General features: G+C 35.2%; 4 protein-coding genes across 4 annotated transcripts; all 4 read right to left on the reverse strand.

Moving 5' to 3' along the window:
* Window positions 1-15203: 15203 nt before the first annotated feature.
* LOC110693084 lies at window positions 15204-59445 on the reverse strand. Its single transcript, XM_021870211.1, has 5 exons — window positions 59256-59445; window positions 58671-59144; window positions 58381-58524; window positions 57349-57817; window positions 15204-15288 (listed from the first exon to the last, which is right to left on the reverse strand). The coding sequence occupies exons 1-5, from the start codon at window positions 59305-59307 to the stop codon at window positions 15204-15206; spliced, it is 1224 nt and encodes a 407-aa protein (XP_021725903.1). The 5' UTR covers window positions 59308-59445.
* Window positions 59446-71279: 11834 nt separating this feature from the next.
* Window positions 71280-74861, reverse strand: LOC110692908. Its single transcript, XM_021869981.1, has 2 exons — window positions 74705-74861; window positions 71280-71877 (listed from the first exon to the last, which is right to left on the reverse strand). Exons 1-2 carry the CDS (start codon window positions 74713-74715, stop codon window positions 71466-71468), a joined length of 423 nt encoding a protein of 140 aa, XP_021725673.1. The 5' UTR covers window positions 74716-74861; the 3' UTR covers window positions 71280-71465.
* Window positions 74862-79354: 4493 nt separating this feature from the next.
* On the reverse strand, window positions 79355-83218 carry LOC110692909. Its single transcript, XM_021869982.1, has 5 exons — window positions 83097-83218; window positions 81896-82402; window positions 81637-81783; window positions 80943-81385; window positions 79355-80148 (listed from the first exon to the last, which is right to left on the reverse strand). Exons 1-5 carry the CDS (start codon window positions 83164-83166, stop codon window positions 79549-79551), a joined length of 1767 nt encoding a protein of 588 aa, XP_021725674.1. The 5' UTR covers window positions 83167-83218; the 3' UTR covers window positions 79355-79548.
* A 21785-nt stretch (window positions 83219-105003) lies between these two features.
* Window positions 105004-105546, reverse strand: LOC110693085. The gene has a single exon (XM_021870212.1). The coding sequence runs from the start codon at window positions 105544-105546 to the stop codon at window positions 105004-105006; it is 543 nt and encodes a 180-aa protein (XP_021725904.1).
* Window positions 105547-140098: the final 34552 nt, after the last annotated feature.

The raw sequence follows: 140098 nt of genomic DNA on the forward strand, positions 1-140098 counted from the left end.
TGATTCAATTACCTTTGTTTGAATGTGTTTGACTTTCATTTGATTCAATTAGCTTTGTTGAATGCATTTGACTTTCATTTGATTCAAAAATCTTTGTTTGAATGTGTTTGACTTTCATTTGATTCAATTAGCTTTGTAGAATGCATTAGAGTTTCATTTGATTCAATTAGCTTTGTTTGAATGCTTTTCATTTTCAATTGATTCAATTAGCTTTGTAAAATGCATTTGACTTTCATTTTATTAAATTAGCTTTGTGGAATGCATTTGACTTTCATATGATTTAAAAAGCTTTGTTTGAATACGTTTGACTTTTATTTGAATCAATTAGCTATGTTTGAATGTGTTTTACTTTCATTTGATTTAATTATCTTTGTAGAATGCATTTGACTCTCATTTGATTCAATTAGCTTTGATGAATGCATTTGACTTTCATTTAATTCAAAAAGCTTTGTTTGAATGTGTTTGACTTTCATTTGATTCAATTTGTTGTGAATCAAGAGGCTAATTCTTTTGAAGGGTCCAAGACACTTGTAGAAGGTCCAAATAGCTTCATTATGGGCTGCCCAAACAAGAAAATAAACAAGATAATAAACAAGGAAAGATCCAATAGCTTAAATTGGAAAGAAATAAGCACGAATTACAAAGAAGAAGAAATTGCGAAGTTCACTTTCGACGAGCACACAAGCTGCCACGCGCCGACTCCTAGCCCACGCGCCAACTTCCTAGCTCCGCCTTGGACCCACCTTGACATTGGTCTGAAGCGTGCACCATATTGGTGGCGCGTGCAAAGAGTTTCGGCGACAGAACGAAAAGCATGATTTTCTTTACTTAGTTTTTTCTAGAGTTTTTGCTTGCAAGTTTTTACCTTTCACTTGAAAGGTTTTTCTTGGTTTAAGCAATTAGGAATCTTCTTAATTTCTGTTATTTATTTTTAAAATAATTTCTAAGTCAATTAGGAATTGTTTTAAGAAGTTTTAGGTTAATTAGAACTAGTCTTATTACTAGTTTCCTAGTTCCATTAGAATTTGTTTTCCTATTCTATCTAGGATACTTTGGGATCAAGGCTAGGGTTTTTTCTAGTTTGAATAGACTTAGGAATAGTTAGTTTTAGTCTATAAATAAGGGATTTTTCGTTGCTTTGTACACTACAACAAAAAACCAGAAAATTCAATACAAGTTTATTGTTTGTTTTGCTTAATTGCTTACAAATTCTTTTGCTAGTTTTCAATTCAAGGAGTTATTTTGATAATTAGAACGTTCAATTCTTAGTTCTAGGAGTATTCTAAGTTTTGTTCATCAAAGTACTTAGTTCCAGAGTGGTCTAGGTAATTTGAGAGGCGTTGAATTCGTTCCAGGAGTGGTCGTTTGGAAAGTCATATCCGGTTTTGTTATCTTTCAGTTGTTCGATTTTCTAACGAAATTCGAAGGCTTTGTTACTTGTGTGATTTTAGATCTTTATTAAGTTAAGGGTTTAAATCCACATCACAATTGGCGTTGTAGAATGCATTAGACTTTCATTTGACTCAATTAGCTTTGTTTGATTGTGTTTGACTTTCATTTGATTCAATTAGCTTTGTTGAATGCATTTGACTTTCATTTGATTCAAAAAGCTTTGTTTGAATGTGTTTGACTTTCATTTGATTCAATTACCTTTGTTTGAATGTGTTTGACTTTCATTTGATTCAATTAGCTTTGTTGAATGCATTTGACTTTCATTTGATTCAAAAATCTTTGTTTGAATGTGTTTGACTTTCATTTGATTCAATTAGCTTTGTAGAATGCATTAGAGTTTCATTTGATTCAATTAGCTTTGTTTGAATGCTTTTCATTTTCAATTGATTCAATTAGCTTTGTAAAATGCATTTGACTTTCATTTTATTAAATTAGCTTTGTGGAATGCATTTGACTTTCATATGATTTAAAAAGCTTTGTTTGAATACGTTTGACTTTTATTTGAATCAATTAGCTATGTTTGAATGTGTTTTACTTTCATTTGATTTAATTATCTTTGTAGAATGCATTTGACTCTCATTTGATTCAATTAGCTTTGATGAATGCATTTGACTTTCATTTAATTCAAAAAGCTTTGTTTGAATGTGTTTGACTTTCATTTGATTCAATTTGTTGTGAATCAAGAGGCTAATTCTTTTGAAGGGTCCAAGACACTTGTAGAAGGTCCAAATAGCTTCATTATGGGCTGCCCAAACAAGAAAATAAACAAGATAATAAACAAGGAAAGATCCAATAGCTTAAATTGGAAAGAAACAAGCACGAATTACAAAGAAGAAGAAATTGCGAAGTTCACTTTCGACGAGCACACAAGCTGCCACGCGCCGACTCCTAGCCCACGCGCCGACTTCCTAGCTCCGCCTTGGACCCACCTTGACATTGGTCTGGCGCGTGCACCATATTGGTGGCGCGTGCAAAGAGTTTCGGCGACAGAACGAAAAGCATGATTTTCTTTACTTAGTTTTTTCTAGAGTTTTTGCTTGCAAGTTTTTTACCTTTCACTTGAAAGGTTTTTCTTGGTTTAAGCAATTAGGAATCTTCTTAATTTCTGTTATTTTATTTTAAAATAATTTCTAAGTCAATTAGGAATTGTTTTAAGAAGTTTTAGGTTAATTAGAACTAGTCTTATTACTAGTTCCTAGTTCCATTAGAATTTGTTTTCCTATTCTATCTAGGATACTTTGGGATCAAGGCTAGGGTTTTTCTAGTTTGAATAGACTTAGGAATAGTTAGTTTTAGTCTATAAATAAGGGATTTTTCGTTGCTTTGTACACTACAACAAAAACCAGAAAATTCAATACAAGTTTATTGTTTGTTTTGCTTAATTGCTTACAAATTCTTTTGCTAGTTTTCAATTCAAGGAGTTATTTTGATAATTATAACGTTCAATTCTTAGTTCTAGGAGTATTCTAAGTTTTGTTCATCAAAGTACTTAGTTCCAGGAGTGGTCTAGGTAATTTTGAGAGGCGTTGAATTCGTTCCAGAGTGGTCGTTTGGAAAGTCATATCCGGTTTGTTATCTTTCAGTTGTTCGATTTTCTAACGAAATTCGAAGGGCTTTTGTTACTTGTGTGATTTTAGATTCTTTATTAAGTTAAGGGGTTTTAAATCCACATCACAATTGGCGTTGTAGAATGCATTAGACTTTCATTTGACTCAATTAGCTTTGTTTGATTGTGTTTGACTTTCATTTGATTCAATTAGCTTTGTTGAATGCATTTGACTTTCATTTGATTCAAAAAGCTTTGTTTGAATGTGTTTGACTTTCATTTGATTCAATTACCTTTGTTTGAATGTGTTTGACTTTCATTTGATTCAATTAGCTTTGTTGAATGCATTTGACTTTCATTTGATTCAAAAATCTTTGTTTGAATGTGTTTGACTTTCATTTGATTCAATTAGCTTTGTAGAATGCATTAGAGTTTCATTTGATTCAATTAGCTTTGTTTGAATGCTTTTCATTTTCAATTGATTCAATTAGCTTTGTAAAATGCATTTGACTTTCATTTTATTAAATTAGCTTTGTGGAATGCATTTGACTTTCATATGATTTAAAAAGCTTTGTTTGAATACGTTTGACTTTTATTTGAATCAATTAGCTATGTTTGAATGTGTTTTACTTTCATTTGATTTAATTATCTTTGTAGAATGCATTTGACTCTCATGTGATTCAATTAGCTTTGATGAATGCATTTGACTTTCATTTAATTCAAAAAGCTTTGTTTGAATGTGTTTGACTTTCATTTGATTCAATTTGTTGTGAATCAAGAGGCTAATTCTTTTGAAGGGTCCAAGACACTTGTAGAAGGTCCAAATAGCTTCATTATGGGCTGCCCAAACAAGAAAATAAACAAGATAATAAACAAGGAAAGATCCAATAGCTTAAATTGGAAAGAAACAAGCACGAATTACAAAGAAGAAGAAATTGCGAAGTTCACTTTCGACGAGCACACAAGCTGCCACGCGCCGACTCCTAGCCCACGCGCCGACTTCCTAGCTCCGCCTTGGACCCACATTGACATTGGTCTTGGCGCGTGCACCATATTGGTGGCGCGTGCAAAGAGTTTCGGCGACAGAACGAAAAGCATGATTTTCTTTACTTAGTTTTTTCTAGAGTTTTTGCTTGCAAGTTTTTACCTTTCACTTGAAAGGGTTTTTCTTGGTTTAAGCAATTAGGAATCTTCTTAATTTCTGTTATTTTATTTTAAAATAATTTCTAAGTCAATTAGGAATTGTTTTAAGAAGTTTTAGGTTAATTAGAACTAGTCTTATTACTAGTTTCCTAGTTCCATTAGAATTGGTTTTTCCTATTCTATCTAGGATACTTTGGATCAAGGCTAGGGTTTTTTCTAGTTTGAATAGACTTAGGAATAGTTAGTTTTAGTCTATAAATAAGGGATTTTTCGTGGCTTTGTACACAACAACAAAAACCAGAAAATTCAATACAAGTTTATTGTTTGTGTTTGCTTAATTGCTTACAAATTCTTTTGCTAGTTTTCAATTCAAGGAGTTGTTTTGATAATTAGAACGTTCAATTCTTAGTTCTAGGAGTAGTCTATGTTTTGTTCATCAAAGTACTTAGTTTCAGGAGTGGTCTAGGTAATTTGAGAGGCGTTGAATTCGTTCCAGGAGTGGTCGTTTTCAAAGTCATATCCGGTTTGTTATCTTTCAGTTGTTCGATTTTCTAACGAAATTCGAAGGGCTTTTGTTACTTGTGTGATTTTAGATTCTTTATTAAGTTAAGGGGTTTAAATCCACATCACAATTAGCTTTGTAGAATGCATTTGACTTTCATTTGATTCACTTAGCTTTGTTAAATGCATTTTACTTTCATACGATTCAAAAAGCTTTGTTTGAATGAGTTTGACTTTGATTTGATTCAATTAGCTTTGTTGAAAGCATTTCACTTTCATTTGATTCAAAATGGTTTGTTTGAATGTGTTTTGACTTTCATTTGATTCAATTAGCTTTTAAAATGCATTTGACTTTCATTTGACTTTATTAGCTTTGTTGTATGCATATGACTTTAATTTTGATTCAAAAAACTTTGTTTGAATGAGTTTGACTTTTATTTGAATCAATTAGCTTTGTTTGAATGTGTTTGACTTTCATTTGATTTTAATTAGCTTTATAGAATGCATTTGACTTTCATTTGATTCAATGAGCTTTGTTGAAAGCATTTGACTTTCTTTTGATTAAAAACGCTTTGTTTGAATGTGGTTGACTTTCATTTGATTCAATTAGCTTTGTTTTATTGTGTTTGACTTTCATTTGATTTAATTAGCTTTGTAGAATGCATTTGACTTTCATTTGATTCAATATGATTTGAAAAATGCATCTGACTTTCATTTTATTCAAATAGCTTCTTTGAATGCATTTGACTTTTAATATGATTCAAAAAGCTTTGTTTGAATGTGTTTGACTTTCATTTGATTCAATTAGCTTTTTAGAATGCATTTGACTTTCATTAGATATTATTAGCTTTGTAGAATGCATATGACTTTAATTTTGAATCAAAATTTGTTTGAACGAGTTTGCTTTTATTTGAATCAATTAGCTTTGTTTGAATGTGTTTGACTTTCATTTGATTTAATTAGCTTTGTAGAATGCATTTGGCTTTCATTTGATTCAATATGATTTGTAGAATGCATTTGACTTTCATTTGACTCAAATAGCTTCTTTGAATGCATTTGACTTTAATTTGATTCAAAAAGCTTTGTTTGAATGTGTTTGACTTTCATTTGAATCAATTAGCTTTGTTTTAATGTGTTTGACTTTCATTTGATTTAATTACCTTTATAAAATGCATTTGACTCTCATTTGATTCAATTAGCTTTGTTGAATGCATTTGACTTTTATTTAATTTAAAAAGCTTTGTTTGAATGTGTTTGACTTTCTTTTGATTCAATTAGCTTTGTTGAATGCATTAGACTTTCATTTGATTCAAATAGCGTTGATGAAGATTCTACCTATAACATTGAAAACCTCTTTACTTATTTTGATGATGTGAATTTGAGGGCAATTTCTTTTGAAGAAGGGAGAATGATGTGAATCAAGAGGCTAATTCTTTTGAAGGGTCCAAGAACACTTGTAGAATGTCCAAATAGCTTCATTATGGGCTGTGATTAGGGGATTTTTTCCCCACCAATCACCATCTGACAAGTGGACCAATCACGTTCCGGCATGTGTCCGTCACATGGGCCAATAGGAGCCTGCCACGTGTCTAGCAATGATCCGTCCACTATGGACCAATTACGACACAACACGTGTCCTTCCCATGACACCTGGGATAACGGTCACCTAGGCCCAACTTCCGAGGGAAGCCCAATCAACCCAAGGTTAACCTAAACTTAGATTGACACGTTTCCCGAGGTTATAAATACCTCCTTAATCCTCATTAAGGGAGATTACACGCTAAAAACGCAGATTACACACATTAAACACTCTCACCTAGAGAGACCCAATCACTTTAATTTCCGCATTAATTACTCCTTAATCAAGTACTAACTTGACCGTCGGAGGCGGATCTCCAATCATCTGGAGCAATCCGTTTGTTTTGCAGGTACAGGCGTCCGGTTCCAGTCTCGGAATTGTAACTCTCCCGCAGGACATCAGAAAACCCCGAAACATAAACTAATTACACGGCACCTATACGACTGCCCCCAAGGGAAACCACGTAGCCGTTTTTGAGACAAGGATAACTCTATCACTAACCAAACCAGTGGTAGCAGTTGGCATCTGAGTCAGATGATCGCCTGTATTACTTGGGATAAATGCAGGGGGTACCTCTTGAGTTAATAGCCAACAACATTGGCGAATCAAAAGGTTCAGCTGGCCTCTGCCGCCTGGTACCTTACTACTCAAGCAGGAGTGACGGCGACTGAGTAACTCCAAAGTTAACTCATAGTCACTCTCTCAAACTTAGTATGGAGCCTAAAAGGTATGAGTCGTCCGCCTGTTTTTAGCAAACAGGGCTCTCAACCACTACTCCTGCTAGGTTAACAACTTATGTGTTAAAAAGCCAACAAACATTGGCAAATAAAGGGGAACAAACCGGTATCCACCGCTTGATACCTCTACTACTCAGTTACTTGGCGACTAGGTAACAATCATGTTACTTGGTCACTCCTTAAAATTTTTAGTATGAAACTAAAAAGGTGTTCATACAACACCTGTTCACACTAGATTAAATATGGCGGAAACAGTCGGCCTAGACGGCCTAAAGTTTCTAGCCTAAAAACATGACAAGTAGGAAACCACTTTCCTACTTGGTTAATTTTATGTGACAGAACCGCCTTCCTAAAGGGATCCAGTCTTTAAAATGGTTCGAATACCGATTGGATAAATGGCCGACTGATCTTCTAGCCTGGAAACAGACAACCAGTCGTCCAGGGGCATAGGCAGCGTGACTAACTATCTTGTACCTGTCTGCAACTATTGGCCATGTAAAACAGTCGGTATAGTGTACAATTGGATATCAGAATATTCAATACTTAAACAAATTTGAAGCAAAACAAAAAAATTCATTAAAAGAAGCCGGTCATTAAAGATCGGCAAAATATTCAGAGCCCTGGCCCCCTGGCCGGGTAAATACAAAACAAACGGCACGCAGGCCGTGGAAAGAAGACATAAAGCTTAAGAAGGGCAGATCTTCAATATCAGCAGCTGCCGCCTGGTCAGCACTCTTCTGCTGGACTCGGCTTCAACTGCATCCTTCTTCGATGCATTACCCCTAAGCGGCACAAGCGCCACTACCGGCTGCTCCTCCTCCTCCAACGCCTCTTCCTCAGCAGCCGCCAGGATCTCCTGATTATATCTATCAGAACACTAGCGGTACGTTTTTTCCCATGAGGCAAAGTCGGCTTGGGGAAGAGGCGGCCCCAAGTCATGCGCTGGATTTGAGCAGAGTCTTCCATCATCTCCTGGACCAGCTCTTTCTTTCTTGCTCGCCTTTTCCGAGAGCTCCTGAGTAAGACTCTTCTCCTGGTCACCAGGCGTTCCTTTACGCTCGCCAAGGATTTCTCAAGGTTTCGTATGAGGACATCTTTTTGGCGAAGAGTCTCAGCTCGGCCTTGAGGTTGTTATGGTCGCCTCCAGCTCGCTATTCCTCTTCGGCCGCCTCTAACTGAGCCCGGATAGCGGCGGTAGCCTGCGCCTAATAATAAAGAATATCAATGGTCAGAACTTCATTTTGGGCAATTTGAAACATTTCCTTATCACAGTCAGAGGCGGCCATAGCTTTTGCAGCCTTTACCTCTTTGTTCTTCCGGTTAAGCGGCTTGCGAAGGCCGTTCACTCGGAGCAGGCCTAAGTAAAAAGGGGAAACAGGCGTCAGTTTCCAAACAAAAAAGAAAACAGGCGTCCTGGAATTCAAAATACTCAAAAATATGCTAAGTATACCTCAGCAAGGACCCCTGACCGCCTCCCTTTCAGCTGGAGGAACGGCCTTGATCATAGACTTGGCCACCTCGACCAAGTCAGGCTCCTGAGGGCCGGCTGCATCAAGCATAAACAAACGGATTAGACCTAGTAAAGAAGGGAGCAAGTCTAAAATTTACAAGGACAATTTCATACTTCTAGGTGGCCAAGCTGGAGTTTTAGAAGAAGTGGCCGGCTGTTTCTCAGCCGCCGCATGTTTCCTGGCAGAACCAGGAGAGCTCACAACAGTCGTCCTCCGGGCCTTGGGTTCCGGCTGTTGGGAAGAAGAAGCTCTTGGAGCGCCCGTCTAAAAAAGAAGAAAAGAGTCAGTATATGCATAAACACAACTCCAAAAAGAGGGTGAAAGGTTCGAAGCCCACCAAGGGTGCCCCCTTGTTGGGGGAGTCGGTTGAAGACTGTTGCATGATGGAGGCCCGCAACATGGCCGCTGCAGTCTTGGAGGCGGTAATTTTGCTCATGGCGTCCGCTGCAAAAACAAATAGCAAAGTTAATAAAAGTCATAACAAGAAATGCACAAAACAGCAGAGTATTCGACAGGCCGGCTACCTCTTGAGCACCGACTGCTGAGGCCACAGGCGGCCAAAAAGTACTCGTCGTAGAGCCATTTGAAGCTCGGGACGCAGTGCAGGGGTACTTGCTCTCGTACCCTGAAGTAGAGTTCACCTTCGACTCTACTTTGAAGAGTCCTTTATCTAGGATCTTTTTCTTAGCCTTGGGGGAACAGGCGGCATGCTGCGGTCGCCTGCAAGAAGGGGCGGATTCCTGTTCCACCTGTTGAAGCGCTTTTCAGCTCTGTGTCTGAACTCTCAATGATGAGGAAGGTGCTCCGCCAGTCCTTCCATTTGTTTGCTTTTCCTCTCGTCATGAGGTAGCCCCTGTGGCTCGTCAATTGATACCAGCCGGTACCGCCTGCCTTAGGGGTCCGGCTGAGGTAGTTCATGTGGGCGAAAGCCTCGAAGCTCGGCTCCACCCCGTGCAGTTCGCACCCGGCCACATAGCCGAGTACGTTGACCCAGGAGTTCGGGGCTAACTGCCATAACCCCAACTCATACCCATCCAAGATCCGCTGAACAGCTGGATGTAGTGGGAAGCGCAGCCCAGCCTTGTTGACCGCCTCGTAGCAGCCAAAGCAGGCGCCATCATAACTGGTACCAGCCGGCCATACGACTGTGTGATGTGTAGGCAAGGTGAGAAACTTGTTTACAAACGGTCTGGAATGCGTGTTGTGTTTAGTTTAATTTAGAAGTATCAATGTGGAGTAACTAAGAAGGATTAGGGGAACTCTCACCCTTAACCTTGAGGATATAACAATGAGGAACACTCACTCACTTGTTTGGGCGTAGTAGTGATTAGGGAACTCTCACCTATTCGACAACTACCAGTTTAAGTCTTAGGAACTCTCACTAAAACACAAACTCTTCAAATTGAGGTAACTCTCAAATTTGGAAAATAAACCTGACTAGCACAAGTCAAATTTAGATCATACACTCGTGTGTTTTTTCGCAAATTTTCGGGGTGCCTTTCATTGATCATTAGCATGCTATTTATAGCTTTTAGTACATCATTTAATCGCCACCACACTTAGCTAAAACAAACAACAAATCAGAAATAACAAAGCTGGGTAGATTAAGTGGCTCATAACCGTCCAACCTAATCCCCATTACAACTAATTATTACTCTAATTAAGAAAGCTTATCACAAGGGAAACATAGCAAAAAATAAGGGAAGAACGTTCAGAAAATTGACTCCAAACTGCTGTTCAAATTCTTCCTTCAAAGTAGCCTTGAAATGCGCCTTTGTAACCTCCCAATTAAGCCTTCATTCAAGCTCCTTTATTACGAAATTAAACCAGCTTGAAACTCTCCTTAAAGTATGCATTAAATCAGCCTACATTCCCCCATTACTGAGGTAAATAGTCACGCTCAATATGGTGCAACCATTTGAGGAATTATATGGACCGTGCATGCCAAAATCCATAGGAGTAGCATCGAAGAAAGACTTGGACAAAATCAATTCCCTAACATTCAACTCTTGGACTGGAATATTCGAACCTTGACCACTTTGGTCATCCTCCCCTTCTTCAAAGGGAATTGCCCTCAATTCTTCATCATTATAGTACGGTGCTAGATCCCCCACATTGAATGTGCTTGAGACGCCATACTTTCCTCCTAAATCTACCTTGTAGGCATTGTCATTGATCTTTTCCACTATCTCAAATGGACCCTCGGCTCGTGGCATGAGCTTGTTCTTCCTTTGATTGGGAAACCTTTCCTTCCTCATGTAGATCCACACTAAGTCACCAACTTCAAAACTTCTCACGTTTTTGACTCTCTTGTTGGCTTGCTTCTTATAGATTTCATTAGCCTTCTCGATGTTCTTCCTTACTTCCTTGTGGATTTTCACCATGAACTCGGCTTGTTCCTTGGCACCTCCATGCACGAACTTGTCTCGAGGCAGCGCTATGAGATCAATTGGAACATAAGGATTAGAACCATAGACTACTTCAAAAGGAGAATAATTTGTAGTAGCGCTAGGAGTTCTATTGTAAGCAAACTCGGCATGAGCGAGTTTGACATCCCAATCTTTGGTGCTCTTACTAACCAAGGTCCTAAGCAAAGAATCTAGTACCCTATTCACCACCTCGGTTTGGCCATCGGTTTGGGGGTGATGTGAGGTAGAAAACAGCAACTTGGTTCCCATAAGACGCCACAAGGACTTCCAAAAATGACTTTGGAACTTTGTATCTCGATCTGAAACAATGGTGCGTGGGATTCCATGGAAACGAACAACCCCATCAAAATATAATTTCGCCACCTTCGTAGCATCCTCGGTTTTATGACAAGGGACAAAGTGAGCCATTTTTGAAAAACGATCAACTACCACCATGATTGAGTCCTTACCTCTTTGAGTTCTAGGTAAAGCCATAATGAAATCCATGCTTATGTCTTCCCAAGGTCTCTCCGGAATTGGCAATGGCTTGTAAAGACCTTTGTGAAACACCATCTTTGCCCTTTGACAAGTAGAGCAACGCGCTACAACACGGTGAACAGTGGATTGCATATTAGGCCAATAAAAGTGAGCTTGAAGAAGCTCCATAGTCTTTTGAACTCCGAAATGGCCTGCTAGACCTCCTCCATGCGCTTCATGAATCAACAAGCTTCGAATTGGACATTTAGGAATGCATAACCTATTTCCCTTAAAAAGAAAATCATTTTGTAAGGAAAATAATTCATAACTACCATTCACGCATTTCTCCAAAATGACCTTGAAATCATCATCTTCCTTGTAGTATTCCTTGATTAATTCGAACCCAAGGACTTTCGCCTCAACGACTCCAAGTAAAGTATGCCTTCGAGATAAGGCATCCGCAACAACATTCGCCTTTCCACTCTTGTACTTTGATGAAAAGTTAAATGTTTGCAAGAATTCCACCCACTTTGCATGTCTCGAATTCAACTTCTTTTGGCCATGGATGAACCTCAAAGATTCATGGTCAGAATGAAGTATGAAGGGTTGTGGTCTCAAGTAGTGCGACCAATGATTCAAAGCTCGCACCATTGCATAGAACTCCTTATCATAGGTGGAATAATTCAGCTTGCCTTGGCTCAATTTCTCACTAAAGTAGGCAATAGGACGCCCTTCTTGAATCAACACGGCACCAATCCCCTTTCCGCTTGCATCACACTCAACTTCAAATGGTTTTGAAAAATCTGGAAGTGCTAGGATGGGTTTATTGCACATTTTTTCTTTGATCACTTCAAATGCCTTTTGAGCTTGAGGAGTCCACTCAAATGAGCCCTTCTTTGTGCACTCGGTGATAGGGGTCATGAGAGTGCTGAAATTACGAATGAACCTCCTATAAAAGGAAGCTAATCCATGGAAAGAACGGACCTCCGTGAGTGTCTTTGGACTAGGCCATGATTGAATAGCCTCAATCTTGCTAGGATCAACTTTCACTCCTTCTCCTGAAACAATGTAACCAAGAAAAGTGACCTCATATAGCATAAAATTACATTTTTCAAGTTTTCCATACAATTTTTGTTCTCTCAAAACCGCGAAAACTTTAAATAAATGTATCAAATGTTCGTCCCCATTTTTGCTATAAATAAGGATATCATCAAGGTACACCACCACGAATTTTCCAAGGAAAGGCCGCAACACCTCGTTCATCAACCTCATGAAAGTGCTAGGTGCGTTGGTGAGTCCAAATGGCATCACGAGCCACTCATACAAGCCGTGCTTGGTTTTGAAAGCGGTCTTCCATTCATCTCCTTTTCTCATCCGAATTTGATGATAACCACTCCTCAAATCCACTTTTGAAAACCACTTCGAGCCACTCAGTTCATTAAGCATGTCATCTAGTCTTGGAATTGGAAACCTATACTTGATAGTATTGTTAACAGCCCTACTATCAATACACATACGCCATGTACCATCCTTTTTAGGGACCAAAAGAGCAGGAACAGCACACGGACTCATAGACTCACGTACATACCCCATACTCATCAACTCCTCAATTTGTCGTTGCAATTCCTTAGTTTCCAAGGGATTACACCTATAGGCAGGTTTGTTAGGCAAAGGAGCACCGGGAATGAGGTCAATTTGATGTTCAATTCCCCTCAAAGGTGGTAACTCTTTCGGTAACTCATCGGGAAAAACATCCTCAAAATCCTTAATCAACTGAGCTAATTTGGGATTTTGACTCACAAAATTTTCGTGGATCTCTTTAGAGTACAACAAGTATAATTCCTCCTCACCATCAATTTCCCTTTCAAATTCCTTAAGGGTAAGCAATGACACCTCCTTTGATTGTTTAGGATTTTGTGAAAACCGCGGGGGTGGTAAGGGGTGCAATTTTTTTTGTTTTCCTTGGTGAGTTATAGTGTAAGTGTTATGGTACCCATCATGTTGAGATTTTCGATCAGTTTGCCAAGGTCTACCAAGCAAAATGTGACAAGCATCCATAGACACAACATCACACAGTTGAGTATCATGATAAGACCCAATAGAAAAACTAACCATGCATTGTTTCCTAACCCCCGTGCTAGAATTAGAGTCCAACCAACTCAACTTATAAGGATGTGGGTGATTTGTCGTTGTAAGACCAAGTCTAACTATCAAGGTTTTGGAAACTGTGTTTGCCTCACTACCACCATCAACAATTAAATCACATACCTCGCCTTTAATCTTGCACTTGGTAATGAAAATATGTTGCCTTTGCGTGCTAAGGGTTCGTCAACGCGAGCTTGCAACGCCCTTCTCACAACCAGATTTATTTTGGTCTCTTCTTCGGGGAAACATTGCTCTTCCTCCCCGTCCCCTTCAGTAGAATTCACGTCCTCCACTTCTTCAACCTCGAAATCCTCCCAATTGATAGTTTGGTTAGCAATAAGCTTTACCTCTTGTATGGTCAAAGCTCTGGAATTTGGACAATCCTTCTTAAAATGACCCCTTCCTCCGCACTTGTAACAAACAATGTCACTCATTTTGAAATCTTTCTTGTCCTTCTTAGGTGGATCGTTGGCTTTGACAAAAGAAGAACCATCCTTGACAGGGAAGGTTGGTCTTCGTGCCGCTTGAGGGGTGACAATCGGCTTCTTCTTCTTCCTTTTTGAATCAAACTTGATCACAAATTTGCAAGCTTCAGCAAAGGTTAAATTGGTGTAACCTTCAAGTTTGTCTTGCAACTCTTGATCCAACCCAGCCACGAAACGTCCCATCTGAGTTCTTCATTCCCGTGATTTCACACACGATAGAAAGTCTGTCAAACTCTTTGATGTAGTCCTCAGACGATTCTCCATTTTGTTGCAAAGTGCTCCACTTCACATATTGACTTTGCTTGAAATTGTGAGGAATAAAACGATCCCTCATCCTTTTCTTCAACTTGCTCCAAGTAGAAATGGACGCCTTACCCCTAAGAGTACGCCCCCTTTGCTCTCCTTGTAGCCAATTATCTCCATAGCCTTTCAACTTCACCTTGGCCATCTTGTATTTTTGGAACTCCTCTTGAATGTCCTTGTAATCAAAATACCTCTCCAAGGATTTCTCCCATTCCAAGTACTTTTCTGGATCAAGTGTCCCATCAAAGGCAGGGACGTCCACTTTGAGACTCCTATCTTCCCTCCTAGGTGGAGGGTCTTCGCCTTGATCTCTCCTATCATGCTCGTTCATGAGCCTTGCCATTAAGGCAGTCAGGTTCCCTTGTAGATTGGCGTTGGTCTCGACCAACCTCTCTTGACTAGCAATGGATCGATTAAGAGCTTCCAAAGCTGTCCTCAAGTCTTGATTTTCTCCCATGGTATGTAGGTATTCGACCCCTTTGGAAGAATTTAAGAAAACTCTCCCCCTACCTGACGCGCCAAATGATGTGTAGGCAAGGTGAGAAACTTGTTTACAAACGGTCTGGAATGCGTGTTGTGTTTAGTTTAATTTAGAAGTATCAATGTGGAGTAACTAAGAAGGATTAGGGGAACTCTCACCCTTAACCTTGAGGATATAACAATGAGGAACACTCACTCACTTGTTTGGGCGTAGTAGTGATTAGGGAACTCTCACCTATTTGACAACTACCAGTTTAAGTCTTAGGAACTCTCACTAAAACACAAACTCTTCAAATTGAGGTAACTCTCAAATTTGGAAAATAAACCTGACTAGCACAAGTCAAATTTAGATCATACACTCGTGTGTTTTTTGCAAATTTTCTGGGGTGCCTTTCATTGATCATTAGCATGCTATTTATAGCTTTTAGTACATCATTTAATCGCCACCACACTTAGCTAAAACAAACAACAAATCAGAAATAACAAAGCTGGGTAGATTAAGTGGCTCATAACCGTCCAACCTAATCCCCATTACAACTAATTATTACTCTAATTAAGAAAGCTTATCACAAGGGAAACATAGCTAAAAATAAGGGAAGAACGTTCAGCAAATTGACTCCAAACTGCTGTTCAAATTCTTCCTTCAAAGTAGCCTTGAAATGCGCCTTTGTAACCTCCCAATTAAGCCTTCATTCAAGCTCCTTTATTACGAAATTAAACCAGCTTGAAACTCTCCTTAAAGTATGCATTAAATCAGCCTACATTCCCCACTACTGAGGTAATTAGTCACGCTCAATATGGTGCAACCATTTGAGGAATTATATGGACCGTGCATGCCAAAATCCATAGGAGTAGCATCGAAGAAAGACTTGACAAAATCAATTCCCTAACGTTCAACTCTTGGACTGGAATATTCGAACCTTGACCACTTTGGTCACTGTGTCTTCTGGATCCGGCACCAACACTAAAAAGCCGGGGCCCATTGTGTGGTTTGCGATAAAGCTCTCCACTTTCTCTTGCATGGCCGTGATCCGGCCCCGAGGTACCGTGTAGTAGTAGGGGGTATTTTTCTCTCGGTGAGAGGCGGATGGCTCCGCCCAATCGTCCCCCTTCTCAACTGCGTGAGAAAGCCTCGCCTCTTGTAGGCGACTGTTTTTCTCTTCTGTGTCCAGGGAAGCATGGCCAGAAGAGCTAGACTCGGAATCGTCCTCTGACGAGTCCGAAGAGGACGACTCCTCCCCTCTCCCGGAGGGGCCCGCCTCCTCTCCTCTAAAAGGAGCAGGAGAAAATGTAGAATTGTCAACTGTAAAATGGCAAGGGGTCACTTTAACTCCTCCCTCAGAACTGCCGGATTTCAAGCCGCTTTGTTTCACTTCCACATCTGGCGCCTGGTCAGATGTTTCACTAATCGGTACCCTGTGGGAGGAGCCGTCTGAGTTTGAGATCCTGGCAGTCTTTTTTGTTCTGGCCATCACGCTCTGCATAGACACAGATACAGTCGGACTTTGTATAAAGGGCAAAGATGGGTCCAGAAAAGGGCAGGCGGCACTCCTAGTCCTAGATTCAGCCGTCATCTTGTCAGATTCAAACCTAGGTCGTGTCGTGTGCTTCCGTGGTGCCATTTCAAAAAAGAATAAAGTAAAGAGAAAATTAAGAGTAAGAGAACCGACGGTTACCTGAACGAGTGACGATTGATGAAGTTCTGAAAATCCTTTGCAGTCGGCTTGTCAGAGCAGGCGGTAGGCAGAAAGAGTCCAAAATGTCAGAGCAAGTTCAGGGGTCCGAATGTTCTCTCACAAAGTTTTCAAGTGTGAAAATGACCGAAGTCAACACTCCTTTATATAGGCAAAGGGTCACTTCCAGAATTCAAAATTTTGGCGGGAGAATCTCTCGGCCTCTCGCCGAGTGACACCTATAGCAGGCCGTCGCCTGTTACAGGGCGATACCTGTCACAGGTAACACGTGACCAGTCACGTGCCACCTGTGAGGGGCAAATGATTAGGGGATTTTTCCCCACCAATCACCATCTGACAAGTGGACCAATCAGGTTCCGCCATGTGTCCGTCACATGGGCCAATAGGAGCCTGCCACGTGTCTAGCAATGATCCGTCCACTATGGACCAATTACGACACGACACGTGTCCTTCCCATGACACCTGGGATAACCGGTCACCTAGGCCCAACTTCCGAGGGAAGCCCAATCAACCCAAGGTTAACCTAAACCTAGATTGACACGTTTCCCGAGGTTATAAATACCTTCCTTAATCCTCATTAAGGGAGATTACACGCTAAAAACGCAGATTACACACATTAAACACTCTCACCTAGAGAGACCCAATCACTTTAATTTCCGCATTAATTACTCCTTAATCAAGTACTAAAATGACCGTCGGAGGCGGATCTCCAATCATCCGGAGCATCCGTTTGTTTTGCAGGTACAGGCGTCGGTTCCAGTCTCGGAATTGTAACTCTCCCGCAGGACATCAGAAAACCCCGAAACAGGCTTCCCAAACAAGAAAATAAACAAGATAATAAACAAGGAAAGATCCAATAGCTTAAATTGGAAAGAAACAAGCACGAATTACAAAGAAGAAGAAATTGTGAAGTTCACTTCCGACGAGCACACATGCTGTCACGCACCAACTCCAGGCCCACGCGCCTACTCCCTAGCTCCGCCTTGGACCCATCTTGACATTGGTCAGGCGCGTGCACCACCTTGGTGGCGCGTGCAAAGAGTTTCGGCGACAGAACGAAAAGCATGATTTTCTTTACTTAGTTTTTTCTAGAGTTTTTGCTTGCAAGTTTTTACCTTTCACTTGAAAGGGTTTTTCTTGGTTTAAGCAATTAGGAATCTTCTTAATTTCTGTTATTTTTTTAAAATAATTTCTAAGTCAATTAGGAATTGTTTTAAGAAGTTTTAGGTTAATTAGAACTAGTCTTATTACTAGTTTCCTAGTTCCATTAATTGGTTTTCCTATTCTATCTAGGATACTTTGGGATCAAGGCTAGGGTTTTTTCTAGTTTGAATAGACTTAGGAATAGTTAGTTTTAGTCTATAAATAAGGGATTTTTCGTGGCTTTGTACACAACAACAAAAACCAGAAAATTCAATACAAGTTTATTGTTTGTTTTGCTTAATTGCTTACAAATTCTTTTGCTAGTTTTCAATTCAAGGAGTTGTTTTGATAATTAGAACGTTCAATTCTTAGTTCTAGGAGTAGTATAAGTTTTGTTCTTCAAATTACTTAGTTCCAGGAGTGGTCTAGGTAATTTGAGAGGCGTTGAATTCGTTCCAGGAGTGGTCGTTTTCAAAGTCATATCCGGTTTGTTATCTTTAAGTTGTTCGATTTTCTAACGAAATTCGAAGGGCTTGTGTTACTTGTGTGATTTTAGATTCTTTATTAAGTTAAGGGGTTTAAATCCACATCACAATTGGCGTTGTAGAATGCATTAGACTTTCATTTGATTCAATTAGCTTTTTTGATTGTGTTTGACTTTCATTTGATTCAATTAGCTTTGTTGAATGCATTTGACTTTCATTTGATTCAAAAAGCTTTGTTTGAATGTGTTTGACTTTCATTTGATTCAATTACCTTTGTTTGAATGTGTTTGACTTTCATTTGTTTCAATTAGCTTTGTTGAATGCATTTGACTTTCATTTGATTCAAAAAGCTTTGTTTGAATGTGTTTGACTTTCATTTGATTCAATTAGCATTGTAGAATGCATTAGAGTTTCATTTGATTCAATTAGCTTTGTTTGAATGCTTTTCATTTTCAATTGATTCAATTAGCTTTGTAAAATGCATTTGACTTTCATTTGATTAAATTAGCTTTGTGGAATGCATTTGACTTTCATATGATTTAAAAAGCTTTGTTTGAATATGTTTGACTTTTATTTGTATCAATTAGCTATGTTTGAATGTGTTTTACTTTCATTTGATTTAATTTGCTTTGTAGAATGCATTTGAATTTCATTTGATACAATTAGCTTTAATGAATGCATTTTACTTTGATTTGATTCTAAAAGCTTTGTTTGAATGTGTTTGACTTTCATTTGATTCAATTGGCGTTGTAGAATGCATTAGACATTCATTTGATTCAATTAGCTTTGTTTGATTGTGCTTGACTTTCATTTGATTCAATATGCTTTGTAGAATGCATTTGACTTTCATTTGATTTAAATAGCTTTTTTGAATGTGTTTGATTTTCATTTGATACAATTAGCTTTATAGAATGCATTGACTTTCATTTGATTCTAAAACCATTGTTTGAATGTGTTTGACTTTCATTTGATTCAATTACCTTTGTTTGAATGTGTTTGACTTTTATTAGATTCAATTAGCTTTGTAGAATGCATTTGACTTTCATTTGATTCACTTAGCTTTGTTAAATGCATTTTACTTTCACACGATTCAAAAGCTTTGTTTGAATGAGTTTGACTTTCATTTGATTCAATTAGCTTTGTTGAAAGCATTTCACTTTCATTTGATTCAAAATGCTTTGTTTTGAATGTGTTTAACCTTCATTTGATTCAATTAGCTTTTAAAATGCATTTGACTTTCATTTGACTTTATTAGCTTTGTTGTATGCATATGACTTTAATTTTGATTCAAAAAACTTCGTTTGAATGAGTTTGACTTTCATTTGAATCAATTAGCTTTGTTTGAATGTGTTTGACTTTCATTTGATTTAATTAGCTTTATAGAATGCATTTGACTTTCATTTGATTCAATGAGCTTTGTTGAAAGCATTTGACTTTCTTTTGATTAAAAAAGCTTTGTTTGAATGTGGTTGACTTTCATTTGATTCAATTAGCTTTGTTTTATTGTGTTTGACTTTCATTTGATTTAATTAGCTTTGTAGAATGCATTTGACTTTCATTTGATTCAATATGATTTGAAAAATGCATCTGACTTTCATTTGATTCAAATAGCTTCTTTGAATGCATTTGACTTTTAATATGATTCAAAAAGCTTTGTTTGAATGTGTTTGACTTTCATTTGATTTAATTAGCTTTTTAGAATGCATTTGACTTTCATTTGACTTATTAGCTTTGTAGAATGCATATGACTTTAATTTTGATCAAAAACTTTGTTTGAATCAGTTTGGCTTTTATTTGAATCAATTAGCTTTGTTTGAATGTGTTTGACTTTCATTTGATTTAATTAGCTTTGTAGAATGCATTTGGCTTTCATTTGATTCAATATGATTTGTAGAATGCATTTGACTTTCATTTGATTCAAATAGCTTTGAATGCATTTGACTTTAATTGAAAAAGCTTTGTTTAATGTGTTTGACTTTCATTGAATCAATTAGCTTTGTTTTAATGTGTTTGACTTTCATTTGATTTAATTACCTTTATAAAATGCATTTGACTCTCATTTGATTCAATTAGCTTGTTGAATGCATTTGACTTTTATTTGATTTAAAAAGCTTTGTTTGAATGTGTTTGACTTTCTTTTGATTCAATTAGCTTTGTAGAATGCATTAGACTTTCATTTGATTCAAATAGCGTTGTGTGATTGTGTTTGACTTTCATTTGATTAAATTAGCTTTGTTTGAATGCATTTGACTTTCATTAGATTCATAAAGTTTTGTTTGAATGTGTTTGACTTTCATTTGATTCAATTAGCTTTGTAGAATGCATTAGACTTTCATTTGATTTAATTAGCTTTGTTTGAATGCTTTTCACTTTCAATTGATTCAATTAGCTTTGTAGAATGCATTTGACTTTCATTTGATTAAATTAGGTTTTTGGAATGCAATTAACTTTCATATGATTCAAAAACCTTTGTTTGAATGTGTTTGACTTTTATTTGAATCAATTAGCTATGTTTGAATGTGTTTACTTTCATTTGATTTAATTATTTTGTAGAATGCATTTGACTTTCATTTGATTTAATTAGCTTTGATGAATGCATTTGACTTTCATTTGATTCAAAAAGCTTTGTTTGAATGTGTTTGACTTTCATTTGATTCAATTGGCGTTGTAGAATGCATTAGACTTTCATTTGATTCAATTAGCTTTGTTTGATTGTGTTTGACTTTCATTTGATTCAATTAGCTTTGTTGAATGCATTTGACTTTCAATTGATTCAAAAAGCTTTGTTTGAATGTGTTTGACTTTCTTTGTTTTTTTCATTTGATTCAATTTGTTTGAATGTGTTTGACTTTCATTTGATTCAATTAGATTTGAATGCATTTTTTCATTTGATTCAATTAGCTTTGTTTGAATGCTTTATTTTCAATTTGATTCAATTAGCTTTGTAAAATGCATTTGACTTTCATTTGATTAAATTAGCTTTGTGGAATGCATTTGACTTTCATATGATTTAAAAAGCTTTGTTTGAATATGTTTGACTTTTATTTGTATCAATTAGCTATGTTTGAATGTGTTTTACTTTCATTTGATTTAATTTGCTTTGTAGAATGCATTTGAATTTCATTTGATACAATTAGCTTTAATGAATGCATTTTACTTTGATTTGATTCAAAAAGCTTTGTTTGAATGTGTTTGACTTTCATTTGATTCAATTGGCGTTGTAGAATGCATTAGACATTCATTTGATTCAATTAGCTTTGTTTGATTGTGCTTGACTTTCATTTGATTCAATATGCTTTGTAGAATGCATTTGACTTTCATTTGATTTAAATAGCTTTGTTTGAATGTGTTTGATTTTCATTTGATACAATTAGCTTTATAGAATGCATTAGACTTTCATTTGATTCAAAACCATTGTTTGAATGTGTTTGACTTTCATTTGATTCAATTACCTTTGTTTGAATGTGTTTGACTTTTATTAGATTCAATTAGCTTTGTAGAATGCATTTGACTTTCATTTGATTCACTTAGCTTTGTTAAATGCATTTTACTTTCATAATTTCAAAAAGCTTTGTTTGAATGAGTTTGACTTTCATTTGATTCAATTAGCTTTGTTGAAAGCATTTCACTTTCATTTGATTCAAAATGCTTTGTTTGAATGTGTTTGACTTTCATTTGATTCAATTAGCTTTTAAAATGCATTTGACTTTCATTTGACTTTATTAGCTTTGTTGTATGCATATGACTTTAATTTTGATTCAAAAACTTTGTTTGAATGAGTTTGACTTTCATTTGAATCAATTAGCTTTGTTTGAATGTGTTTGACTTTCATTTGATTTAATTAGCTTTATAAATGCATTTGACTTTCATTTGATTCAATGAGCTTTGTTGAAAGCATTTGACTTTCTTTTGATTAAAAAAGCTTTGTTTGAATGTGGTTGACTTTCATTTGATTCAATTAGCTTTGTTTTATTGTGTTTGACTTTCATTTGATTTAATTAGCTTTGTAGCATTTGACTTTCATTTGATTCAATATGATTTGAAAAATGCATCTGACTTTCATTTGATTCAAATAGCTTCTTTGAATGCATTTGACTTTTAATATGATTCAAAAAGCTTTGTTTGAATGTGTTTGACTTTCATTTGATTCAATTAGCTTTTTAAATGCATTTGACTTTCATTTGACTTTATTAGCTTTGTAGAATGCATATGACTTTAATTTGAATCAAAAACTTTGTTTGAATCAGTTTGGCTTTTATTTGAATCAATTAGCTTTGTTTGAATGTGTTTGACTTTCATTTGATTTAATTAGCTTTGAAGAATGCATTTGCTTTATTCACTTTCATTTGACTTTCTTTTGATTGCTTTGTTTGAATTTGGCTTTCATTGATTCTTTGTAGAATGCATTTGACTTTCATTTGATTTAATTAGCTTTGATGAATGCATTTGACTTTCATTTGATTCAAAAAGCTTTGTTTGAATGTGTTTGACTTTCATTTGATTCAATTTTGTAGAATGCATTAGACTTTCATTTGATTCAATTAGCTTTGTTTGATTGTGTTTGACTTTTTTTGATTCAATTAGCTTTGTTGAATGCATTTGACTTTCATTGATTCAAAAAGCTTTGTTTGAATGTGTTGACTTTCATTTGGCTTTCATTTGATTCAATTACCTTTGTTTGAATGTGTTTGACTTTCATTTGATTCAATTACCTTTGTTTGAATGTGTTTGACTTTCATTTGATTCAATTAGCTTTGTTGAATTGCATTTGATTTCATTTGATTCAAAAAGCTTTTTTGAATGTGTTTGACTTTCATTTGATTCAATTAGATTTGTAGAATGCATTAGAGTTTCATTTGATTCAATTAGCTTTGTTTGAATGCTTTTCATTTTCAATTGATTCAATTAGCTTTGTAAAATGCATTTGACTTTCATTTGATTAAATTAGCTTTGTGGAATGCATTTGACTTTCATATGATTTAAAAAGCTTTGTTTGAATATGTTTGACTTTTATTTGTATCAATTAGCTATGTTTGAATGTGTTTTACTTTCATTTGATTTAATTTGCTTTGTAGAATGCATTTGAATTTCATTTGATACAATTAGCTTTAATGAATGCATTTTACTTTGATTTGATTCAAAAAGCTTTGTTTGAATGTGTTTGACTTTCATTTGATTCAATTGGCGTTGTAGAATGCATTAGACATTCATTTGATTCAATTAGCTTTGTTTGATTGTGCTTGACTTTCATTTGATTCAATATGCTTTGTAGAATGCATTTGACTTTCATTTGATTTAAATAGCTTTGTTTGAATGTGTTTGATTTTCATTTGATACAATTAGCTTTATAGAATGCATTAGACTTTCATTTGATTCAAAAACCATTGTTTGAATGTGTTTGACTTTCATTTGATTCAATTACCTTTGTTTGAATGTGTTTTACTTTCATTTGATTCAATTACCTTTGTTGAATGTGTTTGACTTTCATTTGATTCAATTAGCTTTGTTGAATGCATTTGACTTTCATTTGATTCAATCATTGATTTTCATTTGATTCAATAGCTTTTTGAATGCATTTGACTTTAATTGATTCAAAAAAGCTTTGTTTGAATGTGTTTGACTTTCATTTGATTCAATTAGCTTTTTAAAATGCATTTGACTTTAATTTGACTTTATTAGCTTTGTAGAATGCATATGACTTTAATTTTGAATCAAAATTTGTTTGAATCAGTTTGGCTTTTATTTGAATTAATTAGCTTTGTTTGAATGTGTTTGACTTTCATTTGATTTAATTAGCTTTGTAGAATGCATTTGACTTTCATTTGATTCAAGATTTTTGAATGCATTTGACTTTGATTTTAATGCATTTGCTTTGTTTGAATGTGTTTGATTTCAATTAGCTTTGTTTAATGTGTTTGACTTTCATTTGATTTAATTACCTTTATAAAATGCATTTGACTTTCATTTGATTCAATTAGCTTTGATGAATGCATTTGACTTTCATTTGATTCAAAAAGCTTTGTTTGAATGTGTTTGACTTTCATTTGATTCAATGGCGTTGTAGAATGCATTAGACTTTCATTTGATTCAATTAGATTGTGTTTGACTTTCATTTGATTCAATTAGCTTTGTTGAATGCATTTGACTTTCAATTGATTCAAAAAGCTTTGTTTGAATGTGTTTGACTTTCATTTGATTCAATTTCTTTGTTTGAATGTGTTTGACTTTCATTTGATTCAATTAGCTTTGTTGAATGCATTTGACTTTCATTTGATTCAAAAAGCTTTGTTTGAATTGTTTGACTTTCATTTGATTCAATTAATTTGTAGAATGCATTTTTCATTTGATTCAATTAGCTTTTTGAATGCTTTTCATTTTCAATTGATTCAATTAGCTTTCATTTGACTTTCATTTGATTAAATTAGCTTTGTGGAATGCATTTGACTTTCATATGATTTAAAAAGCTTTGTTTGAATATGTTTGACTTTTATTTGTATCAATTAGCTATTTTGAATGTGTTTTACTTTCATTTGATTTAATTTGCTTTGTAGAATGCATTTGAATTTCATTTGATACAATTAGCTTTAATGAATGCATTTTACTTTGATTTGATTCAAAAAGCTTTGTTTGAATGTGTTTGACTTTCATTTTCAATGGCGTTGTATGCTTTCATTTTCATTTGATTCAATTAGCTTTGTTTGATTGTGCTTGACTTCATTTGATTCAATGCTTGTAGAATGCATTTGACTTTCATTTGATTTAAATAGCTTTGTTTGAATGTGTTTGATTTTCATTTGATACAATTAGCTTTATAGAATGCATTAGACTTTCATTTGATTCAAAAACCATTGTTTGAATGTGTTTGACTTTCATTTGATTCAATTACCTTTGTTTGAATGTGTTTGACTTTTATTAGATTCAATTAGCTTTGTAGAATGCATTTGACTTTCATTTGATTCACTTAGCTTTTAAATGCATTTTACTTTCATACGATTCAAAAAGCTTTGTTTGAATGAGTTTGACTTTCATTTGATTCAATTAGCTTTTTGAAAGCATTTCACTTTCATTTGATTCAAAATGCTTTGTTTGAATGTGTTTGACTTTCATTTGATTCAATTAGCTTTTAAAATGCATTTGACTTTCATTTTATTAGCTTTGTTTATGCATATGACTTTAATTTTGATTCAAAAACTTTTTTTGAATGAGTTTGACTTTCATTTGAATCAATTAGCTTTGTTTGAATGTGTTTGACTTTCATTTGATTTAATTAGCTTTATAGAATGCATTTGACTTTCATTTGATTCAATGAGCTTTGTTGAAAGCATTTGACTTTCTTTGATTAAAAAAGCTTTGTTTGAATGTGGTTGACTTTCATTTGATTCAATTAGCTTTGTTTTATTGTGTTTGACTTTCATTTGATTTAATTAGCTTTGTAGAATGCATTTGACTTTCATTTGATTCAATATGATTTGAAAATGTGACTTTCATTTGATTCAAATAGCTTTTTGAATGCATTTGACTTTTAATATGATTCAAAAAGCTTTGTTTGAATGTGTTTGACTTTCATTTGATTCAATTAGCTTTTAAAATGCATTTGACTTTCATTTGACTTTATTAGCTTTGTATGCATATGACTTTAATTTTGATTCAAAAACTTTGTTTGAATGAGTTTGACTTTCATTTGAATCAATTAGCTTTGTTTGAATGTGTTTGACTTTCATTTGATTTAATTAGCTTTAGAATGCATTTGACTTTCATTTGATCAATGAGCTTTGTTGAAAGCATTTGACTTTGCTTTGTTTGAATGTGTTGACTTTCATTTGATTCAATTAGCTTTGTTTTATTGTGTTTGACTTTCATTTGATTTAATTAGCTTTGTAGAATGCATTTGACTTTCATTTGATTCAATCATTGACTTTTTGATTGGAATGCATTTGACTTTGCTTTGTTTGAATGTGTTTGACTTTCATTTGATTCAATTAGCTTTTTAGAATGCATTTGACTTTCATTTGATTTATTAGCTTTGTAGAATGCATTGACTTTAATTTGATCAAAAACTTTGTTTGAATCAGTTTGGCTTTTATTTGAATCAATTAGCTTTGTTTGAATGTGTTTGACTTTCATTTGATTTAATTACTTTGTAGAATGCATTATTTGATTCAATACATTTGACTTTCATTTGATTCAAAAAGCTTTTGAATTGCATTTGACTTTAATTTGATTCACTTTGTTTGAATGTGTTTGACTTTCATTGATTCAATTAGCTTTGATTCATTTGGTTTGACTTTCTTTTGATTCAATTAGCTTTGTAGAATGCATTAGACTTTCATTTGATTCAAATAGCGTTGTGTGATTGTGTTTGACTTTCATTTGATTAAATTAGCTTTGTTGAATGCATTTGACTTTCATTAGATTCATAAAGTTTTGTTTGAATGTGTTTGACTTTCATTTGATTCAATTAGCTTTGTAGAATGCATTAGACTTTCATTTGATTTAATTAGCTTTGTTTGAATGCTTTTCACTTTCAATTGATTCAATTAGCTTTGTAGAATGCATTTGACTTTCATTTGATTAAATTAGGTTTTTGGAATGCAATTGACTTTCATGATTCAAAAACCTTTGTTTGAATGTGTTTGACTTTTATTTGAATCAATTAGCTATGTTTGAATGTGTTTTACTTTCATTTGATTTAATTATCTTTGTAGAATGCATTTGACTTTCATTTGATTTAATTAGCTTTGATGAATGCATTTGACTTTCATTTGATTCAAAAGCTTTGTTTGAATGTGTTTGACTTTCATTTGATTCAATTGGCGTTGTAGAATGCATTAGACTTTCATTTGATTCAATTAGCTTGTTTGATTGTGTTTGACTTTCATTTGATTCAATTAGCTTTGTTGAATGCATTTGACTTTCATTGATTCAAAAAGCTTTGTTTGAATGTGTTTGACTTTCATTTGATTCAATTACCTTTGTTTGAATGTGTTTGACTTTCATTTGATTCAATTAGCTTTGTTGAATGCATTTGACTTTTGATTTTCTTTCATTTGATTCAATTTTTGTTTGAATGTGTTTGACTTTCATTTGATTGCTTGTTGAATGCATTTGACTTTCATTTGATTCAAATTGTTTGAATACTTTCATTTGATTCATTTTTCATTTGATTCAATTAGCTTTGTTTGAATGCTTTTCATTTTCAATTGATTCAATTAGCTTTGTAAAATGCATTTGACTTTCATTTGATTAAATTAGCTTTGTGGAATGCATTTGACTTTCATATGATTTAAAAAGCTTTGTTTGAATATGTTTGACTTTTATTTGTATCAATTAGCTATGTTTGAATGTGTTTTACTTTCATTTGATTTAATTTGCTTTGTAGAATGCATTTGAATTTCATTTGATACAATTAGCTTTAATGAATGCATTTTACTTTGATTTGATTCAAAAAGCTTTGTTTGAATGTGTTTGACTTTCATTTGATTCAATTGGCGTTGTAGAATGCATTAGACATTCATTTGATTCAATTAGCTTTGTTTGATTGTGCTTGACTTTCATTTGATTCAATATGCTTTGTAGAATGCATTTGACTTTCATTTGATTTAAATAGCTTTGTTTGAATGTGTTTGATTTTCATTTGATACAATTAGCTTTATAGAATGCATTAGACTTTCATTTGATTCAAAAACCATTGTTTGAATGTGTTTGACTTTCATTTGATTCAATTACCTTTGTTTGAATGTGTTTGACTTTTTTAGATTCAATTAGCTTTGTAGAATGCATTTGACTTTCATTTGATTCACTTAGCTTTGTTAAATGCATTTTACTTTCATACGATTCAAAAAGCTTTGTTTGAATGAGTTTGACTTTCATTTGATTCAATTAGCTTTGTTGAAAGCATTTCACTTTCATTTGATTCAAAATGCTTTGTTTGAATGTGTTTGACTTTCATTTGATTCAATTAGCTTTTAAAATGCATTTGACTTTCATTTGACTTTATTAGCTTTGTTGTATGCATATGACTTTAATTTTTGATTCAAAAAACTTTGTTTGAATGAGTTTGACTTTCATTTGAATCAATTAGCTTTGTTTGAATGTGTTTGACTTTCATTTGATTTAATTAGCTTTATAGAATGCATTTGACTTTCATTTGATTCAATGAGCTTTGTTGAAAGCATTTGACTTTCTTTTGATTAAAAAAGCTTTGTTTGAATGTGGTTGACTTTCATTTGATTCAATTAGCTTTGTTTTATTGTGTTTGACTTTCATTTGATTTAATTAGCTTTGTAGAATGCATTTGACTTTCATTTGATTTCAATATGATTTGAAAAATGCATCTGACTTTTATTGGATTCAAATAGCTTCTTTGAATGCATTTGACTTTTAATATGATTCAAAAAAGCTTTGTTTTAATGTGTTTGACTTTCATTTTATTCAATTAGCTTTTTAAAATGCATTTGACTTTCATTTGACTTTATTAGCTTTGTAGAATGCATATGACTTTAATTTTGAATCAAAAACTTTGTTTGAATCAGTTTGGCTTTTATTTGAATCAATTAGCTTTGTTTGAATGTGTTTGACTTTCATTTTGATTTAATTAGCTTTGTAGAATGCATTTGGCTTTCATTTGATTCAATATGATTTGTAGAATGCATTTGACTTTCATTTGATTTAAATAGCTTCTTTGAATGCATTTGACTTTAATTTGATTCAAAAAGCTTTGTTTGAATGTGTTTGACTTTCATCTGAATCAATTAGCTTTGTATTAATGTGTTTGACTTTCATTTGATTTAATTACCTTTATAAAATGCATTTGACTCTCATTTGATTCAATTAGCTTTGTTGAATGCATTTGACTTTTATTTGATTTAAAAAGCTTTGCTTGAATGTGTTTGACTTTCTTTTTGATTCAATTAGCTTTGTAGAATTGCATTAGACTTTCATTTGATTCAAATAGCGGTGTGTGATTGTGTTTGACTTTCATTTGATTAAATTAGCTTTGTTGAATGCATTTAACTTTCATTAGATTCATAAAGTTTTGTTTGAATGTGTTTGACTTTCATTTGATTTAATTAGCTTTGTAGAATGCATTAGACTTTCATTTGATTTAATTAGCTTTGTTTGAATGCTTTTTCACTTTCAATTGATTCAATTAGCTTTGTAGAATGCATTTGACTTTCATTTGATTAAATTAGGTTTTTGGAATGCAATTGACTTTCATATGATTCAAAAACCTTTGTTTGAATGTGTTTGACTTTTATTTGAATCAATTAGCTATGTTTGAATGTGTTTTACTTTCATTTGATTTAATTATCTTTGTAGAATGCATTTGACTTTCATTTAATTTAATTAGCTTTGATGAATGCATTTGACTTTCATTTGATTCAAAAAGCTTTGTTTGAATGTGTTTGACTTTCATTTGATTCAATTGGCGTTGTAGAATGCATTAGACTTTTATTTGATTCAATTAGCTTTGTTTGATTGTGTTTGACTTTCTTTTGATTCAATTAGCTTTGTTGAATGCATTTGACTTTCAGTTGATTCAAAAAGCTTTGTTTGAATGTGTTTGACTTTCATTTGATTCAATTACCTTTGTTTGAATGTGTTTGACTTTCATTTGATTCAATTACCTTTGTTTGAATGTGTTTGACTTTCATTTGATTCAATTACCTTTGTTTGAATGTGTTTGACTTTCATTTGATTCAATTGCTTTGTTGAATGCATTTAACTTTCATTTGATTCAAAAAGCTTTGTTTGAATGTGTTTAACTTTCATTTGATTCAATTAAATTTGTAGAATGCATTAGAGTTTCAGTTGATTCAATTAGCTTTGTTTGAATGCTTTTCATTTTCAATTGATTCAATTAGCTTTGTAAAATGCATTTGACTTTCATTTGATTAAATTAGCTTTCTGGAATGCATTTGACTTTCATATGATTTAAAAAGCTTTGTTTGAATAAGTTTTGACTTTTATTTGTATCAATTAGCTATGTTTGAATGTGTTTTACTTTCATTTGATTTAATTTGCTTTGTAGAATGCATTTGAATTTCATTTGATACAATTAGCTTTAATGAATGCATTTTACTTTGATTTGATTCAAAAAGCTTTGTTTGAATGTGTTTGACTTTCATTTGATTCAATTGGCGTTGTAGAATGCATTAGTCATTCATTTGATTCAATTAGCTTTGTTTGATTGTGCTTGACTTTCATTTGATTCAATATGCTTTGTAGAATGCATTTGACTTTCATTTGATTTAAATAGCTTTGTTTGAATGTGTTTGATTTTCATTTGATACAATTAGCTTTATAGAATGCATTAGACTTTCATTTGATTCAAAAACCATTGTTTGAATGTGTTTGACTTTCATTTGATTCAATTACCTTTGTTTGAATGTGTTTGACTTTTATTAGATTCAATTAGCTTTGTAGAATGCATTTCACTTTCATTTTATTCACTTAGCTTTGTTAAATGCATTTTATTTTTCATTACGATTCAAAAAGCTTTGTTTGAATGAGTTTGACTTTCATTTGATTCAATTAGCTTTGTTAAAAGCATTTCACTTTCATTTGATTCAAAATCCTTTGTTTGAATGTGTTTGACTTTCATTTGATTCAAATTAGCTTTTAAAATGCATTTGACTTTCACTTGACTTTATTAGCTTTGTTGTATGCATATGACTTTAATTTTGATTCAAAAACTTCGTTTGAATGAGTTTGAAATTCATTTGAATCAATTAGCTTTGTTTGAATGTGTTTGACTTTCATTTGATTTAATTAGCTTTATTAGAATGCATTTGACTTTCATTTGATTCAAAGAGCTTTGTTGAAAGCATTTGACTTTATTTTGATTAAAAAAGCTTTGTTTGAATGTGGTTGACTTTCATTTGATTCAATTAGCTTTGTTTTATTGTGTTTGACTTTCATTTGATTTAATTAGCTTTGTAGAATGCATTTGACTTTCATTTGATTCAATATGATTTGAAAAATGCATCTGACTTTCATTTGATTCAAATAGCTTCTTTGAATGCATTTGACATTTAATGTGATTCAAAAAGCTTTGTTTGAATGTGTTTGACTTTCATTTGATTTATTTAGCTTTTTTAAAAATTCATTTGACTTTCATTTGACTTTATTAGCTTTGTAGAATGCATATGACTTTAATTTTGAATCAAAAACTTTGTTTGAATCAAGTTGGCTTTTATTTGAATCTATTAGCTTTGTTTGAATGTGTTTGACTTTCATTTGATTTAATTAGCTTTGTAGAATGCATTTGGCTTTCATTTGATTCAATATGATTTGTAGAATGCATTTGACTTTCATTTGATTCAAATAGCTTCTTTGAATGCATTTGACTTTAATTTGATTCAAAAAGCTTTGTTTGAATGTGTTTGACTTTCATCTGAATCAATTAGCTTTGTTTTAATGTGTTTGACTTTCATTTGATTTAATTACCTTTATAAAATGCATTTGACTCTCATTTGATTCAATTAGCTTTGTTGAATGCATTTGACTTTTATTTGATTTAAAAAGCTTTGTTTGAATGTGTTTGACTTTCTTTTGTTTCAATTACCTTTGTAGAATGCATTAGACTTTCATTTGATTCAATTAGCTTTGTTTGATTGTGTTTGACTTTCATTTGATTTAATTAGCTTTTTTGAATGCATTTGACTTTCAGTTGATTCAAAAAGCTTTTGTTTGAATGTGTTTGACTTTCATTTGATTCAATTACCTTTGTTTGAATGTGTTTGACTTTCATTTGATTCAATTACCTTTGTTTGAATGTGTTTACTTTCATTTGATTCAATTAGCTTTGTAGAATGCATTTGACTTTCATTTGATTAAATTAGGTTTTTGGAATGCAATTGACTTTCATATGATTCAAAAACCTTTGTTTGAATGTGTTTGACTTTTATTTGAATCAATTAGCTATGTTTGAATGTGTTTTACTTTCATTTGATTTAATTATCTTTGTAGAATGCATTTGACTTTCATTTGATTTAATTAGCTTTGATGATTGCATTTGACTTTCATTTGATTCAAAAAGCTTTGTTTGAATGTGTTTGACTTTCATTTGATTCAATTGGCGTTGTAGAATGCATTTGACTTTCATTTGATTCAATTAGCTTTGTTTGATTGTGTTTGACTTTCATTCATTGATTCAATTAGCTTTGTTGAATGCATTTGACTTTCAATTGATTCAAAAGCTTTGTTTGAATGTGTTTGACTTTCGTTTGATTCAATTACCTTTGTTTGAATGTGTTTGACTTTCATTTGATTCAATTACCTTTGTTTGAATGTGTTTGATTTTCATTTGATTCAATTAGCTTTGTTGAATGCATTTGACTTTCATTTGATTCAAAAAGCTTTGTTTGAATATGTTTGACTTTTATTTGTATCAATTAGCTATGTTTGAATGCATTAGAGTTTCATTTGATTCAATTAGCTTTGTTTGAATGCTTTTTATTTTCAATTGATTCAATTAGCTTTGTAAAATGCATTTGACTTTCATTTGATTAAATTAGCTTTGTGGAATGCATTTGACTTTCATGTGATTTAAAAAGCTTTGTTTGAATATGTTTGACTTTTATTTGTATCAATTAGCTATGTTTGAATGTGTTTTACTTTCATTTGATTTAATTTGCTTTGTAGAATGCATTTGAATTTCATTTGATACAATTAGCTTTAATGAATGCATTTTACTTTGATTTGATTCGAAAAGCTTTGTTTGAATGTGTTTGACTTTCATTTGATTCAATTGGCGTTGTAGAATGCATTAGTCATTCATTTGATTCAATTAGCTTTGTTTGATTGTGCTTGACTTTCATTTGATTCAATATGCTTTGTAGAATGCATTTGACTTTCATTTGATTTAAATAGCTTTGTTTGAATGTGTTTGATTTTCATTTGATACAATTAGCTTTATAGAATGCATTAGACTTTCATTTGATTCAAAAACCATTGTTTGAATGTGTTTGACTTTCATTTGATTCAATTACCTTTGTTTGAATGTGTTTGACTTTTATTAGATTCAATTAGCTTTGTAAAATGCATTTGACTTTCATTTGATTCACTTAGCTTTGTTAAATGCATTTTACTTTCATACGATTCAAAAAGCTTTGTTTGAATGAGTTTGACTTTCATTTGATTCAATTAGCTTTGTTAAAAGCATTTCACTTTCATTTGATTCAAAATGCTTTTTTTGAATGTGTTTGACTTTCATTTGATTCAATTAGCTTTTAAAATGCATTTGACTTTCATTTGACTTTATTAGCTTTGTTGTATGCATATGACTTTAATTTTGATTCAAAAACTTTGTTTGAATGAGTTTGACTTTCATTTGAATCAATTAGCTTTGTTTGAATGTGTTTGACTTTCATTTGATTTAATTAGCTTTATAGAATGCATTTGACTTTCATTTGATTCAATGAGCTTTGTTGAAAGCATTTGACTTTCTTTTGATTAAAAAAGCTTTGTTTGAATGTGGTTGACTTTCATTTGATTCAATTAGCTTTGTTTTATTGTGTTTGACTTTCATTTGATTTAATTAGCTTTGTAGAATGCATTTGACTTTCATTTGGTTCAATATGATTTGAAAAATGCATCTGACTCTCATTTGATTCAAATAGCTTCTTTGAATGCATTTGACTTTTAATATGATTCAAAAAGCTTTGTTTGAATGTGTTTGACTTTCATTTGATTCAATTTGCTTTTTAAAATGCATTTGACTTTCATTTGACTTTATTAGCTTTGTAGAATGCATATGACTTTAATTTTGAATCAAAAACTTTGTTTGAATCAGTTTGGCTTTTATTTGAATCAATTAGCTTTGTTTGAATGTGTTTGACTTTCATTTGATTTAATTAGCTTTGTAGAATGCATTTGGCTTTCATTTGATTCAATATGATTTGTAGAATGCATTTTACTTTCATTTGATTCAAATAGCTTCTTTGAATGCATTTGACTTTAATTTGATTCAAAAAGCTTTGTTTGAATGTGTTTGACTTTCATCTGAATCAATTAGCTTTGTTTTTATTGTGTTTGACTTTCATTTGATTTAATTACCTTTATAAAATGCATTTGACTCTCATTTGATTCAATTATCTTTGTTGAATGCATTTGACTTTTATTTGATTTAAAAAGCTTTGTTTGAATGTGTTTGACTTTCTTTTGATTCAAATAGCTTTGTAGAATGCAGTAGACTTTCATTTGATTCAAATAGCGGTGTGTGATTGTGTTTGACTTTCATTTGATTAAATTAGCTTTGTTGAATGCATTTGACTTTCATTAGATTCATAAAGTTTTGTTTGAATGTGTTTGACTTTCGTTTGATTTAATTAGCTTTGTAGAATGCATTAGACTTTCGTTTGATTTAATTAGCTTTGTTTGAATGTTTTTCACTTTCAATTGATTCAATTAGCTTTGTAGAATGCATTTGACTTTCATTTGATTAAATTAGGTTTTTGGAATGCAATTGCCTTTCATATGATTCTAAAACCTTTGTTTGAATGTGTTTGACTTTTATTTGAATCAATTAGCTATGTTTGAATGTGTTTTACTTTCATTTGATTTAATTATCTTTGTAGAATGCATTTGACTTTCATTTGATTTAATTAGCTTTGATGAATGCATTTGACTTTCATTTGATTCAAAAAGCATTGTTTGAATGTGTTTGACTTTCATTTGATTCAATTGGCGTTGTAGAATGCATTAGACTTTCATTTGATTCAATTAGCTTTGTTTGATTGTGTTTGACTTTCATTTAATTCAATTAGCTTTGTTGAATGCATTTGACTTTCAGTTGATTCAAAAAGCTTTGTTTGAATGTGTTTGACTTTCATTTGATTCAATTACCTTTGTTTGAATGTGTTTGACTTTCATTTGATTCAATTACCTTTGTTTGAATGTGTTTGACTTTCATTTGATTCAATTACCTTTGTTTGAATGTGTTTGACTTTCATTTGATTCAATTAGCTTTGTTGAATGCATTTGACTTTCATTTGATTCAAAAAGCTTTGTTTGAATGTGTTGACTTTCATTTGATTCAATTAGATTTGTAGAATGCATTAGAGTTTCATTTGATTCAATTAGCTTTGTTTGAATGCTTTTCATTTTCAATTGATTCAATTAGCTTTGTAAAATGCATTTGACTTTCATTTGATTAAATTAGCTTTGTGGAATGCATTTGACTTTCATGTGATTTAAAAAGCTTTGTTTGAATATGTTTGACTTTTATTTGTATCAATTAGCTATGTTTGAATGTGTTTTACTTTCATTTGATTTAATTTGCTTTGTAGAATGCATTTAAATTTCATTTGATACAATTAGCTTTAATGAATGCATTTTACTTTGATTTGATTCAAAAAGCTTTGTTTGAATGTGTTTGACTTTCATTTGATTCAATTGGTGTTGTAGAATGCATTAGTCATTCATTTGATTCAATTAGCTTTGTTTGATTGTGCTTGATTTTCATTTGATTCAATATGCTTTGTAGAATGCATTTGACTTTCATTTAATTTAAATAGCTTTGTTTGAATGTGTTTGATTTTCATTTGATACAATTAGCTTTATAGAATGCATTAGACTTTCATTTGATTTAAAAACCATTGTTTGAATGTGTTTGACTTTCATTTGATTCAATTACCTTTGTTTGAATGTGTTTGACTTTTATTAGATTCAATTAGCTTTGTAGAATGCATTTGACTTTCATTTGATTCACTTAGCTTTGTTAAATGCATTTTACTTTCATACGATTCAAAAAGCTTTGTTTGAATGAGTTTGACTTTCATTTGATTCAATTAGCTTTGTTAAAAGCATTTCACTTTCATTTGATTCAAAATGCTTTTTTTGAATGTGTTTGACTTTCATTTGATTCAATTAGCTTTTAAAATGCATTTGACTTTCATTTGACTTTATTAGCTTTGTTGTATGCATATGACTTTAATTTTGATTCAAAAACTTTGTTTGAATGAGTTTGACTTTCATTTGAATCAATTAGCTTTGTTTGAATGTGTTTGACTTTCATTTGATTTAATTAGCTTTATAGAATGCATTTGACTTTCATTTGATTAAATGAGCTTTGTTGAAAGCATTTGACTTTCTTTTGATTAAAAAAGCTTTGTTTGAATGTGGTTGACTTTCATTTGATTCAATTAGCTTTGTTTTATTGTGTTTGACTTTCATTTGATTTAATTAGCTTTGTAGAATGCATTTGACTTTCATTTGATTCAATATGATTTGAAAAATGCATCTGACTCTCATTTGATTCAAATAGCTTCTTTGAATGCATTTGACTTTTAATATGATTCAAAAAGCTTTGTTTGAATGTGTTTGACTTTCATTTGATTCAATTAGCTTTTTAAAATGCATTTGACTTTCATTTGACTTTATTAGCTTTGTAGAATGCATATGACTTTAATTTTGAATCAAAAACTTTGTTTGAATTAGTTTGGCTTTTATTTGAATCAATTAGCTTTGTTTGAATGTGTTTGACTTTCATTTGATTTAATTAGCTTTGTAGAATGCATTTGGCTTACATTTGATTCAATATGATTTGTAGAATGCATTTGACTTTCATTTGATTCAAATAGCTTCTTTGAATGCATTTGACTTTAATTTGATTCAAAAACTTTTGTTTGAATGTGTTTGACTTTCATCTGAATCAATTAGCTTTGTTTTATTGTGTTTGACTTTCATTTGATTTAATTACCTTTATAAAATGCATTTGACTCTCATTTGATTCAATTATCTTTGTTGAATGCATTTGACTTTTATTTGATTTAAAAAGCTTTGTTTGAATGTGTTTGACTTTCTTTTGATTCAATTAGCTTTGTAGAATGCAGTAGACTTTCATTTGATTCAAATAGCGGTGTGTGATTGTGTTTGACTTTCATTTGATTAAATTAGCTTTGTTGAATGCATTTGACTTTCATTAGATTCATAAAGTTTTGTTTGAATGTGTTTGACTTTCATTTGATTTAATTAGCTTTGTAGAATGCATTAGACTTTCATTTGATTTAATTAGCTTTGTTTGAATGCTTTTCACTTTCAATTGATTAAATTAGCTTTGTAGAATGCATTTGACTTTCATTTGATTAAATTAGGTTTTTGGAATGCAATTGACTTTCATATGATTCAAAAACCTTTGTTTGAATGTGTTCGACTTTTATTTGAATCAATTAGCTATGTTTGAATGTGTTTTACTTTCATTTGATTTAATTATCTTTGTAGAATGTGTTTGACTTTCATTTGATTTAATTAGCTTTGATGAATGCATTTGACTTTCATTTGATTCAAAAAGCTTTGTTTGAATGTGTTTGACTTTCATTTGATTCAATTGGCGTTGTAGAATGCATTAGACTTTCATTTGATTCAGTTAGCTTTGTTTGATTGTGTTTGACTTTCATTTGATTCAATTAGCTTTGTTGAATGCATTTGACTTTCAATTGATTCAAAAAGCTTTGTTTGAATGTGTTTGACTTTCGTTTGATTCAATTACCTTTGTTTGAATGTGTTTGACTTTCATTTGATTCAATTACCTTTGTTTGAATGTGTTTGACTTTCATTTGATTCAATTAGCTTTGTTGAATGCATTTGACTTTCATTTGATTCAAAAAGCTTTGTTTGAATGTGTTTGACTTTCATTTGATTCAATTAGATTTGTAGAATGCATTAGAGTTTCATTTGATTCAATTAGCTTTGTTTGAATGCTTTTTCATTTTCAATTGATTCAATTAGCTTTGTAAAATGCATTTGACTTTCATTTGATTAAATTAGCTTTGTGGAATGCATTTGACTTTCATGTGATTTAAAAAGCTTTGTTTGAATATGTTTGACTTTTATTTGTATCAATTAGCTATGTTTGAATGTGTTTTACTTTCATTTGATTTAATTTGCTTTGTAGAATGCATTTGAATTTCATTTGATACAATTAGCTTTAATGAATGCATTTTACTTTGATTTGATTCAAAAAGCTTTGTTTGAATGTGTTTGACTTTCATTTGATTCAATTGGCGTTGTAGAATGCATTAGTCATTCATTTGATTCAATTAGCTTTGTTTGATTGTGCTTGACTTTCATTTGATTCAATATGCTTTGTAGAATGCATTTGACTTTCATTTGATTTAAATAGCTTTGTTTGAATGTGTTTGATTTTCATTTGATACAATTAGCTTTATAGAATGCATTAGACTTTCATTTGATTCAAAAACCATTGTTTGAATGTGTTTGACTTTCATTTGATTCAATTTCCTTTGTTTGAATGTGTTTGACTTTTATTAGATTCAATTAGCTTTGTAGAATGCATTTGACTTTCATTTGATTCACTTAGCTTTGTTAAATGCATTTTACTTTCATACGATTCAAAAAGCTTTGTTTGAATGAGTTTGACTTTCATTTGATTCAATTAGCTTTGTTAAAAGCATTTCACTTTCATTTGATTCAAAATGCTTTTTTTGAATGTGTTTGACTTTCATTTGATTCAATTAGCTTTTAAAATGCATTTGACTTTCATTTGACTTTATTAGCTTTGTTGTATGCATATGACTTTAATTTTGATTCAAAAACTTTGTTTGAATGAGTTTGACTTTCATTTGAATCAATTAGCTTTGTTTGAATGTGTTTGACTTTCATTTGATTTAATTAGCTTTATAGAATGCATTTGACTTTCATTTGATTCAATGAGCTTTGTTGAAAGCATTCGACTTTCTTTTGATTAAACAAGCTTTGTTTGAATGTGGTTGACTTTCATTTGATTCAATTAGCTTTGTTTTATTGTGTTTGACTTTCATTTGATTTAATTAGCTTTGTAGAATGCATTTGACTTTCATTTGATTCAATATGATTTGAAATATGCATCTGACTCTCATTTGATTCAAATAGCTTCTTTGAATGCATTTGACTTTTAATCTGATTCAAAAAGCTTTGTTTGAATGTGTTTGACTTTCATTTGATTCAATTAGCTTTTTAAAATGCATTTGACTTTCATTTGACTTTATTAGCTTTGTAGAATGCATATGACTTTAATTTTGAATCAAAAACTTTGTTTGAATCAGTTTGGCTTTTATTTGAATCAATTAGCTTTGTTTGAATGTGTTTGACTTTCATTTGATTTAATTAGCCTTGTAGAATGCATTTGGCTTACATTTGATTCAATATGATTTGTAGAATGCATTTGACTTTCATTTGATTCAAATAGCTTCTTTGAATGCATTTGACTTTAATTTGATTCAAAAAGCTTTGTTTGAATGTGTTTGACTTTCATCTGAATCAATTAGCTTTGTTTTATTGTGTTTGACTTTCATTTAATTTAATTACCTTTATAAAATGCATTTGACTCTCATTTGATTCAATTATCTTTGTTGAATGCATTTGACTTTTATTTGATTTAAAAAGCTTTGTTTGAATGTGTTTGACTTTCTTTTGATTCAATTAGCTTTGTAGAATGCAGTAGACTTTCATTTGATTCAAATAGCGGTGTGTGATTGTGTTTGACTTTCATTTGATTTAATTAGCTTTGTTGAATGCATTTGACTTTCATTAGATTCATAAAGTTTTGTTTGAATGTGTTTGACTTTCATTTGATTTAATTAGCTTTGTAGAATGCATTAGACTTTCATTTGATTTAATTAGCTTTGTTTGAATGCTTTTCACTTTCAATTGATTCAATTAGCTTTGTAGAATGTATTTGACTTTCATTTGATTAAATTAGGTTTTTGGAATGCAATTGACTTTCATATGATTCAAAAACCTTTGTTTGAATGTGTTTGACTTTCATTTGATTCAATTGGCGTTGTAGAATGCATTAGACTTTCATTTGATTCACTTAGCTTTGTTTGATTGTGCTTGACTTTCATTTGATTCAATATGCTTTGTAGAATGCATTTGACTTTCATTTGATTTAAATAGCTTTGTTTGAATGTGTTTGATTTTCATTTGATACAATTAGCTTTATAGAATGCATTAGACTTTCATTTGATTCAAAAACCATTGTTTGAATGTGTTTGACTTTCATTTGATTCAATTACCTTTGTTTGAATGTGTTTGACTTTTATTAGATTCAATTAGCTTTGTAGAATGCATTTGACTTTCATTTGATTCACTTAGCTTTGTTAAATGCATTTTACTTTCATACGATTCAAAAAGCTTTGTTTGAATGAGTTTGACTTTCATTTGATTCAATTAGCTTTGTTAAAAGCATTTCACTTTCATTTGATTCAAAATGCTTTTTTTGAATGTGTTTGACTTTCATTTGATTCAATTAGCTTTTAAAATGCATTTGACTTTCATTTGACTTTATTAGCTTTGTTGTATGCATATGACTTTAATTTTGATTCAAAAACTTTGTTTGAATGAGTTTGACTTTCATTTGAATCAATTAGCTTTGTTTGAATGTGTTTGACTTTCATTTGATTTAATTAGCTTTATAGAATGCATTTGACTTTCATTTGATTCAATGAGCTTTGTTGAAAGCATTCGACTTTCTTTTGATTAAAAAAGCTTTGTTTGAATGTGGTTGACTTTCATTTGATTCAATTAGCTTTGTTTTATTGTGTTTGACTTTCATTTGATTTAATTAGCTTTGTAGAATGCATTTGACTTTCATTTGATTCAATATGATTTGAAAAATGCATCTGACTCTCATTTGATTCAAATAGCTTCTTTGAATGCATTTGACTTTTAATATGATTCAAAAAGCTTTGTTTGAATGTGTTTGACTTTCATTTGATTCAATTAGCTTTTTAAAATGCATTTGACTTTCATTTGACTTTATTAGCTTTGTAGAATGCATATGACTTTAATTTTGAATCAAAAACTTTGTTTGAATCAGTTTGGCTTTTATTTGAATCAATTAGCTTTGTTTGAATGTGTTTGACTTTCATTTGATTTAATTAGCCTTGTAGAATGCATTTGGCTTACATTTGATTCAATATGATTTGTAGAATGCATTTGACTTTCATTTGATTCAAATAGCTTCTTTGAATGCATTTGACTTTAATTTGATTCAAAAAGCTTTGTTTGAATGTGTTTGACTTTCATCTGAATCAATTAGCTTTGTTTTATTGTGTTTGACTTTCATTTAATTTAATTACCTTTATAAAATGCATTTGACTCTCATTTGATTCAATTATCTTTGTTGAATGCATTTGACTTTTATTTGATTTAAAAAGCTTTGTTTGAATGTGTTTGACTTTCTTTTGATTCAATTAGCTTTGTAGAATGCAGTAGACTTTCATTTGATTCAAATAGCGGTGTGTGATTGTGTTTGACTTTCATTTGATTAAATTAGCTTTGTTGAATGCATTTGACTTTCATTAGATTCATAAAGTTTTGTTTGAATGTGTTTGACTTTCATTTGATTTAATTAGCTTTGTAGAATGCATTAGACTTTCATTTGATTTAATTAGCTTTGTTTGAATGCTTTTCACTTTCAATTGATTCAATTAGCTTTGTAGAATGCATTTGATTTTCATTTGATTAAATTAGGTTTTTGGAATGCAATTGACTTTCATATGATTCAAAAACCTTTGTTTGAATGTGTTCGACTTTTATTTGAATCAATTAGCTATGTTTGAATGTGTTTTACTTTCATTTGATTTAATTATCTTTGTAGAATGCGTTTGACTTTCATTTGATTTAATTAGCTTTGATGAATGCATTTGACTTTCATTTGATTCAAAAAGCTTTGTTTGAATGTGTTTGACTTTCATTTGATTCAATTGGCGTTGTAGAATGCATTGGACTTCATTTGATTCAATTAGCTTTGTTTGATTGTGTTTGACTTTCATTTGATTCAATTAGCTTTGTTGAATGCATTTGACTTTCAATTGATTCAAAAAGCTTTGTTTGAATGTGTTTGACTTTCGTTTGATTCAATTACCTTTGTTTGAATGTGTTTGACTTTCATTTGATTCAATTACCTTTGTTTGAATGTGTTTGACTTTCATTTGATTCAATTAGCTTTGTTGAACGCATTTGACTTTCATTTGATTCAAAAAGCTTTGTTTGAATGTGTTTGACTTTCATTTGATTCAATTAGATTTGTAGAATGCATTAGAGTTTCATTTGATTCAATTAGCTTTGTTTGAATGCTTTTCATTTTAAATTGATTCAATTAGCTTTGTAAAATGCATTTGACTTTCATTTGATTAAATTAGCTTTGTGGAATGCATTTGACTTTCATATGATTTAAAAAGCTTTGTTTGAATATGTTTGACTTTTATTTCTATCAATTAGCTATGTTTGAATGTGTTTTACTTTCATTTGATTTAATTTGCTTTGTAGAATGCATTTGAATTTCATTTGATACAATTAGCTTTAATGAATGCATTTTACTTTGATTTGATTCAAAAAGCTTTGTTTGAATGTGTTTGACTTTCATTTGATTCAATTGGCGTTGTAGAATGCATTAGTCATTCATTTGATTCAATTAGCTTTGTTTGATTGTGCTTGACTTTCATTTGATTCAATATGCTTTGTAGAATGCATTTGACTTTCATTTGATTTAAATAGCTTTGTTTGAATGTGTTTGATTTTCATTTGATACAATTAGCTTTATAGAATGCATTAGACTTTCATTTGATTCAAAAACCATTGTTTGAATGTGTTTGACTTTCATTTGATTCAATTACCTTTGTTTGAATGTGTTTGACTTTTATTAGATTCAATTAGCTTTGTAGAATGCATTTGACTTTCATTTGATTCACTTAGCTTTGTTAAATGCATTTTACTTTCATACGATTCAAAAAGCTTTGTTTGAATGAGTTTGACTTTCATTTGATTCAATAAGCTTTGTTAAAAGCATTTCACTTTCATTTGATTCAAAATCCTTTGTTTGAATGTGTTTGACTTTCATTTGATTCAAATAGCTTTTAAAATGCATTTGACTTTCACTTGACTTTATTAGCTTTGTTGTATGCATATGACTTTAATTTTGATTCAAAAACTTCGTTTGAATGAGTTTGACATTCATTTGAATCAATTAGCTTTGTTTGAATGTGTTTGACTTTCATTTGATTTAATTAGCTTTATAGAATGCATTTGACTTTCATTTGATTCAATGAGCTTTGTTGAAAGCATTTGACTTTCTTTTGATTAAAAAAGCTTTGTTTGAATGTGGTTGACTTTCATTTGATTCAATTTGCTTTGTTTTATTGTGTTTGACTTTCATTTGAATTAATTAGCTTTGTAGAATGGATTTGACTTTCATTTGATTCAATATGATTTGAAAAATGCATCTGACTTTCATTTGTTTCAAATAGCTTCTTTGAATGCATTTGACTTTTAATATGATTCAAAAAGCTTTGTTTGAATGTGTTTGACTTTCATTTGATTCAATTAGCTTTTTAAAATGCATTTGACTTTCATTTGACTTTATTAGCTTTGTAGAATGCATATGACTTTAATTTTGAATCAAAAACTTTGTTTGAATCAGTTTGGCTTTTATTTGAATCAATTAGCTTTGTTTGAATGTGTTTGACTTTCATTTGATTTATTTAGCCTTGTAGAATGCATTTGGCTTACATTTGATTCAATATGATTTGTAGAATGCATTTTACTTTCATTTGATTCAAATAGCTTCTTTGAATGCATTTGACTTTTATTTGATTCAAAAAGCTTTGTTTGAATGTGTTTGACTTTCATCTGAATCAATTAGCTTTGTTTTATTGTGTTTGACTTTCATTTAATTTAATTACCTTTATAAAATGCATTTGACTCTCATTTGATTCAATTATCTTTGTTGAATGCATTTGACTTTTATTTGATTCAAAAAGCTTTGTTTGAATGTGTTTGACTTTCTTTTGATTCAATTAGCTTTGTAGAATGCAGTAGACTTTCATTTGATTCAAATAGCGGTGTGTGATTGTGTTTGACTTTCATTTGATTAAATTAGCTTTGTTGAATGCATTTGACTTTCATTAGATTCACAAAGTTTTGTTTGAATGTGTTTGACTTTCATTTGATTTAATTAGCTTTGTAGAATGCATTAGACTTTCATTTGATTTAATTAGCTTTGTTTGAATGCTTTTCACTTTCAATTGATTAAATTAGCTTTGTAGAATGCATTTGACTTTCATTTGATTAAATTAGGTTTTTGGAATGCAATTGACTTTCATATGATTCAAAAACCTTTGTTTGAATGTGTTCGACTTTTATTTGAATCAATTAGCTATGTTTGAATGTGTTTTACTTTCATTTGATTTAATTATCTTTGTAGAATGTGTTTGACTTTCATTTGATTTAATTAGCTTTGATGAATGCATTTGACTTTCATTTGATTCAAAAAGCTTTGTTTGAATGTGTTTGACTTTCATTTGATTCAATTGGCGTTGTAGAATGCATTAGACTTTCATTTGATTCAGTTAGCTTTGTTTGATTGTGTTTGACTTTCATTTGATTCAATTAGCTTTGTTGAATGCATTTGACTTTCAATTGATTCAAAAAGCTTTGTTTGAATGTGTTTGACTTTCGTTTGATTCAATTACCTTTGTTTGAATGTGTTTGACTTTCATTTGATTCAATTACCTTTGTTTGAATGTGTTTGACTTTCATTTGATTCAATTAGCTTTGTTGAATGCATTTGACTTTCATTTGATTCAAAAAGCTTTGTTTGAATGTGTTTGACTTTCATTTGATTCAATTAGATTTGTAGAATGCATTAGAGTTTCATTTGATTCAATTAGCTTTGTTTGAATGCTTTTCATTTTAAATTGATTCAATTAGCTTTGTAAAATGCATTTGACTTTCATTTGATTAAATTAGCTTTGTGGAATGCATTTGACTTTCATATGATTTAAAAAGCTTTGTTTGAATATGTTTGACTTTTATTTCTATCAATTAGCTATGTTTGAATGTGTTTTACTTTCATTTGATTTAATTTGCTTTGTAGAATGCATTTGAATTTCATTTGATACAATTAGCTTTAATGAATGCATTTTACTTTGGTTTGATTAAAAAAGCTTTGTTTGAATGTGTTTGTCTTTCATTTGATTCAATTGGCGTTGTAGAATGCATTAGACATTCATTTGATTCCATTAGCTTTGTTTGATTGTGCTTGACTTTCATTTGATTCAATATGCTTTGTAGAATGCATTTGACTTTCATTTGATTTAAATAGCTTTGTTTGAATGTGTTTGATTTTCATTTGATACAATTAGCTTTATAGAATGCATTAGACTTTCATTTGATTCAAAAACCATTATTTGAATGTGTTTGACTTTCATTTGATTCAATTACCTTTGTTTGAATGTGTTTGACTTTTATTAGATTCAATTAGCTTTATAGAATGCATATGACTTTCATTTGATTCACTTAGCTTTGTTAAATGCATTTTACTTTCATACGATACAAAAAGCTTTGTTTGAATGAGTTTGACTTTCATTTGATTCAATTAGCTTTGTTGAAAGCATTTCACTTTCATTTGATTCAAAATGCTTTGTTTGAATGTGTTTGACTTTCATTTGATTCAAATAGCTTTTAAAATGCATTTGACTTTCATTTGACTTTATTAGCTTTGTTGTATGCATATGACTTTAATTTTGATTCAAAAACTTTGTTTGAATGAGTTTGACTTTCATTTGAATCAATTAGCTTTGTTTGAATGTGTTTGACTTTCATTTGATTTAATTAGCTTTATAGAATGCATTTGACTTTCATTTGATTCAATGAGCTTTGTTGAAAGTGTTTCGGGGTTTTCTGATGTCCTGCGGGAGAGTTACAATTCCGAGACTGGAACCGGACGCCTGTACCTGCAAAATAACGGAGACTCCTGAGAGCTCCGCCTCCAACGGTCAAGTTAGTACCTGATTAAGGAGTAATCAATACAGAAATTAAAGTAATGAGATCTCTCTAGGTGAGAGTGCTTAGTGTTGGTAATCTGCGTCGTTAGCGAGATTAGCCGGTTGTTAATAACTCTGTTCTTCTCTGCTTGATTTCTTGATTATTCGATTCCTTGATTAATGAGGATTAATCGAGTATTTATAGCCTTGAGAAGCGTGCAACTCTCTAGGTTTAAGGTAAACCTAGGGCTGATCGGGCCTCTAGACTGAATTGGGCCTTGATGGCCGGTTTTCCCATTTGGCATGGGTGGACACGTGGCGTGTCTAAATTGGTCAGTAGAGGACGTATCTGTGATTGACACGTGGCAGGCTTTTGTTGGCCTTCGTGAAGGACACGTGGCGGAACCTGGTTGGTCCACTTGTCAGACGGTGATTGGTCACGTGTCGCCTGTGACAGGTGTCGCACGGTGACAGGCGACGGCCTGTTACAGGTGTCATCTTGCAAACGGCCGAGAGATTTTCCCGCCCACATTTTGAATTTGGAAGCGACCTTTCGCCTTCTCACCTTGCCTATATAAGGAAGTGCTGACTTCGGTCATTTTCACATTTGAGAACTTTGCGAGAACATTCGGACCCCTGAACTTGCTCTGACATTTCGGACTTTTTCTGCCTACCGCCTGTTCTGACAAGCCGACTGACCCGAACTTCCAGGACTTCATCAACCGTCACTCGTTCAGGTAACTCAGTTCTCTTACTCTTAATTTTCTTTTTATTTTTTGAAATGGCACCATGGAAGCACACGACACGACCTAAGTTAGTGATCAGCCGGTCACCGGGGACGGCTGAATCTAGGACTAGGAGTGCCGCCTGCCCTTTTCTGGACCCATCTTTGCCCTTTATACAAAGTCCGACTGTATCTGTGTCTATGCAGAACGTGATGGCCAGAACAAAAAAGACTGCTATGATATCAAACTCAGACGGCTCCTCCCAAAGGGTGCTCCTTAGTGAAACATCTGACCAGGCGCCAGATGTAGAACGAGGCGACTGTCAAGCCGACAGTTCTGAGAGAGGGGCCAAGGTGTTCCCTTCCCATCTTACCGTTGACATGTCTAATTTTCCTTCTGCTCCTTCTAAGGGAGAGGAGGCGGGCCCCTCTAGGAGAGGGGAGGAGTCGTCCTCCTCGGACTCGTCAGAGGACGAGTCTGAGTCCAGCTCTTCTGGACACAGTTCTCCAGGCTCAGAAGAAAAACATAGCCGCCTACAAGAGGCGAGACTTTCTCATGCAGTTGAGAAGGGGGACAATTGGGCGGAGCCATCCGCCTCTTACAGAGAGGAAAACGCCCCCTACTACTGCAGGGTACCCCGGGGCCGGATTGCAACCATGCAAGACAACGTGGCGAGCTTTATTGCTAACCACAAAATGGGCCCGGAATTTTTACTGTTTGTGCCGGATCCAGAAGACACTGTCGTCTGGCCGGCTGGTACCAGCTATGGTGACGGCTGCTTTGGCTGCTATGTGGCGGCCATCAAAGCTGGACTGCGCTTCCCATTACATCCGGCTGTTCAGCGGATTTTAGATGGGTATGATCTGGGGTTATGGCAGTTAGCCCCCAACTCTTGGGTAAACGTACTCGGCTATGTGGCCGGGTGCGAAATGTACGGGGTGGAGCCAAGCTTTGAGGCTTTCGCCCACATGAACTATCTCAGCCGGACCCCTAAGTCGGGAGGTACCGGCTGGTACCAACTAACAAGCCATAGGGGTTACCTCATGACGAGAGGTAAGGCGAACAAATGGAAGGATTGGCGGAACACCTTCCTTATTATCGAGGGTTCAGACACGGAGCTGAACAAACGCTTTAACAAGTGGAATAGGGATCCGCCTCTTCTCGCAGGCGGCCGCAGCATGTCGCCTGTTCCCCCAAAGGCTAAAAAAGAGATCCTAGACAAAGGACTCTTCAAAGTAGAGACTAGGGTGAACTCTACTTCAGGGGTACGAGAGCAAGTACCCCTAAACTGCGTCCCGAGCTTCAAGTGGCTCTATGACGAGTACTTTTTGGCCGCCTGTGGCCTCAGCAGTCGGTGCTCTAGAGGTAGCCGGCCTGACAAATACTCTGTTTTTTCACGCCTTGTTTACTTGGGATTTTTACTAACTTTGCTGTTTATTTCTTGCAGCTGACACCATGAGTAAAATAACTGCATCTAAGACTGCGGCGGCCATGTTGCGGGCCTCGCTCATGAAGCAGTCGTATGCCGACTCCCCCAACAAAGAGGCACCCTTGGTAAACTTCGAAACCTCTTCCTCTTTTAGTTGTCTTATGCATATACTAACTCTTTTTGTTTTCAGTCTGGTACTCCAAGGGCTTCCTCTTCGCAACAGCCGGACCCCAAGGCCCGGAGGATGACTGTTGCAAGCTCTCCTGGGTCTTCCAGGAAAACAGTGGCGGCTGAGAAGCAGCCGGCCACTTCTTCAAAAACCCAGGCGGGGCCGCCTAGATGTATGGACCCTCACTTGTAAAAACTCACCCTTGCTTCCTTCTTGACTAGGTCTAACTTGTTTTTTTTCTTTCGCTTAATGCAGCCGGCCCCCAGGGACTTGACTTGGTTGAGGTAGCCAAGTCTATGGTTAAAGTAGTTCCTCCATCTGACAGGGAGGCGGTCAGGGGTGCCGGCACCCTTGACCTTGATGGAATTTCAGGGGTCCTTGCTGAGGTATACTTAGTATATTTTTGAGCTTTTGAGTTCCAGGACGCCTGTTAACTTTTTATTTGGAAACTGACGCCTGTTTTTTCTTTGTACTTAGGCCCTGCTCCGAGTCAACAGCCTTCGCAAGCCGATTGATCGGAAAAAACAAAGAGGTAAAGGCCGCAAAAGCTATGGCCGCCTCCTGCTGTGATAAGGCAATGTTTCAAATTGCCCAAAATGAAGTACTGACCATTGATCTTCTTTATTATCAGGCGCAGGCTACCGCCGCTGTTCGGGCCCAGTTAGAGGCGGCCCAAAAGAAGGTTGACGAGCTGGAGGCGACCGTCACCAACCTTAAGGCCGAGCTAAAACCTCTTCGCCAAAAAATGCACTCTTACGAAGCCATGGAGAAATCTTTGGCCAACGTAAAAGAACGCCTGGTGAACCAAGAGAAGAGTCTTACCCAAGCGCTCTCGGATAAGGCCGAGCAAGAGAAACAAGAGCTCGTCCGGGAGATGGTGGAAGACTCCGCTTAAATCCAGCGCATGACCTGGGAACGACTGTTCCCCAGTGCCAACTTTGCCTCATGGGAAAGAACGTACCGCCAGTGTTCGGAAATATATAATCAACAGATCCTGGCGGCTGCTGAAGAAGAGGCGTTGGACGGTGCGTTGGAGGAGGAAGAGCCGGTTGTGGCGCTTGTGCCACTTGGGGGTAAGGCATCAGAAGAGGGTGCAGCTAAGGCCGAGTCCAGCAAGAAGAGTGCTGACCAGGCGGCAGCTGCTGATACTGAACTGCCCCCTTCTTAAGCTTTTAAGTATTTTTTCACGGCCTGCGTGCCGTTTGATTTGTAATTACCCGGCCAGGGGGCCGGGGTTTTGAATATTCTGCTGGTCTTTAATGGCCGGCTCATTTTTAATCAAATTCTTGTTTTGGTTCAAATTTGTCTAAGTATTTTTAATTTGTTCACTAGACCGACTGTTGTGTATGGCCGAACGTTAAGACAGGTACAAATAGTAAGTATGCCGCCTATGCCCCTGGACGACTGGTTGTCTGTTTCCAGGATAGATGATCAGTCGGCCATTTATTCAACCGGTATTCGAACTCTTTATTCAATTTGTCTGACCAAGTAAATAGAATTACCTAGTCGCCAAGGAATTAAATAGGAAAACAAGCGGCGGGTACCGGTTGTTTCCCTTTATTGCCAATGTTGGCTTTTAACTCGTAATTTGTTAACCTAGCAAGAGTATTGGTTGAGAGCCTTTGTTTATTAAAAACAAGTGGACGACTCATACCTTTTAGGCTCCATACTAAGTTTGAGTGACTATTCAGTTAACATAGGAGTTACTTAGTCTTCGTCACAATCTTGATTGAGTAGTAGAGGTACCAGGCGGCGTAGGCCGGCTAGATCCCTTGATTCGCCAATGTTTGTTGGCTGTTAACTCAATAGGTTATCCAGTAGGAATAGGGGTTCGAGTGCCCATGTTTGTTTAAAACAGGCGGACGACTCAAACTTTTTAGATTCCATACCAAATTTGAAGGAGTGACTATGAGTTAACTTTGGAGTTACTCAGTCGCCGTCACTTTTGTTTGAGAAGTAGAGGTACCAGGCGGCGTAGGCCGGCTAGACCCCTTGATTCGCCAATGTTTGTTGGCTATTAACTCAATAGGTACCCCCTGCATTTATCCCAAGTAATACAGGCGGTCATCTGACTCAGATGTCAACTGCTACCACTGGTTTGGTTAGTGATAGAGTTATCCTTGTCTCAAAAACGGCTACGTGGTTGCCCTTGGGGACAGTCGTATAGGTGCCGTGTAATTAGTTTATAGAACAATGTTCCACCCAAAAAGGAGCTGCTCTCTGCGACGAATTTCATCCGGAGGGATGCCGTCGGACGCCTGCTATGATGTTGGGACAGGTCGAATTAGTTTTGTAGATTTGATCAGATGGCTTGGCGCCTGGTCTGATCATTCGGCCGGTGGCCTTGGTAAGTTCTTGGTGAACGTAAGTGCTAAGTAAAAGAAGGGTAGCCGCCTGTTAGGCACAGGGTCGGCCAGGCCCTAATCTTTTTAGCTAAGTATTGTGAGTAAAATACTCAATGGAGAGTAGCCGACTGTAAAGGTACAGACGGCATGCCCCTCTGAAGATAGAGTGAAAAACTCAATGGAGAGTAGCCGACTGTAAAGGTACAGACGGCATGCCCCTCTGAAGATAGAGTGAAAAACTCAATGGAGAGTAGCCGACTGTAAAGGTACAGACGGCATGCCCCTCGTAATACAAAATTGAATAGTAAGTGCAAACTTTATTAAGTAGCTCTTTACTTTACATTATTCAGAAGAAATATTTTTTAAGGTTATCTACATTCCAGGTTCGAGGCAACGGTTGTCCGTCTGGTGTTTCCAGACGGTAGGTACCGTCCCTGACTTCCGCATAGATTCGGTAGGGTCCTTCCCAGTTGGGAGTTAGTTTGCCAGACTCATTAGCCCTACCAACTGCTTCCATTTTTCTAAGTACAAAAGTCCCCTACTTTGAGTGGACGCCTGTGTACTTTTTTGTTGTATGATCTAGTCATTCTCAGGCGATAGATCTCATGGCGCAAAACAGCATTGCCCCTCTTTTCAGGAAGTGAGTCTAATGCCAGGCGCATGGCTTCCCAGTTTGCCTCTTCGTCATATAGCATTACTCGAAGAGTCGGCTCGAAGTGTTCTATTGGAAGAACAGCTTCTGCACCATAAGTTAGGAGGAATGGAGTTTCTCCAGTCGCCCCTTTTTCAGTCGTCCTAATGGCCCAGAGAACATGTGGTAGTTCATCCGCCCATAGGCCGCCTGCTCGTTCAATTTTTTTCTTGAGACCGTCTGAGATGATTTTATTAAAGGCTTCTACCTGGCCGTTTGCTTGTGGACGGCCGACAGATGCAAAGTAATGTGCAATTCCTTGGTCTCCCAACCAGCTTTTGAGAACAGGCGTCTCAAATTGGGGACCATTATCAAAAACCATAGACATGGGAACCCCGAACCGAGTGATGACGTTTTTCCAAATGAATGAAATTACATCTTTCGTCTTGATTCCCTTTACAGCCTCCGCCTCTACCCATTTAGTGAAGTAGTCAACGGCAACAAGTATATACCTTCTGCCGCCTGTAGCAGACGTATATGGACCCAGAATGTCCATGCCCCACTTAGCAAACGGTAGTGGGCTGTGAATGGTAGTGAGGTCAGTAGCCGGACGGTGAATTAATTTGCCAAACCTTTGGCACTTGTCACATTTTTTCACCATCTCCATTGCATCTGCTTCCAAAGTAGGCCAAAAGTAGCCCTGCCGCCTTGCCCTTTGAGCAAGCATCCTACCACCTATATGGGAAGCACAGTAACCAGAGTGAAGATCATCTAGTATCTCTCGTCCCTTTTCAGGAGTAACACACTTTAAGAAGGGTTGAAGGTACCCCCTCTTGTGAAGTTCTCCCTGTATCATTTCAAAACAGGAGGCTCGTTTTTTCAGTGCTGCCGCCTGTTGAGGATCATCCGGCAGTGTACCGTTTGTCAGATATGCCCTGATTGAATCCATCCAGGTTGAGCTTCTGTCTAGGATTCCAATAGGGTTTTCCTCGATGCTTCTCTTCTCCATTACTTCCCAAAAAACAGTTCGAGGAGTATCGGAGGAGGCGGATGATGCTAATTTCGAAAGTGCATCTGCCTGGTTGTTTTCTGATCTCGGCACTTGGATCAGATGGAAATCCTCAAGGGAGCCGACTGCTTGTCGGACCGCCTGTAAATACTTGATCATGGCCGGATGTGTTGCTTCGTATTCGCCATTGTACTGACTCACTATCAATTGTGAATCAGAACAGGCGTCTACTTTTTCTTGCCCCTGCCGCCTTGCACATGCGGATCCCGGCTAGTAAAGCTTCATATTCTGCCTCATTGTTTGAAGCCTGAAAACTGAAGCGTAGAGCATACTCGAACCTGTCGCCCTCTGGAGATTGACATACGACGCCTGCTCCACAACCGTTTGAAGTAGAGCTTCCGTCCACATATACCTTCCAGACTTGGTCTGGAACTTGAGAGTCAGGAGGACGAGTCATCTCTACAATAAAGTCAGCAAAGGCTTGCCCCTTCACTGCTTTTCTAGGCTCGAAAGTAACTTTGAGACTCTGCATTTCTATGGCCCATTTGATCATTCGTCCGGACGACTCCATGGTGGTAAGGGGCCGCTTGATAGGTTGGTCGGTATACACGACGACTGCATGTGCCAGAAAGTAGGGCTTCAATTTTTTAACAGCCATGAAGAGTGCAAGACCAAATTTCTCCACTAGGGGATACCTCAACTCGGCATTTTTCAGTACGTGACTGACAAAGTAGACCGGGAGTTGACAGCCGTCCCTTTCAGCAAGGAGCACAGCGCTTAACGCATGATCAGAGACGGCCAGGTACATGTAGAGATTTTCTTTGGGCAAAGGGCTGACCAGCCTCGGCAAGGAATGCAAGTGAACCTTTAATTTCTGGAAGGCGGCCTCAGCATCCGGCCCCCATTCAAACCTTGCCTTTTTCTTAATTGCCTGAAAAAAGTATAGGCATTTGTCGCCTGATCGGCTTAGGAATCTCCCCAAGGCCGCCAGACAACCTGTTAACTTCTGAACCTCTCGGACGGTACGAGGCGACTGCATATCAATGACCGCCTGTACCTTCTCAGGGTTCGCCTCTATTCCTCTCTGGTTGATAAGGAATCCGAGAAATTTCCCAGACTCAACTCCAAATACACATTTCTTGGGATTGAGCATGACATGGTGCCGCCTGAGTGTGGCGAAAGTTTCTCGGAGGTCCGTCAGATGATCTTTCTGAAGTTTAGTCTTGACAATCATATCATCAATATATGCCTCGACGTTTCTCCCAATCTGATCAAAGAACACTGTGTTTATCATTCGTTGGAAGGTAGCCGGGGCATTCTTAAGACCAAACGGCATGACCGTGTAACAGTACAATCCCTGATCAGTGACGAAGGCCGTCTTCTCCTGATCTTTCTTCCATAGAGGAATTTGATGAAAACCAGAATAGGCGTCCATAAAACTCATCAAGGCATGTCCGGCTGTTGAGTCGACCAGGTTATCAATTTTAGGCAGAGGGTAACTGTCTTTGGGGCATGCCTTGTTCAAGTCTGTGTAGTCTACACACATTCGCCAGGTGCCATTCGGCTTTTTAACAAGCACCACATTTGCAACCCAATCTGGGAAGTAACATTGCCGAATGAACCCTGCATCAAGTAATTTTTTGACTTCGGCGGCTGCCGCCTGACCTCTTTCTTCACCATGGTTCCGCTTCTTTTGCCGTACCGGCTTCTTTTTCGGATCCACAGCGAGTTTGTGTACTGCCAGATCAGGACTAATGCCTGGCATTTCATGGACTTCAAATGCAAAGATGTCCTTGTACTCTTTCAACAGGTTGTGAAAGTCGTCACCAAGGCTTCTCAGAGCAGTCGTCCCAACTTTGACTGTTCGGTCAGGACGGGAGTCGTCTAATATCAGGTCCGCATGCTCACCAGCCGGCTGAGGGCGGAACTCATCCGGCCGCTCCTCTGCCAATGATTGCTATTTTCTTGCTTTTCTTGCGGACTCTGTTTGGGACGCCTTTCTTTTTTTGTCGCCTGTTTCTTGAACAGGCACACTCTCCTTGACATTGTCAAGGTCTGTTTTTTCTCCACTTGACCCAGTGGCCATAACAGTGGGCTTGACATCCGAGAGATAGCACTCTCGGGCCATCCTCTGATCTCCCCTTAGGGAGCCGACTGTTCCATTATCCCTTTCAAACTTAAGCAGCATAAGTGACGGGATTATAACAGCCTTGGAATTATTCAGGGTTGGTCGACCCAGAATCATGTTGTAGGCCGAGAGTTCCTCTACCACTAGGAACCGGACTACCATGTGTCGTCCTTCCCCTTTTTCGCCCAGGCGAATGGGTAGATCTACTCGTCCCAGCGGGTGGACGACTCCTCCTCCAAACCCTATTAAAGGGTGGGAGGCCGGATGTATGCAGTCCGTCTGGTATTTCAGTTTTGACAGACATTTGCTGCTGATGAGATCTGAGGAGCTCCCGGTATCTATGAGGATTCGGCCAACTCTCTGGTTGGCCACTTTACATTCAATAACGAGAGGGTCGTCATGCGGCCCCCTTATTCCTCCTAGATCCTCTTCAGTGATGACAATCTCAGGAAATGTATATTTGGACGGCCGTTCTTGGTGAACGGAATTTACATCTAACCGCCTTATATAATCTTTGTTGCCCCTAATAGTGGGGCCGCCTCCTTAGAAGCCGCCTGCAATGGTGTAGACGACTGCATCATCTGTATCGGAACTGTCGGCCTGTTGATTCTTTTTGGCCGACTGCTTTTTTGAGGAAGTGTTCCCCGTAGATTTCTTGACATAAGTGTCAAGATCACCTTGATCAGCCAAGCGGTCTAGGTACCGCATGAGACTGATGCAGTCATTGGTGTGATGACCAACGTCATCATGATAAGCACAGATTTTGTCTTGGTTCCGGTTGCTTGCAGAACCCTTCATGGGGAGCGGCTTCTCAATTGAGAGCCGTCCCTTTATTTCTTTTAGGATAAACTGGTTATCCTTGTTAAACACATACTTCGGGGAGTATGGTTTGAATTCTTTTTTCTTTTTCTGAGTCGGCTGTTTAGAGGAATCAGCCGCCCAGACCTCTTTTCTTTTCTCATCTTTGTTGGATGACTGTTTCTGTCGTCCCTCTCTTTTGTCGAACCTCTTCCCGTCCGACTGTTTCATCGTACACAGATCAGTCGCCTGTATATAGGCTTCTGCTTCAATCAAGGCCTCTTGAAGAGTCGCCACCCTTTTTCGAACTAAATCAAATTTGAAGGTAGACCCGTCTTTGAGACCTCTAAAAAAGTCAGTATAAGCTACCTCATCCGGTAACCCTTGAATCTGTATTCTCATCAGGTTGAACCGCCTGATGTAGGAACGAAGCCCCTCCTTCTCGCCCTGCTGAATTGTTCCCAAATCAAGGGTCGTTTTCTTCGCAGGGATGTTCATTGCGAAGTTGGAGGCAAATAAGTAAGCAAGCGTCCTGAAGCTGTTTACACAACCAGTCGGCAGGTTGCCGAACCATTGCTGTGCAATTCCCTTGAGAGTCGCTGGGAAACACTTGCACCAAGTGGGATCATCCAACCCTTGAAGGTACATCAGGTTGGTGAATGCCATCAGATGGTCTTCTGGGTTAGTAGTGCCGTCATAGGCGCCTACTAGAACATTTTTTACTTTGGCCGGCTGAGCGGCTTCAGTAATTTCCTTGGAGAAGGCCGACGGCTGTTCACCAAGTCTAAGCAGCCGTAGCTGCCAGTCCATAGGTTGGACGTTTTTTGCTGCAGGTCCACCAAATGGAGGTGGCTGCATAAAATACTGTTGTTGCGGCACAAATGGTAAGTTTGGTACCGCCTGGGCACTATGAAAGCCGGACTGACGGGAGGTGCCGCCTGACTGACTCTCATGGTACGACTGAGTATGCCTCATCGAGGCATTTCGCAAACTGTCCTGAAAATTTGAAGTAGAAGCCGACTCTGATAATCGGTCACTCTTCTTCTGCTCTAGCAGGAGCCGAGCATCTGTGAACGTTTTCTTTGACCCGTCCGCCTGAATATGACGAACCGGTTTCCTATTTCCCGTAGGATAACGGAGTTTTGTAAAATCAAGAGCAGGTGGCTCCCGCTTCTTGGATTTAGGATGGGGAGTCGCCTCTCGCCCTTGAACTGGCTTCCTCTTCAGTGAAGTGGAAGGTTTCTTGGCAGACTGCTCTTTGACTGAAGCAGGCGGTTTTTTGTTGATCAACTCTTGAATCTCTCCCTTGAAGTCCCTCATGAAGGTCATGAGTTCGTTCCTTGTGATGGGAGTAGACCCATCAGTCGGCTGTTGCCGAGCAAGCGGTGCGCCTGCTGGCTCGCTTCCTGTTTGAAGATGCTCCCGTTCCCTCCTTTCGGTATGGCGGGTACGTCGGGCCCTTAGGGTCCCGTCTGGAGCTGTATGAGTTTCAACTTCAAATTCACTTTCGGTATCATGGTCCGACTGAACTTGAGGGTCGTCTAGGGGACGCCTCTCTTCTGGAGTCGGTATAGACTTGGATGCCATCTCTGAAGTACTCTCCCCACAGACGGCGCCAAATGTTTCGGGGTTTTCTGATGTCCTGCGGGAGAGTTACAATTCTGAGACTGGAACCGGACGCCTGTACCTGCAAAATAACGGAGACTCCTGAGAGCTCCGCCTCCAACGGTCAAGTTAGCACCTGATTAAGGAGTAATCAATACAGAAATTAAAGTAATGAGATCTCTCTGGGTGAGAGTGCTTAGTATTGGTAATCTGCGTCGTTAGCGAGATTAGCCGGTTGTTGATGTTCCGTAATAACTCTATTCTTCTCTGCTTGATTACTTTTTTCCCTCCTTAATTAATGAGGATTAATTGAGTATTTATAGCCTTGAGAAGCGTGCCACTCTCTAGGTTTAAGGTAAACCTAGGGCTGATCGGGCCTCTAGACTGAATTGGGCCTTGATGGCCGGTTTTCCCATTTGGCATGAGTGGACACGTGGCGTGTCTAAATTGGTCCGTAGAGGACGTATCTGTGATTGACACGTGTCAGGCTCCTGTTGGCCTTCGTGAAGGACACGTGGCGGAACCTGGTTGGTCCACTTGTCAGACGGTGATTGGTGGATAAAAATCCCCTAATCAGAGACAATAACATAATAAGTTGTTTAATATAGAGTAAAGTTAATAGATATATTATTATTCTGAAAAGAAGGGACGGAGGAGGTAGTGCATGAATTACCTGAAACCACAAGAGTTCCCGTTGCATTTGGAGAGCTGCACCCGAGGCCTTATTGAGAATTTTAGGGCAAGGTAAGGAGGAAGCCAAATGAAGAATATTATTTCTAGTGATGGGATGCACATATTCAGTTAGCAAATGGTTAACATCTTTTAAATGGAAAATATGACTAAAGATCTTCTCTTGACGGTACTCAACAGCAACATGAAACATGGTTTTTTGTTGTTTATCCACTTCCCATATTAGATCCGGGTACTCGCGTATAAGAATTTCGATGAACTCATTGTTGCCCACCTCTATAGCTTCAAAGAGCAGCCCGGGCGACGGAAACCATAAGAAACTAGAGATTTTCTTATGATCTCTTTCTCTTATCACTCTTTTCCAAACTTGCTGTACCAATTCTAGCTTGCGGTTATGATCTTTCTCTTGCTTCCCCCATTTGTTTTTCACTGTAACAAATTATCAATATGTTGTCAATATAATAATGTACTTGTAGCATATAATTAAACAATACTCCATTTGTCCCAAATAACTTACACAGTCAAACTTTGCATAAATGTTGACGTATTAATTTGACCTTATTTTTACATATATAAATAATAAAAATTATAAAATTAAAAAATATATATATATGTTATAAAACTTAATATCAATACCTATTTAATAAGCTACTTATTTTATGATATAATATGTTATTAAATGTTAAAAAGACTATAGTCAAAGTTAATATATAAATAGTGAAAAAAGTGTAACGCGTCAGTTATTTTGAGATGGAGAAAGTGTTTCATAGTATGTTAATAAAATAACCTATGTATTATATATGAGTTGTTGAAAAAGTTTAGCTAGGATAACTAACATATAAAAAATAGGTTTGATGGCATATTATCAATTGGTTATGTAAATCCAACTGCTAGTGAACAAGCCAATAATAAAATTATATATGTAGAATGGAATGATTTAGAATAAGTGGAATGGGACAATTGGAATTATATTGGAGTAGTTGAGAACCTACATGCATTGCAAATATACTCGAGATGACTTAATTTGCTCATCACTACTGGTGTCTTTCTGGCCAAGGCGAGCAATGGTGACACCGCGTTTCCATCCCGCTTAATGGCTAATTCGTCATCTTCATCTAGGATCTTCAAAGCCACATCTACAATTTATGTATTAAGGGATTAAGCCGATGAAAAACTATAAATAAATAATTTATTTCAACATTGCAAACTTACAATAGGAATTCCCTCGTGAGAAGGGCTTCCTAATGATAGCAAACTTATACAAAGTCTTATACAAGCATACCATATAAATCTTTTTCGATGACAGTGATGAGTAGATTGATGAGGTCTTCAGGAGACAAATTGTCAAAGTGAGTCATGAGATGATCAACCACCTTCTCATGGCCTTGCACCGCGGCCATTTGAATTGGTTTCTTGCCTAGGCTCCCGCCAATGTTAGGCAGATTTGGGTTATGCTTCTCCATCTCCTTCACAAGATCAAGTACACCCGAAGCAGCAGCCAAACAATAAGCTGTATTTCCGGCTTTGTTTGGCTGCACCAATTGTGTATCCGTTAAATTGGCGTGTGCAAGTAGTTCTTTTACAAATATATGCTTCCCTGCCGTTGCTGCTATGTGCAATGCTGTATTTCCATTTTTAGAAATTATTTCCGCGAAGCACTTAGGGTCTTCTACAAAAATTTCATGAGCTGATTTCCAATCACCATTGAAGGCCGCTTTGTACAATCGTACATGATAATCTTGGAAGCATCGTCGTCCTACAACATTCATGATGTACATTATGTAACACTCGTATTAGTTACAAGTAAATGATACTCTTCGAAAGGAAGAAATGTACTAGCTATATATTTGAGTGTTAGTTTACTTACCAAGCAAATCTATTTTAACATTGATTTGTTCAGGCTTTGCTGAAGAGTCCATCGGATTAATTAATTTGGCCAGTTAATATACGATCACGATTCACGATGATGTTTTTCAGGGAAAAAAAATGTAAAAGGAAAACGAAACCTTGAGTATTTGGAAGAAGATAACACAAACTCAGAGATTTGTATAGATCAGAAAAACTATATGGGTTAGGATAAAGTGATTAAAGGCAATATAATGACCCTTTTATAATGTGTAATTAAGTATTCTTTAATAAGACTTGATAAACGACTACCAAAAGAAGAGCTGAGCTAATTGGGAGCTAATTGGTCTTCAAAAGCTTACCTAAAGCCATTAAGTGAAGGAAAAAGTGAAGTTTAGTGATTAATAAAACTGAGAGACGTGTTTATTTTTTGCACTAAGAAATATCTTTTTGTTACTCGAACATCCTTTACACTCGTTTAAGATATAATTCCTCCGTTTTTATTTACTTGACTAACATTCCTAAAATGAAAATGTCATATTATTAAGGTTTATTTTTACATTACCACCCAAAAATGTAACCATTTTCGAACTAACCATCCGTTTAATTTTTTATTTTAAATTACCACCCTTTAAATTAAATAAATGCTCAGATTACCACCCATTTCAAAAATCCGGTAGATTTTCCGTCTGTAGGTCCCACCTAACACTTATTTAAATCATTTTGATTTATTTTTCCCCTGATTTTTCTCTTTAAAAACGCTCTATATACTTTAATTCACATTTCCATCTCCAAATTCAACCAAATTTCAAAGAGAAAAAATGTGAAATGAAGTTAGGAGAGCTTTTTTAAAGAGAAAAAACGGGGAAAAAATCAGTAAAAAGGGTCAAATAAGTGATAGGTGGGGCCCACAAACGAAAAAACCACCGGATTTTGAAAATGAGTGGTAATCTAAGCATTTATTTAATTTAACAGGTGGTAATTTAAAATAAAAAATTTAATGGGTGGTTAGTTTAAAAATGGTTACATTTTTTTGTGGTAATTTAAAAATTCCTTTATTATTAACCCATAGTATATAAGTATATTTGATAAGTTTTCTGTAGATAAATTATCTAAATTACCTCTCTTCTCTCTTTAAATATTGTGCCTAAAGATATGGATTAAGAAAATAGAAACAGAAGAAGTATCAATCTTATACTTGCGATCTCTTGCCATTATTTTAACTATTGTGCGATTATTATATCTAGACTTTAGAGTTATTAATATGAAGTACGTCGTACCATTCAAACATTCTATTTTATTGTACTTATATATTTGTATTATTATTCCAATTCCACTTCATTCTGGTCCAGCGGATGGACGTAATCACATGTATGATTCCTTGTTAGCTCTAAGCAACATCCAAAATTTATATCAATTTTTAAGAATATATATAATCAAAAAGGAAGGAAGGAAAAAGTGAGAAGATGAACTAGGTTATCTTAGGAGATCGAGAGCCTTCCTAGAAGTTACCGTCTCGGCTTCTCCATTTCAGAGAGGTTACACAAATTCTGTTTTCTTCTTATTGTAACTTTCTATCCAGAAATTAGATACTCCCTCTGAGTTTTAATAAGTGTTACACTTATTAAATAAGACCGTTTTTTTAGTAAGTGTTACACTTTTTTTTTTTTTGGCAAAAGGCTACACTTTACTACTATTTTTTTTTTAGTTGACAACGTTTGACTTTTACGCTATTCACACACTGTACTTTGACCCGCTTTTGTAATTTATAGATACGATAAAATATAACATGTGAGATCTTTTTAAATCGTCTTTATGTATATTTTATTAATATCCACTATTATAATTTTACAATGTTGATAAATAAAGTTATTAAGCGTTAAAAACATACGCTGACAAGCGTGATAATAAAAAGATGTCAACTAAAAAAAACAGAGGAAGTACTATATCTTTCTCCTCTCATGGTCCTAACCTAAACCCAATGTTACTTTTTTATTATTTCTTCCTCACACATTCATTACTTTTCAGTAAATTATTCACTATATTTCTTTTATAGTTTTATACTACTCCCACTACCCCACTTACCTCTTATTTTATTTAAGTTAATTAAATTGCTTTAAACTATGTGTTGGTCAAACTGTAACACTTACGAAACACGGAGGGAGTATATAATCATAATAAAGACCAAGAAAATACAAAATTGCAAAACATATACATGCAGAGAGTCGTCTTAAACTTTTGGGGCCATGTGTTAATAATAATAATAATAATAATAATAATAATAATAATAATAATAATAATAATAATAATAATAGCAACTTTTTGGTGCATGCAGCAAGCCACATCATGTGTCAGGGATTACCTGAGTTATTCAATCAAGGTTTACTCGAGTTACTCGGTAATTAAGGGGTTACTTGAGGGGTTCGGAGAGGGGTTACTCGAGGGGTTCAATTCACTTGGTCAAGAGTTACTTGAGGGATTACTCGATCAGAGGTTACTCGATTAGGCCGGTTATTCTAGGGGTTACTCGGTCATGGGTCACTCAAGTTACTCGATCAGAGGTTATTATTTAAGGAGTTCGGTCAGAGGTTACTTGAAAAGGGGTTATTTGAGGGTTCAATCAAGGGTTACTTGAGGGGTTAGTCAGTTAGGGGTTACTTTAAGGGTTACTCGAGGAGTTTTGACATGGATTACTTGGTAAGAAGTTACTTGAGGGTTACTCAGTCAGGAATAACTCAAGTAACCCCTGACTGAGTAACTTGCGTAATCCTGACAACTTTAGTAACCCCTGACCGTGTAACTCGAATAACTTTGGCAACTTGAGTAACCCCTAACCGAGAAACTCGAATAACCCTGACAATTCGAGTAGTTCCTGAACGAGTAACTCAAGTAGCCCCTGACTCACACTACAACAAGCCACAAAAAAAAAAATTGTGTAATAATATGCGTTTACATTTTTATCTCAAATACTTCTTACATTCCTTTAATAATAAAAAAAACGTAGATAAGAATTTTTTTATTTATCCACTAAAATTAATGGTAAATTATTTTTAGTAAGTAAGACCACCTTATTATTGTTGATAAAAGCATTTTGTCTAGGAAGACCAAGTCAGTCCAGGCCAGCCAAAGAAAGGAGTATCGGTCATCCTCAAATTTAAGAGTTAAATATATTATATATTTATTGTATGGTCAAAGAAGATAATTACATTCCTAAATTATAGACTACAGTTCCCTAATATATTGCCATATATATTATAGTTAAAGGAAATAATTAGCTTGATAAAAATGATAATTATCTATTTACAGTTAATTGAACCCTAATACGACCTGACTTAGAAATGACCCTACCTGATTGTAACCTGCAAATTATTGACTTGAACATAACTCGACTTGAATCCGAAAATGACCTGACTTGAAAATGACACAAATTGATTATGATCCGCAAATATTGACTTGAATCGAACTCGACTTGAACCCGAGAATTAATGACGACCCGACTTGAAAATGACCCGACTTGATTAAAACCCGCAAATCATTGACTTGAACCGAACCCGACTCAAACCCGAGAATGACCCGACCTGATTATAAACCGCAAATTATTGACTTGAGCCCAACCCGACTCGAACCCGAGAATTACCCTAACCCGTGAAAATCCGAATTAAACCCGACCTATGGTTCACCCGACCTGAATGTAACCCGGCCTGTTATTAACCCGACCCAAACCCGATAAGAAGTATAACTCGAATAAAGCATGACCAACCCAAACCCAACCCACATAGGTTATGGAATTAATCCGAGTTGACCCGACCCATTTACCCGAATTGACAGCTCTACCCGAAACCTTAAAAATTTCTCAAAAAGCGTGGATATTAGTCTTCAATTTTGGAATTTTTTGACTTTTTTTCACCCGGAAATAAAAATTGCCGAAATTTTTACCATGCTCCCTAATATTCTCCGGGATTCGAATTGGCTGGGTGGAACCATCCAATTTGCCTTTAAACGACCAATTTACCGGTTCACAACTTGCACCAATTACATTATCTCAAGCTTACCACGAACATGTATGACAAATATAATGATCATGTATGGTACCAAACGGAATTATATGACCCCGAAATGTATCCCCTAAAATCTCAATGATTTTCGACTCAAGGCCCGAAACATTCGAAATTTCTCAAAAAGCATGGATATTTAGCTTTCAATTTTGGAATTTTTTTAACTTTTTTTCGTCCGGATATAAAAATTTCCGAAATGTTTACTATGGTCCTAAATACACTCCGGAGTCCAATTGGGTGGGTGGAACCATCCAATTTGCCTTTAAACGACCAATTTATCGGTTTATAACTTGCATCGATTCCATTAATTCAAGCCTACCACGAACATTTATTACAACAAATAATGATCATATATGGTTCCAAACGACATTATATTACCCCGAGGTGTATTCCCAATATTTTCAAAACTTTTCAACACCGAACCCCGAAACCTCCAAAATTTCTCAAAAAGCGTGGATATAACCTTCAATTTATGAAATTTTTGACTTTTTTTGGCCCGAAAATAAAAATTGTCAAAATGTTTACCATGGTCTCTAATACCCTCTGGGAGTCCAATTGGATGGGTGGAACCATCAAATTTGCCTTTAAACGGCCAATTTACCAGTTTACAACTTGCGTCAATTTCATCAACTCAAGTCTACCACAAACATTTATGTCAACATATAATGATCATATATGGTTCCAAACGACATTATATGACCCTGAGATTTATCCCCTATAATCTAAAGGCTTTTCGACACTAGGCCCCGAAACCTCCTAAATTTCTCAAAAAGCGTGGATATTAGCATTCAATTTTGGAATTTTTTACTTTTTTTGGCCCGAAAATAAAAACTACCGAAATGTTTACCATAGTCCCTAATACCCTCCGGGAGTCCAATTGGTTGGGTTGAACCATCCTATTAGCCTTTAAACGACCAATTTACCAGTTTACAATTTGCACCGATTTCATAAATTCAAGCCTACTACGAATATTTATAACAACAAATAATGATCATATATGGTTCCAAAAGATATTATATGACCCCAAGATGTATTCTCTTGAATTTCAATACTTTTTGACACCTGGCCCCGAAGACTAAAAATTCTCAAAAAGCGTGGATCGATATAGCCTTCAATTTGTGAATTTTTTTACTTTTTTTCGCCCGGAAATAAAAATTGTCGAAATGTTTACCATGGTCACTAATACCGTACCCTTCGGGAGTGCAATGGGTGAGTGCGTGGAACCATCCTATTTTTCTATAAACAGCCAATTTACCGGTTTACAACTTAGGCCCTGTTCTCTTCACCTTATTTTTGCTGAACTGAAATTATTTTTACTGATTTCCTATTATAATTCTTTTTTAAGAAAACTGAATTTTACTGAACTTAACTTATTTTTACTGAACTGAAATTATTTTTCCTGAACTAAAATTAATTGCATGATCTATATTGTCGTAAATTTATTTTTACTGAACTGAAATTATTTTTACTGAATATTATTTTTTAAAGGTGAATAGAACAGGGCCTTACACCGGTTTAATTAGCTCAAACCTACTATGAACATTTATGACAACATATAATGATCATAAATAGTTCTAAACGACATTATAGGACCCCGAGATATATCCCAAAAAAATTCAAAACTTTTCGACACCGGGTCTTGAAACATCCCAAATTTTTCAAAAAACTTGGATTTCAATTTTGGAATTTTTTGACTTTTTTTCGGCCGGAAATAATAATTGCCGAAATGTTTACCATGGTCCCTAATATCCTCTGGGATTCCAATTGGGTGGGTGGAACCATCCAATTTGTCTTTAAATGACCAATTTATCAGTTTACAACTTACACCGATTTCATTAACTCTAGCCTCCCACGAACATTTATGACACCAAATATTGATCATATATGGTTCCAAATGGCATTATATGACCCCAAGATATATCCCTAGAATTTCAAGAATTTTCTACACCAGGCCCATAAACCTCCAAAATTTCTCAAAAAGTGTGGATATTATCTTTTAATTTATGAGTTTTTTTTACTTATTTTCGACCGAAAATAAAAATTGCCGAAATGTTTGCCATGGTTCCTTATACCCTCTGGGAGTCCAATTGGGTGGGTGGAACCATCCAATTTGCCTTTAAACAACCAATTTAGCGATTTACAACTTGCACTGATTTCATTAACTCAAGCCTACCACGAAATTTTATGACAACAAATAATGATCATATATTATTTCAAACGGCATTATATGACCCCAAGATATATCTCTTATAATTTCAAGACTATTCTACACTGGTCCCCAAAACCTCAAAAAAATTTCAAAAAACGTGGATATATATTAGCCTTCAATTTTGGAACATTTTGAATTGTTTTTGTCTGGAAATAGAAATTATCGAAATGTTTACTATGGTCCCTAATACATCCCGGGAGTCCAATTGGGTGGGTACAACCATCCAATTTTCCTTTAAACGACCTATTTACCGGTTTATAACTTGAACCGATTTCTTTAAATCAAGCCTACCACAAACATTTATTACAACATATAATGATCATATATAGTTCTAAGTGTCATTATATGACCCCGAGCTGTATTCCCTAATAAAATCTCAAGGTTTTTCGACACCGGACCCCGAAACCTCCAAAATTTCTCAAAAGCATTGATATTAGCCTTCAATTTTGGAATTTTTTGACTTTTTTATGCCTAAAATAAAATTTTTCAAAATGTTTACCATGGTCGTTAATATCCTTCAGGAGTCCAATTAGGTGGGTGGAGTCATCCAAGTTTCCTTTAAAAGGTCAATTTACTGGTTTACAATTTGCACCGATTTCATTCACTAAAGCCTAACACGAACATTTATGACAACATATAATGATCATTTATGGTTTCAAATGACATTATATGACACCTAGATGTATCTCTAAAATCTTATTTCTTTTCGACACAAGGACCCGAAACCTTTAAATTTTCTAAAAAAGCATGGATATTAGCTTTAAATTTTGGAATTCAAAAATTACCGAAATGTTTACCCCCCGGAAGTCCAATTGGGTGGTGGAACCATCCAAATTTTCCTTTAAATGACCAATTTACCGGTTTACAACTTGCACCGATTTCATTAAATCAAGCCTACCACGAACATTTATGTCAACAAAAAAATGATCATAAATGGGTCCAAACGACATTAAATGACCACGTGAAGTATTCCCTAGAATTTCTATTCTTTTAAACATCGGTCAGACTCCAATTTTCTTAAATAACGTGGATATTAACCTTCAATTTTTGAATTTTTTGACTTTTTTCGCCTGGAATAAAAATTGCTGAAATGTTTACCATGATCCCTAACACCCTCGGAGAGTCCAATTGGGTAAGTGGAACCAACCAATTTACTTCCTTTAAACAACCAATTTACCGATTTACAACTTGCATCGATTTCATTAATTCAAGCCTACCACGAACATTAATGTCAACATATAACAGTTATATATGGTTCCAAACAACATTATATGACCCCGAGATGTGTCCCCTAAAATCTCAAGTCTTTTCGTCAACTGGCGCCGAAACCTCTAAAATTTATCAAAAAGCATAGATATGAGGCTTTAATTTTGGAATTTTTTGACTTTTTTTTCGCCTGAAAATAATAATTGACGAAACGTTTACCATGGTCCCTAATACCCTCCGAGGATCCAATTGGTTGGGTGGAACCATCCAATTTGCCTTTAAACGAACAATTTACTAGTTTAAAACTTGCACCGATCCGATTTCATTAACTCAAGTCTACCACGAACATTTATGACATCAAATAATGATTATATATTTTTCCAAATGAAATTATATGACTCCGAGATATATCCCCTAGAATTTCAAGACTTTTCGATACCGGGCCCCAAAACCTCGATCTAAAATTTTTCAAAAATTGTGGATATTAGCCTTCAATTTTGGAATTTTTTGACTTTTTTTCGCCCGTAAATAAAAACTGTTGAATTGTTTACCATGGTCCCTAATACTCTCCGGGAGTCCAATTAAATGGATGGAACCATCCAATTTGCCTTTAAACGACATATTTAATTTATAGATTTTCACCTTGCACCAAATTTAATTAACTTAAGCCTACCACGAACATTTCTGACAACATATAATGATTATATATGGTTCCAAACGGCATAATATGACCCCGAGATGTAATCCCTAAAATGTCAAGGGTTTTCGACACCGTGACCCAAAACCTCTAAAATTTCTCAAAAAACATGGATATAAGCCTTCAACTTTTGAATTTTTGGACTTTTTTTCACTTGCAAAAAAAATTGCCGAAATTTTTACCATGGTTCCTAATTCCCTCCGGGAGTCAGATTGGGTGGGTTGAAATATCCAATTTGCCTTTAAACGGTCAATTTACCGGTTTACAACTTGCACCGATTTCATTAAATCAAGCCTACCACGAACATTTATGAAACATATAATGATCATAAATGGTTCCAAACGTCATTATATGACCCCGAGATGTAATCCCTAAAATGTCAAGGGTTTTCAACACCGTGACCCGAAACCTCCAAAATTTCTCAAAAAACATGGATATAAGCCTTCAATTTTTGAATTATTGAACTTTTTTTGCCCAAAAATATAAATTGTTGAATTGTTTACCATGGTCCCTAATACCCCCTGGGAAACCAATTGGGTGGATGGAACCATCCAATTTGCCTTTAAATGGCCAATTTACCGGTATACAAATTTCACCGATTTCATTAAATCAAGCGTACCACAAACATATATTACAACATATAATGATCATAAATGGCTCTAAACAGCATTATATGTCTCCGAGATTTATCCCCTACAATTTTAAGACTTTTCGACACCAGGCCCTGAATCCTCCAAAATTTCTCAAAAAGCGTGGATATTAGCCTTCAATTTTGTAATTTTTGACTTTTTTTTCGCCCGGAAATAAAAATTTTCAAAATGTTTACCATGATCCCTTAAACCATCCAGGAGTTCCATTTGATGGGTGGAACCATCCAATTTGCCTTTAAACGACCAATTTACCGGTTTACAGCTTGCATCGATTTCATTAACTCAAGCCTACCACGAACATTTATGACAACAAATAATGATCATATATGGTTCCAAACGGCATTATATGACCCTGAGATGTATCCCCTAAAATTTCAAGACTTTTCGACACCAGGTCCAGAAATCTCCAAAATTTCTTAAAAAACGTGGATATTTGTCTTCAATTTTGGAATTTTTTTTTATTTTTTTTCGCACGAAAATAAAAATTTCCGAAATGTTTACCATGGACCCTAATATCCTTCGGGAGTCCAATTGGGTTGGTGGAACCATCCAATTTCCCTTTAAACGACCAATTCACTTGTTTACAACTTGCACCGATTTCGTTAACTCAAGCATACTATGAACATTTATGACAACATATAATGATCATATATGGTTCCAAACGGAATTATATGACCCCGAGATATATTCCCTAAAATATCAAGACTTTTCTAAACTGGTCCCCGAAACTTCCAAAATTTTTTAAAAAACGTGGATATTGGCCTTCAATTTTGGAATTTTTGACTTTTTTGCCGGAAATAGAAATTGCCGAAATGTTTACCATGGTCTCTAATACATTCTTGGAGTCTAATTGGGTGGGTGAAACCATCCAATTTTCTTTTAAACGACCTATTTACCGGTTTATAACTTGCACCAATTTCATTAAATCAAGCCTACCACGAACATTTATGACAACATATAATGATGATATATGGTTTCAAACGTCATTATAAGACCCCGATATGTATTTCCTAAAATCTCAAGGTTTTTCGACACCGGGCCCCGTAACCTCTAAAATTTCTCAAAAAGCGTGGATATTAGCCTTCAATTTTGGAATTTTTTGACTTTTTTTTGCCCTGAGATAAAAATTACCAAAATGTTTACCATGGTACTTAATACCCATGAGTCCAATTAGGTGTGTGGAACCATCTAATTTGCTGTTAAACGACCAATTTTTCGGTTTACAACTTGCACCGATTTATTGGTTTACAACGATCAATTTAATTAACTTGCACCGAACCCGACTTGAAACAATATTGACCACAATTTTAACCTATCAAAACCCGAATTTAACCTGACTTGCTACTAACCTAACCTGAATTCAGCCCGACCCATTCCTAACCTAACCCTAATTTAACCCAACCTGTTACAAACCCGACCTGAAATCAACCCGACTTGTTTTTTACCCGACCTAAATTCAATCCGACTTGTTATTAACCTGACCCGAATTTTAACAGACCTATTACTTACCCGATCCAAAATTCAACCCGATCTGTTGTCAACCCGACTCGAAATTAACATGACTTGTTATTGACCCAACCTAAATTCAACCCAAATTGTTCCTGACCCGATTTCAAGTCACCTTAAATGCTTTTTAGACAACCTTATTATTGTTGATCAAAGCATTTTGTCTAGGGAAACCAAGTCGGTCCATACCAGCAAAAGAAAGGAGCATCATCCTCAAATTTAAGAGTTAAATATAGTATATATTTGTTGTATGGTCAAAGGAGATAATTATCTTCCTAAATTATAGACTATAGTTCCCTAGTATATTTTCATATATATTATATTCATCGGAAATAAATAGCTTGATAAAAATGATAATTATCTATTTATAGTTAGTTGAACCCGAATATCACATGACTTAGAAATGACCCGACCTGATTGTAACCTGCAAATTATTAACTTGAACATAACCCGACTTAAATTCTCGAATGCCCCGACTTGGAAATGACCCAACATGATTATAATCCGCAAATTATTGACTTGAACGAACCCGACTTGAATCCGAGAATGACGCGACTTGAAAAGATTATAACCCGCAAATTATTGACTTGAACCGAAGCCGACTTGAACCCGAGAATGACCCGACTTGAAAATGACCCGACTTGAATATAATCCGCAAATTATTGACTTCAACCGAATCCGACTCAAACCCGAGAATGACTTGACCTGGTTCTCACCCTCAAATTATTGACTTAAACCGAAGCCGAGAATTACCTTAACCCGTTTTAACCCGACCCGTTGTTCATCCAACCCGAATGTAACCCGACCTGTTATTAACCCGACCTAAACCCGATAAGAAGTATGACCCGACGTGACCCGACTTAAGCATGACCAAATCCAAACCCGACCCGTATAGGTTATGGAATTAATCCGAATTGATCCGACCCAAGTTAACTTGACCCACTATTTTCCGACCCAAACTCGATCCGTTTACCTGAATTGACAGCTCTAGTTCACACGGATACATTCAAGTCATGAGCGGCCACTGATCCATGAGATGACCACATAAGCCAAGAGCCATGACCCAGCGATAAAAGGCCCAATGTCAAATGAACACTGGGCCCAGTTAATGTCATGCAAAAATCAATTTCAGTTTACGATTTATTCTAGATGTAAACTTCACACTTTGCAAATGTAATTTATAATTCAGAGTTAATAATCTTAATATGATGACTTTGTATATTTAATAGTGGACTTTAAGTTAAAAATAGTAATCTTGGAAAAATCCTTCTTTCTTCTTCTTTTTTTAGGAGATTTATAATCATTTTAAAAAATTTTGAATTTTTTTTAATTTTTTTTAAGCAACGTAAGACATTCTCAAAAAGGAGGAACAAATCTCACAAACAAACAAAAAATTTTACTCCTACAAAATAAACAGAATGTCAAATCAATAATTCTACCATTTCATAATAGCTGACTACCAAGCATAGCTTGTTCTAATAGTCAAGTTTGTATCTCACAACCAAGAGATTGTGGGATCAAACCCCACTAGAGATATTTTGGGGGTGGGGATTCTCTTACTTTTACCATTCCCCCTCACTTCCAAATTATTTAGCTCGCTAACCTGGGTCGGGAGGACCTGTGTGATACACCTAAATTACACAATTCTACATGATATCGGATTCCACTAAGGGTTTCTAAATCAGTTTTTTTTAATTTATATCTTTATTATAATTATACATTACATACTTGAATTAGATATATACATATAATAATACCATCTACACACACCCACACCATACACATGCTTTTATTTAACTTATATTTTGATATTTTACATAGTAAACTCTCATCATGGGCATCGTCCATTTTAGAGTGATCACATCTTAACACCCTTGGTTGCGTACGTTTTATACTAATACAGAGCTACTCAAAGTATGGTGCACTCAACAACATTTACATAGCCATTCTGCATCATATTGCGGAGATTATAATAGTCGCCAACCACATGCCCAAACGTCACACATTGAGCCCTCAAAGTTGAAGCCTCGTCCGAGGAGTGGCTGATGATGAAGGACCCATCATTTGCCATGAAGAGAGCTCCTTGATTGAATAAAGAGTCGTCTACATAGTTGTTGAGATTGATATCTAAACGGAGTTGATTCGGGTTGTTGACATTGAACCTCACCCCTCCTGAGGGCATGGCTTTCAGTCTAGGGCCTATGTACTCATGTTGTCCCCATAAATTTAAGAAAATCTGCACCATGGGTGCCAAATTATTGTGAAGTTCCACCATAAAAGTTGTCCGGTAGTTATTCTGGTCTCCTATCAAGAACTGCACACTGTTGTGCAATTTATTTCCATTTCACTATTCAAACTAATAATGTAAGCAAACTAAACAAGATAAAATTAAAACATTTTAACATATGCACCCAACAAAAAAAAAAGAATTTAAAATATGACTACAGTCTACAGAGAGTACCATATTAATCTAATGATAAACAATAATATGATTGGTTCATTCTTTCAGATTATAATATGAACACAAAATTAATTATTTTTAATGTGAAATAATGAACCGGTCATATTATAATGTGTATGTTGTATAAAAAATTTTCAAAAATATTTATTTTATATTGGATTAAAATTTCTAATGTATTATAGTTGTAGTTATTTTTGTTTATTTATTCAGTTTTTTTGAAACAGTGGTTTTAGTGAATGTGAATATAAATAATACAAGTGATCACATATTAAATTTTTAGTTGCTATGATTCTTTTTCAACAAAGCTAACATCACACAAAGGTCATTGGTTCAAATCTCATCCACTGCACCCTTACTTTTAAGTGGAATGTTTCACACGCTAATAAGTATGAAGGGGCTACATCCACATTCTCATATGAAGGGGCGTGATAGAGTAAATAAACCAATTTTGAAATTCAACCATAAACTTAAGCATTTCGTTGAATTGGTCTAACATTTATAGTTTTTGCATGTATTAAAGATTTATATATTTGAAAACCTGGTCACCCCCTCCCTTTTCCACTACCTCGAAAACAACCCCCGTCTCTTTCAACCGCACCCAACATGCCTCCATTTTCCCCACCCCGAAAACCACTCTTTCCCTTTCCATCTCCCCATAAACCACTCTTAACCCTTTTCCCGACCCTAAAACGACGACACGTGCCAATAATTTTTATAAAAATTTAACCAATTCCTCAAGTTACCGTTCATATGGTCCTAATAATACCCATAGAGTTGGGATTATTCAATAATATTCCAAAGTTTTGGGATTATTAAAAGAAAATCAACCAATTAAAGTTGAGATCATCAAAACAATTTTTGCTTTATTAATTAATTAGGTTCACTTAAAACGTTCCATTTGATGAATTGATTAGGTTAGGGTTGAACCTTTAACTCAAAACCAAACAGCACCATAGCCAATTTTTTTTAATTTAGCCAGACTACATACTATAAAAATTATCAGTGTAAACAAAATTTATTTGAATTTTTTGTCAAAAATTACCTAATAAAACATAGAATTTGTGAGAAACTACCTAACAAAAAATGTTGTAAGAACGAAACTACCTATTAAAAGGTAAAATGTCTTTGGCCGGATTCTTCAGTTGACCTAATTTTTCAGCGTTGACCTACCACAAAACACCCCCAAACCACCCGTTTTTATTCCAAAATCAACACAACCTGCTTGAATATGTCTCTATTATTTAGCAAGGCGAAACTACCATCCAACCCTAAAGCTGGTAGTTTTAAGGGTATTATGTGCCGGGTCAACGCCAAATAACTTGGTCAACGGTGAAAATCCGGCTAGAGGTAGTCTTTTACAATGGTTTACCTTTTATAAGATAGTTTATTACAATTTCTTATTAGATATTTTGTGAAAAACTACCTTTTAAATTTTAAATTTTGCGAAAAACTACCCTAAAAACAAAATGTTGTAATTAACTACTTTTTAAAGTATTAAATGTTATAATTAACTACATTATAAAGTATAAAATGTTGTAATTGACTACCTCCCACCAGAATAACTCATTTGATTTTTATTTTCCGGTGTTGACCGTCATGTGATGGTCACATGATCCTTTAATGACTTAATTCCCCATTTTCTCCCAAATTTCCCCGCTTTATACCAACTCTTTTCTATAACAATACGATTATTCATATTTTATATTGTTTATTTGCAACCCCTTTGATAATTATATGGGCTAAATTGGTGTAAAACGGGAAAATAAGGGGAAAAGAAGGGAATTAAGTCATTAAAGAGTCATGTGACCCTCACGTGACATGGTCAACGTCGGGAAATAAAAGTCAAATATGTCATTCCTGTAGTAGAAGGTAGTCAATTACAACGTTTTATATTTTATAAGGTAGTTAATTACAACATTTGTTTTTAGGGTAGTTTTTCGCAAAATCTGGAGTTTAAAAGCTAAGGTATTTTTTCACAAAAAAATCCTTTCTTATTTATGCAAGATTTTAACTTCTTATTTATGCAATATTTTCTTTTGCCTGGTTATTTGTGTTTGGTCCATATAACCCTTTTAAACAAAAAGTGGATAATTAAGCCACCATGTGTTATTTGCTTCAAATGTATAAATATCAATAAAGTGGAGGTTGCCGATGATAAAAAAATAAATAAAAAGTTTTCATAAATAGAATAATAAAAATGAATATAGTTTAGAAAATGGATGAAAACGGAGAGTGGGCAAGACTTAGGAAAACAGAGGTAGTAATAATTTTGTTATTTCCATACTAGCTTTGGTATATCTATTTTTGTAATAATATTAGCTTATGATTTATCATCATTTTTACCCTACTATATACTGGTACAAACCAGGTTTTCATTCCTAAGTCCTAATTATAGTTTATTACCTCTTTCTCTAAATACTCCCCATCTTGTATCTTCCTCTCTTTTTCAGTTTCTCAATACTCATACCAGTCCCTCTCTTCACCTATTGCAATGTCAATAATCCGCCCTCTACGGAGTCCGTCCTCCCTATCGTATCTACGTACTCTCAGTCTCCCCATGAAGCAGCCAGTTAATCAGCCATGCATATCCATATCATTATGCGCATTATTAATTAAAAACATACAATATGAAGACATATTTGTACATTTTAAAAAAAAAATTAATAATAAAAAATGGGGCGACGAACCTGTTAGCCATGATTATGAAGGACTTTAACGGAGGATTTGTATTTGGAATTTTAGGGATCAATCAACTATTTAACCTGTAACCCTAATTAAACCAGAACTTTATCTCGATCATCTGCATTATATACTGTGGAATCGTATGTATGTTTATGCATTAAACTATTGATTAAGTAGAGACCATTTTGAGAGTTCTTATTAAAATTAATTAAATAAATAAATAAATAAATAAAATTGAGGGTTGAACGTAATATGGTAGGTAATAGGATGCAGACATTGCACCCAATTGCTTCAAATAAGAAAATAAATAAATAAAATTATATTATATGTGGAGTTTTATTATTTGCAACAATTAAAATTACATATTGATGCATTTTGTTAAGGGGTTTATTAATTTGGTCTGGATATCTTACATAATGATGTTTAAGGATATTCACGGAATATTAAATTTTTGTTTGCCAACCATATATGTTTTTATAACATTGTTTACTTTAGTCCGTCCAAGTATTTGCTTTTGAATCGGATTTTGTTATTGGTCATTATGTCACCAGGCCACGAATTAAGAGTTGACAAATTTTTATTTTTTTTTGTTTGAGTAATTTTTTAACCTAATTCTTATTTATTTATTAATTTATCTTTCTTCAAAGTTTGAACAACTTAATTCTAATTGTATTCACAAATAAGTTTAATAAATTAAAGATTATATATTCGTAATAATAAAATTGCCTTCACGATTTTGAAATAATCTGTTGATAAGGATATGCTTGGGTGAGAGTTGTGGGACTAAGGCCTTTTATTTTATTTTTTTTTATTTTTTATGCAAAGTAACAGAAATTAGATTAGAACAAAGTTAATGATATAGAGAGCTAAGGAGGTATGACATAATTGTGATGACCTACTGACTGTATTTTAGACTAAAGCCATGTTTGGCTCACCTTATTTAACTTATATTAGATCAACTCAGAAAAATAAGATATGAAATACTCTATTATGTTATGTACGATTTTAATTGTTAAATATTTTTATTTTTGTAATAAAAATTATATATTAATTATAAAATACACGTGAACTAAAACCAGCACTAAGTCTAATATCACAATTACATATTCATAGTTTTGCGAGAGGGAGGGATAGCTCAAGTGGTTAGAGTTTTCCTCCCGATTCTAGGAGATCCTTCATAATTTCCTTTTCTTATAAAATATTCATTTCATTTCAATTCAGTTCAGTCAATGAGAACATGCCCTAAGATTACCCTGACTAATATAATTATAGGTGCACTGAAAGATAAAAATAACATAAAACACCTCTCCAAGTATGCTTCGTTTCAGCGAGATATTAATTTAGTTACATCATACACATAGTAAAAATAAAAAGTAAAATCTTTCATCATAATACATAGTAAAAATAATAACAAAAACAACTATAACAAGTTTACAAGCATCTTCTTCGATCTGGCGCAATTGTTTTTGTTAGCACGCAACCTCTAATCGATTCAATCATATTATTCTCTATTACTAAAGGTCTAAAGTTAGGATTCCTAAATTGTAATGTATTTGGTTATAAGTTACTTGTATTTCACATGGTAGTATAATCTTAATACGATGTGGTTGTCCATAAGTTCATGACTTACATAAACAATTAAGTCTTTCTTTAATTATTAGTTTTCGCTTTCCTCTGAGTACTATTATTAGAAAGGACATCCAATGCACTAACACAGGTTAGAAAGTCAACCTATTAACTTAGTACAAATCTAAGTCATATTAATAAGTAAGCCTACAAATAATTTAAGTGTTAATATGTTCATAATAGATTTTTGTTACTAAATTAATATTATGTTTATGTATCATTGTCATGGCAAAAAAATACTAGGATTTAAGGAATACGAAGTAGTATTGAAATACGGAGTATGATTATGTGAATCTTCTTGTCAAGTGGCCATGAGCTCATGATACTGTATTACATTGTAATTGAAAAAGTCAACAACACATTAAAATGTCGTCTTTATTGAATTTTCTCTATAAAGTCTAGACTATGTAACTATATTATCATTCAACCCTTTATTCCGAATCATATTATTCTTCATTTTTTCCACCTAATCATTTACAAATTTAAATGTGTATAAGTATAGTTTAAGATATATATATATATATATATATATATATATATATATATATATTTTAAAAGTATGTGTTATAAAATTTCAATCCTATGCTTTAATTATATACATTTTTTTATAAAAAAGTTAAAATATCAATTATTTATATGCATATGATCGGTGTTAGTGGACCAACTCAACTAAAGCTTAAACTAATGGTTAAGGCCAAATAATATGTTTTATACTCTGTTACTTCCCTTCACATGAGAACCCTTTGGGCATGAAATGTGGATACATCATGGGCCTTCCGCATACCTTACAATTAGTGGTTCGCACATCCGGGTGTACCATGTGCATGGTACACCCGAATTAAAGCAAAAAGAAAATAATATATAATTATAAAGAACATAATGAATTTATAAAAAGAACATATCACTGAAATATAAGGAAAATTTGCAAATTGCAGCAATTTAAAGTTCGTATTTTGCAAATTGCAGCCAATTAAATTTTTTTTTGCTAATTGCAGCCCAAAAGTTCGTATAAATTGTAATTGTAAATTGCAGTCCGATTCAATTTTTTCACCGGTTTACATGTAGAAAAATATTCGGTTAAGGTTTTAGGGGGCACTTTAGCCCTTAGGGACCCGAATTGAGCTCGGAATTAGTAAAAAAATAACGTAAGTTGTCTCATATTTTACAGTTTCCCACAAATCAATACATTTTTGTTACGCAAAACGAGATACTTGCGTTATTTTTTTCCTAATACCGAGCTCATTTCGGGTCCTTGAGGGCTAAAATGACCCCTAAAACCTTAACCGAAGATTTTTCAACATGTAAACCGATGAAAAAATTAAATCGGACTGCAATTTACAATTTATACGAACTTTTGGGCTGCAATTTGCAAAAAAAAAATTAAATGGCTGCAATTGCAAAATACGAACTTTAAATGGTTGCAATTTGCAAATTTTCCGAAATATAAAGAGCAGTATTTTTTGAGGAATGAACAAATTTTAAAAATGGTAAAAGATAATTATTAATTGAGTTTTACCAATAATTTAATGTCATCATTTCAAAATATTCACATCGAAAATTTATCTATTTAAAATTAATTTCACACAAATATAATTCAAAATTTCATTTTTAAATTTCAAAAATTCAAAATTCAAAATATAAGAACATACTATATAAGTAAATAGAACCTAATTTGTATTATACACCCAAAGAACATGATTATTTATATATCTTAAAGAACATTGTTTGTAATATAATGAACATATAGTTTAGACTCAAACAACATATTGATCAAACCCAAAAAAATATATTTCATTGCAATTATAAAATGATAAAAGAACATTCATTAGAGTGCAATGTGAAGAACATCATACATCTTCAACTTTTGAAAATAACACCAAAACAGAAAATAAGTAAAAAAAAATATCAAAAATATTTTTCTCTCAACAACGAATTTGTCAATTACATCTTTCAATTAAATAATTCACCGAAACTATAAAATCAACTCTACAATAAACATTAAATCACTTTGAAATTTAAAATTTACCATGATTTCTCTCTCTAGAAACTCAATTTCTCTCTCTTAACATAAAAAAAAAAGAAATTTTGTTTATCAAAAATAATATGGAATGCAAATAATAAAAAATAACTCCATAAATCAAGGATTACAATTAACAAATCAATCCCTAAATCAAGGAGATAATCCTTTTGATTTTTTTTTTCTTTTTGGGTTGTGTACTTTGTATTTGTACACAATGTTCTTTTCACATTTTTATAACTCTTGTATTTTGACCGAGTGTACCATGCTCATGGTACATCCGGGTGTATGATGAAATTTTCAATGCCCTACGCGATATATTCCACCTGAAAGTGGAGGGGGATGAGATTTGAATTTGTTATCTTTGTGTCACACTAGCTCCGATACCAAATTAGAGTACCAATTCAACCAAAAGTTTAAGCTAGTGATTGAGACCCATATATTAGTACAAAGTACATTCGAGTTGAGTGTACTTGGATATATAAGGTCCTGCTCAAATTTCGCTCCTTGCTTAATTGACATGAAAATTCATGGAAAATTCATAAAAAAAAATGAGATATTATAGCTAGTACATGCTATTTGGTTGCCAAATTGACTACATGAGAAATCACTTGTCCTAAAAAAGTTCCACCTCCCAAAAAATGGTGGAAAATGCTTAATTAGGTAAATTAGCTCCTCCTAGTGGAGTAATTATGTTGGATAATCTCACTTCTTAGAATATAATTTAATATTTAATTATTGGTATAATGATAAGGAGAGAACCTTCCAACCTTGATATTGGGTTCAATAATACCCATTAGATATACTCTAAGAGTTAAAGATTCCCTTACATTCCATCTTCCTGACTCTCAAAGTGTTTAATATACTTAAGTTGGGACGAGTTGACTTCTAAAAGGTTTAAATACATAAGTCAAGGCTCTATTATCGTCCATGAAAAAAGTAATAATAACAATAGTACATTGAATATCACGTACACTTAATATGAATAGTAAGATCTTTAAGGAATAGAGAGAAGAGTAAATAAATTTCAAGTCTTAGCCATAAAATTATATCAAATGGCAATACTCCGTACATATAGTATGATATATAGATAACAGTACTCCTACCACTTAATCGAGAATACACACAAGTACAAACACAAGCAAATGGTCAATGAGACAAAGATAATAATTGTAATTTACAAACCAATTACACCAAGCTTATCGTTTAATCTCGAAACAACTCCTGTCGAGGTCGAAATAGATAACGAGAACGAAATGTAGAACGGTATGCATCAACCAAAAGCGGGAGATGCTGCAGAATATAGAAGCTGCCAGTCATCCACGCGAGTACAGCTATAGTAATCGCTAGTGATCGAGGTGGGAAGATGATGGCAATGGTTGCGGTGAAGGCTAATAACATTGTCATTATTGAGAAGAAAAGTAACGCAAGTCCAATAATTAATTTTAGAGGCAACGACACAAGAAAATCCTCCTCCGCATACCTTGAAGTTAGGATTGCGAGGAATGACAAGATTGAAGCCGTTGCAGCCACCAAAGAAAAGGCGTTCGAAATGACAAACATCCAAAATAATTTTTTGTTTTCATGACTTGGTGGTTGGAAGACTGCTTGGAAGATTACTGCTGCGACTAGTGTTGCAACAACCATACACGAAGTGGCCGTGTCGCGCATCCATCTTTCTCCGTCTCTCCTAAGCGACCTATGCTCCTGGGTGAACAATGCTCGTGGTGTTGCTTTCCGTTTCTTTGGTTTTTGTGGATTGTTTTTCATACCAGCATACTCGCGCTGTACAATCTCTTCAACTGCCTGTAATTGACACGTGTCATTTTTTTTATTTCTTTTTGATATAATTAATTAGATAAGACGGATAAAAGTAGAAATTATAATCGAGATGAGACAGAGGAAAGAAAAATAAACTTATGTTTAATCCATTGAAAAACCAACTACATAGCAACATGTATATATAACGCAAAGATAAAAACAAATTAAGCTAGAAGTTATGAAGATGATCCATAATCATTAGATCATGCTTAACTTTAACCCACTAAACCCATCCACTATTTTTTTTGACACCACTAACACAAACTAATCCCTTTTCAAGCTCCTAAAATTGAGACGCTAACCACTAGCATATTCGATATTCCTATACTTTAGAAGTTAACTAACCACTAACAATTTAAAGCAAATCTATTAACTATTATTAAAACAAAACATTGTTGACATCATCATCCCTTAAATTATCCTACGTGTTACTTTCTCATTAAAAAGTTTCCCTCCATTTCTGTTGAAGATGTCATTAATTATTATTTTAATTTTTTTAAAACAATTATTATTTTAATCTACACTATACAATTTTGAAAAATAAAAAATTGCCACTCCATGATAACAAAATTATTTCATATACATGATAACAAAATTGTTTCATATGCATAATACAGAGTAACAAAATTATTTAAATCGTGCAACGCACGAGTCTAATCTAGTATTCCGATTAGAATGACTCAAAAAATCTATAAACATAGTTAACACGTTATGAAGACAACACTACGGCTAGATCGACTAGACATACTTCAATGAACTTGAGGCTTAAAAACATTTACCTGAAACCATAAGAGCTCACGCTGCATTTGTAGAGCAGCACCCGAAACAACATCGAGTCTATCAGAACTAGGCAAAGTGGCTGCTAGATGAAGAATATTATTACCATTGGTATGATTCATATAAGCTGCTAGCAAATGGTTGATTCCTTCAATTTCATGAATATGACTGAAGATTTTTTCTTGACGGCATTGGACAGCAGCATGAAATATGGTTCGATTTTCTTCATCCGTTTCCCATATTAGATCAGGGTAATGGCGAATTAGCGTGGCAACGAACTCATAGTTGCCTAATTCTATTGCGGCGAACAGAAATTCAGGTTGAGGTTGAGAGAGGATCTCGGATATAGTCTCCTCGGGTTGTTTTATTACTATTTTCCAAAGACGCTCCACTAGTTTAAGCTTAGCTTCATCTTCTTGTTGCTTCCCCCATAAGTAATTCGTAACTATTATAAAACGATTATTAATTATACATCTACTTATAGTACTAAATCAAGATAGTTCACACGTAAAATAGTAAAAGTACCAATAATTAAACTAAAGCAAATCCAAATCCTCTATCTCACAATTTGTGTACTAATGTGTCTCTTTAATCTATTGGATGATAATAATGTCGTAAATCAACCAATAGAATGAAAGGACATACAAATGGTACACAAATTGTGACGTAGTAGAATTATACTCACCAAAAACCTACCAAAGTTGAAACATTGTCTCCAACTGTTAAGTCGACCTGGTCCATTTTTTCGAGGTTTTCGAGCTAATACATGTAATGGGGTCTCTCCATTTCCATTTCGAACAATAGCTAGTTTTTCATCCTTGCCAAGGATTTCCAAAGCCACATCTACATCCCATAAATATAATTAGTAATGTACACTTATTAGAAAGTTGTGTGGAATCTACATACATAAATGAACTTCCATAATTTATTTGAGTGTAATGAAAGCTAATATTACCATACAAATCTGTATTGATGGCACTTATAAGTAGATCAATGCGATCATCTTCAGACAAATCATCAAAGCAATAAGGGCTTAGATGCCTAACCATCGCGCCATGGCCTAATAAAGCAGCAATTAAAACGGGTTTCATGTCATGACTCCCAGGGATGTTCGGCAGCTTGGGGTTTATACCCTGCATTTCCTGCACAATCTCAAGCACACCGGATGCAGCAGCCAAACAAAACGCGGTATTATCTAAATTGTTGCGCAGCTCCAATTGTTCAGCAGTTGGACAAGCGTGTGCTAATAATTCTTTCACAAAATTATAACGCCCTCCAGCTGCTGCTATGTGCAAGGCAGTATCACCCTTTCTTGATATTTTCTCCATGAAACAATTAGGGTGTATGTTGTGGATTTCTTTTGCAACTTCCCAATCACCACATAAGGCGGCTTTATATAAATGTACACGATAGTCCTCGGAATCATGTAGCCCAATATGCTTTGTAACATGAATCCCCTTATCTAGCCAAGCCAAGAAAAACTATAATTCAAAATCGGTTTATATATGTTGAAGAAGGTTTTTTTTTAAGTACACCTTCTAGGCTTGTATCGATTTTGGCACCGTGTTAGATGAACAAGTTATGGATGTCAAAAGTTAAGTGTATGAATAGTAAATTACTAAATTTAGCCTTTAAATATAAGAAAAAAGTTTATCCAATTTCACAAAGCTATATTGAGACCTTCTCTTATACTTGTAGACTAGTAGTACTTTGTTCCCTTTAACGATATATAGTAGGATTTTTTTTTTTTTTCTCTTGAAAAATAGAATTTTATTTCTTGACCAATAATAATATGTGGGCATTAATTAGACGTTTTTTTAAAAAAAAAATTATTATTTAATGTAACAAATTCATCATTAATTACAATCAATTTACAACTTCCAAAGATCAGTTTTGGTAATCTATCCTCTAGACTACATATACTACTCTAGTACCTCTATGTTCTGTACTAAACTTCTATTCAGATGAATTAATCTATATTTCAATCATTCAATCAGGAAGTTAAACGAGGATAGCAAAAATTTCATCACGAGATTAATCTTAATGGAGAATAAGGGAAACAAATAGCTTCTTCATAACTATCGAGTGAACCAAATTATACATAGAGATTACACCACGCGTGTAAGTGTACAAACTATCAGATGTTTGATACATACCAGAATTTTGAAGTAGAACAGGTTGATTAATATGCCCAAATTCAACAGCTATTTGATCTGGTCGCGCCATTTAAAGATAATCGAGCTTAAAATTTAGTATTTGGACCGCCTTTTTATTAGCAGAAAACTATCAATTGGAATGAAATCTCATAGATTAGGTTCAGCTAATACTTATTCGTTATAATTAGTACAAATTTAACATATGCTAATCAAAGTGCACCTAAAAGCTATAGTCCTTTGGCAGATAGCAATTACCAGGATGCATGGGTTAATGACACTTTATAATATTTTTACGTAACCATTCCCCTTTGCTCTACTATATAGTCTTTGTTTACATATAATTATAGCTTAATATGCCATATGGACACGCCATTTCTGTAAAATAATCCCTCCGTGATCAAACATGTACTACATCATTTTACCTTGTTAACTATTCATATATTAAAGGCAAAATTGTCCGCAATTCCTTGTAGTAAGGCTTAGGTACACTGAGCACTCTGAACTTTGCGTAGTAGTCAAAACACCACCAACTATAGTATTAGGTGCGATGCGTGCCTTAAATGAAAATTTTCAGTCATTTATTTAACCGGAGTAGGTAAATCTTCACTCTAAAAAATAATTTAAAATAATACTCCCTCCGTTTTTAAATAGTTGCTCCATTTCTAAATGCGCGGATTTTTAGGAGAAATTGGAGAAAGTAATAACATATGGAGGTAGTAGGGTAGGTGAAAAAAATGTAAAAAGCAAAAACAGTGGAGAGAATTGAAGGAGAGAGAATATGAAATTGATAAAATATGGTTTATGGTAGGTCCACTAGGTAAGAGAAACTAATTAAATATTGTTAAAGATTTCCAAATAAGAATATGGACCAAGTATTTAAAAACAGCTGGAAAAGGAAAGTGGATCAAGTAATTAAAAACAAGGGAGTAGTGAATAATTCTCATCCACTTGCACGAGCGGATTCACCTCCTCCGGTTAAATAAGTGGCCAGATTTTTTCATTTAAGGCATGCGTCACACCTAACACTATATATAGTTGGTGGTGTTTTGGCTACTACGCAAAGTTCAGGGTGCTCGGTGCACCTAAGCCATACTTCATAGTGTTGCAGCCAATTTTACCTATATTAAATTTGACTTGGCTTTTCTAATACCAACAATATTATTATGTACAGTTGTTGAGCTTATGAACAACCCACGTGTGAGCATTCTCTTGTCCCACACTAAAAAGACTATAAAGGGGGAGTGTAGTGGTAATGGAATCCCACATCGAAAAAATTCAAAAGTTACCACCACTATATAAAGCTGAGGGGCTACTCGCCTCATTGCCATATGATTTTGAAGTGGAACCTCCTTGGTCTTGTAAATATGGTGGATTAGCACTCTCCCGTGACGGGTGCGGCCCAAACCTGTATTTGATAACTGTATTCGATTATTAACAATATATATTATCATCATATAAAATATCAACTTTATATACTAATAGTTTTATAAAATGTGTATTATATACTAATAGTTTTTATAAATGTGAATGAAATGGTCTCAGCCTAACTAATGTGACTTTTTTTTTTCTTCTCTGAAACCACTAAACTACGTACTCATTTAAAGCAGACGGATTAACAAATATAAAAACAAGCTAAGCAGCCAACTCGGCCAACACCCACTAACAAGTTATGGGCTATGCAGAATTCGAACGAAGAGAGCCCAATAACTATCTGTCCCAGTTAAATTTTGGTCGACTTCGGAAGATTTCTCTGTCTTTTTTCTAATGCGCTGCGTGCCAATTAAATGTTCCCTAAAACTAATTAACAAGTCATGTCTTTATTCCAAAAAAAAAAAAAAAAAAGTCAAGTCGGATTCATATTCGTTATGGTATTATCGAGTATGACATTAATCGGATAGAAAAAATTTACAAATCCAACTTTTTTTTTTTTCTTCTTCTTGTTGCTAAAGTAGGATATGTGATGAATATTGATCCCAAGATCCTTTAAAATCGGAGAGAAGTTCTAACTAACTGAACTACCCCTCAAGCCCTCACTCAGTCACTCTTATTGGGTTATTGGGCGGGTCGGGTCAAATAGGGTCACATTTTATAGGGTTAATATTGGGTCTGGCCAATGTGGGTCGCAGGTCGATAATGGGCGGGCCTACAAAATATCAATTAAAAAAAATATTGGACAAAGCCATTATTAAGTATATATGAATAAAAAATTATCTATGAAATTATTTTTACATTATCTATTTTCTTTATCAATTAAATTGGAAAAACATTTTGGCTCTATATTGACCCTGTCCAATAAGGGTCCTGTCCATTAAAGGTCATGTCCATTAAAAGCCCTTTAAGCTTGGCCTTGACCCTATTATCATTGGGCTACCCTACCCAATAACCACCTCTAGTTGGAACCATATACATGTACTGGGTTCAAATCGCACCAGAAACAAATTGATATAATTGTGTGTGTTTGCTTAATTTTCAAAAAAAAAAAAAAATCTGATTATTTTGTACTGCAAAAAATTTTGGATGTATCATTGCTAATGTTAATATAGATAGTTAGATAGAGATATTATATTTTGACATCGTAGTGTAAAGTGAGCACAGGTAAAAAAAGTTAAAAGTTTGCCCTAATATTAGTTCCTGTGTTAAATTAAAAGACAAATAATTATAGAATAAAGTAAAAAGTTTACTTTCTAGGTAATCATGCAAACTCAAACCAGCAATTTTAATGTCTTAATGTAAATTCATTAGTACACTGATGAAACATGAAAACAAACCCTTAATTTATTAATCACGCGAACTTTCGGATTGACGACACTCAATCTCATAATTAATAGACGACTCAAATAAATATTAAAGAAAGCAACTAAAACTTTGATTTTAACGCTATTGATCCGCGTCAAAAAGTTTCTTCAACTCGTTTCAAAGTGGAACTTGCAACATAAGATCTATAGAAGGAAATTTATCTAAAAAGAAGTTTTAGCCTAATCTCCAAATGAAGCTCGCATGCTGCAGCAGGTTCTCCGGCTAGAATCTGCAAAGTTTACAGAGATTTAAATTACTTAGTTCATTTGTGTTTTATAATTGTATGAATATTAGTCACGAAGGAAATGAGAAAGACCTCAAGCTACCTACCTTTCCGGTTCCAAAACAAAAAGACTAAGAAATTTCTGTAAACTAATTTGCATGAATAAAAGTAGCGGTGAACATTTGTGATTATCATTAATGTTGAGAGAAATTATCTACATAGACTTTCTCAGTTTAATTAAGTGATGCATGCATTATTCAGTAAGCGTTAAAGGAAAATAATTTAATTAAGGTGCTGGGTTAATGGCTAAGTTGCTTTCTGTGTAATATTTATAAAAATTCTATTAGTGACTTAATACTATCTATAAAAACAAACCTAATTCAGGATTGTACAATTAAAATTATTTGCATGGACATTCCTTTTTTTTTTGTTGGTAAGGAGAAGGGCATTATCGGGTCGAAACCTCTCACAGGTCCTCCACCCCACCCCAAAGTACCTCTAGTTAAGATGCAAACTTTACTACTAAACCAAGCTATATTATTTGCATGGACATTGCCTATACTAATAATGTTTGTATACACACATGTACAAAGGTTTGAAAGTCAACATAGAATAAGAGGTACTTAGTTAAGGAAAATCTTGCATAGACCTAGCCTGGTCCACAATAATATTATTATGGACATGAGGCTTATATACATGCAGCTAACATTATATTGAACACAGTAACCCTAATTTTGACATAGTAACCTTTAATAAAACTTGTGTGACCTTAAATATTACTTTGAACGTGATGTACAACGTTATGTTAAACAAAGTGACCTTTATTATTCGTATTGACCATTATATTAAAAATTTCATAAAAACAATAATTAACCTCTTATAGCCTTTATAAGACCGAAATGGCTTTTGTTTCAAAATATTAACTTTTATTTTAAAATATTGACTTTTTTAAAAATTAGTATGTCTAATATTAGTGGTCCACAATAAATTAGTATGAATCAGGTCCATTTAAGAGTTTGTACTTGGTTAACAATATTACTCAATCAATAAACATTAGGTTGCAAGCTTGCCACTTCATGGTACAATCCATTTTCAGAAATTAGGGTGGTAGATAAATGTCACATTACTACAAGTCACATAAGTAATTAATTATTTAAATTCATTAGCATTAGCATTAGCATTAATACTTTTTATAATTTGAAGTGTGGTAAGCTAGCTTTCAAAATTTTGATAATTTGATTAATTTAGATCTCTAGGATCTACCTTCTACAAATAGTTATGTTACTCACTTTGTTTTGTTTTTGTTGATGTGTGCAATAGATGGCACACGACGTCCCGCATTGCTGGAGCTGCTTGCTGCTTTGTTTTTTTTGGGCTGCAGATCATCAACAACCATAGAAAGCTAGGTTATTTCTTTTGGTAAGTTAAACTACAATCTTGAGATTATAAGACATTCTCAACTTGGTAAATCATACCTTTATTTTTGTAAGAAAAATGTTGGTTAATTTAAGAATTACGGAGTAATTAAATTATAAGAAATGCTAGCTAGTACTATACGAGACTAAATCTAATGTTTAGTGTAGCATTTATTATGATGATGTGGCGTTTTTTTTGTTGTTGTTGTTAATAATGATGAACAATAATACATACCTTCGTTTTAGTCGAACCTATTCCAGGCTGCTTCCAGCTAAAATAAAAAAAAAATTAAAAAAAAAAAAAACAAAAAGCATCAAATTAATTAAGCTGAGACACATTGGAAGACAATTTTTGTAATTCTTCAATTCGTACATGTAATTAATTTGGAATTGAAACAATTTTGATCAAATGAAGCTTAAAGCAAGAGGTTACCCTTGTGTCAAATTTTCGGCTCTGCGCACAGGGCGTTTTCCGTTGCCGTTCGAGGATGGCATTCTTGATGGTCCTCCGGAGCTATGAGTAGATAAAAAAATATGGAAGCATATAAAGAGTGAAAAGACTGAAAACACCTTTGATGACATGGTAATGACTAAAAAATGGTGGTATATTTTTATACAAAGATTCTACAATGATATTTATAAAAGACGACTATATATATCTAGACTATATATTATTGTAACCTTACTTGTATCAACCATCCATTATGAATTGCAATCTCAACTCTTCATTATTACTATCTTTATTTTGGAAAATGAAACAAATATACAAATCTTTTGTAAAACAATTTAACTTTACACAGAGTATTACATTTGTTTGGTGATTTAGAACTTGTTCTATTCACCTGAATCAAGGAGAATTTGTCTGATTTTCATAAGATCTTATCTGAATTTTTATTATCCGATCTAACCTAACTTGATTTAATAATTCGACTGAATTTTGACCGTATTTTAATATAATTTATAAAGAAAAAATTATCAAAATGGATCTTGTTAGATTCATCTCATTATGAACTTTTCAGATATGTAATTTTCATAATTTTTTATAATACGCAATTAATGATATTTAGTAATAAGTAAATGATAATTAAAAATTCTGATCTAGTCTAACTTGAATGTTTCTACCTTTTTAATCTAGTCTGATCTGTTCAAAATTTATTAAATAATAATTAATAAGTACTTGAAATAACTTGAAAATGACATGTCCTTAAACTATAATTAGACTAGTAAGAGCACATGAGACATATATCAATCAAACAAATTAAGATATCACATGTGTTCAATTTAATTTCCTCGTATATTGATCGAGAGCTATAGATGTCATTCTATTATAAGAAATCCAAACATGTTAACAAATAGGATTTTTTTTTTTTCAGAAACTACCTAATATAACTCAGGTTTTGTGAAAAACTACATAATAAAAAAAAAATTGTAATAAATTACCTAATAAACGGTAAAATGTTATAAGAAACTACATTAAAAGGTAAAATGTTATAAAATACCATCTATATCGTATTTTCACCGTTTGTCAAACTTAAAACACCCCTGAAACCACCGCTTTCATCCCAAAATCACCACGACTTGCTTGAAATAGCCAAAGTTTTTCTTGATCTCCTTCGAAAGACAGAATTATTTTGATCTATATATTTGGATATTGCTTGAGAATGTTGTACGGATTAGCAAAACTCTACTAAAATGATGCCATCAAAAGCTTTTTAACCTTTCGAAAACTACATCCAACCTAAGAATATATATAACCGTAACTTCATATGTATCTAAACAATAATCTAAATAAACATAGATGAAAATGAGAAAGTTTTTAGAAAAATGGTTTTCCAAATCCTTCCAACCAATAATACATCTAGTTATATGAAGATGATATTTCTTGTTCATATGTAAAAGATTTTTCAACTGTCAAGCACTCGATCTTAGATCTTAGCTTTTATGATCGTGTATATATGTTCTATAGCTTATTGATAGAGTATATAAACCATTAGCTTGACTTTTGGTTAAATTGATTCTTTAACATATTATAAAGAGCTTGCATAATAACAGGTTCACAGATTCAAATCAAATAAACCTTGGCCTTGTGTGGAATATTTAGCTTTGTGCCGGACTTGGCCCGCTTGGGGAAGGTTAATTGTGAGTTGATCCTTTAGCACATACAAATATACAAGAAGAAGAACAATAAGTTCTTCTACAAGTGTTTGGGTCCAATTTAGTCCAATTGGGCTTAGGCATTAAATGATCCAATTAAAAGCCCAAGGTCAAGGTTCATCTCTCTAATTGTGCTAAAGTCAAAGATCAATCCTCAAGGCAAACCAATTGGGCTAAGGCCCAACTTCTCCATGTATGAAGAGGTATAAAAGCCATCAATATTACATTTTTACATTCATTCAAGCAAGGCCTCAAGCAACTAATTCTCTTGCATAGTGTTCTCTTTCTACACATTGTACTGACTCTAGCATCGGAGGGGCCTTCCTCGGCAACACCCCCGAGGCTAGTTTACGTGTGTTTACTGTGCAGGAAACCTTCGGCCCAACATTTCTTGGATCGAATCTAGTCTTCTCCACTTCATCGGACCTTCGGCAAGGTCCCATTGTTTTCACCCGAAACAATTTGGCGTCGTCTATGGGGAAGACTTTCAAAAATCTTTAAGCCAAATTTCTAACCAAGATCATCTTGCAATTATCTTAGTAGCAATGGCTAAGAACCGCAAGAGCAAAGGCCTCCGTCAAGGAGCGGGCGAAAAGCCTAAAACCCCTACACCATCACCCTCGCCGGACCGGAACTCTCCCAAGGGTGCCAGCTCGGGGGGAGGATCATACAAGGAGGATTCCCTTTCTCCCGTAATTCATGACTCTCATCATAGGCCGAGTCACTCTCGGTCTAGCAGGGGTGAGTCCGATCATAGGACACATTCAGTGCCCCAAAGCCAACCATCGAATGTGCCCCCTCATTCCCATACTCAGCCGAGGACCCCTTTGACGGGGCCCAGCTCGGAGGAGGTGGCAAGAGCGCTAGCAGTGCTCATGGAGGCAATGAGGGCACAAAATATGCCACCACCTCGTGATCGAACTCCTCCGCATACCCGGCATCAGCGGAGGAAGCTAGACCATGATGGTGGAAAGCTTCCTTCCTTCCGGGAACTGGAAGAGTGGGAAGAGGATACCTGGAAAAATGAAAAAGAGAGGAAAAAGAACCCTCAATTTTTAAAAGGATCCTCATCCTCCCGACCAGAAACGCATAAGAGCAGCAGCTCAGCTTCTCGGCCAGAATCTACTCACCGAGAACCTGAGACTGTCCGCCGAAGCGTCCTCGACCGACTCGGCGGCAAGGAACCGAGCGTGCGCAGTCGCCTCTCGTTCCCTGCGGCCGAGGCCCAGACTTCCCAGCCAGGGACGAAAACCACTCCTACCTCTCTAAGAGGGCGGAGCGCGGTCCCTTCGGCCAGGAACAAGGGCAAGGCCGTTATGCTACCCGCCAGTTCGCCATTCGAGCAATGGATACTGGAAGAGCACGTGCCCACGGTTAAAATACCGTCGCGCATCACATATGACGGGACCTCGGATCCGAAGGACCACGTGGCCTCGTATGAGACTCATATGCATCTTTTCCCCAGATCCGAAGCGACTTGGTGCAAATATTTCCCAACCACTCTCAAGGGGGTCGCGCAAGCGTGGATCTCAAAGGGAGTAAAGCAAGGCTCCATAACAGGGTGGGATGATTTGTCCTCCAAATTTAGGAGCAAGTTTTCCACGGCAAACCGCCGAGAGAAGACTACTGCAGAACTCATGAGTCTACAACAGGGGGAAACCGAAAGCCTCCGAGACTATCTGACCCGTTTCAGTAACGAGTCATCCAGCGTCTCTCAGCTGGACCAAGGGCTAGCCGTTTTTGCAATGCAGAATGGCCTTCAGCCCGGGAAGTTCCTAGACTTCATGGTCATGCATACCCCGCAAACCTTGGAGGAAGCTCTGAATGCCTCGGATAAGTTCATCCGAGCCGAAGAATGGAACAAAGCGAAAACCCAACCTCAATTCGGGGGAGGGAAACAAAGACAAATACCCTTGTCTGAAGGCCAAGGCCATAAGGCAAAGGGAAAGTCAAAGGCCTTGGAGCAATCTTCGGCCAGCGACCCAAAGAAGGAAAAATCTGCCTCATACACAGGCAGATACGAGTCCTACACTCCGCTCTCTCTTCCACGCGCCAAAATTTACAGCGTGACGAAGGAGGAGCAGAGTTACCGAAAGCCGAGACCACTCCCAGAGTGGTATCAGCGAAAAAATAAAAATCAGTGGTGCGAGTTCCACGAGTCTCCGGGACACAACACTGAGGAGTGTATCCAACTGAAGGACCAGATAGAGGACATGGTCCGGAAGGGATACTTGAAAAAATACATCGCGGATCACCGCGAGAAAAAAGAGTCCGAGAAGTCAGCAAAGGACTCTCGGCAAGACCTCGACTTCCCCCGGAAGAACAGTAAAAAGCCGGAGGGGAAATTCTCTCCGATCAATGTTATCTCGGGAGGAATATGCTCTCGGAGGGAGCACAAGCGACACCTTAGGGCTTTGACTCACCAGGTGAACAACGCTGACATTCAGTCTCCCCAATCGCCGGTGCCGAACATGACGTTCACAGCCGCCGATTGTCGGGGATAACGTTCCCTCACGAGGATCCGTTGGTGATCATCGCCACAGTGGCCAACCACGACGTCAGTAAGGTCCTTGTTGACAGTGGCAGCGGAGCAAACATTCTGTTCCGAAAGGCCTACAATCAAATCAAGCTGAAGCCCAAGCACCTTACGCCGGTACCCTACCCGGTATCCGGGTTCAACGGGGCTTCAACTTATCCAGATGGGAAGGTGACACTTCCTATCACCATCGGCTGCGATGAGGCAGCCAGGAACGTCATGATTGAGTTTTTGGTCATTGACGCTCCTTCAGTGTACAACGTGATTTTGGGGAGACCCATAATTCATGAGATCCAAGGGGTCGTCTCAACTTATCATCAGCTGATGATTTACGTCTCAGACGCCAGCTTCCCCGAAAGGATACAGGGCAACCAAAAGGACGCCCGAAGGTGCAACTACCTCAAGTCATCCAGTAGTCGCCCAGATGACGACAAGGATGAGGAGGAGAAAGAAAAAGAAAGAGAGCCAAGCACAAAAAAGCCGAAAGGCCTAAGTGCTTCGGCCCAAGGATCTGTACCCAGAGGTAAAGGGCCCGAAAGGGAAAAGGCTAGCTCTTCAGCTGAACAACAAGACTCGGAGAGCCAGCCGAAAAACAAAAAGACTGGGACACCTGCTGACATAGGCAGCAGGCTAGATTATGAAGAGTCCAGTCCATCAGCAATGGACATGGACCAGCAGATTGAAACAGTTGAGTTGGCCGAAGGAGACGTTGAGAAATGTGTAACAATCGGGATGGACCTTGATCCGAACACCCGTTGTGAACTTATTCAGCTCCTTCGAAACAACAGAGATGTGTTTGCTTTCTCGGAAACTGATATGCCCGGGATAAGTCCAGACCTCATCTCCCATAAGCTTAATGTTGACCCAACGTGTCGACCAATTAAGCAAAAGAAGCGGAATTACTCCGCTAATAAGAATCGAGACATCGCAGCCGAGGTCAAAAAATTGCTGGAGGCAGGCTTCATCGAGCCTTGCCAATATCCAGAATGGCTAGCAAATGTGGTGATGGTTCAGAAGGCTAATGGTACCTGGAGGATGTGCGTTGACTTCACGGACCTAAATAAGGCTTGTCCGAAGGATTTCTATCCCTTGCCGAGGATCGATCAGCTAGTCGATTCAACAAGTGGCCATGCCTTGCTTAGTTTCATGGACGCATTCTCGGGGTATCATCAGATCTTCATGCACCCCGACGATCGAGCAAAGACAGCATTCGTCACGAACGCTGGGGTGTACAATTACAAAATGATGCCCTTCGGATTGAAAAATGCGGGGGCAACCTATCAAAGGCTGGTGGATCAAGTTTTTTCCGATCAAAAGGGCCGAAACATGGAAGTCTATGTCGACGATTCGATCGTCAAAAGCAAAAAACCAGAGGACCATGTTAAGGACCTGGCTGAAACTTTCGCCACCTTAAGAAAGCATCAAATGAAGCTGAATCCGAAGAAGTGTGTCTTCGGCGTGGAGTCAGGGAAATTCCTTGGGTTCATAGTCAGCAAAAGGGGGATTGATGCCAATCCCTCCAAAGTCAAAGCGGCGCTCGACCTTCCTGAGCCGAAAACAAAGCGGGATGTTGAGCGGCTCACCAGAAGAATGGCAGCCCTCTCGAGGTTCATTTCCAGAGCTTCAGATAAGGGGTTACCTTTCTTCAAAGCCCTTAAACTCCCGAAAACAAAAGAGCTCGTTTGGGAGGAAGAGCAAAAAGACGCCTTTAAACAGCTTCGGGAGCATCTGGCTCAATTCCCAACGCTGGCTAGCCCAGCTGAAGGAGAAACTTTGTACCTGTATGTGGCCGTTAGCCCAGCCACCATCAGTGCAGTACTGCTGAAGGAAGAAAGTAAAAGTCAGCAACTGATCTACTTTGTCAGTCATACACTGACGGATGCCGAGACTCGCTACCCTCTACTCGAGAAAGTCGCTTTCGCGGTAGTAGTAGCTGCTCGGAAGCTGAGGCCCTATTTTGATTGCCATTAGATAGTGGTCTTAACTGATCAGCCGTTGGAAAAAGTTCTCGGCAAGGTTGAAAAATCTGGTAGACTAGCCAAGTGGGCTTTTGAGCTCACCGAATTCAGCATCAGCTACCGTCCGAGGGCTGCAATTAAGGCTCAAGCTCTAGCGGATTTCTTGGCCGAATGCTCATACCAAGAAGCGCTAGACAATGAAAAGAAAGTCTGGACCGTGTTTACAGATGGATCTTCCACCAAAAACGGTTCGGGGGCAGGAGTAGTGATAACTTCTCCCAAAGGCAAATCCTTTGAGTATGCACTAAAATTTTCTTTTAAGGCCTCGAACAACGAAGCCGAATAAGAGGCAGCAATCGCCGGCCTAGAATTGTGCATCTCCCTGGAAGCCGATCATGTCTGCCTGAAAACAGACTCTCAGCTAGTTGCATATCAGATTAGCGGCAGCTACGAGGCCAAAGAGCCCTCCATGATAGCTTATCTTGCCAAGACCAAGTCAGTCATTGCAGAGCTGAAAACTTTTGAGGTTCAGCTGATCCCAAGGGGTCAGAATACTCAAGCCGATGCACTCTCCAAACTTGCCAGTTCATCTCTTACCGAGCTGAACAGATCTGTATATGTAGAAGTGCGCCGAGAGAGAAGTGTCGACGAAGCACCTGAAGTGTGCTGCGCCGACCCAGAGCCTAGTTGGATGGACCCCATCCTAGCTTTCAAGCTTCGGGGAGAAACTCCCGAAGATAAAGCTTTGGCCTCCAAGATGAAGAGAACCAGCTCGAGGTTCATTGTCTTCAGGGGGGAACTTTTGAAAAAGTCCTTCTCAGCCCCATTGCTGAAATGCGTGGGACCAACAGATGCAGACTATATCCTACGGGAGATTCACCTCGGCATCTGTGGGAACCACATTGGGGGAAGGACCTTAGCCCACAAGGCATTGAGGGCTGGATATTACTGGCCCACCATGATCGCAGATGCTAAGGAGCTGGTCCGGAAATGCGAAAAATGTCAAAAATACGCTTCAGTTATCCACCAGCCAGCAAGGGATCTTCAGCCGATCCTTAATCCACTCCCGTTTTCCCAATGGGGACTGGATATACTAGGACCATTTCCAGAGGCTGTGTACCAGAAAAAATGGCTGATAGTTGGTGTTGACTACTTCAGTAAATGGATCGAGGCCGAAGCAACCTCGAACATTACAGAGTAAACTGTCAGAAAATTTATCTGGCAGAATATCATCACTCGTTTTGGCATCCCGAGAGTATTTGTCTTCGATCATGGGAGGCAATTTGATAACTTACCGCTGAAGCGGTATACAGATCAGTTCGGCATCAAACTGGCATATTCAGCGGTATGCCACCCGCAAAGTAACGGACAAGCCGAAGCTGCAAATAAACAGATCCTAAATGCCCTCAAGAAGAGGGTGGAAGATCAAAAGTCCAAGTGGCTGGAGGAGCTCCCTGGAACCCTTTGGTCCCTTCGGACAACTGAAAAAGAGGCAACGGGCTACTCACCTTTTGAACTGGTGTATGATGCCGAAGACGTTCTTCCAGTGGAAATTGGCTCTGAGAGCCTACGAGTGCACCACTTCTCGGCTGAGAATGAGCGACTGATGAGGGAATCTCTCGATTTCCTCGACGAAGTAAGAGACTCAGCCCGAGACAGAATGACCGCTTATAAGCAGAGAATCAGCAAATTTTATAATCGAAGGGTCCATGCAAGGCCTCTTAAAATTGGAGACCTTGTCCTTCGAAATGCTGCTGCAGTTCAGAAAGGCCGAATCCATGGGAAACTCTCAGCTGCATGGGAAGGACCTTATGAAATCTGTGATGAGCTTCAGCCAGGGACATACCGACTTCGGCAGTTGGATGGAACTAAGTTGAAAAATCACTAGAACGCTGATGTACTGAAAAAATATCATGTGTAAACCCTTCGGGGCAGAACAATCTTTGTAAGTACATTTTGAACTAATGAAAGGCCTTGGAGCCGCCATTTATATAAATGTTTACAACTTTTTATCCTTTCAAAGTTTTCTCGGTTCTATCTACTCTTTAAGGGTTTTTTATTCAGCCTCGTCTGAAACCTTCGCCTTCGGGTAACTGGGTTTCAGATTGCTGACAAAACTCGTCTTTTTAAAGAACACTGGTCTTTCAGCTGAAGTCAAGCTTCAGTAAGACTTGTTCTCCAAAGACATGAGTCCATGGACAATTCTGGGATATTGCCTTAACTGAGCCTTGTATCCCAGAGAGCCATTATCCGAAACATTGCCTTCAGTTGGCCCTGTGTTTCGGATATCCATTTTTCAATGATAGACAGAAAATCAAGGATAACAGCAATAGTTGGAAATTGTTTATTCAGCCTCGTCTGAAACTTTCGCCTTCGGGTAACTGGGTTTCAGATTGCTGACAAAACTCGTCTTTTTAAAGAACACTGGTCTTTCAGCTGAAGTCAAACTTCAGTAAGACTTGTTCTCCCAAGACATGAGTCCATGGACAATTCTGGGATATTGCCTTAACTGAGCCTTGTATCCCAGAAAGCCATTATCCGAAACATTGCCTTCAGTTGGCCCTGTGTTTCGAATACCCATTTTGAAAAAATAAAGAAATTGTTTATTCAGCTGAAGCCATACTTCAATTTCTGGGGGGCAAGAAGCACTACAAGTGCAAGTTTATGTTCAGCAGAATTGAAGAAACAGTAAAGCATTCAAAAACAAAGCAGCTGAAGAAAAGAACATCAAATTAATAATTTATGCTCAGAAATTGAGCTACAAGTTCAAATAAACTGTATCGGCAGCCGCCCACAAGCGGAAAATAACAGCTGCCGAAATACGTACAGAAGCAAAAAAATAAACTGTTTTGTACGACAAGGCAAGCTGAAGCAAAAAACAAACAAGGCAAAAAAATTCAGAAAGCGGCAAGTCTAAAGTTGAGCGCATGATGAACCGCAAGATTCTGAAGACGACTGCCCGAGTTCCTATGCTTTAGCCCGAGGATCAGACTGGTCAGCATTGTTGAGCCCCATGGTGGTCTCAGCCCCAGCAGCAGAAGAAGCAGGCTTTGCACTCTGCCGAGCCTCCCTTTCCCTCTGTTCAGCCTCCAACTCTATTCTCTCAGCTTCTTCTTCGGCTTCCTCAGCCTTAAGAATTTCAGCTTCGACTGGAGTTGCATACTTCATATGAGGGTCTTCGGGATTCTGGACCCATTCAGCACATTTGGACCAGTCCAGCTTCGGCTCAGCATGAAGGCAGACTCTTCGGCACACTCTGAACCCGTTTCTGAAACCCATTTCATATTCTTCCTGGGTATAGACACGGACTTTGAGTAGAGCCTCAGCATCAGCCAACTTCTTCTGGGTCTCCTCCAAGTCCTCCTTGGATTTCTTCAACTCATCGGCGAGCTTGGAGGAGGAACCTTTCAGCTCATTCAGCTCTTGCTGAACTTGGGAAGCCTCTGTCTGAGCCTGGGCCACTTCTTCCTTTTTGGCCGTCAGCTGATCCTCAGCTTCTTGGAGCTTAGCTCTCTGAGCTTCAGCAGCAGCAGCAGCTTCTGAGAGTTGGACATCCCTGGCTTGGAGCATCTCTTCAGCAGCCATTCTGTTGGCTTCAAGAGCTTCTAGTCGTTGCTGCACTTCAGCTTGTGCAGCAGCTTCTTCCTGGATTCGGCTCTCAATGGTAGCCTTGAATCTGGAGATGTCCACTCCCATGTGCTCTTGGAGGAATTTTTCCCCTTCCATCACTGGGGGAAAAACTTCCTTCTCCATAGCGTCGCAGAAGATTTTGAAGGCTTCAGCAGCTTTTTTCTCGTATTCCTCACCCTTCTGCTGCTTCTCTTCAGCTGCTGCTTGCTTCAGCTTAGCAAGCTTTAACTCCTCTTCGGCTACCTTCTTGTCGTGCTCGGCAGCGTCTACCCTATCTTGTAGGGTATCTATCAGCTCTACAGTGAGAGTCTGATTGTGCACGAACTGAAAACAGGAGCACAAGTTAAAATAAAAAAAAATAAAATAAAAATAGAGCTGAATTTTAGAGGAAATAAAGGCAAGGAAAATCACCTGCATCATCAACAGTTGGTTAGACCTGGCTGGGTCAGGAACTGATCTGCTGGATTTGCCTATCCCAGCAGTGGCCTTCAGCGACCAGATTCTTGCCCTATCTACTTCGGACGTGCCAGCAAAATCGCCGAAGTAGGCTGCAGCACCTTCTCGGTTCTGACCCCATATGAGGTCTCAGATGTGATCTGGGATTGGAATTCGGGGGGCCGAGAAACCCATTTCTCCAGACTGCAGAGTCTAGAAGGAAGGAAAGGATGATGACGGAGCTTCTTTAACTTTGGATGGCTCAGCATCCTCCTTCTTAGAAGAGTCAATTATTATGACCTCTTCTTCTTCAGGGTTGAGGACGAAAGCCTCAACCTCTCTTGCAATGTCTGCCGTGAAACCCTCAGCACTGGGCATCACGGCATCCTTATTCTTGTGCTCAGCAGCACTCTCCTGAACTTCTTCTTGGACCCCTCCCTTAGATTCGGGAGTTTTCTGATCCACCTCCATCTCAGGAGGTGGCGGAGGGGTCTTTTGAGGTGATTGAGGTGGTGGTCGGGGAACCCTCGGCGATCCATTGCCTTCCTCGGGTTCCCTTATTTCAACGCCGATGGTCATCGGCCTCCGCTGAAAGTCATGCGGGCCGATGATGGCCATTCTTCGGCGCCTTTTCTGAAGCGGCTGCTCGTCCATGTCTGAGTCTGAAGACTCTTCTTGTATCTGGTCTTCGGGACGAACAGGGGATTTCCCTTCTCTGTGTCTGTTACTCTCTTCAGACTGTAAAAGACAGGGGGGAGGAAGAATGTGAGTACAAAAAAAAAAACAACAAACAGACAAAGTTAAGTCTGAAAGCTCACCGAGGTCTTCAACAAAGCCTCGTCTTCTTCAGCTGCCCTAGCTGCAGCTTCTTCTTCAGCAGCCCTGGAGGACCCTTCTCCTCCTTCACAAGCTTCAATAACCCGTGCAACCTCTTCGGCCGTACGGGCAGCTTCAGCTTCTTCGTCCAGCAGCTGAAACCAGGGATCTCTCTTCTTCCACCAAGGCTTCTGCCTCTGATACAGAGCAACAACCTCAATTTAGAAGTGGGAAGAGTCTAGATGAACTTCCCTATGCATCGGTTCAGTGATAGAGGGGGCCCGATCAGTTACAACTCGTTCTCGGTTGACGCCAAGACGAGCGTAGTTAATGCCGACGTTGGTCTCGTCCCGCTCTGAAAAAGAAAAGGGGAAAGGTCAGTTCAGTTAGGTTGGCACAGCAAAAAAAAGCAAAGTGAGGATAAAAAGAGATAATTAAAAAGCCTCGGCCCCAGCCGAAGAAGCTTACCATCCTTAAACTTTCGGCTGAGGCCAACAGCTGCTAGCATGTTCTCTTGGAAAACATAATGCGTATCGGGGAGCCAAGTCTCCGAGATATGCTGCATTCGGCCGCTGCCCCCCCGATTCGGCAGCTTGCCGAAGATATTCTGTTGATTAAGGTTTGGATCTGGGCCGTTATCTGCGGGGGGACCTAAACTTCCCATGTCGGGATCAGGCTCAGCAAGGTACCGGGGAGCGCTGAAGACGCAAGGGTGGCTCGGGTCCGTGGGTGCCCTAACCCAAATCCATTGACCTCTCCAGTCCTTGTCTGAAGAGTCGTTCGGCCACATGGTTAGGTACTGGGGCCGAGACTTAATCCGGTACCACCCAGAACCATGACTTCCGTGCCCACTTTGAATATTTGGCACTAGCCGATGAAGCTTTTTGAAGCAGTGCAGGTTCGGCACATACTTAAGAACTTGCAGACCCATAAGTATGTCATCACCCTTCGGATGCTAGTAGGAGTTAGCTGACATAGGGAAATATTGTAATGGATCAGCAAGTCTCGGACGAATACGTCCAAAGGGAACCTCATCCCATACTGAAGTTGTCTTGTGTACACCCCCACATACCCCGGGGGTGGACGATGGATTCTATCGGATGCCACGGGCATTCGGCACCAATACCCATCAGCTTCAAGGATGCCGTAATGCAACTCGATTTGTTCGGCAAACCGATACTGTTCGGCATTCTCCACCCACCATGAGTAGGGGCGGTTCTTTATCATGGCCGAAGCTACTTCGGCATCCTCCCACTCTGAAAACCCGGGGAGGATATCCCAAAGGACAGCGGGAACTTCATCGTCCCGCCCAGAAGCGCTCGGCCCCTCCGTTCTCTGAGGAGGAGCCGAGGAAATTGGAGTCGCCCTAATCCCTTCAGCAGGGTCAGACTCTGCTCTTTGTCCATTCCAGGTCCTAATCCTGTTCCTAGGATCGGGAATTGGCCTTGCTCTTCTTGGAGCACGGGCTCTACCCCTAACTCCTCTTGCCATTGATAATTTCGAAGAAAAAAGTCGAAAAAAAAGAGGGAAGGAGTTCGAATTCGAAGAAAAATAAACTAAAATCAAAGGAATTTACCTTAATCTGAAGCGAAAGTTGCCGATTTACGAGTTCGTAGTGGCAAGTCTCAGTTTCTAAGCTTAATGCTCGGGGAATTTGCGAAGTTTTGATGCGGGTTCTTGGGTTCTCTCGAGAATTCTGGGTTTGTGTTGGTGAATAAGTGAGGAGAGATGACGCGCCTCTGATTATATCTCCAGAAATGGGAATACGGGGAGTCCGCGTTTCAATTTCTCTTAAATACCCCACTAAGTAACCGTTAAACACACGACCTTGCGATTAAACTGCCCATTATCCGTCCAGCTTCCACAATCATCAGCCTTAACCGTTGTTATCTCATTAATTACGGTTTAAATTCAAATTTTTGGATTAATTAAATCATTCACTTCCCTCCTTTTCTGATTAAATCAAACCCGACCCGTCATCCTTCCAAATCGGGTCTGGGGGGCAAGTTGTTTGGGTCCAAATTAGTCCAATTGGGCTTAGGCATTAAATGATCCAATTAAAAGCCCAAGGTCAAGGTTCATCTCTCCAATTGTGCTAAAGTCAAAGATCAATCCTCAAGGCAAACCAATTGGGCTAAGGCCCAAATTCTCCATGTATGAAGAGGTATAAAAGCCATCAATATTACATTTTTACATTCATTCAAGCAAGGCCTCAAGCAACTAATTCTCTTGCATAGTGTTCTCTTTCTACACATTGTACTGACTCTAGCATCGGAGGGGCCTTCATCGGCAACACCCCCGAGGCTAGTTTACGTGTGTTTACTGTGCAGGAAACCTTCGGCCCAACATTTCTTGGATCGAATCTAGTCTTCTCCACTTCATCGGACCTTCGGCAAGGTCCTATTGTTTTCACCCGAAACAACAAGTATTGTATCATGTATATAGATCAAAATCATTACATGTAATGTAAAACGTAAATAGATTGAGGATACGTACTTTGTTGTCAGACTTTCAACCATATGCGCATGATTTCCTTCTCTGCGACCTTTGGAGCTCTTACTCGATTTGCCACCCATTCTTGTTGTTTCTCTGCAGGCATCGCAATATATATCTTTAAATTCAATAATATAACAAAACTAGGGAAGATACAATGATATAAGGCTAAACTAAAGTAGAGAACGAAGATACAATAATATATACAAGACTAAACAAAACTATACAATAATGGCTCATTGCTTGCCTTAATTTACTGGTTAATGCACTTAGAAAATTCATATGATTAGCATTAAATTTTTAAGCTAAAGAGTGATGGATTAAAAAATACGAGTATATGTAATACTAGTGTAGTTTTTAGCCTTACATATATATTTCTCATTATATAAGGGAAGACAGGAATTGGTAGGCATGGACGTCATGACAATTATATTTACAAATGAGATTTTTTTTTTAAATTTTTTTTTTTATGGAGACAACTAATTAACTTAATTTGATTATAATACATATTGAAACTTGACCTAGCTTTGCTTGCAAGGCTTGTATAGCTAGTCGTCATGGAAGTGAACTAAAGGCACAATAGAAGCGTATGCATGCTAGAACAGTACTTAATAAAGTACTCTATAGAAGCTGAAAAATGCAAAAAATAGATTAACTAGTCAATAGTAGCACAATATTTCAAATTTTTGTGTAAAAAGAGCCGCTAAGAACAAACAATGTATGCGAGATTTAATCTCAAGTCTTGAAAATCACTTTCCTATGTTTTGTCTTAAGTTTTGAATACCATTCGTTGAGAGCAAATTTTGGAGTGACCGCTTTTTTAGTCAGCTTAGGGCTTTATATATAAGTTATTTCGTTTGGAATTTAAAGGCTACTGTTTCATTTGTATTATATTGAGACACACAACTCTTTTGAAGCTTTTTAATTATCTAAGAGGATGCATGCATAGACTTTTAATCACAAATGAAATATATATATATATAAAAATCAAGTCAAACTGAAATAGATTATGTTTATGAAAACTAAAACTATTATTTAGGGTTCGTTTGATATTGCAGTAATTTTCTGTTTTTTGGTTTAAGTTTTTCAAAAGCATAGGACATATGTCATATAACGAATAAAAAAATAGTCAAACTTATTAAAATCATGATAATTTTGAAAAACTAAAAACAGAAAAGTGGAACACTTTTTTATGTTTAAGTATTTGGCTTTTTGTTTAAATAAAATAGTAAACATAAATCAAACAACGATGTCAAACAAGTGTTACTTTTATTAGAATTTGTTACTTACCACTACCACCTTTTTAATTGTTGATTCAAAGGTTTTATATATAACATAAAATGTATGTAGAGTACTTTTTGTCGGATATTCTTTTTCTCATAACTCAATCATAAGGTTGTATAAATTGAATAGAAAGCAGGGGTGAAGCTTGGAAGTAGGAGACCATAAAATCTGTAAGAGCTTTGGACATGATACAACTAAGATTTAATTTGTATCTTATAATTAAGAAGACAATTGTCATGGCCTTATTGATGTTAAGCTTATTTATTTCAAAAGAACTGGTCTTCAATTATGTAATATAGTAATAATATAGCAGATGCAAACTAATAATCAAGAAGAATATGTCAATGATATTTTGTTCAACTCTTAATAAATACTGTATTTAAAATCAATTGTACTCTATGTACACAAGCAAATAGGAGAAAAAAAAAAAGTTTGATTCCACACCGATTAAATAATATACTTATTGTAAGGCTACAATGTTACATAAGAAATATGGATAAATATGCACAGGTCAAGCCTTAAGCATTTTCAATATTAACAATATGTGAACATAATTACGTAAAATATTTGCATTGAAAATTACTAAAAAATTGACGTAGACTATATAGAATAAGTAATATCGATAAATATAGCAAAATCCGATCATATAAATTTGTAATTAATATAGCAACTAGCAGTATTAACCCTTGTGAATGCGAGTTAAGGGTATAAATATGTAAGTGGATATTGTATCCTAATCTTTGGGGGAAAATAATTGAATTGATAGCGTAAGCGGAAAATTCAGTCTTGTTATAAACTTAAATTGACGACTTTAAAGAAGAGAGATTTCAAACTTGTGTAAAAGTAGTATATTGTTTCTGACTTCCTGTCCTCATTAATTATGTGAATACTTTCATTTTCTTCCTTTCTAATTTGTTTTGTCACCTTTTTTGTTTTTGGGTGGTAGTTAAGTAGATTTTATCACAGTTTTTATTAATCGAGTATATTGAATGATCAATGAATTGATTAATTAGGGTAGGTAAGAGACAAATCTAACAATCTGCGTACGTAATTTGATACATACATGTATTTTCTCAACTTATAATGTAACCTTCTAATGACAATGTAGTACATAAACTTAAAACTTATCTTTCAAAGAAACATCTATGTTCATATGTACGAGTAAATAATGTTGTCCCCGTCAAAATTAATAATAATGTTGTCACAAATTATACTTATAATAGTATTTTTTTTTTTATTTTTTTTTTCTGAAACCATATTTTAATAGTATTTTATATAGCTGTCATTTGAAAAATTGGCTATCATATTATTTTAATGATATGTAATATGATCGGTTTATTATTTTCACATTATAAAATGGCCATAATTAGTCTTATAATATCTACAATGTAAATATAAATTTATAAAATTTAAATCCAGCATAAAATAAATTTCTTCTGAGAAACTATAAATTAAGAATAAAATTTACATAAATGAAAATATTAATTTGATAAATTTAAAAATATGTTGATAATACTATTTAATATCATTAATAAAGTAATATAATTAATTACGTGAAAAAAATATGTCAATTATAAACTTTATAATCATTAAAATATACATTACAGAGTAGTCATATGAACGGTAAAGTTTTCATAATATACAACAAAGTCAACAACCACAATGGGCTCCAAAACTAACGGCAAGGGAATTGGGCCACCTCACCGTGTCCATTCCCAACAGAACCAGGCCCAGGCGCCCAGTAGTCCAACCGTTGTGCCAGGCTTCACCATACGCCTCTTCAGCAGCTCGTGGGCCTCCTCAGCATGCTTACATGGCAGGACCGGTTGGCGAATACGGATAATGGATTGGTACATGGATTCGGATGCAACATTTTATATGACTCATAACTCAGGAGTTCTATGCCCTTATTTAATTTAAGCACTAATAATTATATTTTAGTTGATAATGCTCAGCGGCTCAGAGCATTTAATTTCAATTAGCTATGATACATATAGAACGATATACTACCTCCGTAACAGGTTATGTGCAACGATTAGACATTTTTTCTCTCTGCTTTATATCAAATCGTTGCACATATCATGTAACGGAGGTAGTAACTTTTTTGCTTCCGCTCATATATAACCACTTGTACAACAGCAGTCAGCAGCGGGAGGTTCTCTATAAATTAATCTCGAAAAAGCTCGTGTTGATGACGGAATAGATACTTGGTGCCAAAAGTGGAACGGTAAACAACCAGCAACAACGGGAAATGCAGCCGGAGATACACAACACCGGTAACCCAAGCAAAGACGACAACAATAATCCACACCGGTTTGTTGGGCAAAAGGATAATAATAGACACGGTGAATGCCAACAATATTGCCAATATGGAGAAAAGAAGCATAACCAGTCCAACCATCAATTTCAACGGCAATGATACTAAGAAGTCATCTTCCGCATACGTCGAAGTCACAATAGATAGGAATGTTAAAATTGACGCAATTGAGCAAAACAAGGAGAATGCATCTGATATAACAAATACCAAAAATAGCTTCTCGTTCTTTTGCTTGTCTGGTGGTTGATAAATCGCTTGGAAGACTGCAGCTGCGACTAGAGTCGCGACAACCATACATGATATGGAGGTCTTACGCATCCATTTCTCCCCGTCTGTTCTTAATTGTTCATGTTCTCTGTTGAACATCTCTCGTGGCGTCTCCCTATCTTCCATTACTTCTGTATCTGTGATGCTTGCTTGCGGTTGAGGCGTTAACATTGAATTTTCTGTGATGCTTACTTGCGGTGGCGTTAACATTGAGTTTTCTGAATGGATGATTCTAGTGTAGTTATCGACTACGGACGATTATGGTCAACTACGATTACAGACTAAATCTCAACCGTTGATATTTTTTAGTGCTTAATCTTAGCCTTTGTAAAAAAATTAAAATTTTTTAAAAAAATCAAAGTCACACATCATTTAAATCATGACAAGTCAGCGCCCAGTCAGTGCCTAGTCAGCAAAGAGTTGTTTGATTTATTACTTTTTTTTTCAAAATATAAATTTTTTAATATATACTTATATTTTAGTATTTATCTTAATTTTAACGATCAATTGAAGAATTCTCATATGATTTATTTCAAAATCATTTTGATAGCTTCATAATCATATTGATAGTTTCAATCTTCTTTAATGGTGCACTCCACGCATCTTCAACCTTCAACCTTTATTTTTTTGTCCAAATCTCATCCTTAAATTATCAAAGTATATATGAGATCAATATTATTAATGTATAATCATCATATTTATGCATCAACTTATTAGCTAATGAGATTAAAATCAATTTACTTATATGTATACATAATTTGGTTAAGAAAATCATGTATTATCTTATGATTTCGTATTTAATTTTATTATTTATATGATTTTTCAGTAATACGCCATTGTTGAATGTTGAAGCTACAATACCATTGATGAACTTGGGAGTTAGTTTATGATGAAAAAATAATAATAATTAAAGAAAAAAAAATAACCTTAAAGACTTACGTGTTAAATATAGAGTAAAGATTTTATTGTGTTTGCCTTGTAGTCAAAGGATAACAATCAGTTTCCATTCAAAAAAAAAAAAAAAAGGATAACAATTAGTTTCCTTATAGTATGCCTACTATTACATCTTATGAACTTAGCTTGTTTATTGGCTGAATTGGTGTTTGTTACTCCGATATTGAAGGAAAATATTCCCTCATCATTTACTATGTAATTTTGTCTTTTTATTTGATCTAGAGGGCATTACTTTGGGAGGGAATATGTGACAAAATATTTTTCTATATTTTATTGTTTCAGTTTTTTTAATTTTTTGAAAACCGCCGAGCTAGTGCATATATTAATCAAGGGACAAAGTGTCCGAGAGTACATAAGGAGAAATCTCCGTAGGACATACATCGACCCAAACTTGTTCAACCCCATTCGGCACTAACTTAGCAAGATGGTGGGCAACGATATTACCCCCTCTTTTAACATGAGACCAATTGAAGGATACGAAATTACTACTTAGGGACAGAATATCCTCTAAAACCCCGTCGAAATCAGAGTAATAAATTGCTGCTTTGGATAGACGATTGATCAAAACTTGACAATCTGATTCAAGCATAGCCCTCTCAACTCCAAACCTCCTCGCCAGCTTGATTGCAAAAAGCATAGCCTTCCCCTCCGCGATCTCAACAGGCCAATTTGCACGCACCCTCCTAACTGCAGCAAATAAGACTTTGCCATGGCTATCACGAGCAACAGCCCCCATCCCCACCCATCCCTCAGCAGCCAAGCAAGCATCCGAATTTAGCTTCACTGTACCTGCAGATGGGGCTTTCCACGAGGAGCTGCTAGCTTTAAATGGGGCAGCAGTGCCTTTGTATATCATCTGAGTATACTTGCCGTGTTCCTCGACCAACCTGTTCACTCTAGCTACAAGAATCGAGTTGTCAGATTGCTTTTTGTCAAAGACCCATTGATTTCTTTCGGACCATATCACCCAAGCAAGAAACGCAGCTCTCTGTTTTAGCCTAGCATTTGACCCTCTCCACCGCACCAAGAGATCACACATACTCCCCTCTCTGTTTGAAATCAGCTCATCACACCCACACTCACTCCACAAATTCTGCACTCGAAAGCAATCGAACAAGGGCATGCTCACTTGTCTCATCTTCCACGCCACACCAAGGACACAAAGCCTCCTCTAGTAAGAGACGCCTCCGCAGCAAATCTTTGGTAGGCAGAGTGTTGAGTCCCTTAGGTTTTGAATGATGACAAACAGCTATGGGAAACAGGTTTTAATAAGTGTTGAAAACAGTTGGTTGGAACCAGCTATAATAGAACACTGTTTCCCTAGATAAGTTATTGACTATATGAGTTATCTATTGAACTAACTTATCTATATACAGGAAGCAGTTAGATGATAAATGTGCTATGTACTGATGGGGAACCAGTATGAACCGTTTCCTCGAGTGCTATGCGAAAAAGCAGTCACTTACTTTATATTGTGCATTAACCTTGTTGAATGTGCAGTATATAAGTTGATTCCAAGTCTTGAAGCAGATAGGACTTTCGAAGAGATTGAAGAAAGATCCATTGGTTACAATTGAGGTTATTCAAAGAAGGTTTTCAAGACTTGAAGTTTACATGAAGGAAGACTATATCACAAAAGAGTTATTTAGGATCTTCATGTAAATGCTCCGTAGTATAACTTATATAATTGAGTATATAAAGTGCTTTTAGTATATTAAATATCGTTATGAAATTTGGTACAAGGTTTGGAACAAATTTCATAACATATTCAGTTCAGGGAACCAGGCCAGGGAACCAGGTTAACTGAACAGATTATTCAAGCTGCCGTTTTTACAAAGATTTTATAAAAAGATATTTTCCGAAAAATATTGATTTAAAATATATCCAAGCAGCTAAGAATAAGATGATATTTTTGGTTAGCTAAAAACTAGGAAGTATTTTATCTTAAATTGATTTTATCTTGTGATCAAATCAATTAAGATAAATACTTACCATAAATCGTATATATCTTATATGCATGATTTAAGGTAACTAGGGTTTAGCTAACTAACCTATAAAAACACATCTTATTCTGAATAATCAGACACATCTCTCACGAATTAAAAGAGTTATTATTTTGAGAGCTTAAAGCACTAATTCAATTATCAAGTCATATACAAGAGCATTCTAGTACTTAAATATTTTCTCTTAATTAGCTTCGTAGAAGTGAGATCAAAGGAGAGTTCTTGATTCTTGTATTGAGTCTTTAACAAAGGGGTTAAAGGCTGGGTGAGTGTTTGTGAGTTCAAACACATTGGGCTTACGAGTGTAAGTCGAGAGCACACTCGGAGTAGAGTGTAGGGTTTGCTGGTTCCCGGAGTAGGGAAACAGCAGAGTGTTCTTTGTCTTTGTTTTTCGGAGTAGATTAATAAAGAACTTAGGATAGGAGGACGTAGGCCTGAGTTGGCTGAACCTCGTTAAATTTGTTGTCTTCTTTATTGCTTATTTATATTCCGCTGCGTACGGGAACCAGCACAACTGGTTCCTCACACATAATCCGAAAAGAAGCAAAATTAGCCAACGATTACTTAACACTCAATTCACCCCCCCCCCTCTTGAGTGCCCATTGAACCTTCAATTGGTATCAGAGCCTAAGCTTCTCGAAAGAGTAACATCTAGAGGAGTTAAGAATGAGTACTCAAGAATTAAGTGCAATCGGTTATGACAACAAGTCACCCAAGTTTAATGGAAATAATTATGCTTGGTGGAAGAACAGGATCCAGAATGTTATCATGGGTATTGATTATGAATGCTGGCTCGTAGTTAAAAATGGTCCAAATATCATTCTCAAGACAGATGTTGAGGGGAACCAGGTTCCCAAGAAAGATAGCGAATTGGTCACTGCTGATTACAAGTTGCTGGAGAAGAATGCTAAGGCAATGTCAATACTACAACAAGCAATAGGTGAGACCGAAACAAATCGTATATCTGGCTGCAGTAGTGCTAAGGAGATATGGGACACCCTTGAACTTGCGTTTGAGGGAACCAGTGAGGTAAAACGGTCTAAAATTGATTTAATCATGTCTAAATATGAATTGTTTGCCATGAATAAAAATGAAAAAATCAATGATTGCTTTCGTAGGTTTATGACTATTGTAAATGATCTTAGATCTCTTGGTAAAAATTTATCTGACGAGGATCTTGTGAGAAAATTATTGCGTAGTTTAACAGATGCATGGACAGCCAAGGTAACAGCAGTATATGAAGCAAAGGATTTGTCTACCTTGTCTCTGGAACAGCTGATTGGTTCCCTTATGACTCATGAGATGCTGATTGACTCTAAGTCTGAGAAGGAACCAGCAAGAGGCATAGCGCTTAAGGGAACAGTAGAAGATGATGAAGATGAAATTAGCATGATTGCAAAAAGATTTGAGAGATCTCTTCGAGATCAAAGAAAGAATTTCAAAGGTAAGCATTTTAAAAACTATAAAAAATCTAACTCTAATTCTTCTTCTACAGGATGTTTCAAGTGTGGAGAAAAAGGACATCTTATTCGAGATTGTCCTAAGTGGAATGACAAACAGTCTAAATCCGGAGATAAACAAGCATACAAGAATGCCATGATAGCTTCCATGTGAGGAGACTCTGACTCAGGGTCAGATGAAGAAGAAGGATCACCCAACTCAGATGTTTGCCTAACTGCCTTTACAAACATCAAGGAAAACAGCACTGGTCCAGGAACCAGAGGGGGAACCAGTACATTCAACAAATGCTTTATGGCAAAGAAGGATGTACTACATGAACGCAAGGTAAGCTTAGAGCAAATTAGAGAAGATATGCATGAATATGATAGAGAAAATATGCTTGCTTGTATTGATTCCTTACTAGATGAATGCTATAAACTAAGTGAAACATACATAACTTGCAAAAGAGAATTAAAAGAAAAACGTGGTGAATGTAATATTGCTATTGCTAGTTGTGATCATCTAGAAGGAGTCTGTTATGAACTAAAAAATCAAGTAGCAGAACTAGAGGTTGAATTGGACAAGTGTAAAGTGGAACTAGAAAAGGAAAGATCGTTTGAACCAATTGATGGTGAAGAGGATCTGACCTCCTGGTTCCCTAGAGACTTATCAACCACTAGTGATACTCTTGATTTTTCAGTAGCTATAAGTAAAGCAAATTCGTGTACTAGAACTTCCTTGTTGAAGGCCTTTGAAACATTGGCTTACAACCTGGAAAACTCTCACAAGGAAATTGCTTCACTTAAAGCTGCACAGTTCACTGTTTCCCCTACAGGTACCAGTGTAGATGTCAGTAATACGATTGATAAGTATGAAAGTAATATTTGTGATTTGCATGCGGAAATCAATCAACTGAAAAAGGACAAGCAACCAGTGGTTGTTGACATGTCTATTGACTCTATGGTTTCAAAGCTTAATCTACAATTCGAAGCTTTAAAAAGTAACTTTGATTTTCTTAAAGAGAAAAACGAATTGTTAACTAAAACACTTGAAACCAGAGAAAAAGAACTTAATGATAGTCATAGACATGTGGACAAATTATTGAATGCTCAAGAATCCTTAAATTACCTGACTTCATCAAGAGGAAACAGAGGAAAAGTTGGTCTTGGTTATACTAGACAGAGAACCAGGACTAACTGGTCTCCCAGAGAAACCACCTGGATCAAAGAATATCAACGAGGCAAGTATGTCATGACTAAAGAGATGCATGTGTGTTTTCATTGTGGTAAAAATGGACATAAGATACATGAATGTCCAGCTAAGAAAATTAGTGCTAATAAGAACAGCAAGGGTGTAAAATATGTGTGGAGAAGAAAGGATCAACAAGATGTTAATGTTGTTGAAAAGGGACCCAAGTATGTTTGGGTTCCTAAAACTAATGTTTGATTTGCTCTTGCAGGCTAGAGTGAAGGGAGACACCTATTGGTATTTGGACAGTGGTTGCTCAAGACACATGTCCGGGGATAAAGATCAATTCCTTTCACTAGTGGCCTTTGATGGAGGAAGTGTCACCTTTGGGGATAACAGCAAGGGAACCATCACTGGTTTAGGTAAGGTTGGTAAGACACTTTCTAACGCAATAGATGATGTTTATTATGTTGAAGGCTTGCAACATAATCTCTTGAGTATTTCTCAATTATGTGACAAAGGTAATAGAGTTGAGTTTCAAGCCAACCTATGTCACATAGTTAACTCACAAACAGGAGAACTTGTATGTGAGGGAACCAGGAAGCATGATGTTTACATCACCTTCTTAGATAAAATCCCTCAAGACAAGTCCATCTGTTTGAGAGCTGTCTCTGACAATAATCAATGGATTTGGCATAAGAGGTTTGGACATGCTAGCCTAACACTTCTAAACAAACTTAAAATACGTGACTTAGTTGTAGGTATTCCTAACATTAAGTATGAAGCTGATAAAGTTTGTTCTGAATGTGTAAGGGGGAAACAGGTCAAAATTTCTTTTAAGCCTAAAACTATTATGAGTACCAGCAGACCCTTCGAACTTGTACATATTGACTTGTGTGGTCCCATGAGAGTACAAAGTCGAAGAGGTCATAGATATGTCTGTGTTATGGTTGATGATTATTCTAGGTACACTTGGGTAATGATGTTACACACAAAGGATGAAACGTTTGAAGAATGGGTAACATTGGTGAAACAAGTGGAGAACCAGCTCACCCACAAGCTGGTCTCGGTAAGATCAGACCATGGTACTGAATTTGATAATGCTAACTTTATTGATTATTGTAGGGAACATGGAGTTAATCGCAACTTCTCAGCCCCTAGAACACCTCAACAAAATGGTGTTGTAGAAAGGAAGAATAGAACTCTTGAGGAGATGGCGAGGACGATGCTCATTGAGAGTGGTCTCCCAAAGAGTTTTTGGGGAGAAGCTGTTGACACTGCTTGCTATATATTGAATAGAGGTCTCATTAGACCAAAGTTAAATAAGACTCCCTATGAACTTCTTAAAGGTCGAAAGCCCAACATCACATACTTTCGTGTCTTTGGATGTAAATGTTATGTGCATAATAATGGGAAGAATCAACTTGATAAGTTTGATCCTAGAAGTGATGAGGGAATCTTTCTTGGATACTCTTCTCACAGCAAAGCATATAGAGTCTTCAATAAAAGGACTCTTTGTGTTGAGGAGAGTGTCCATGTCATTTTTGATGAATTTAACATGTCTTCTGAGATTGCGCAGGTACAACCTGATGAAGTGATTGGATTGATAGATTTCACGGGGAACCAGTATACTGGTCCCACGGATGAAGTGCAAGCAGATCTAGGCCTACCAAATACTCCACCAGATGATAATGATGAAGTGCCTAGAGAAGAAAATGAAGATAATGAGGACTCTGAAGGGGAACCAAGTCCTGATGGTTCCTCAAATAATAGACAGGTAATGAGTTCAGGGGGAACAGAAGAAGGTACCACCCCTGAACCTGAGGTAAGTAATGATAGAGGAAACAGCATGAATGTGAATCCTCCTGGCTCCTCAGAAGAAGGAGAGATCCATGAACATGCCGGTTCCCAACCTAATGAGAAAGCACAAAACAGTCTTAATTTTAAAAGTTATAGATATCAATCTTCTCATCCCACTGATCAAATAATTAGTGATATAAATAAGGGGATTCAAACGAGAACAAATGTTTTTCAAAACTTTTGTGCTTTCTATTCTTTCCTGTCTAATGTAGAGCCTACTGACTATAAAATGGCATTGACTGATCCTGATTGGGTACTAGCTATGCAAGATGAGTTAAATCAGTTTCAGAGGAACCAGGTTTGGCACCTGGTTCCCCGTCCCAAGGAAAGATCAGTCATTGGCACTAGATGGGTCTTTAGAAACAAGTTAGATGACCTTGGTACTATAGTCAGAAACAAAGCAAGGCTAGTGGTGCAAGGGTACAATCAACAAGAAGGAATTGACTATGATGAGACGTTTGCACCAGTAGCTAGGCTAGAGGCTATTAGGATTTTAATTGCTTATGCTGCTCACATGAATTTTAAGCTGTTTCAGATGGATGTAAAGACTGCCTTCCTCAATGGATATTTAAAGGAAGAAGTATATGTGGAGCAGCCACCTGGTTTTGAAGATGCACTGTTCCCCCAACATGTGTACAAGTTGGACAAAGCATTATATGGGTTGAAACAAGCTCCGAGGGCTTGGTATGAAAGATTGTCCAATTTCTTGATGGCAAATGATTACAAGAGGGGAACAGTAGACAAGACCTTGTTCATAAGAACCAGGGGGAAACACTTGATTGTAGTACAAATTTATGTTGATGATATTTTATTTGGTGCTACTAATCAGGTTTTATGTGATGAATTTGCTAATCTTATGCAGAGTGAATTTGAAATGAGCATGATGGGAGAACTAGGATTCTTCCTAGGGCTGCAGATTAAGAAAATGGATGATGGAATAATGATCCATCAACAAAAGTACTTAAAAGAGTTGCTGAAAAAATTCGGCATGGAGAACAGCAAAGCTTATGATACACCTGTTCCCCCATCTACAAAATTAGATGCTGATCTTAAGGGAAAAGATGTTGAAGCTTCTCTTTATAGAGGAATGATAGGTTCTCTACTTTACCTAACAGCTAGTAGACCTGACATTGTGTTTTCTGTTGGTTTGTGTGCTAGGTTTCAAAGCAATCCAAAGGAATCTCACTTGAAGGCTGTTAGAAGGATACTTAGGTATCTTGTAGGAACAGCAAATCTGGGATTGTGGTACCCCAAAGGCAGTACCATTGATCTTATTGGATACACAGATGCAGATTATGCTGGTTTCTTAGTTGATAGAAAGAGCACATCAGGTATGGCACACTTTCTTGGCTCTTGTCTAATTTCATGGGGTTCTAAAAAGCAAAATTCAGTGGCCCTATCCACAGCAGAGTCTGAATATATAGCTGCAGCTTCATGCTGTTCCCAGCTACTGTGGATAAGGAACCAGCTGAAAGATTTTGGTGTTATTTATAAAAGTGTTCCTATTTTTTGTGATAACACTAGTGCAATCAATATTTCAAAGAATCCTGTGCAACACTCCAAGACAAAACACATTGAAATAAGACACCATTTTTTAAGAGACAATGTGGAAAAAGGATTGGTGGAGATGTTGTTTTGTAAAAGTGAAGATCAAATTGCTGATATCTTCACAAAGCCTTTGTGTAGAGAGTCTTTTTGTAGGTTAAGAGTCCTTTTAGGTCTAGTTAGATTTTAGGTATTGGCTTCAATTACTTCCTTCAATGATTGGTTAGAATGGTATTCTCTTGTATAGTGTGTGTACATACTTATGTTGATATCTTTCAAGTGTTGTGTAGATGGTTCAAAATCTCAAAAGGATTGAGAATCATTGTTGTAAGAAACAGGTGAAATCAGGCTGAATTGCCAGAAACAGCGTGACATGGTTCTATACAGGTACCAGCAAAGGGAAACAGCAGACCAGCTCTGATATGTCATCCGATAATATCTTTTATTTTCGGAAGATTACTATAAGATATTTCCTTTTGGAAGGAATTTATCTTATTTCAGTTATTTAATCTCATATAAAAGGCAAACATATCATATGCCTTATTTATAGTTGGTTGAGATAATTATGGTAAAAGATAATTACCAAATTTTTGATTTCAATTTAAAAAAAAAAATATCCTTTACAGTTGCTTTTTATTGGCTCAACTAACTCTTTTCTTTCCTTCTTCTCTCTTTGTGCTTCATTGTTAAAAATATACACTAACCCTTTGTGCAGATCATCAATCATCATCACTCGAAATTCTCTTTCTCTCTCTCGTATGCTTTAAATTCATCATTGTTCATTCGGTTACTGTTCACTCAAGGAACCAGCTCAGTCTCAGGGGGAACATCAGAAGGAAGCTCAAATGTCCTTAAGCCCGAAGTTGGAGGAAATTCAGAAAAGTCAGAGTGAAGAGGATGAAATAGAGATTGTTGGTTACAATGAGGAGACACTCATTGTTAAGACCATGGTACGAAGTAGAGTAACTCAATCTTCATTAAAGAAGTTCACTGAGAAGGTGTAGGAGGAACAGTCCATTGATTCTCTTCCGGAAACCAAGAGAAAAAGGGTACCAGCAAGAACCTTTATGAATAAGGAGAACTTCATACCACAAAAGGGTGGAGGTCTTTGCTTGATTGATGTGATGCTAGTCTTGTACTCGTTATGCAACAAGGAGAACTTTATGAATAAGTGCGGATCTCTCATGATTTATAAAAAAAAAAAAAAAAAAAAAAAAAAAAAAAAAAAAGAGGAACCAGCAGGTCAGGAAGTGGTTTTGAAACAGATTGGGGAATCACAAGAATATGCTTAGTAATATAATGATTTTGGTTTAAGCAGAGCATGGTGACAAGGATGAAGAGGAATCAGATGATAATACAGAAGATGTTGCAAAGTTCGAGGAGGAGGAAGGGAACGAGAATGATGATGAGGAGTGATGTTGTTTCTGTTCTTGTTTCCTCACCCTCATGTTTATTCTAAAATAACTGATTTTGTTGGTCTGTCTACTTCTCTCCATTCCATGAACTTTCTTTTTGGATGGATTTGGGCTTCTTTGGTTGAACTTTGTTGGCTTGTATGAACTACTAACTCTGCTATGGTATGAACTGTTTGACTAATCTCTTTTTGCAGCATAATGCTTGAATGGTGGTTGATGCCATTGTATGGATAAGCACATTAACTTGTGCACATTGCTTTTACTTTGGGATACTTTTTAATGATGCCAAAAGGGGGAAGTAGTCTGAAGTTGAAGCCTAAGGTTTAGCTAGTTTAGATTGAGTCAGTTTGAGTCTTTTTATTTCGTATTTTCTATTTTCTGTTTAGGGAACCAGTTGGCCTAACTGACTTGTTCCAAAGAGTCTTGAGTCCTTGAAGTTTTTGACGGTTTTCCTTTTGAGCATGTCCACAGGTTCAGGAACTTCAGAAGTTTGTCATCATCAAAAAGGGGGAATTTGTTGAGTCCCTTAGGTTTTGAATGATGGTTTTGAATGATGACAAACAGCTATGGGAAACAGGTTTTAATAAGTGTTGAAAACAGTTGGTTGGAACCAGCTATAATAGAACACTGTTTCCCTAGATAAGTTATTGACTATATGAGTTATCTATTGAACTAACTTATCTATATACAGGAAGCAGTTAGATGATAAATGTGCTATGTACTGGTGGGGAACCAGTATGAACCGTTTCCTCGACTGCTATGCGAAAAAGCAGTCACTTACTTTATATTGTGCATTAACCTTGTTGAATGTGCAGTATATAAGTTGATTCCAAGTCTTGAAGCAGATAGGACTTTCGAAGAGATTGAAGAAAGATCCATTGGTTACAATTGAGGTTATTCAAAGAAGGTTTTCAAGACTTGAAGTTTACATGAAGGAAGACTATATCACAAAAGAGTTATTTAGGATCTTCATGTAAATGCTCCGTAGTATAACTTATATAATTGAGTATATAAAGTGCTTTTAGTATATTAAATATCGTTATGAAATTTGGTACAAGGTTTGGAACAAATTTCATAACATATTCAGTTCAGGGAACCAGGCCAGGGAACCAGGTTAACTGAACAGATTATTCAAGCTGCCGTTTTTACAAAGATTTTATAAAAAGATATTTTCCGAAAAATATTGATTTAAAATATATCCAAGCAGCTAAGAATAAGATGATATTTTTGGTTAGCTAAAAACTAGGAAGTATTTTATCTTAAATTGATTTTATCTTGTGATCAAATCAATTAAGATAAATACTTACCATAAATCGTATATATCTTATATGCATGATTTAAGGTAACTAGGGTTTAGCTAACTAACCTATAAAAACACATCTTATTCTGAATAATCAGACACATCTCTCACGAATTAAAAGAGTTATTATTTTGAGAGCTTAAAGCACTAATTCAATTATCAAGTCATATACAAGAGCATTCTAGTACTTAAATATTTTCTCTTAATTAGCTTCGTAGAAGTGAGATCAAAGGAGAGTTCTTGATTCTTGTATTGAGTCTTTAACAAAGGGGTTAAAGGCTGGGTGAGTGTTTGTGAGTTCAAACACATTGGGCTTACGAGTGTAAGTCGAGAGCACACTCGGAGTAGAGTGTAGGGTTTGCTGGTTCCCGGAGTAGGGAAACAGCAGAGTGTTCTTTGTCTTTGTTTTTCGGAGTAGATTAATAAAGAACTTAGGATAGGAGGACGTAGGCCTGAGTTGGCTGAACCTCGTTAAATTTGTTGTCTTCTTTATTGCTTATTTATATTCCGCTGCGTACGGGAACCAGCACAACTGGTTCCTCACACATAATCCGAAAAGAAGCAAAATTAGCCAACGATTACTTAACACTCAATTCACCCCCCCCCCCTCTTGAGTTCCCATTGAACCTTCACAGAGTATTAGTGCATAAACGCCAAAGGAAATGTCGTACCTTTGGAGAAGCCTCAATACCCCAGATTTCGATCCATGATAAGTGGAAAGCGTCAAAATCGCATCTCTTCCCTAGCATATAAGCTGTCTTGGCAGTGTATAATCCATCATTCGAAAATGCCCAAGTAAGCTTATCATCCGGAGCTCGCAAACTAAGAGGAATCGATAAGATACATCTTTGATCCCTCTCGTTAAAATGCTCAGCAATAATAGCCAAATCCCACTCCATAGCAACAAAATCTACCAAGTCACTTACAGTATTCAAGCCCTCAACTTCCTCACTCATCACATACTTCCCTTCCGTATCTGCAATCCAAGGGTCACGCCATATATTCACCTTCGAGCCATTGCCTATTCGCCATATTAAACCCTCCTTAAGGAGAGCATTAGAGCTCCATATACTTCTCCATGAGAAACTCCCTGCCACACCAAGATTAGAGTCGAGAAAAGAGCTATTTGGGTAATATTTTGCCTTCATAACTCTTTCCAACAGAGAGTTTTCCAGGTGGACCAGCCTCCACGCTTGTCTACCTAGAAGAGCATCATTAAAGACCTCTAGATCTTTAAAACCCATCCCACCGAGACATTTAGGAGTACACATGTAATCCCATGACTTCCAGTGAATTTTTCTCTTATTATCCCGTTGACCCCAGTAAAAACGAGCCATTGCCGATCGGATACTTTGGATAACCGAGCTAGGAAATTTATACACACCCATTAGGTATGTAGGGATTGCTTGAATGACCGCCTTTAGGAGTATCTCTTTGCCAGCTCTCGATAATAATTTTTCTTTCCAACCTTGAAGCTTTTTCCAAATTATGTCCATCAAGTATCTAAAAATTGCCTTCTTTGATCTCCCTGCTAAAGTTGGGATCCCCATATACTTCCCGTGTCTGTCTACCTGGCGCATATTTAAAACACCCATCAACTCACTTTGTTGCTCGGCCTTAACTCCACTGCTAAAAGAAACTTCAGACTTCTCGTAGTTAATTTTCTGACCAGATGCTACTTCATATTTGTTGAGTATATCAACTATAACTTCGCATTCACGTCTGTTTTCTCTAGCAAAGAGGAGGCTATCATCTGCGAACAATAAGTGAGAAATAACAGGACCAATCCTAGATGCTTTTGCCCCATGGAGTTCTCCAATTTGCACTTTATTCAACAACATATGGGAGAAGGCATCCGCAACCAGAATAAACAAATAGGGAGATAAAGGGTTGATAGGTTGTCGTACACCTGTCAAAAATAAATTCCTAACAAAACCAACTAACAATGTAGCAGGGTAAGTAGGGTCAAATCCACAGAGAGATGGTATTCAATCTAACCTCTAAGAAATTGGAGAAACTAAACAAGTCACGAAATTCGGATAGAAAAGTAGTCTAAATTAAAAGACGGATAAAATAATTAATAAAAATACCTAGGGTTATGGTTCACCATGTTTATAGCTCTAAATCTATCAAATATCAATAACAATTCAATCAATCAATTATCTAGAGCAATTGCTAAGCCTACGGTCGGGTCTTAACGCTCTCAATTCAACATATGTAGTTCGGTCGTGTAGGGAATAATTTCAAGCCTTTAAAAATCCCACTAGCTCGAACCCCACTGTGATCATACACTAAAGTACGGTGGCGTCCAAAAGGGAAGAAGATAGAGTAAAAGAGTCGCCAACAAGTTTTTAAGGAACTTGTAAACCGTTCACGAGGTGAAGGTTACACCCCTTAACGATCCAAGAGATCGCCAACTCCATAAGGTCATGAACCAAATAAGGGTTCGGGGATGAAGGTACAAATCCAACCTAAAAGAGATTGAACCTGCCCTAATAATAGGCCTCTACTTTATTCTTCTCGTATTCATGTGCGCTTTCCGACTAACATGCAATCAATAGGATTAACCCTAAACCTGTTTAATCTATGTTGGTTGAATTTAATGCACAAATAAACTATTATTGGCGATCACTTGAATTATAATCACAATTAACCTAACAAGATTATTAAATATCTTATTAAGCGTGGTTACAAATACCAAGTTCCCTTTAAACATGCAATAAAAGGTGTGATCAAGCAATAAAGAATAAATAATGTATCAAGCAACATAATCAATAATAATTATGAATAGTAATAATAATCATCATAATAATAATAGTAATCATGAATAAAAATAATCATTATCAAAATAATAATAATAATATTCATGAATTATTATAACAATTATAATCATAATCATGTTCATGTTAATATTAATATTAAGGCATAATAAACATAGCAAGATCCTAGGCATGATACTAACATGAATTAATATTAGTAAGAACATAGGAAGCATCATAACAATCATATTTAATATTAAAAATACCCTAGACATGATACTAGGAATAACATAATAACAATATAAACATGATTTCTACATCATAATATCAATTAATCAATTAAAGTACTTACTTGGATGCCTCGTACCTCTTTCTAATAACAAAATACACACGTTAGTAACTTCAAGGAAAATAATAATCAAAACAATTAAATTAAATAATTGAACGAGAGATTTGGGACCAAACCCTCATAAATTAAAACCTTTCACGTTTAGGGCGAAGGCAACTTCGAATATGGCTAGGCGTATCAAGATCTTGTGAATGCGGAATTTTGTATGAAAAAGTAAAGTTTAGAAAAGAATACTAAGGAAAAGAATTCTAATGAAAGAGATGAATGAATGAATAATCAAAAGAATTTGATGAATGATTTGTGAATGAATGAAGAAGAGAATTGAAGATTCTTGGTGTCTCCAAAACAGAGTTTTTGATACGATATTTATAGAGAAAATCATCCAAAAAAGATAATTTATCAAAACAGAGTCTAAAGACCGCAAAACCATCTTAGCGCCAGCCCTGGCTAATTGGCGCCAGGACCAGTGGCTAGCGCCAGGCGCCAATGGCTGGCGTCTGGCGCCAATCCTGGTTCCAGGCGCCAAGGCCTGGGGTTGGACGCCAAACTGACTATTAACACGTTTTTGAAAATCTGATAAATTTCCCGTACTGGAAGATAAAATAATATAATTCCAAACGAAAATGCTATTTGATCTGATTAAAACTCTAAAAAGAGTCCTAATTGAATTAAGAATGATAAGACCTTCCAGAATGTTCTAGAAGACTAAAACCAATCCTAATTACATTAGGAATGATAAACTATATTAGGTCCTCCCCTAGATCATAGGGCCGTACTTAAAGCTCAAACCGAGCCCAGTTTAGTAAATTGGCCATAAATTCCTCAATATTCATCGGAATCGGGCTTATAATATATCGTTGGAAAGGTCTTTGCAAGCCCCATTCAACTACACCACTATTGGACCCATATCATGGACCAACCAAACTGGATTGCTATTCTCTTAAAACAAAGTTTTCAAAATCAGGGAGAAGAGAAAAGAAATAAAACTTTCCGCAACATTAGACCTTTCCACACTTTGTTTCATTCGATTATGATTCGACGCGAAAGGTACTCATCACTGGGTTTGGTTTTGGGGAGACACAAATAGGTGTCTACAGGTCGCTAACATAATCAGAATTGCTAATTGTAGGTAAGCCTCTAAAAGTAAGATCTTTTGATTCAAACTCTTATTAACAAAATTTAATCAAACAATTGATCGGGTTGCAAGATTAACAATAAAACACTATCAATTAGAGAAATCAATAATCAAAATATTAAAATTATCAATCAAGATTCATAATATAAACATGGATTCCCAAACCCTAGAAATAAACTACTCTAGCATGAAATAAATAATAAAAACTAGAAATAATAAAGAAAGCATGATTAAAAGTAAAGAAATAAAATTACCTCTATAAATTAAAGTAACAAATTCAAGGACAAATCCATGGAGGAATCCATGGAGTTGTCCATGAAAAACTAGGGCTAGAGAGAAACTACAACGAACGTAAAATAAAAAGTATAAAAAGGCATAAAAAAAAACATAAGGGAAAAATAAAATCCCTTGGAGTATTTATATTATCCTAAAACTAATCTAAAGATAAATAAATAAATAAAAGATAAGAAATTAAAATAACAAAAGTTGTTCGATGATTGGACAATTAAAGGAGTCGTAGTCGATCAAGGATCGTTGCGATGATGGAAAACAAGGCTCGGAGATGACTGCTGCTGGGCGCGGAAACCAGCGGCCGCTGGGTATCCATCGGCCAGACCAGTAGCTGCTCGTGGCTTGGGAGTGCCGAGCTTCGGGCGCTGGTGGTCCGCTGGTTCACAGGGTCGTCTTTCAATGGCTATAAATCCTGTTATAGAAGGAGTCTCGGGGCTTTTAACCTATCACTGGAAAGCTCTTCAAGTCTAGTTTCCAACGCAGTTTGAATCGCATCAATCCGATCTGTATAGCTCAAGATATGATCAAAAGAGTGGACAAAGGTCAGTTTTGACAATTTGTAAACCATCGTTTTTCTTCATTTCTAGCTCAAATTCATTTCCGTAAAGTGCATAACGACCCTTGTGGATGCTATATTCATTCCTCATGCATATAAATCTCAAAATCAACATCCACAAACATGGGATCTCCAATTAATAAACTCAATTCATCGGCTTCCATCCAAATATCATCCGAATCAACTCCAAACACTTCAAAAGCGTCTAAATGATCACTGAAATCACCTGAAACATTAAGAAAAACACAAATGGAGTGTAATAGAGTACAAAACAAACAACTTATGTATTTACGACCTAAAAACCGACTAAAAGACCTAAAAAGCAACTATAAACTTAGCATAAACATGCTTATAAATCCTATATAAATGTGATTCATCAAAGGTCCCCTTGGCGGAGCCCCCGGGAGGGGAGCACCGTACCACACACACTACCATTCACAATAAAAGAGTAAGAAACGGTAGACACACAACTCATAATAAAATTCACCCAGCGACCATCAAAACCCATGGTTAGAAGCAATTTCCGCAAAAATCCCCACTCGACACGATCATAGGCTTTGCTCATATCTAGCTTGAGTGCAATAGTACCCTTTCTACCCTTGCTTCTATTTTTCATTGTGTGAAATAGCTCCATATCTACTAAAGCATTGTCTGTGATGAGTCGACCCGGAACAAATGCACTTTGGTTCTCAGTCACAATTCCCGGTAAAATAGATTTTAATCTGAGGACGATAGCTTTGAGACAAGTTTATACAAAACATTGCACAAACTAATAGGACGGAACTCGGACATGGTTTTTGGATCATTAACTTTTGGGATCAAGGCAATGTTAGTATTATTTATGCTCTCCGGAGATAAACGACCATGCAAAATACTACTAACAAATTTATAGACATCATCACCAACAATATGCCAAAATCTTTGGTAGAAAATAGCATGCATACTGTCAGGGCCAGGAGCCTTGCAGGGGTGCATTTGTTGCAGGGCTGTGAAGATCTCCTCCTTTGAATACGGTCGTAGCAATTCTGCATTTTTATCCTCCGGAACAAAAGTTTTGACATGCTGCAAAACCTCCCAAACCTCGTTGTCCGAAGCTCCCTGTGTAGAAAATAGCCGTGTGTAAAAATTACACACTACACTCTCGATCCTATCCTCATCATCGTGCCAATTTCCCTCATCATCAAATAAGCCATCAATTGTGTTCTTCTTCTTTCTCTGAGATGCTTTGTGATGAAAATAGCTAGTATTCCGATCCCTATCCTTAACCTCCAACATTCTTGAATGAAGGAACCAATAAGCTTCATGTTTGTTATGGAGATCATCGAGGGTTTTTTCAAGCTCAATCCGAGTGCTACAATCTGCCCGAGACATTGGAAGCTGCTGCAGCTCCTTCAACGCAGATTCAGCTTCAGCAATTTTAATCCCAAGGTCGTCAAAATGCTTCTTACTCCACTCAAGCAATTTTCTACCCATAGTATTGATTTTATACATTACATTATGCCCCTCGACCGAGTCCCAAACTCTCTTAATCTCAGCTTCACACTTCTCATTAAGCAACCAAGCAGTTTCAAATTTGAACTGCTTTTTTCTCTTTTTTCTCTTCTTTGTAACCTTGGTTCTAATCACAATGGGAGAATGATCAGAGCGATACTTCAAAAAATGTTCAGCATAAGCGTGCGGGTATAGGAGTAGCCAAGAGGAAGAGGCTAAAAATCGGTCCAACCTTTCTCTGACCCAAGTGTTCTCTGAATTACCACGTTCCCACGTCCACCATTGTCCCTCGAAACCAAGATCACGAAGTTCACAATCATCCAAAGCTTCTCGAAAGCGAGCTATCTCACTTCTATCTCTATCAACACCTCCTTCTTTCTCCTCATAAGACAAAATCTCATTAAAATCACCCCCAAACAAAATAGGCAAAGTGGTCTCCACACACAACTGTCTCATAAGAGCCCACGTACGAAATTTGTTTCCACCCTCCGTCCACCCATAAATCCCTACAAACCTCCACGCCACCCCTCCCTTCTTCACATCGCCACAAATATGATTTTGGGAGAAGGAAACGAGAGTGAAATCAATGACATTTTCATTCCAACACAGACACAATCCTCCCGATTTACCTCGACTAGCCACCCCTAAAGCATTAGAGAAGCCTATCCTCTCCTTTAAATTTTCCGCCGTATCCTTACTAATCATAGTTTCCGAGATAAAAACTAACTAGATCAGGGGCTATTATATTACTCCATTTACGGAGTCTACGAACTGACTCGGGGTTGCCCATTCCCTGGCAGTTCCAACAAAAAGTACTCATAATGACTGACGGGGTTGGTCCGTGCCAACCTCCGTCGAAGAGATAGGAGCTAGAAGATCACTAGACAAAACTTTATTTCTTTTTGCACCACTGACTCCCAAAGGATCAAGTTCCAGACTCACCTCTCCCTGCCCCCTCTTCCTTATTCCCCCTAAAACACATTCCCCCTCCCCATCCACCTCCATCTCCCTCTCACTACCCCTAGCGGCCTTCTTCCACTTCCTCCCTCCTGAAATAGAAGTGTTTGCCTTAAAAATAAAAGGTTGAGCCTCTGACACAATCCCACCTTCCTCTAACCCCCTCTCTGCCTCGATAGATGCAGCCTCCACTTCCACACGGTTCTGCTCCTCAAGCTTATCCAGCACTCCAAGATCATCGGGGCTAGCCTCACTAGTCTTTCCATTGTAACATACAATGCTGTCCTCCATCCCCCTTATAACTTCATATTGAGGTTGGATCACATCATCCACCTTTGCAACATCCTTATCCTTCACTTTTAGTTTAGGATCGGTCGGTTTTGTTATGAATGACAACGCTTTTGCTTTGCGCAGCTTTGAGACCTCCTCAGTGCGCTTGGTACGCCCTTTCCTAGGAGAAGCTCGCAACCACAAACCCCAGGGTTTCTCTTCACCTTCGTTCTCTTCCTCCTCCTTCGTACAATCCTTCTCGGTATGCCCGAGGACTCCACAAGCAAAGCAGAAGGTAGATAGCCTTTCGTATTTAAGTTGCACCATCGTGACTTCCCCCTTTTTGTTACGGATTTTCTGAATTCTTCGCAAAGGTTTTGTGGTGTCCACCATAACCCTAGCCCGTCTCGACTTATCCCAGCCAAGTTCATCTTCCTCGACTTCAATCACAGCTCTAATTTTTCCATCCATTAATTTCACATCATCATTAGCTCGACAGTCAAGGGGTAAATTGTAAAATCGGATCCAGAAAGGGCAAAACTTCAGTTCAATTGCATCCGGTTTTTCGTTCCCCTGTATTTCTTTCAATAAAAGTAGTTGATTGTCAAAATTCCACGGAGCACCATCTAAGATCTTCTCCTTGTCACGCTAATGGAAGAATTGGATTACAAACATATTATTTTCAATCTTCCTAAAAACCACGTCACGGTTCAGAGACCAGATTTGTTTCATTGTATTCTGAAACGCCTCAAAATTGAAAGAACGGACAGTCAATAATTTCCCTACAAGCGAGAGAGCGAGTTTCTGATCCAAGAACCATTACTCGTCTCCCCTAAGTCTGCAATGTCTTCCTCCTCCGTAGTTATGGAGAAGTTTGCCAATTTTTCAAGAATCTCACTAGCCATGGTAACAGAAACAGCGTCCAAAACCCCTATGAAGATGGGGGAAAGCTTGAACACACAAGAGAAAATACTCAGACCTGTTTTATTGTTTCAGTTATGTTAAAAATTAATGATAAAATCTAATTTAAGTATGTAAAAAAAAATTAAATAAATGATATCATATGAACAAAAAATAGAACAACTCAAATTCAATAACTAAAACTCAACTCTCGTTAACGACGTCGTTCTTTAAATCACCATAAACTTAATCTTCATTCCAATATCATATATATATCAAAATTGATCATCAAAATTGATCTACAAACTTAATCTTTATTTGATTAACTTTACTTGAAATCATCATGAACTTACATCGATCCCTCATTTTTTACAAACATATAAAAGTAATGATTTTATAATTAATTTGGAATTCTATATACATTTTGTTATTATTTTTTCTAGATAAATTTAAGATTTTAAGAGATTATTAATCACAGTTGTTAAAAAAGATACTGGTATAAATTTCATTGAAACATATGAATTTTTTTTGTGACAAATAAAACATAGATAGCAATTTCCTTGAATCATGGTGATATTTTAAACAATATCTATCCTTAACTATCTTAATAGTTGTAAAAAAAATAAAAATAAAATCTCAAATAAGAAAAAATCAATTGGCCAAAATTAAAGAAATAGGAAAGAATAATGGACAACTTTTGTAGCACTATGAGTAACTTTTGATAGCTTTTTTTTTTTTTTTTGAAACACACTTATGTAGGTAACTTTTTATAGTTTCCTATGTTCTTTTTTTATCTTACCAATTTTGCCTATGGGTAACTTTCTATTTTCAAATGTTTTTTTTTTTTTTTATATCTTACAAATTTTGCTTAATTCCTTTTGTGATAAAGAAAATATCCACTTTTTTAATCCAAATTTGCTTAATTCCTTAATTGAAATTGCCTAATTTGATTGTAATAACTTTCAAATATTCTTTATTGGGATTCTATTATACTTAATTGAGACTACCTAATTAAGCTAATTTTATGCTATTAAAAAAAAGCTAATTTTATTGTCAGTTCAGTTCAGTTCAATTCAGCTCAGTTTCAATAAATGTGAACAAGCCCTTAGTTTAGTTCAGTTCAGTTCAGTTGAGCTCCAATCAGTTCAGTTTACTTTAGTTCAGTTCAGCTCCAATCAGTTCAGTTCAGTCCAGCTCTGTTCTATAAATGTGAACAGGCCCTAAGTAACCTTTTAGTAAGTAACCCCGGGTTGTTTTAGTTATATTTTAATTAAGTTTAAGCTAAGAGATGAAAAAGACTATTTTATTATACTTCATATGTTTATGTAATGTGTACTCCCTCCGTTTTTAAATACTTGCTCCATTTCTCCATGCGCGGAGTTTAGGAGAAATTATTGGAGAAAGTAATAAAATATGGAGGTAGTGGGGTTAGTGGAAGAATAAAAAATTGTAAAAAGCAAAAACAGTGGAGAAATTGGAGGAGAGAGAATATGAAATTAATAAAATATGATATTTGTTGGGTTCATTAGGTGAGAGAAATGAATTAAATATTGTAAAATCTTTCCAAATAAGGAAATGGAGCAAGTATTTAAAAACGGTCAAAAAAGGAAAGTGGAACAAGTATTTAAAAATGGAGGGACTATTAAATAGTTCAACTTTATTTAATTATGGTGGAAAGGAAATAAATACTTCATTTTCTTACTTAAATTTCCAAGTTATGGAATGTATAAAGACTTGAAAAATGACTTTAACATTATATATATATAATACTTTATTTTATATATTAAAAAGCGTTCCTAAAACAGAATATGTTCCACATGTCACCTTTTACAAGTTCGATATGTCGGCAATATGCGCCACATGTCATTATAAACATGACATTTCACTTTCACATGTATTAGGTTTGCATCTAAAAAATTCTTATAACAAAACTGAACCCAAGACCAACAAGTCTTAAGTTAAGAGTCTTACCATCTTAGCCATTTATTAATTGTGTTTTTTTTCAACAAAATTATAGTTAACTTAGATAAGTTAATTTGTGTCTTATTATACTATTTGTTTCCATTATGTCATTGAGTTTGACAACTAAAAAATGTTTACAGCAAGACTTAAACTCGAAACCAACAAATCTTACTATCTAAATACTCGAATTTGATTAGTAAATTAAACATGTACAAACTAGCAATCCGGGGATTGCCCGGGCCATACACTAGTTATATATTAAAAATCGTTCCAAGCTAAAACAGAATATATGTCATGTGTCAATTTAATAAGCACAATAAACATGACATGTCATCAATATGTGCCACATGTCACACCTTTAAATACTAGGATGTCATGTTACCTCCACAACATGCATTAGATAGAGGTGATAAAAAAATCGGGTCGGGCCAGGCCTTAACACAATATCTCGTGCCCAAACCCGTAAAAAGTAGTGGGCTTGTCGGGCCAAAACGGGCTTTCGGGCTTTTTCGGACCGAGTTCGAGCTTTTAACTATAAATGCGTATTTATGCTTGCTCAAACCCGCCCTATTTTTGGGCCGGGCCAATGTTGATCACCTCTAGTATTAGATTTGAAAACTATTAATGCTTAAAGCAGGACTTGAACTCGAGAGTGCTAAAGACGGATGTAATTATCCGAAATAACTTTATACTTTTTTATTTTGTAAAAAAAATAATTGAACCAATTTGTTTTAGGTATGCCCAAATATAACTTAGGTATACCTAAATTGGGAAACAATTTATATATACACTGTAACCTATGCTTTAATCAAGTCAAAATCAACTTTTGGGTACACCCAAAATTAAATTGAGGATATCTAAAAGCAAAATTTATGAATGTGTGTTGTATAGGGGTTGAGAGTTTTTTTCTACACAAGAGTAATCCTCTATTCCTCTGTCGGGAGCAGTAGAACTACTAATCGAATTTGCTAGGATTTTTGTCTATATGAATTTTGATAATCATCCTTCGATTAAAGGCAAATTGATTTTTAGCAATTTATTTTGGGACTAACTAGTAGTCGCGCGTTTGGAATCGCCTAGTCGTGTTCATTATATTATTGTTCCGTACAATGTACATTCAAGTATATGTTTTAACCATGTCTTATCTTTCAATCGTCCTAATTGACTAATAAGATTCGAATTTTAGGTATACCCAAAATTAAATTGAGGATACCTAAAACATTACATATTATATAACGATCTTTGTTGGTTTAAATAGCCATTATCTTAATTTAGGGATACGCAAAAATAAACATATGTACTTGAATACACATACGTAGTACGTAACAAAGAACACAACTAGGCGGTCCTAAACAACTACTAGTTAGTCTCAAAATAAAACGCTCAAGAAAATCAGTTTATCTTTAATCGAAGGATAATTATTGAAATTCACACACAAAAGAATCCTAGCAATTTCAATATAGTACTACAAGCTAAGAACACACACATTGCGTATGTGTGCAATATAATAAACCTCCACTTTATTCTAATAACAATAATAAAAAAAATCTTCACTTTTTTAAATAAAATAATAATAAATATAATTAAGTGGGTGTAAATTTAAATACGGTTGATAAAAAAATATTTGTAAAAAAGTTATAAAACTACAACTTTTAATAAATTTTTTTGATGAAGTTAGACTATTATTTTTATTCACTAATTAAAAAAGAAAGTTTAGAGATTTTTTTTTTAAAAAAAAAAGAAAAAAGAAAAAAGTTGAAAGGGGTAATTAGGGAAATTGAAATTTATCACCCAAAACACCCTGTGACTTTATATATATGATTATTTACAACCGATTAATCTTACGTAGAACAAAACTCACTACCCATAGCGCATACATATATAAATTTCGCTTTTAGCTATGCCTTATTTTATTTTAGGCGTACCCAAAATTTGAATTTTATCAGTCAATCAAAAGGGTTGACAAAGTCAAGACTTGATTCAGACATATATGTATAGATCACTACGGTGGATAAAATGTTTACCATTTTGGATTACCTAAGTTATATGTGGGCATACCTAAAATAAATTTAAGTAGTTTAATTATATTTTAAAAAATCCAAAGAGTATAAGGTTATTTCGGATAATCACATCCGTTTTTAGTACTCTTGACTCGATTAATTGCCACTCTATCTAATCAAACTCTCATTATCTTAATCAGGATCCTTGTTTGGAACTGAATTTAGAGATACGCAAAAACATATACTCACAACATGTACGTAGTATGCAACAATGAACACAACTAGGCGGTCCCAAACGACTACTAGTTAGCCCCAAAACAATATGTGGAAGATCAACCTGTCTTTAATTAAAGGATAATTATCGAAATTTGTACACAGAAAAATCCTAGCAATTTCGATTAGTCCTATTATTTGCAACAGATTAATCTTGTATAGAACAAAACTCAGAACCCATTGAGCATACATACATTTCACTTTTAGATACCCTTTATTTAATTTTGGGCGTATCCAAAATTTGAATAACATTAAAGACATTTTATAGCTATCTTAAACCTTATTGTTCGGTTTGAAGTGCCAAGTAATGATTGAGAATTCTCATTGTGTTAGGGTAGATGAATTATATAATCTTAAACATAAAAGTTTTAAGAAATCGAGTGCACATTAACAAACTGTATGACAGGAAAAAAAACAAGGCAAAGAATAATGGGTAACTTTTGTAACACTATGAGTAACTTTTGATATTTTACTAGATATTGGCACGGGCGATGCCCTCCTACATTGTTAATTTATAAGTTTGATCAAAATTAATAAAAAGGGTTAATATTAATAAGTGAGTAAAAAAATGTATTAATATACAAAGTATCATATTATCATCTTTCATTAACATATATTGATAGGAGTGTCGCGTACTTAATAAATAAAGCCGATCTCGCTGCCAGACCACGAGACAATGACATCCGACATTTCAGTTTTTCGCCAAGTGTCGAGCCACGTGGACGATGAATTAAAAAAAAAGTAATAGCCCGAAAAACAAGAAAACAAAAAAATAGAAAAAAACTTTTGGATGGTGGGTAATTGAGCCATGTATTAATTATGTAAATGCCCCAAAAGAAAACAAGGTTAAAGCAAATATAAAAAAAAAAAAAAAAAAAAAAAAAAAAAAAAAGGAAAAATGATTAATAATAAGTGTTAGCAGAGAGTCAAACTGGCGACCTAAGTTGAGAGTTATTGGGTTCTTACCATTGGGCTATGGGAAAGTTCACAACAAAAAATTGCGTTATTTCATTTACCAAAAGATAATAGCAAAGAAATCTGATTAGAGTTTTACGGATCCAGACATCTAGTAATACCCACGCGTTTAAGGAGTAAATCATTTTTTTTGGCAAGCAACATAATGGATTAAATGGAGGAGATGTACCGACCTAATTCTCACATTGACAATTTTTTTTTTTTTTTTGGAAGTAAGTCAATTAGGATAAGATAAGTTATTTAATTATAATATCTTTACCTAAAAAAACTCCCCATAATCGATACAATATAATATTTGTTCCCCTGAAACACACACTTAATAATGGATTTTTTTTTAAAAAAAATATATATATTATTCATCTTCAACCTATATTTATCTTTAACCTTTAGTCATCTTAAACCTTAAAATTTAACGATGGAAGATTGCTATTAAAAAAAATAATAAAAAAAAATTGTGGATGAATCATTAAATTACATTAAAATGAAGCACAATATAACTTTGACTAATAATGGTATAATTATTATTCGAATCTTTAAATAAATTACTTTAACTTGATTATTTTTAGAACTTTGAAGTTTTTATTGACGAATTCATCTAACAAAATTGATTGCCGAAATCAAAATATATATTAAGTGATTTTTTAAACAATGATACAAATAAATAAATTGATTATAATTTATGAAATTAAACTAAATATAAGAATTTAATTAATTTGAACCAAAGAATGAATGTTGTAGGTTGAACATGAAGGTTTTAGATGATATAGGTTGAAGATGAATATTTATTTTTTGGAAGATATTTTTATTCAATTTTGTAAAAGAAACACACACACACACAAAAAAAAAAAAAACACTATTTTTTGAACAGAAAAATGTAACCAAACAAGACTTAATGACTATACTTGATGACTGTTTTTTTGAGGTGTCGAATTGGACGCTTAGGATTAGTCAATTAACAAATAAACGGTTGAGAATTAATCTCTTATTGTAGTCGACCATAGTCGTCTGTAGTTGACGACTACGGTAGAATTTTTATTTTTTGGGACATATTTTTAGAAGTTTATGAGATAATTTTAACAGCAAGAATATAGATTGGTTAGGTACTACTTGTATAAATTATTTTGATTAAGTTGCCTGATTACATTACCTAATCTTTTTCTCAGAGTATCAAAACAAAGATGTGTTATTGCAAATAAATTTAAGAAAATGGAGGAATTATATTCTATTGATTAGAGGATGAGAAAGGAAGAAAGATGAAAGAGATATATGAAATAGAAGTATATCAAAGTAATAAATCAAATCATGATGAAATCTTTAGTTAAAAAAAAATTGGTAGAAATTACAGTGATTACATGGATATACAAAATGTGACATATATGTCCAACCGATAAAAAAAAACTAACAACTACTCACATAAAAGGCTCTTGCCAATAAAGACGTCATTTCTTTTCATGCGACCTAATCTCACATTGCCTCAACACTTTTTACTCCAATACGTCCACCTTTTGTTTGGGCTTGTTTAATTTGATAATCGGCTAAAAGTAGATTTGCTTTAGTAGTTCAGTGCATTTAAATAAATAGCATTAGGCCTAAAAGAGACAACAAAAGCACATACAAATCATACAAGAATGATTATTAATGTTAATTAGATCGTCTCTTTTAAAACAAAAGGCTAATGATCTCCTATTCTCCTGTTTGTACACAAAAGTAGTTTTATTATGGTAAGACGATTTTACACAAATAGATGTACCATTTGATTTTATTTAATTTGAAAGAAAAGGTCTTCACTTTAGTTAAATAATAAAATGAGAAGAACAATTCAAAGTCATTATATTAAACTCCTTATCAACACCGATTATCGGCTAATAAGATGAATAAAGATGGGTCGGGTGACGGGTTGTCGTCAGTACTAATATATGCTAATGCATTATTAGATTAAGGATGTGAAATTAAATGATAATTAAAATTTATAATAATTCATGTTCAGATTGCAAAAACTGGAATAATTTAGGTTGTTTTCGTGGTCAATTAATAAGCTTGCACGAAAACAATATTAAGAAAAGTCAAATGTGAAAGTCATGAATGAAACATCGCAACGAACAGCCAACGCCAATTTTTCAACCAACGACGGGGGCTGATGCTTTGTGTCACTTACCAAATTATTTGTGGTCCTATACATAAAATGAAACAATCTATTTAAATTAAAGTCTTAGCTTGTAACATGCAATGTATATTTGAATAGATTCTTAATTACTCTCTTTGTTTCGGATGTAAATGTAGGATTTATAAAAAAAGACTACTTCGTAATTCGTAACTCTAAATCTCTAATGGTTTCATTCAGCAACAAATTACATATTTGATATTGAAATTTGCATCTATGAGTCTAAGACCTATATAAAAATGGTCGGTGTGGTATTGTACATATTTGTTATGTCGTACTTCCGACTTATAATTGGTGTTGTTCCTGCGAATTTTGTCTTTTTGTTATTCTTTTGCTCTATCTACACTTGCGATTATACTTCACTTAGGTTTTGCTCACATTTAAAGATGATAATGTAAAGACCTTTTTAATTAGCACAAGGTCAAATAGTTATGTCAATTGATTTTAAGGATGAAACTTTATCATGGATTGTGTTAACGGACTTCTCTTCCTCGTGTTTTCCTTGTTCAATTAACTAATTGTAGTTAATTATTTCTTATTACAATGCACACATCAAGTATATATTGTATAAACATATACTCCGTACCAAGTATAAGTGTATAACTACCAAGCTAAGCTTGGTCTAGTGGTAAGGATTGTACCTTCCAACCTTAAGGTTGGGGGTTCAATTCCTACTAGAGACGCTTCGAGGGTGGGGATCCCTTACCCTCCCCCTTCACTCTTAAAGTGTCTGACCCGCAAATAGCGGACCAAAAAAATGTGAGGGTTGAGATTCGGTCAGGATTCTTCACCTTACCGTTTAAAAATACATAAATAAAAAAGGGACTACAATGTCTACAAATACGTATACGAGGAATAAAGCTTGGAAGGCGGAAGTCAGAAATATTATTTCATGAGTGACATAATCATAGGTCTCTGACCACCAAATCATCAACCATAAGAAATTAAATTGTTCACGCGTAACAAATACGGAGTACGTACCCGGTACTCTAGTATTCATCCCTGTATTATTGTATATTGTATAGTAAATTTAATATAATAAAAATAAAAATTAATGAATGAGCGCGTTAGCTAAATAATCTAATCTGCAATCTATAATCTATAGTTTAGAATTGACTACTTAATATGTAAAGTAGTATTTTGTTCTTGTCATGATCAATTATTGGTATACATACATATTCTTCCTTTCTCATTTGATTTTTATCTAATTTTTTAATTGCATGAGTTTTTAAGTATTATGGTTTTATTGGTCAAGTTTCATGAATCAAAGAGTTTTATTTTGGGTTGATAGGTAAGTTGAAATTTATATAACATGGATGTGTCACACATTTTTTAAAAAAAATATATAGTCATCATTTTTAGTTTTATACAAGCAACGATTAAGAATACCAATCCTTACAATGGAGTTTTAATGTTTGATCCTTTAATCTACACATAAACATACACAATTTAATTTTAAACAAACATCCAATGTTGAAACATAAATTTCTCAAACAACACATATACCTATATAAGTGTTTCACACTAAGGAAAAAAAGAGAGTGAAATACTTTATAAACTAAAGGGCTAATTGTTATTTTGTAATATAGTTTTGGAATAGAATCTCCTTGGACTTGTGAACTGAATATAAAGGGAGTATTAATATTCTTAAAATTGCAAAATATGTTGAAGTCAAACTAGTTCAAGCTCGACTAGATCAATTAGGATTTTAACTTAAATACCAACAAGGATATACCAAAAGCTTCTAGCTCACATGTTAAGATAACCAATTTAAATATGCAACTATTTGGGTTTTTTGTGTTTATAATTTTTTAGGTTTCCACTACCAGTAATTTTTTTAGCTTGAAAGTATAAGCTTATTACTTAAAGAACAATTTCAAAATGAGTATATTTTGGTAAACTAACTAATATAGGTTAAACAACAGTAAAGTGTATTAATAATGAAAGGATTCGACCTCAAATTCTCAAGTATTAGATACTACGAACTACAGAGTACCTTAAAAGTTTAACCAACTAGGTTACTTGGCATCGAACGGTCCACATACACCATAACCACCAATGTGAACTATGATGTAGCTTAAATCAAGTGAACGTAGAGAAAATGTTGCCTTTTGGGCCAAGGATCTAACGTCCAGTTTTTAAAAAAGGGGATCTCAGACCTGTCTGAACTCTTGTTGGTTGAATTGATTTCAATTAGTAGGTAGTGTTTGAGTACAGGCTTAAGCCTATATCAATACTAATGTAAGCCCAATACTAAATGAAATTCGTCTAGTTGCATTTTTGCATATAGCTGAAGATTCTACTGGCATTGGGCCACATGACATCACTACTCCACTCTAATTTTCCCCCTTTAAAAATGAAAATATTAGGTAAAGCTAAGAAAATGAATCATTAGATTCATCACCCAATAACATTTTCCAAATCTATTTTTAATTAATTAATAAATAAATAAAAATTCTATTTGTAAAATTTGTTGTCAATTTTTATTTTTTTTTAAAAAAAGGTTATATTTTTACTTTTGATAAAAGCTACTGCTATCACTAAACACTATTCATATAATTACATAAGTAAATAATTTTTTTTTTATTAATCGGTGTTTTGATTTGTCAAACCACTAAAAGTCACCATCAACACGCCTGTGGTGTTTATATTTGATGATTAATAATCTTAGTTTTTTTTCCCTAAAAATACATACTTGAATAAATTAAAAGAAAAATAAAAAAAAGGTCATGTAAAAAGATTTTTTTAAAAAATATCCAACCAAAATATCTCATCCTCAAAGTTAAAGCAAAAAAAAGTACTTTTTAGACGGAGTACGTAGCTCTAAAATTGAGTGGTTGACTATAACGTTGGGCTTGTGTTGCTCGACAAATAACAACCATTCTTCGTTATTTTTTCTTCTACAATGAATAACCGCATATTCACGTTTTCTTCCATACTTAATTATTGTGTTTTTTTTTTTTTGAAAGAAATACTTAATTATTGTGTTGGATATGAGTGTTACATTTATTATTTTAACAATGACTACTCTTTTTATTTTTCCCTTTTTTTACAAAAATAAAAAAATATATTTTTTCATCCAATTGTAGTTGCGGCCCTCTTGTTATTGGATGTGTCGAATTGTAAGTAAACCAATCAATTATTTATGATTATGAAACATTTGCATGTATATCCCTTATCAATTTTATCAACCTCCTATTCAACTAATTGCAAAATCAATACGCCACTTTTACGAATTATCATTGGGCCAACACCACGTTACTATGCTTGGTTGCTTCCAATGAAAGTGACAAAAGTTGGCAAAATTGTTACTATCGTCACAACTTCACAATACTCACAAGGTCAATATATATTGCTAAATGCTTTTTTGAATAGTGGATAGCTTTTTGTAATTACTAATGCATTGATGTTAAACTTAGTACTAGGTTAGATATTTCATTAATCTTAACTTTGTTTACAACCACTTATACATTGAAAATGACATTTCATTTATAACCTTAACCTTGTGTAAATATAATTTGTTGTTTACAATCGCTATTAAAATAAAATACCTTTATTTAAGTTGTACTTGAACTTCTATAGACTTGGCAAAAATGAAAATCATAATGAAGCTCAACGTTTAGCACTTTACCTCATGGCGTGGCCTGGTTAGGTATTCGATTCAAGCCACCCATTGATTTAATAGTTGGTATATTATGATAAGTTTTTTTTTTTTGGTGGGGGGGGGGGGTGTTAAAAGCCTTGAAACTTTTATTATTACTGCAAAGTAGTTTATATGGCTCGTGTAATCTTAGTAGGTGATTATTGTGCTATTTTTTAGTTCTTCCTCTGTTTTGTTATAGCTGCAAAACTTTTCTTTTCACGTTTACCAATGCATGTTTTTAATCATAAATATCTTTGATTACCAATATGTAAAAATTATAAATTTTAGTTTTAGATATTACAATATTATAAATCGAGACAAATCTAGCAAGATTCCACATGATCATATTTTTAATTAAGTATAAATCGTCAAAGTTAAACGCATAAATAGTGTAAAAGTCAAACTGCTGCAGCTATATTATAAAAAAAAAAACTGAGGAAATACTTGTTATCAAAGATTTATCATATAATCTCAAAAAAACCAAATTGAACGATAAAAAAAAAAAAAAAAAGAACAAAAGTAGTACAGTACTTACAAACTACGAGTAACAATTTTGATAATGTCAACATGATTAGGGGCCAAGATTCATTAATGTAATTTAAATATCTGACTAAGCTATTAATGCAGGATGCGACCTCATCATCAGTCACCACCCCCCAATTCCACCCAAAAAGCCCAAAAAAATAACCAAAAAGAAAAAAGAAAAAGAAAAGGGACTTACTAAACATTTCAAAGAGAAATGGACAAAAAATAGTACGATAATAAGTGGGTGATATTATTATTAGGTGTTGCTCTTTTCATTGTTTGGTGGCTGCCCTTGCAACTTGTGGATCTTGCTTAATGTTTTCATACCTTGCATTCTTATTGGTATACACTTCACTAGAAGATCTTTTTTTTTCCCTCTAGCTAACTTAAATATCTAATTCTTCACTCATTTTTTTCTTTTATAATCCCAAAAATTGTTCCAACTAATACGGAGTATATACTTCATATGTCTTATGTGAATAATGAAACAGTAATCGGTATATATGAGGATGTTAAAATTACAAGTAATACAAAATTACAGAGTGTGTAGTAAAAATATTTAGAAATTCATTACTTCTTCCGTTTTTATTTACTTGCACCACAATATGTGGCACGCGCTTTGAGGTCGAAATAATACAATGTAAACGAATTAATTATTCAAAATAATTTTTACACATGATACCTAACCCTACTTTCATTAATTTTACACGCGCTTATGTTAAAATTATTTTGATAAAATGGCTCGTTTACTTTCATTAATTATCTCCTTAAATTACGTGCCTCAAAAATGTGTTGCAAGTAAAAAGAAACATACATTATTATTTTACTCAAAATTTTGTGTTGAATTGTTCCATCCTAAAATATTTTTTTTTTGAAATACATCCTAAAACATTTTTACAACATAATAATATCTTTTTCAAATATCACTCAACCAATTCAACTTCCCTCACTTTCCTCTTAAAGTTAATGAATATACAATTCAACAAATGTTTAATTTCAAACCCCACTAGGCCACTAAACATTAATTGGCTATCTTGTAAATTTGTAATCTCAAGTTTATCTAATACTCCATATGTACTCAAACCAAATGTGGACAATATTTTAAAACGGATGAAGAATTGAATTTGAATATAAATGTACTCTCTATCATATTAATACGACTAACTAATAACTATAAGCCTCTTTAAATTGTTTCCAAACAATTGTTTGCGATTTATTACGTAAAGTTTGACTAGTGCATACAAACGTAATCTACGTACAAGTCATGAGCTTATTGAATGGTATGGCTTATATGTAGTTACTATTGTTGGTTGTTGATATTTTTGAATGAAAATTCAAGTTGGTGACAGATGAAACAAGGAAGAAATATGTGGCTTGAAGCAAAATAAAATCGTAGGATGTAATTGTTCTTATTTTAGATATTCATTCAATGGCTCATATCGAAGAATCCATGAACAATGATTATTAGAGTTTGACGACTAGAATATATAAATTTAGGGTATCAAATTCCATATTTCTTCCCTATTAATCAATTCCAATGTTCACCATTAGAAGCCAGACATGTTTCTTCAATTGTCCTAATAATTTAGTTCTATGTTGACTTATGATATATTCTCATATTCTCTCGTTTTTTTTTTTAACAAATTTCTAATATTTTACCTATTATATATGCGTTCTTAGATAATTATAATTTAAACTACTCCGTATTAGAGATTGTCAAGGAATATAATTCAGAAATGTTAATTGTACTTTGGATACAACAAGCTTGATGCTATAAACAAGGTGTTAGAACATGTGAAATAACAAGTTTAGTACTCGTAATAGGAAGTAAATAAAAAATATTTACTTTGTTTCAACAAAATAGAAACTTCCCTTAAAAACAAAAACAAAACATATGGAGTAATAGAAACTTATAAGTGGAGTACTTAATTAATGTGTAATATCAAAATCCATAAAACATACAAATTTGTCAAAGAAAAGAGTAAAACTAGAAAATGCTAAATGACTATATAATTTGTATATTGATATATTTTTTTTTCTTTTGTGTGTGTAAACAAAAACATTATAATGAAAAGTCTATTCAATTTCTTCTTTTGTAAATTAAAGGGATACAAAAGTTTTTGAATAAAGAAAGCCAAACATGAAAAAACGATAGGTATTGTGTACCATAGTTAGTACCTAATTACCAAATTCATGGACTAGATTTGAGTAATAATAATTTGATGATAATAAGGGTATATTCTGATTTACTGAACAAACTAATAGAGTTGAAATAAATTGTTTATGAAAGAAGTAAATTGAGCTGAACAAAACTAAACTAAACTAAATTGAATAAATTGGAGCTGAATTGATTGGAGCTGAACTAAACTGACCTGAAATTAAGCTGAAGAGAACATACCCTAAATCTTGATAAAACATTATTTAACCTAGCGCATAAGAATAAGATTTATCTTTACTATTCAATTTTCCTTTTAAACTTATATAATAAGCAAAATTTTCCTAAGTGAATAATCAAAATACACGTAACGCTAAATTCTTTATCGACAGATATAAAACATTAGAAACCCAAGAGTAGTTGAAATGTGACAAATATGACCCATATATCAAATCAATCTAGCTAAAACACAATTAAAACCTAAGTTATTAGAGATAAAATATAAATAAAAAGCTATTAAAATGTCCTTTCTCTTCAAAAGAGCCGGCAGAAATCGTTGTTCTAGATTACC

The sequence above is a fragment of the Chenopodium quinoa genome, unplaced genomic scaffold (assembly GCF_001683475.1).
Source record: "Chenopodium quinoa cultivar QQ74 unplaced genomic scaffold, ASM168347v1, whole genome shotgun sequence".
Lineage (NCBI taxonomy): Eukaryota > Viridiplantae > Streptophyta > Magnoliopsida > Caryophyllales > Amaranthaceae > Chenopodium > Chenopodium quinoa.

Bases quoted from the DNA above. Each gene is read 5' to 3' on its own strand.
- LOC110693084 (XM_021870211.1), bottom strand. From the start codon at position 59,307: ATGGACTCTTCAGCAAAGCCTGAACAAATCAATGTTAAAATAGATTTG. The intron at 58,525-58,670 runs GTATGCTTGTAT...CATAAATTGTAG, and splicing joins CATCGAAAAAGATTTATATG to ATGTGGCTTTGAAGATCCTA. The intron at 15,289-57,348 runs GTCCCTTCTTTT...AATGGGGATTAG, and splicing joins ATTCATGCACTACCTCCTCC to GTTGGACGGTTATGAGCCAC.
- LOC110692909 (XM_021869982.1), bottom strand. From the start codon at position 83,166: ATGGCGCGACCAGATCAAATAGCTGTTGAATTTGGGCATATTAATCAA. The intron at 81,784-81,895 runs GTAATATTAGCT...TATGGGATGTAG, and splicing joins CATCAATACAGATTTGTATG to ATGTGGCTTTGGAAATCCTT. The intron at 81,386-81,636 runs GTAGGTTTTTGG...GTTTTATAATAG, and splicing joins GAGACAATGTTTCAACTTTG to TTACGAATTACTTATGGGGG.
- LOC110693085 (XM_021870212.1), bottom strand. From the start codon at position 105,546: ATGGAAGATAGGGAGACGCCACGAGAGATGTTCAACAGAGAACATGAA.